This window comes from Elaeis guineensis, chromosome 15, assembly GCF_000442705.2.
Source record: "Elaeis guineensis isolate ETL-2024a chromosome 15, EG11, whole genome shotgun sequence".
NCBI classification, from domain to species: domain Eukaryota; kingdom Viridiplantae; phylum Streptophyta; class Magnoliopsida; order Arecales; family Arecaceae; genus Elaeis; species Elaeis guineensis.
Window position 1 is genome coordinate 56,292,334 of NC_026007.2, and position 126,801 is coordinate 56,419,134.

The 126,801-nt window shown below is 37.9% G+C and overlaps 3 protein-coding genes and 1 pseudogene across 5 annotated transcripts; 1 reads left to right on the plus strand and 3 right to left on the minus strand.

Annotated features, from left to right (window-relative positions):
- Window positions 1-2,653: 2,653 nt before the first annotated feature.
- Window positions 2,654-8,359, plus strand: LOC105058027 (uncharacterized). Its single transcript, XM_010940793.4, has 2 exons — window positions 2,654-3,066; window positions 7,918-8,359. Exons 1-2 carry the CDS (start codon window positions 2,749-2,751, stop codon window positions 8,035-8,037), a joined length of 438 nt encoding a protein of 145 aa, XP_010939095.1. The 5' UTR covers window positions 2,654-2,748; the 3' UTR covers window positions 8,038-8,359.
- Window positions 8,360-15,799: 7,440 nt separating this feature from the next.
- On the minus strand, window positions 15,800-18,498 carry LOC105058026 (uncharacterized). 2 transcript variants are annotated; one of them, XR_834064.4, is made up of 4 exons: window positions 17,675-18,498; window positions 17,108-17,455; window positions 16,295-16,984; window positions 15,800-16,204 (listed from the first exon to the last, which is right to left on the minus strand). XR_834064.4 is itself a non-coding variant. In XM_010940792.4 (3 exons), the coding sequence occupies exons 1-3, from the start codon at window positions 18,140-18,142 to the stop codon at window positions 16,370-16,372; spliced, it is 1,431 nt and encodes a 476-aa protein (XP_010939094.1). In that variant the 5' UTR covers window positions 18,143-18,498; the 3' UTR covers window positions 15,800-16,369. The 2 variants fall into 2 exon arrangements, 1 of the variants encoding a protein (XP_010939094.1); XM_010940792.4 differs by having other exon boundaries at window positions 15,800-16,984.
- Window positions 18,499-21,166: 2,668 nt separating this feature from the next.
- Window positions 21,167-104,478, minus strand: LOC140853966 (uncharacterized; annotated as a pseudogene).
- Window positions 104,479-104,629: 151 nt separating this feature from the next.
- On the minus strand, window positions 104,630-115,797 carry LOC105058025 (aspartic proteinase 36). 2 transcript variants are annotated; one of them, XM_010940791.3, is made up of 12 exons: window positions 115,412-115,797; window positions 115,168-115,288; window positions 111,913-112,340; window positions 111,651-111,807; window positions 109,034-109,116; window positions 108,838-108,934; window positions 108,610-108,682; window positions 108,189-108,380; window positions 106,386-106,510; window positions 106,028-106,129; window positions 105,838-105,935; window positions 104,630-105,138 (listed from the first exon to the last, which is right to left on the minus strand). In XM_010940791.3, exons 1-12 carry the CDS (start codon window positions 115,669-115,671, stop codon window positions 104,967-104,969), a joined length of 1,908 nt encoding a protein of 635 aa, XP_010939093.1. In that variant the 5' UTR covers window positions 115,672-115,797; the 3' UTR covers window positions 104,630-104,966. The 2 variants fall into 2 exon arrangements, with proteins under 2 accessions (XP_010939093.1, XP_010939091.1); XM_010940789.3 differs by having other exon boundaries at window positions 108,174-108,380.
- Window positions 115,798-126,801: the final 11,004 nt, after the last annotated feature.

Sequence of the window (126,801 nt, forward strand, 5' to 3'; positions counted from 1 at the left end):
TTATCACTAGCCCTTTCATCCTTATCCATTTTGTGCACCACATTACTTACACGAGAAAAGGTTTCTCGTGAAACATTTTCTACGCACAAAGAGCCACGCCCCTTCTCTTCTCATGCCCAAAAGGATAGGGATAAGTTGGTTTTCGTTTGAATTCAAATTTGATTTGAATTCAAATGTGTAACCTCTTGTCTTTATCCTCTCACACGGATAAGACACGTTCGATATTGTTTTAAAAAGAGGAGAAAGGTGGGACGTGCTTAGAAATTTTAGGAGAGAAACTTTGAGGTGTGAGAAAAGCTTCTGCGTAAGGTGAAGGTCCAAAACCTTCCGAGAAAAAAAGAAAAAAAAGAGAGAAAATTGGGCGCAGGGTTTTTGGTGTGTACCCTAGGGTTTCTACCTAGGGTTCGGGAAGTGAGATTGGTGTGCCACGAGTGTCGTGAGTCCACCAATTTTAGGGAGAGATCCATCAGCCTCTCAAGTAATTGTGCAGATGATCCGGAGCATCCGAGAAGTCGGCACACATCGATCGAAGGAGTTCGATCTACATCTGCCATCAAAAGGGTGAAAACACGAACTAGCATTCGTGAGGAGCTGATCAGACGGGAGCTTCGTGTGGACGATTCGCAGAGGTCAAAAATTTGTGTGGCTGCGATGTGATGATCAGAGCCCCCCGACGGTGATCAAATTACGGTGATCGACTACCCGCAAAAGGTGATGTGTTCTGAACACAGTACTGTAAAACGTTTACTGATTCAAATTTGAATTTCAAATTTAAATGCATACTGTTGTATCATATTTAGATCCTAGTGTAGGGTTAATTAGTATTAATTAATGAGATTAATTAATAATTTTACTGTAAAATAATAATTTTTGAAAAGTTTTAAAATTACCATTTTGCCCCTGCACTGAATTTTCGCTTCACATGGGTCAAGCTTAGGTCCAGAAAATATCAAATTTTACATAGGCCTAGCCTAAAGCTCAATTAAAAATGAATAGAGTTTAGGCTTGATGCTTGGCCCATGATCATCTCTACTCTTCATCCATTTTTTCTCTTCTATGGCAGCTCCTTCTACCTCCACCCATTCCTCACTATTGATCTTTTTTCTCCCTCTTTCCTTTCTTCTCACCTACTTTTTTTCCTCCTCCTTCAAGCTTGCATATGAGCCCTTTTTCTCTATGGTAGCTTCCTCCACCTCCAACTATTTTTCATCAGTGATCCATCCACCACCTCCTTCCTTTCCTTCTCATCCATTTGCCCTCCTTATCTTCCTCCTCTAAGCCACCTATGAGCCACCCTATTTCCTCCTCTCTTTTCTCCTCATCCATTTTTCTTTCTCATCCTCTTCCTCCTCCAAGATGCCCATAAGCCATCCCCTCTCCCCTCCTCTTCCTTCTTATCCTCCTCCTCCAAGCCACACATGAGCCATCCCTTCTCCCTTCATCCCCTTCTTCCTCATCCACTTCTCTTTCTCATCATCTTCCTCCTCTAAGCCTCTCATGAGCCATCTCCTCTCCCCTCCTCTCCTTCCTCATCTATTTTTCTGCTCATCCTCCTCCTCTTTCAAGTTGCCCATAAGCCATTTCCTCTCTCCTCTTTCCTTTCCTTACTTTCATCTCCTCCTTCTCCTCTAATTCCATCAATGAGGCCTTCGATGCCATTCTTCTTCTCTATGCCAACCCCTACAACCCTACTTTCTCCCTCTATGATGGCTCCCTCTATCTCCATCTCTTTCTCATTAGCAACCCCTTCCATATGAGCAAGATGTGTTTCATTCATTGAGAGAAAAAGCTAACATCATTTATTGATAAGTGAACGTCTAGAATGATCAATTTAATATTTTTTAAAACATAAAGAGTGCAAGTGAAATTGAATTAAAATTAAGAAGATATTTTTATAATTTTTTTAAAATTTTAATTATATAATAATATTATATATTATATTTATATTATATAATATTAATATTATATTATTGTGTAGAGGATGGACTAAACCAAAGCCTAAATCAAAAATTATTAAGGGACAAGAAACTACAACAATTAGCTTAGGCTAATCGGGACTACAAGAAAACATATTATTATCATTTTGTTAATATAAATATTTTAAATTATATATTATGAGAAGAAGCTATTATCCAATTTCGATCTCGATGATCCATGATCTTAGGTTTCAAAGTAATAGTTTGCTTATTGGGCCAAATGCATTGGAGATGGTGTTGTCACAAGTTTAGTATAAATAGGGCGTGTGATGAGATTGAATCACTTAACTATCTTGAAAGATTTTATTAAAAATTTTTAGACATAAGAGATTTTATGTGATTTTGTGAAGCATGAAGATGCTTGGAAAGGTCGAATTTTTTTTAAATAAATAATAAAAATAGCAAATCAGGAGGAATCCCATGCGATCACCCACCCATATGTAAGCACTTAGGCGCATGGAAATATGGCATGAAAAATCTTCAATTTCTCAAGAAAATTGGTGCTAAGGGCACGAAAATTGATGGTAAGGCACGGTTCCCTTCCCGTTTTTCCCCAAACGACCCCCCAAAAGATGACAAAGAAGTCACCTCAATCAAGCCGTCCAGTACTTTTATCTATCCGACGGTCTATGATTATTTATCGTACATATAGCAGCACTTATCTCTTCTAATTTCTCAGTTCACTCGCTCGCCCGAGCATTTGTGTTCCCTCTCGGCTCCCAGGCTCCCAACCCTCATTTCTCGCACCGTCGCTGGCAGCGGAGCTCCGACCATGGCGGCGATGAACTGCTTCTCCGCCTTCATCACCGGCAAGCCGGCTTTGTCCGTGCTTCCCCGCCGGGCTCGTCTGCCCGCCGCAGCGCTGCCGTCGAGTAGATGGCCAGCCGCGGTGGTGCTGCGCGCCGCGGCGGCGTCCAAGACCACGATGGCGGAGGTGGTGCCCGGGGCGGCGAAGAAGAGGCAGCCCAGGGGTATTACCAAGCCCCGGCCCGTCTCCCCCGAGCTTCAGGCGCTGCTGGGCGTCAAGGAGATCCCCCGCACCCAAGCCCTCAAGCAGATATGGGCCTACATCAAAGAGAACGGACTCCAGGTCTTTCTCTTCCTCCAACTTTCCTCTCTCTTTTCCTAAGTTTGAACGTTGTTCTTTGTTAGCGTTTTTGCTGATGATTTCCGAGGTGCTTTCTTCTCCCCATTTTTGGTTCGTAATTCTTTCCACTTGTAACTCCTTTCTATGAACCATGCATCGAGCTGATATCTGTCTTCGATTTTTTTTTTTTGGTTTTTTGGTTTTTGTGGTGTTAGATTATAATGGGCATCGGGTCTTTTAACTCCATGGATTAATGATGCAATCTGGTATTTGAAAATGAATAATGTTTTCCTCCGTATGATTTTTCATTGATGCCGATCATGGTTATGCGTTTGCCTATTTGTTGTGGAATAAATGGTACAAGTGCTTGGAGAATCACCGAAAGGGTGAAGATTGAATTTGGAAACTAAATTAGGCTTTTGCTTATTGTGGGCTCTGGTTATCACATAAAACAAATTAGGGTCATTTACCAGTAACGCATGTGGTGCTGGTAATATGCGAAATGTGATCAGGTTTTCCTGAACTCTTAGAGTTGTAGAATTGTGATACAAGTTAATTCCAGACAAAGCAGATTCATGAATTTTTTGCCATTTCCAATTATGCATGCATTCAAACGAAGAGAGAAAAAAAAAAAAGAAGACCATCCATGTAATTGTTTTTATCATCCAATTCTTTTCCCATCAACATGAGCCTGTAGTGGAGTGTGAATTCAATTCAAGAAGGCTCAACAAAGGAATTAGCAGATTTTTGCAGCCAGTTGTCAACCTAAATAAATCCTCTGAGCCAAATAGTTCTCTGGTATGCCTTGAGCATGAGGCAAGCCAGATATAGTTTGGAAGGCTATTTGGTTGCTAGAAATCCTTAATTTAGGTTATGTAGTTTGGGTATGTGGAAATTTAGCCTTCTTCTTTTTAGCTTGGACTCTTTTTGCTCAACATTCTAATGCTGCAGGCCTTTTGTATTATAAAGTTGTCTTTAAGTTTTCAAGAAATACATTGGCTTTATTAGCTGTGAAAGGACAATTTAAACCTAATTTCCTCATCTTTGTTTCTATTGGATGTGATGCTTTTCTCTTCCATTCCTTCACTTAAAAAAATACAAGATATTGGAATGATCACTTTGTGGTATCCTTTGTCCAATTTGGTTGGCATCTTTGTTCTAAATCTATTGCACTAAGACTACATTTGTATATTTTGGTTATATTCTATATTTTTATGTTCTTAGTCTCCAGAATTTCATGAATAATTCCAATTTAGTGTTTAACCTTTTTTAGCTCTGCATCCAATAATATATTTGTGGTATATTATTTTGGCCATCAATAGCAAGTTAATATTCAATACATGTAGGGAGACATGGGCTCAATGAGTCTTAGCTGAAAATTCACTAATCTTCTCAAAGCTGCTAATGAATCATACATATATGTTTTTGAAAATATCAACGTACTGTATGTACACATCTTCCAACTTAATTGTCCATTACACCAGGCTACCTCTCATAGAATCAAGCATTATCTTTAAATCAAGAATGATCACTGGTTGTTCAAATTTTTCCTATCAATTCTCTAAGCACAGGAGTAGCCTCTGCTGTTAAACTTGTGAAGAATCTAGGTTCTATATAATAGTGAAGAAGCTTAAGTTGTTGTTTGGATGCAATAAATTATAAGGTCTCAAAACACACTATTGTTAACAATTTAACAGTTGAAAGTTCAAACAAATGGATTTTCACTTTATCAAAATGCTTAAAAATAGTATGGTTTAGTGTTGATCAATGATACTCAGTAGATTTGCCCTACATGCCCATGTGAACAAGATAGAATGCAGATATGGGTGCTTGATATGTGCATGACACATGAAAACAACAATCAAGCACAGCATCTGGCATGGAGAAAGTCTGGAGGTTGTGGACAACACACACATACAAAGGCTTATTAGAGAGGCAAGGTACCTCTTAAGAAGAGTCAGACCCAAGGTGGGTTGTCTCGGTCAGCCATGCATGGATTTCAATGTCAAAAGGAGTTTGTTCATGGTGGATGCAAAATAGGGGCATGAAAGCAAGTAGAAAAAACAGAAAGGAAATCCGATAAGGGTTTTCCTTTTAGCCTCTCATCACATGTGCAAGGCCATTGCTTAATTAATACACTAATGCTATCCAGGAAGGGTTTGGCAGTTCATGGTAGATCTTATGAGGATAGCGACTTAGGCATGTGGTCCTTTCCTATAAATAGGTGATTCTCTTAAGTTTCCTCAGAATTGTTCATCTGGGCCATGTTAGTTTAGTAGGTTGAGCTGACAAGCATGAGTCTGTACCATAGTGGCAATTAGGTCTAGCCTGGATTGCAGTTAAACATGCCTAGCCCACTTAAAGTTCAAGGTGGGTGTAGTTTAGTCTACCTAACTTGAAGCTATTCCCCAATTATCCATACTCAAATTTTGGATACTTTTTAGCTATGTCCATGTATCCTAAGAATTGGTGAAAATATAGATCTGAATCCTAGATGTGCACCTGCACTCAGCACCCATTCCCAAACCCAGGTAACATGGATGTTGATGCACCCCATAAATGGGATAGAACTTAGATACCCATAGGTAATGATGGAACATTAACTAGAAGAGGTTTAGAACTTCAATTTTAAGAACTTTAGGAACCCACAGAACATGATGGAAGGGCTTGACAATCCATGGAACTTAGTGGAGCAGCACTCTGTTGATCCTAGAAAAATGTAGTTTTGAAGCAATAATATTTGGGTAACTTCACATGTAGATTGACTAGATTAAATTGACAAGTGCGAAAGAGTCTCTCTTTGTTGTGAGCAATTGAAATCACCAAGTCTTCAAGATCATTTTCAAGAATTTCGGTTTTCGGTTTGGTTCGGTTAAAAACCGAAAAACCCGAAAACCGAACCAAAAACCAAAGTCATAATTTAAATTTATGTTGTTTACTATTTTAAGAACTTGTTGGTTACATGGATGGATGATTGGATATTAGATTTGATCTATTGTTATAATTTGCTGTGATGTTTGATTACTTGTTTATATTGTAGATAATGTGATTTTTGATATGTTACATTTTGTTTATTATCGATTTATCATTTATCAATTACCAATGTACCATTATTTATCAATTATTGATTTTTAATATAAGAAATTACTAAACAACAAATTTAACAGGTCCTGAATTTAATTAAATGTAATGTAACAAAGTAACAATGAATCAATAATAATTATTTGAATATGTTGTATCAAAAATGGATAATTGAAAATAAAAAAAAAAATTGTAAAAAAAAAAATCGAATAACCGGACCAAACCAAAATTCTCGGTTCGGTTCCTCTCTTATTCGGGTCAGTTTTCGGTTTTCATTTTTCTGTTATTCGATTTTCGGATCGGGTCGGTTAAAACCGAATGAACAGCCCTAGCTGCATATTTGTGCTGCTTAGTATTGTACAGCTAATATGGGAGCCTGCTTAGCATTTTGGAGTCACATATATAATCCACTCTTATGTGGGCCCAAGTAGGGGATGCTGGTTCAACCTAATGGTTAGATTTGATGTGGGTTCCAGGTGGGCCTGATATGGGTTAGTAATGTTCAAATGTTAATTATTTGATAAATATTACTATGAGGTACTAGATACTATGCAATAAGTATTAATTTTAGCTATTATTATTGTTAATGTTGTTATTATCCATTAAAAAAAAATCTTATTATCATTATTATTGCTATTATATTTCATATATTATATTTATTTTAAGTAATTAAAAAATAATAACCACATATGTGCCTGCATTTGTGGCTATGCGGTCCTCTGGCCAACCGCATTTAGAAGCTACCTTTTAAAACTCTATTATCAAGGCTTGCTCCTATCAATTTTGTTTAACTGTGGGCTAGTTACAAATGGTTCACCCATTGTTGAAACAGGTAAAGCACTGATGGAAGGATCTTAAAACTTTTCAGAAACAATGGAAAAGGCACCATACAAGCTTATTACTTTGATAGTCAAATCTCTGTTTCTCCCTTCGAGTAGATAAATAGAACCTGCTAAAAGATTGCATTCACTAATCCACTTTGAAGTTGAGCACTATAGCAATTTATATCCTTTCCACATACAAAGATTCCTAGTGAAACACAGTTGATTGCATTAACATCTTAATTGATATTCCCTGGTCTAGGTTTAACAAGCACACATTTGCTTGGTATTAAAAAATTAAAGTATCAATAACAGTCACCTGAGTATAAAATTTCTGGGTTTTTTTAATGCTCCAATGCAGACTTGACACACATGTCGTGGATGTGACACAGAAGCCATCATGTTGTGGTTCCCATGAGTTTCCTTAGTATAAATAAGAAAGAAGAAAATGGAACCCGGGGGGCGGGCGGACCCCCTGATCCTATCTTGCCCAAGCCAAGGAAGGAAAAGAAAGAAAATGGGAAAATTCATTTCTTAGAAAAGATGATACAATGTTCCAGTGATGACTTAATGCCTAGGCGAGGAGTCTCCAAAATGAATGACTTTTGGTTTAAAGGTTGTTTGGAGATGGTAGATCACATTTGATTGTTTGAATTTTCATTTTGGAACTCCAATCTTCAAATTTCATCAAACTGGATCTAGTCTCAAATTCAATCAATCTTATTGTCTCTTCCTATGTCTGCAAAAGTTATGCCTTCTGAAAGATTCTGTTCCATGTAGAGTGTTTATGTCAGTTATCATGCCAGATACAATTTGCTTATCAATGTCCTTGTTACTAGGCTTTGTAGATTTTTTATAAAAATATTTAGTTATTTCTTGTATTTCCAATCAAATCCTATAATTCAATGACAGAGGTTGTTGTGCATTTATTCTTTGCATTATTTTTATACAGGACCCAGAGAACAAAAAGGTGATAGTGTGTGATGAGAAGCTAAAAAAAATATTTGGAGGGAGAGATCGTGTTGGCTTTCTTGAAATCTCAGGATTGCTGAATCCTCACTTTTTGAAATGAAGAATCGTCTAGAGAGTTGGTTTCTGTACATGTATGGCTCCAGGTTTATCTCTATTAAAGCAGGTGGAATCGAACTGTTGTCACACTGCACAATCTAGTTCAGCATACTTCCTACTCTTTGTTGGCAATGGTTTAATATGTTCCATGTATCTGTTACAGACTACAGACTTTTTGGTCCTGTCTGGTTCTTTACATGTTTGTTTCTCAGCATACCGATGCTATTAGTCAGGGCTATGTATATGCCTGCACGCGCACTTGGTTATTTATCCATTTATGCATCCTCTGTGCTGAGCTCAATCACTCAGGTACTCAGTTTTATGAATTTTTGAGTCTTGGTCTCTTGGAAACTGTACAACTTTTTGCCTTTGAGTCGGGGCCTCTGGGTTTTCTTTGCTTCCAAGGATTCTCTTTTCTTGTTACCAAAAAAAGGATTCTCTTTTCTTGGCAGCACAAGAGTGCCTTATTTCATAGCCTTCTTATTGTGATGTGCAAAAGCAAGCAGATGTGCTGACGTTTCAAAACCGGACCATGTTATATCCCTCTAGGATTTTTTTTACTGAATCAATTGGCTGTTATCCAAAAAGGATGGCAGTGAAGTCATGTCTGACGTGTCTCCAATGCTAAGTTTCAGAAGATAAATTCGGAGCAGCAGCTTGTTTCTGGAAAATGTTCTTGCAAAAGATATTATTTGTCAATTGTAACTCAGAATTTCGTGGGTACAGGTTGATTCCACTTGAATGCACGTGTGCAAGTGGACTTGTCAGAAGCTTTCTTTTTCACATCATATTCTGTGGTTCATCTCTATCGGCAATCAGGCATAGCTCTTGAGTCTCCCGTATAGAGTTTTGATGAGGGTATAACGGAATGGCTGCTTTCTTCAAATTTGGTTTTTGTTCTGCATGCCCGCTTGCTTATAACATTTCATGAAGAAAGTCTCAAATATTGCTGGCTTTTGGAAAGCTCTTGTCCCCCTTCCTCTATTACTTCTGCTTCTGTGAGTCAGTCTTCATTGTGAAAATGATATCAAGTCAGCAGCGTGGCTCCTGTAAATGATCCAGGATTGTGAGCAACACGAATATAATGCTCTAGTGAAGTATCAAGGATGGTCCTGACCATGGCGAGACAAGGAGCTGGACAGAGGATTATAATTTCAAGGAGAAATTCATAAAACACTGATCATTTTGGCAGAGTTGATGCCTAGATTCAGTTTTTCCTTTGCTTTTTCCTGTTTCCTTTCCTTTATCACAACGAAAGGGAATAGGTTGGTAGTATTGCACAAATGGTGGACATGGATGAAGAGGAATGTTATAATTGAAAAAAGAATTATAGGGATTATATTTTCATTTCCTTTAACCCAAAGAAAAGAGATGGATTTCCCTCTAGGTGTGGATTAGCCAACAGCAGAACAGCATTAGGGCAATCTTGTTCTCCGCCCTTGAATGGTGTATTTACTCAGATCTCGCTATGGTAAATCTGATGCTGCCACAAAAATTTCGAGGTGCAGTTTTTGCCTCCTGGTTGGAATCCAGCCTTACTCCTGCAACAATATGTTACTAGGTTCTGCAATTGCTTGATTGCCTCAAAAGAGCATTGTTTTTTAAGTCATTGAGAATTCCTCATAAAGCTATGGAATTGATACTATCTATTTTTTTTCCTTATTCAGGGGAAAGGTAAATGACATGCTACTACAGAAGGTAGAAACCTACATAGATAACAAAGTGCAAATATTGCAGTCTAGATAGTGCATCGTATGCTAGGGTACTGTTTGATATATCATCGGTGATGTAATCACTGGAGTGATGTAATCACTGGAGTGATACGAATATTGGGATGATGTGCAAATACTGAGGTGATATATAATCATCGAATTTGATATATCACTGAAAATAAAATTTCACTGTATTTGATATATCATCAAATAGTGATAGTGTTAATATATAAAATACCATAAATAGTCTTATACATTAGTACATGATAATTACTTCGCAACTTGATTAAACATTCTTCATTTATAACTCCTCACAAAAACATATAGCAGTAGTAGTAATAATAATATTTATTTATTTATTATAGATATTTATTTTGATGAACCTATTAAAATGATATCACGATAATATTATATATAATCAGGCTTGACTAGGCTCAGCCAATTTTGACCATCAATATTAAGGCTGCCATTAGAAATGATTTAGCCTATCAAAATAAATTGAAAAAAAAAAAAGCATGAAGAATTTAGCATGATCCATCAATGCCAATTAACCATATTTATCTATAAAAATAAAATAGATATTTAATAAATAAATAAAAAGTATCTATATCATTTAACTAAATCTACCAATAAAAATAAAAAATACATATAGTAGATAGGCATCTATAAAAAAAGATGAAGATAATTTTTATTTTCTTTTTAATTTACTTATGAGGGATATTTTTGTTTCAAAATAATTTCAACACATCACCGGTATCCGATGATATGCTATCTCCTGAGGTATGTGTGATGATAGCATCACTGCATTGTACAATAATGCTATTACTGAATTTATCACTAGATCTTTTATCATTGGATGGAATTTTGCAATACCAAACAAGATGATTACATCATCTAACTCATATTATTGGGATGATATGAAATATCATCTTCTACCAAACAGCACCCAGAGATTTAGGATTCAAAATCAGCTTTTCAGCTGGAGCACAGACAGAATATTGTATCCTAGAGGCCTAAGACTAAGATACCTTTTCAGCTGAAGCATTTATGCATGCGATGAACTGCTATCTTAGGACATTAAATTTACTGAATGAGTATTTACTGCTTAAGCTTTGTGTTCTCTTTTCTCACTAAAAGAAAAAACTTCAGCTTCTCCTTTCACTATTCCGTATTTGGTGTCAGATAGTGCAACCTTTGATTTTAAGATGAAAAATTCAGTACTAAACTTTAGGAATAACAAGAAAATAGGAAAAATTGCTCTTATTTCTCCACTTTCTGAGCTGGGAGCTTCAATGTTGGCACATTTGACCATCAGTTGAGGATTTTATAGATGGCCTGAGTGACTTGTTTTTCCACATCCATTTACTAAGAAATACATGTGGAAGTTTAATTGTGAAAATTCCACTCATTTTTTTACCTCGCCTAAATTGTATTAAATACAATCATTGTTAACACCAACATGATGAAAGAAAAGGGTCAAATCAGCAACAAGAAAAACTAATCCATCATCGGGTTCATTTTCCAAGCTGAGGTTGTAATTTAGGGTCCGTTCTTTTGTCAATAAAAAATTTACCTAGAAATCTATATTTTTCTAGTTAAATATTATCCAAATAATATTTAGATAGAAAAATAATTTATCCATATTATTTTATGCATGGAAAAGTGGCTTCGAAATCTGTTACAAATTTTTTTTTGCATTACTATTTTCCTAGATAAGTTGCTAAAATTTATCCATATTTTTCGTAATACCGTTTATATGTTTTAAGTTTGGAGAAAGTGGATGATTGAGTTATTAGACATTGAATAATGGAGGCATTGAAAATGAGGATGGGGTATTTTAAGAATAAAATTAAATGCCTACTTTACTAGCTGATGAGAAAATGATTTAGCCACCTCTAAGTAGATAAGATTTTTCTTCTATTTCATGGTAAAATGCTATCTATAGAAAGTAATTTATCCATCTTGAAAAGTATGAGAATATGGGTAAGTTGATCAATAAAAATATTGATCTATTTTTTCATAATATTTATCCATAAAAGAATGGGCCCTTATGTTTACTGGTATTGCTATAATGATAGTGACCTCAATTGTTCATGTATCCTCAGCCAACATGTACTACTCATGCTTGGGTAAACATGTCGGGTGAAGGACTAGAATTATGATTTTTGAGATTATCATTAGTGACATTTATGCTCTCTATGAGGCAGTCCTGTTTCATAATCCTAATCTAGATCCTGAAAGACCAATGATGGATACAAGTGTGATAACAATATTGAAAGAAGAACATGGTCTGAAACTGGAAGGAGTTGTTTGCATCGTACTACTTGAAGACATTATTGTGTTTCTGGTTCTGTTGGGGTGTCCCCGCATCATGAGAAACATTTCCACATCACCTTGTGAGTTTCAGACTAAGAGATGCCAGTATTCAATTATAAGTGTCCTCCCAGTGATCCTCTTTTTTTATTCATTTTTTCCCTTCTTTTGTTTTTTTTTTTTTTTTTTTTTTTGAACCTCCTGCATGATTAGCTGATTTTCAATAGAAGTAACTTTCGATATTGAAGTAAATGATTATGGGATTGTTCAATTCTTGTTTTTAATCTCGTTGGCATCTCCTTTGTGTAAATCCTGTGTGAGATTAATCATGCAGTCTTGACATATAATGGCTAACAGTGATATTTATATCTCTTAAGCTTGGATTTTATAATTTGACTATGTTGTAAGTGGGCAGTCAGTTGGAAAAACTATGTCAAATTATGACATAGATTAAAATTCAATTCTCATGAAGATTTTTCCCCACTGTACAAATAACATCAAGGGCAGCCCTGAGTATGCATGCTTACAAGGATTCATAAAGGCAACTGTATATCGTCAGAATACGATTGGATGATTATGGTTATGATCATTGGTCATGGTACATGCTATACCTGCTTTGCAACAGAACTTAAATATCCGTCGATATTCTTTCTCGCACCTGACATTATTAATGCTTGATGTTCGAAATAATTACTTGAGTTGGATCATTAAAGAATAATCTTTAAGATGACTTTCTAACATTGTGTGAGGCTGCATACAAAATAATGATAGAATGTCTCTCTCCAACTTCTTACTAATTTTAGTCATCAAGCTCTGTCCAAAAATGGCATGAGTATTATCCATCTCTTTTATCATTTTTTGGTTCTAATGCAGAGATTTTACATTTCTTAATAGTGATAAATTCACGATGACTTTTATCATATATTTTTCAAAATCGCAAGGTTCTTATGTTAGTTGACTAGAAACTAATTTATATGAATTAGTCTTGTTTTCATACAAATGTGAATTTGGTGTGCAATTAGAAGTAAAGATCCAAAAGTTATTATATAGATCTTTCTGGATATTTTGATTTTGTTTTCACCATATATGAGAGTAGAGATTAGGAGGAATTCAGGAAGGGATTCAATGTAACTTTCAAGACAGTTGGCTGTTAAAAAGATCTGTGTGCACCTTCAATAGCAATGCTGTTGTAACCATTGAATTTTGTTTCGACAAAGCCAATGGTACAGTATTGTCATCAAGATTGAGATATTGTGGTTGAAGTCATGACACATCTAGATAGAAGATGTGCAGTTAAGGAATTCTAAGAGTTGCATTAAGAGTGGACAAAGTGCTAGAGTATGATTGTGGCTTCGCAGCACTGGCCAGTGCGCTCAAGCATAGCTTTGTCTTAATGCCAACCCCAAATAGATTGGTTCAAGCTTGTTGTCTTTACTTACATTAACTATATCGATATTAGATTCATTTAGGAAACTCATATGAATTGTCGGTGCTCTCTGGATGCTTAAACTATGATTTCAGATGCATTATCTAAGAATTTTTACTAATAGACAGGCCACCTGAGAAAGCTACTTAAAGACTAAAGCCTGAAGGCTTAAAATTCTAAATGGTTAGATCTTAAGCTACTTAATGATTGGTGTATAACTGTTCTATTCACATGCTTGGTTTCTCAAAGTTAAAGAAACCAAGTGCATGTTTTGATCAATGGAACCAAGGGCTGTTCTCTATGTGGAAAGTATGCCACTTTAGATAAAATTTTCATCAGGGAGGAATGCTGGTAGGTAGCTTCACTGCCAAGGATATGTTGGAACTGAGAGAGAAATTGGAAGAGAAACATCTTTAAAAAAACCTCAATCTTTTGTGGGAGAAAAGTGGTAGAGAACTCATATCTTCACAAGCCCATTGTGCTACATTCCCTCACACAAGCTTTGCATAATTTACTTGAATCACATCATAGTGTATATGTACCACAAGCTAGACAAATTGTAAAAGCCATTAAGCTTGCTAACAGTCTGGTCTCACAAACTGAGAACTAATGATAGATAAAGATTCAGGTTGGCTCAGGGCAGGTCCGATTTTGCTAGTCCTAAGCCCGAGTCGAGGTTGACGTCAAATTGGGTCTGTTTTCGGCTGCAACCATATCAAAAGGAATGGGTTGGTTCGGGTATAGTCTGGTCCTCTGCTAGATAATTGCGAGTGCTAATCTTTGGTCAGGGGATATTAACGTAAGCATAACCAAAACTCCAATTGAGTATGATATTGATTTCATTAGGGTTGAAAGTGGTATGGATAATATCCATTCAGATTCGTTTTCGTATTCAAATTCATTTGGATATGGACAGAAATTTGAGGATCCAACTAATAGTCGTATCTGTATCCATATCCATAAAAAAAAAATAGATATGGATATAGATAGACAACTATTTAATTTGTATCTGGATATCCAAATCTATTTATAACTCTATATAATTTTATGGAGCGCTTATTAAATTTTAAGATAAATATAAAAATGATATAAATATACTATTAACTTGATTTATCATCTATTTAGTAATATCTTTGATTTTGCAGTCATAAAATTTAATTATCCGACTTATATCCATAATTATATCCATACGTTCAGTATTTGAATTGTATCGATATACATTTAAATCAAATATAAATATAAATTTTTGCATTCGAATAATATCCATATTCTTATTTGTATTCATCAGATAAAGTAAATATGGATATGGATATATTGGTATCCGATCCGTATCTAGTCCGGTTTCAGCCCTAGGTTTCATGCACCCAAACCCAAGCTGTCTGCCTGGTGAAGGCTGAGAAAAAGAAGTGACAGTAATAAAACAAAACTGCTGCTTCGAGGAACTAAAGAGAAGTTAGAAATTAGATAAAACTCATTGCGGAACATAACAGGTGAGAGATACCTCTCAACCAAACCTAGTCTCACAGAGCAGATAAAGACCACAACCATCAGGAGGAGATCAGGTTCATATCTTATAGCATTTCTCAGACAGATCTTTAAGCAGTAAAAACACAAAAAAGATCGGTCATGGAAGCCAATGGAGTTAGATCAGCTTTTCATAGGCAAAGTTCACTTGGATATGTGGACTGGCAATGAATCAGACCCAGGATTCCAAATATACAACCACTAGAAAAAGGAAGAGACGACACCCTCTGAGAGCACCATCCTTCTTCAGGATTGTTGGAAGCTTTTGCAAAAGAGAATATAAAATCATGTTGCTTGTTTCTTTTATTAATAGTTCCTTGTTTTCCCAAGGTCACATCTCCTTATAGGTACTGTATAGTCATCAATGGAATTGACTTAGGGAGGCATCATGATGTGGAAGCTTCCCAGTGTTACATACAAGTGGACCTCCAACCTAACAATGAGTGCAAAAGCTGAGTAAAAATATCACATTCACACAACATCTCAAATTTAAAAAAGACAGACAATGAATGAGATGAGAATGCATGTGGAGGTCTTCACAACCCATGACCTTGGTGTAATGATTCTTTCCCTTCCCCTACCCCAAGGCAATGCACAAACCTGGGGCCCCTGGTCAATAAAGGTAAACAAGGCCTGGTCAGATGACCACCACCACCTGAGGATGAGCTGTGGACCCTTTTCCCTGTAAACAACCCTAGGATGCTGTTTTGCAACAAGAGAAAAGAAGAGCACTAGGGATAAAGATGATCTCAGCATCCAAGAGGAAGAAAGTTTGAAATATATACTTCAACTACTGTAAAGAGAGACAAAATATATGTAAGCACTTGAAGTTTGTTTTACATCAACCACTCCCAATAAGTTTTACAACTCCAAATACTCAAGGAAGTGTGAGCACCTACCACTTCCAAAACTAGCTTCTCTTGCAACATTAAGAAAATTTTTTATAACAAAGAACAAGCAAACACACATTAAGACTAAAATTTTTGAAGGCCATCTGAGCTGCAACATCCCGGCTGGTCGGTCGAGTTGCTGGCGCCACCCGCAAAGAGAATTAGTATTAGTTCCAAACCACCAGCACAAACAAGATTCTTTGGGCATGGAAGGAAGAAATCACTCCCCATCCCACAGTAGTGATACTTCTCACCAACCCATCTACCAAGAATTCTGCATTCAGAGTATAAAGATTCACCCAGGCCCTGTGTGAGAAGTAAGACCTGTGAACAATTAAGCTCCTATTTACAGAGGACAAACCATTACCAAAAACTACCTCAAGTCAGTCTACCAACCTACATTCCATGGTGGGTCAGTTTTAATAAGAATGAGGCTACTAGTATGAACAATTCAATCCACTTCTCCCAGAACTAGACTTCAACCCTCCAAACGATCTTCTCGCCGGCATCCTGCGGCTTCTCCACCGCAGCCACCCTGGACCGGTGGACCATGCTGGTCCTTGCCCTCTCACCTCCGGGCAGCTCGCAGGTTTCGCTGATGGAGCCGGACTTTATATCGGCTGGAGGAATGAAGCAATCCATGGAGAGGCCAGGGACATTGAAGGCCACCTCCTCGATCGTCCACGCCTCCTCCATCCTTGTCTTGGTGTGGCTCATGGCCATTTCACCAAACCGGAACAGGGTGACCACCGAGCGGCCCGAATGGGCTATCATTATGCCTTCGACCGGACGGTAATCATCGAGGAAGGAGTTGATGGTGGTCTCCCAGTACACAGCATCGCCGCCGGCATTGGATTGGATTCGGGTAAGGTGCGAGTCCTCCATGTGGATGAGCAACCCGGTTCGCTGGCTGAAGTAGCCAAAGAGGACATGCCTTATGATCTCTGCCGGGCCTTCGCTTCTAGCTTTCAGTGTCTGCGGATCAGCACAGAGCTTGAGAATGAAGCAATCCTCCCCATTGACCTTCTTCTCTCCAATGCACCGGGCATTAGCAAACATGCTTGCTGTGGTCAACGGATCAAGTCCCTGATCAAACACCTTCGCTTGGTTAGCTTCAAACAATGGAAAAGCTTGCGTCTTTGGCAAAGAATGTAATGATCAAGAGGCAATGTGGACTGTTGGCGCTTCGTTTCTCGGTGATTTCGATACCTGGAGGGCTCGGCGGAGGGGGCGAACGGGACCCTTCGCGGCGTGGGCGCCGAGCCAGGGGGTGTGGCGCCACACGAGCTTGCCGTTGGAGCCGGCGTGGACCTTGCTGCCTCCGACGGCGAGCTCGACGTACCACATGTCGGGGGCCATCTGCCAGAGGACGAAGCCGCCGGACTCCACGGCCCGTGACAAGCCGCGGTTCTTCATCACCTTGGTCGCCGTCTCGAACTCCGACGCCACCATCCGCACCTTCCCCATGGCGTACGCGTTCCGGATGGAGCTCTGGAGCTTGAGGCCTCCCGACGCCGCCGTGTACTGTTGCACTATGTACTGCGCCGACGAGGTCTCCTGCCGAGACGAAGCGAGAAAGTGAACCAAAGAAGAAAAAACCGTACCTATCTTGGGTTTTACCTCGGAGAATGGAGAAAAATCCATCAATGTGCGGGTAGAATGCATCAAAATGTGATTTTTTTTCCATAAAGTTCCGAACTTCATCCAAAAATGGGAAATCGTAGCGGAGAAAATGAGAGAAAAAATACATAAATAGAGAAGATTGGAGGGTCTTACAATGGGTGTGCTCTTGATGCTGAGGTGGGGGGGAGTGTCGGCGGAGTTGACGTGAATGGGAGCTAGGGGGGCGCCCATGACTCCGAGGAGGAGGCGGAGGTCGGAGCGGCGGTTGTAGGAGGAGGAGGCGCCGCTGCCGGAGAGCTGGCTACGGACCCAGTGGCCCCAGCCCCCCTCCCGCCGCGACTCCCTGCCGCCGTCCGCGGCGGTGTCCGTCTCAGGACCTTCCACGAGCGGGGCCAGCGCCTCCCCAACGGGCCGGAAGCTCCCGGATCTCGCGATCAGCGGCTCCGGGAGGTTCGCCAGCGAATGGTGGCGGCTGCGCCCAGCCCTCCGCCGCCTCGGCAGCAGCAGCCCGGCCATCGGCGACGGACTCCTCGCCGGGCTCTTCGCCCGGGACCTTGCCGGCGACAGCCCCCTCACCACCTCTTCCTTCAGCGCCGCGAAGAACCCCCGCTTCCTCTCCATATCCGAAGGTTTCACGGCGGAGGAGAAAACTGAGAAAAAATGAAACAGGGGAGGAGAGAGAAAGCGAGCGAACTCCCTTAAGAGAAGAGCATAGAAAGCCTCATGGACTGATCTGAGAGAATGTTTCTAGAATGGACTTTCATGTTTCTCAGGGGTGGGAGGGTCTAAAATGTAACTTTTTTCCTATTTCTTTTCGGGAGTTGGGGACTGGGGAAGGTGAAGAATGGAAGAAGAGAAGAAGTGAGAAGAGAGGAGAGAGAGAGGGGCTCTGAGAGACTACTGCCCACTGGCTACGTCGTGCGCTTAGCGAGGGAGGGGGAGGTGGGAGCAAAGAGAAAAGTAAAGGGGAAAAAAAAAAGTTGGGAGACGTTACCGTTTATGAGAGAGAGATGGAGATAATATTATAATATCAAACTAAAGCCAGGTGATGGTTATAAAAAGGTGGCGACGAATGGCACGACAAGTGAAACGACAAACGCCTCCATATGGCTATATTATGATGCAAGGTAAGAGGTTGGATTCGTTCTGTTCGGTGAGATTTAATTTCTCCACACCTCGCCTACCCGCTGCTCTACTGGCCGGCAGCTAAACGTACTCCTTAGGCGGTGAGATTGTGGGCGGTGACGAGAACTTAGATCTAGGTCCGCAGACCGTTAAGTTGCCAGGTGGCTGAGAGGCACTGGGCAGCAGATTGACGGCGCCGTTATGAGAAGGTCCGCGTGGAGCCCTGACCCGTAGATGTTTGGCGTTCCGAAACAATTCAGCCAGATGTAATATTTATTTTTTAAAAAATAAAAAATTTATCAATAATTAAAAAGTTTGGAAAAAATTTGAAAAAAATAATAAAATAAGAGAACGATGAAATGTGAATAAATTTAAAAAAAATTAATAAAAAATATTTAATAAAATTTAAATTTAAAAATAATTAATCACTTAAATTTCAAATAAAAAATTCTTTCCATTTGAAACAAACTTAAAAATAACTATTCAAATAAGATAAAATAATCTAATTATCCTTACAGTAATAAAGCAATACTATATTATTATAAAATAATATTATATTATTATAAAATAATACTATATTATAATAAAAATAACATTATATTTTTATAAAGTTATACTATACTATTATAAAGTAACATTGAATTGTTGTAAAGTAATACTACAATAAAAAATATTACACTATGATAATATAATACTATTTTATTATAAAGATATACTATACTAATATAATATAGTAAAGTAACACTATATTATTATAAAAAATACTACACTAATATAATGTAATACTAACTTATTGTAAAAAAATACTATACTAATATAATATAATAAAAAAATATTGTATTATTATAAAAGAGTACTATATTAATATAATATAATATTATCTTATTGTAAAGGAATATTGTACTATGATAATGTAATACTGCAGTATTTTAAAAGATATAAGAATATAAAATTAATTTCTGTCAAAATGAATAGTTGCTTTTAACATATGATTGAAATGGGTAGGTATTTTTATATAAAACTCATTTGAAGAGTTGCTTTTAAATTGAAAGTAGAACTGGAGATTTATCTCTAATTTTTTAATAAATTTATCTAGATAAAAAAATATAAAAATATAAAATAATAATAAAAAAATCACTACAAATAAAAGTATATAATATTATTAATTTATAATAAAAAATTAAATTAGTTACAAATAACTTATAAATAAATTATAAAATTTATATAAATAATTTTAGAATAACTAAATAGTTTTGGATGAATTTATTTTTGAAGAATAATCTGAAAAATTATTAGACTCGGAGAAAAATTAAGATTAATATAAAAGTTTTCGAATAATTCGGAGAAAATTATGATTATGTTTTGGCTGGTTCGGTGAGGGAAAGGAGAAGGCGGGAGTGCCGGGGCCAGGCAAGGGTGGAGGGATTATATTCTAATTAGTTTAATTAATAATTGTAATAATCATTAATTAGCAAGGAACAAAGTTGTGAAACAGTGAAAGCGATGGTTTACGGCGTGATATGCGAGGGAGTTATTTAAGAATACTATATTAATTGGCATAATAAAGCAAAGATGGATGTTGAATCAAGAACCGTGAGATTTTTTTGATCAGACGGATCTCAGGATCCAGCTGTTTAGAAAAGAACCGGGTTTCGAATGACAAGGATATGAATAATAATTTCGTCGGCTAGCTATTTATAGAAACACGGCGATGATGTGCCACGAGTCTCTATTAGGGTCGTTCATTCATGATCCGACGGATGTTGCTAGGCAGGCATTTGATGTGGGGACCACCTGAAAGCGAGTGCAGTGGGGTCTACCGGGAGACGCGCATTGTCGTCTTTTTCGTGCCGTTACATTTTTGGGCAAGCAACTTCACGGGACAGGATGGAAAGGGATGATCAGAGCCGTCCAAGTGGTGTTCTTTGCCGCATTAATAGTGCGATCCGGCGGTTGCCCCTCCCTCACCTACGGTTGCGGCTATCTGCCATCTTTTCTCTCTCCCACATCAGTTTTGTTGCCTTTTTTTTTTTGGTAAGAAAAAAAAAAAAAAAGGCCTCTGACACATCCCTAACGTTTGGTCCACCCCCCCCCCCTCCTCTCTCTCTCTCTCTCTAGATGTGAACAAGTTGTAAAGAATTTGTGCTATCCAAAAGTTTGTCGAAGTATGATAACTTTAGTTTTATGAGGCAATCATTAAGGTATGAACAATCCAAGAAGTTCAACAAAAAGTACCGGAATGAATTTGAGTTATTAGAATTAAAATAATTAATAAAATAAAGTTATTAAATTGTGATGCAATTATTCATTTGGAAACGAGGATAGAAGTGACAAAAATAATAACAATTAGCAAAAGCAACAACATCAGCAATGTATGCGATGACATTATGTAATTACTAATGATGCATTTGGTTAATCACTAAATTTTTTTTTGAAAAATAATATTTGATAACATCATAAAAATTAAAAATTAAAAAAATAAAAATAATTATTTTTCATAAAAAATAATTTTTTTATTTTTTAAAACATATTTTTGCTTCTTTCCGGCTTATTCCGTTCTGATGCTTGCCACCTCCTCTCCATCTCCCTCTCTCTCCCTTTGGCTCTCTGCTTGCCTGACCGGCAAGCACCGTCGATCGATGAGGCTTCGGCCACCGCCCCAACTACTAGACCGGCCCCCATTCCCAATCTGCCCCCCTTCACTTTGTGCTCATAAGAAGAGGGGCCGGCTGACGGGCCACCGTACGTCGATACCCGATCATAGTACAGTCATATCAGGATAGGAGTAGGGGCAGGAGGTGCGAAGTAATATCCTACATTGGAGGAATAGTACGTAGAATAGGGATCAGAGTAGTTGCCGTAAGGATATGGCGATGGTTGGACGGCAAGGGGTGGTTGTAAGGAGGGACGACTGAAGACAGAGAGGGATAGGCGTAGTACTCTCTGGCCGAAGGGGAAGGAGCCATAAAGTAGTAACAGTCGGAGGGAGGGGTGAATTGGTAGGCAGGCTCCAGTGGCGGGTAGGGGCACTCTCGGATCATGACCTTGATCCAGATCTTGCCCTAGGGGTAGCTGGAGGAGCAGGAGAGCTCTAGGGTTTTGATGGGAGAGGGGCATCTGTCAATGGCTACGCTGAAGAAGGCCATAGTTTTGATGGCATTGGAGCCAAGAAGGTCCTTGAGAAGGCAACGGGCGGTGCCGACGAGGGGCTTGGGGGTCTCGGATGGTTTTGAGTGAAAGACGTCGAGGGTGAGTAGGAGCGCAGGATCGAAAAGGGTGGGGAGAAGAGGGAGAAAGAGGCGGCCGTTTCAAATGGGATAGGTGTTATCAAATAAATATTTTACTTTTTTATTTTTGTTTTGTAGTAAAAATTAAAAAAATAAAAAATATTTTTTAATAAGTAAAAATCAAAAAGTGTAACCAAACTTATCCTAAAGGTTTCATAAGTAATTCTAAATGATTTATGTGTAATAGATAATCATGGAGTTCATAAAAAAAAGTTTGTGATAAGGGAAATCTTGATATATTTGTTTACAGAGAATAATTTGAAGCATTGTTCGGCCACAAACAAAAACTGTTAGGATTTGATGCCTCGAGATTCAGCCCACATTGAGCCCACAGCGAGGTTCGCGGCAAAAAATGGAGTCCAACGAGATCAAGATCACTTGAAACGGAGCTCGGATGGAGGAGATACGAGCTTATGAAGTCGGTACGAGAATCGAGGCGGCGGAGGACCGCCGGCGACCGACGGTGGGCGGCAGCGGTGCGGCCGCAGGCGGCGACGCGCGGGACGCGCGTCCCAGGCCCGCGTGGGACGCGGGACCCAGGCCCGCGCGGGACGCGCGACCCAGGCCTGCTGGCCCCTTGCCCCGGTCCATCGTGGATCGGGTGGTCCACGACGCGGTCTGTGGACCGCGTGGGCGTTTCCACACGTTTCTCGCGATCCACGGCACTATTCTGTGGACCGGAGCGCGATCTAAGGGCCGAGGAGGCTCCCGATCTTGATCCGACGGTCAGGAGGGTTTCTTGGCTTTGTTTAGGACTTCTAAACCCTCTCTGATCAAGGTTTAAAGTCTCGTTTAAGCCTTTAAAAGGCCTGATCATGAAACAGAGAAGGTTGGGGTTCGGTTTCTCACCGCCGTACGAACCAGAGGAGAGAGAGAGGCTAGGGTGCTGTGAGAGAAGGAGCAGGAGGCTCCTGGACAACGGTCGCCAGGTTCTTCAGGGGTTCAGGAGGGTCTCCAAGAGAGAGAGCTTTTGTGAGAGGAACTTTATGTGAGAGAGAATTGGGTGTACAAGGGTTGAGGGTGAGGTCTCCTCTTGTAAAATTTTTTTTTCATAGTGAAGTTTGCATGTCCCATGGAGGCGAGCCCTTTTGTGGCTGATCCACGTATTTTGATTGTTTTTCTTTTTGTTTCGTTTCTTCTTTCTTCCTGCTGCATCGCATGGTACTGAAAGGATCTTGGGAGGTGGTGTCCTGGTCAGACATTCACCCAACAAGTGGTATCAGAGCAAGACGGTACAAGGACGCAGACTGCAGTGGTGGTGAGCAAGACTGAAGATGGAGAAAATAAGAACAATCAAGATGGAGATCAACAAGTTCGATGGTAAGAGCAATTTCTCCTTGTGGCAGGCAAGGGTGAAGGACGTGCTCATCCAACAGGGATTGATCGATGCTCTCTTGTGCGATGAGAAGCCGACCACCATAGAGGTGCAGGATCGGAAACGGCTACAGATGCAGGCGGTGAGTACCATCCGCATTTGCCTGGCGGATGAGGTGGTGATCCATGTGCTGAGCGAGACTTCCCCGACGGTGCTGTGGTCGAAGCTCGAGGAGTTGTACATGGCGAAGTCTCTCACCAACACTCTTTTCCTCTGGAGGCAGTTTTACCAACTGCGGATGACTAAGGGACAGAGCATGCAGGAACATCTGAGCCACTTTCAGAAGATCCTCACCGACCTTCTCAGCATTGGCGAGAACGTTGAGGAGAAGACCAGGGCGCTGGTTTTGCTGGCATCGCTTCCCTCTTCGTACGAGTCCTTGGTGACTGCTCTTCTAGTGGGGAAGAGCACTATCAAGATGGATGAGGTCACCGCGGTGATACTCCAGAACGAGGTTCTCAGGAGGGAGAACCTAGCTTCGAGTTCAGGTGGCGATAGCTCAGCTTTGGTGACTTCTAGAGGTGCAGGAGGCGGTAGACGGAGTGACAGGAGATCGCATCGAGGGCGGTCTAAGTCCAGGAGGGACTTGAGCAAAACCAGGTGTTACCGGTGTGAGGAGTTGGGGCATCTAGCTAGAGATTGCCCTCAACTGAAAAATCGGACGGTGGCTGCTGTAGCGACGGCCGGCAGTGATTTAGATGGAGATGTCTTTGAGATATCTGACAAGGTATCTGCATCTTCCCAGCAGTGGATATTAGATTCTGCATGCCCCTATCATGTGTGTTGCAGAGAGGAGCAGTTTGACTCCCTGGAGAACAGTGAGAGCACTGTATATCTGCCGGATGGATCGAGCTGTGCGATCAGAGGCATTGGGACGGTCAGCTGGAGGACACATGACGGTGCAGTGAGGAGATTGGGGGAGGTCCGATACATATCCGATTTCAGGCAGAATCTTATCTCACTTAGCAGACTGGATTCGAGAGGCTACAGGACGGTAGCTGGTGGAGGAATCCTGAAGGTGCTACGCGGCGATAGGATTGTGCTGGAGGGGAAGAAGGGGAGCAGAGGACATTATTATCTGGCAGGGAGCCCAGTGCGAGGTGGAGCATCGGGAGCCAGGCGGAGCCCAGAGCGAGGTGGAGCTCCAGGAGGCGGATCGGGCACGAGACAGGAGACTCGGGAGGACGAGAGGCGACGTCGCAAGGTAAGATTCCTATTGCCGCAGGATGATGCCCCGAGCAGGTCTCAGGTCAGGAAGAGCACAGCATACGACGGAGATGGGATCTAGCAGCCTGGCTCGACTCCCATGTTTGCCCATCCATGATCAGCAGGCGATTGCCCCAGGGCATGGGGGCGAGGAGATCCAGAAGCTCTCGGAGTTTGGAGGAGGCCGAATATCGAGTCGAGGTGGAGATTGTTAGGATTTGACGCCTCGAGATTCAGCCCACATTGAGCCCACAGCGAGGTTCGCGACGAAAAACGGAGTCCAACGAGACCAAGATCACCTGAAATGGAGCTCGGATGGAGGAGATACGAGCTTATGAAGTCGGCACGAGAATCGAGGCGGCGGAGGACCGCCGGCGGGCTGCAGCCGCGCGCGGGACGCGCGTCCCAGGCCCGCGTGGGACGCGGGACCCAGGCCCGTGCGGGACGCGCGACCCAGGCCTGCTGGCCCCTTGCCCCGGTCCACCGTGGACCGGGTGGTCCACGGCGCGGTCTGTGGACCGCGTGGGCGTTTCTCACGCATTTCTCGAGGTCCACGGCACTATTCTGTAGACCGGAGCGCGATCTAAAGGCCGAGGAGGCTCCCGGTCTTGATCCGACGGTCAGGGAGGTTTCTTGGCTTTGTTTAGGACTCCTAAACCCTCTCTAATCAAGGTTTAAAGTCTCGTTTAAGCCTTTAAAAGGCCTGATTGTGAAACAGAGAAGGTTGGGGTTCGGTTTCTCGCCGCCGTACGAACCAGAGGAGAGAGAGAGGCTAGGGTGCTGTGAGAGAAGGAGCAGGAGGCTCCTGGACAGCGGTCGCCAGGCTCTTCAGGGGTTCAGGGGGGTCTCCAAGAGAGAGAGCGCTTTTGTGAGGGGAACTTTATGTGAGAGAGAATTGGGTGTACAAGGATTGAGGGTGAGGTCTCCTCTTGTAAAATTTTTTTTTCATAGTGAAGTTTGCATGCCCCGTGGAGGCGAGCCCTTTTGTGGTTGATCCACGTATTTTGATTGTTTTTCTTTTTGTTTTGTTTCTTCTTTCTTCCTGCTGCATCGCATGGTACTGAAAGGATCTTGGGAGGTGGTGTCCTGGCCAGACATCCACCCAACAAAAACTAAAAGTAGTTTTAGTATTACTCAGTGATCTAGAGAATATAATTGCTTATAGATTTGATAGCTTTTCGGAATGTATCTTGGACTAATTGATAGATAAAAATAAGTCTAGCCTTTTGCTCTAGAAGTTACATGAAAAGTTACATAAAAATATATTTTAGCTAAGTTAACAACATTATTTGTTTCTCCTAATTGCACCAATGACTATGCAACATAATAGCATGTAATAGCAAATTCTTACTGGATTAGGTTGCTCAACTTGGACAATAACTCTTACTAAATGTTAATTTAAAGTAACATTGTATGCTGTTTTACATCTAAATGTATCACATGCTACAAAGTTAAGTGCTCATCATTGTAATGTAGTCCAAGAAGCAAAACTAATAGGTGACGTCCTACCAAGCCTATATACATATGCAAGGGTTTGCAGCCACATATTTTGAATACACTATCCTACTTTCAGATGATAATTATTGTCTGGCTCTAACTCATAGAAATCAAAGTCAAAAAGAATGTAGCACAATTATATTTTTGCTACTATTCTGGTTGTAAGTATTTACTTTTGTTTATATTAGAGCGGTCAAAATGGGCTTGGCCCACAGGGCCAACCCAGCCCAACTCTGTAAATGGGATGGGCTGGGCTGCCATATTAGTAGCCCAAATAACAATTAGACTTTTTGGTCCACCCCACACCAGCCCAAGGGCTAAGATGGGTTGGGTCAGGCTAGTCTAATTGGACCAAAAAAATTAAAAAAAATTTTAAAAAATTCTATATTTATTTTTTTCACTATTCGGCTATTGGCCATCACCGTCGTTGCTGGAGGACCGTCGGTTCCTCTCCTCTTCCTTTGGCTCTCGAATCTTGATCAGTCGATCTTCGTCTCATGCCTCCAACCAACTACTAGTCTCCGAGCTCTCAGATCCCCCCTCCTCCTCATCGCCGGCATTGCCGCCTTCGAATCCAATCACAAGAATCAAGATCCCTTCTGCCAATGAATGCCCTATCCAATCTTTTCGGGCTCTCAGAAGTCAAATCCCCTCCTCCTCCTCGTCGCTGGCATCATCACCTCTGAGTCTGATTCGATCGAGGCAATGTCCTCCCATCGTGCTTGATCTGATTTCTGCCTAGTGCGGCTGCTGCGGCAGTGCCTCCCCTTCTAACTCCTCTCCTTCCTCCTTCTCATCGCCGGCACTGTTGTCTCCGAGTCCAATCTCAAGGTATGTCATATGCCCCCTCTTCTCTTCCACTTCAGGCTCTCCAATCTGACCATGGCATCGACGACCGCTCCAATTTTTTTTATATTTTGATGGGCTAGCCCGACCTGACCCACAGCCCTTAAAGGACTGGGCTGGGCTGGACCAGCTATATGCTGTCCCATTGTTTGGTTGGACCTAGTCCGAACCAATCCATCAAATTTTAGATCCTTGTGGGCTGGGTCGGGCCAATCTGGGTCGGTCGATTTTGACAACTCTAATTTAAATTTTTTGTTTCCATTCTCTCAAAAAACTTCATGGCTTTTTCTTGCCAAACATGTGAATTGGTTGATTATGGAGTTGCCAAAAAAAACAGAGCTCATAAATTTTGTGGGTATACATAAGGGGCATCCCGAAATATTTTTATTAATGCCCTGAAATTATTTGTTATAAACTCTTTTACTCTCTAAGGAGATTATATTTATTAATCTCTATTGAATTCTTATGAGGCAAAATTACTCAAATAATATTAGAGGTGGCCAGAAGCCATATACCACTCTTATCTTGCCTCTTTTTATCTCCACCTAGATAATTTGGAGTAACCACACAATCCAACACCATGTGAATCTCATCCTTTCTCTCAAACGTAAGTCTAAACTTCGGTGCTCTCATCACACTTGCAAGGCACTACAATGTACTAACATAAATATCATAAATATCATTTTTATTTCTTTTCTCTTATAAGAGAAGGGTTATCTAACTCTAAAATCCAACATGTATGGAAACAGGAACAACTTTGGAGTGGTCCTCTTATTAGGTGGACCGGATCTACTGTGCTCCTAGGTTGAAATCATCATAGGTGGATTCATTTTATTCGAGAATGAAATTATTCGGTGAATTCGTTTCATCCTAGATCCATCATTGTGGACTTGATCCATCTAACAATTTCTCTTTCGAGTGGGGCATGGATCCACCAAAAGCTTGAGCTGGCTTAAGTTGCTCTTATAGCTACATATAGTCCTGCAATATTAATTTTGGTAGGAAAGCACCTGTGGAGGAGTCTTAACGTTTAAGAACTATAGGAGATGTACCTGTTTTAACTGAGGTTGGTGGAGGAAAACTCTGCGCATCAAATAAAAAGAGAAATACACCACTCCAAACCACACCCGTCATCGACAAATAGGCCCCACTGAGGGTAGCCCCGCATATGTTTCAGGGTGTGTTCGGTGGGGTGTTTCGAGGAGCAGGCACATGTCCCCAAATGTACGAGGGTGTGAATGGGGTAGCCGGACGGTGGACCGGCGGGGAGAAACTCTAAAGGGCCCGGAGCAGTGGTAATTTATTGCTAGCTTGCTGCTTTTTTTGTTTTTTTTTAGGTCATGTACATGAATGAGGGTGACCTTGTATCCGTGTAAATAGTATCTTTGGAACGTCCCTGCTCAAAATATTAATTTTTTTTTGATATAAACGATGGATTGAAGGGAAAAAAAAAAAAAAGAGAGAAGATGGATGGAAGAAGGATGAATGCATGAAAGACCCGTCCATCCATCCATTTATATCTTTAGTTACATATGGAACAATAGATGAAAATAATTTTTTTTTCTGTTTAATTAAAAATAGTAAATAAAAATACAAAAAAATAATTTTAATTATCAAAATTATATATTAAAATTAAACTAATTAGTAATAAAATTTAGTAATATATGATTAATAACACACACACACATATATATATATATATATATATATATATATATATATATATATATAATATGAATGAAAAAGTGAAGAAATATTATAGTTTGTCAAAAAAAATTAATGAAGAATAATTTTGTCGATGCAAAAATTTCTTATTAATGTTTCATCTTTCTTTCATTGCATCCTTTCAGTCTGGAGAATGTAAATTGATAGATCAGGATAGATGGATAATCTTTTCTTTTTTCATTCATCATCCTTATAATTTTTTAAAATAGATAGTAGATGGAGATCACCCATTCTTCCAAGCTCATCCATCCATCTTTTCGTAACCCCAATCAGGATAAGAATAGTATAGTAGGGGAATGAGAGAAGCTGATATGTTAAAATTTTGATCCAAAATTTGGACCAGATGGTTAGTCGTGTTTGGAGAGGGCTGTGCGCATTTGGATGGGTGATATATTACCCATCTCATCGGATTCCCATGCAAAATATGGCGGATATGCCAAACACGGCAGTTGAGAGATTGGTGATGGTAATCCATTTTGACATGATTCAGATCCAATGCCTAACAAAATCTCAATTGCTGTAGCTTGACCGGCTAGTGATTGAGCGAAATGTGGTGCACGTAATCAACGTTTGAATAAAGCTTCAAGTGAATAACATGGGTGATTATAACTCGGTGTGATCTTCAAGAGCAAATGAGAAAGAGTGTAATAGCTTGTTCGAAAATTTCACAACCAAATCATAATGGACTCTTGCCCTTCTATCTATATAAATCAGACCAAAGAACCGTAGGTAAGAGGATTTTTACCTCACCCATAACTCGTAGCTCATATTTCATCCTCATTTATTCTGTTCTACCAAAATTCTGCCTAACTTGAACATCGAAGGATCTTCTGCTGAATGAGTTCTAGCAACCCTTGATTATTTTTCCTCATATAGAATGAATTCCATGCCATGTAGACCAATGCCATCCAAGCCGTCCCATTTCCATCACCAGCTCCAAATCCATTAGGCCAGGATTGGGACGGCAATATGCTTGCTGGGTGATACTTTTGCCCATTGAAATGCACACCTCAAAATTCAGCTTTCATGTTATAATCCATTCACTAGATGCATGTGATTTTTTTCATTCACGACATGATGTAAGATGTATTTGTAAGGAATACAAATAAGCAAATTGTAGGCTCTTTCTCAAAATGGGTCCAATGTAGGCTATATGTAAAGCCAACCTACAGTTTGTATATATGAAATCACAATGAAGAAGAGAAATGAATAGGTCATGAGCAGGACATGCATTTTAAGGAAATAATATGTGTATCCATGTCTCAATTTTTAATTAATAAATGATGGTACAATTAATCTTTTTTCAGAATTATTTTTCCTTTCCAAACAAAAAAGATACCATCGACCAAGTCTCATCAATAAACTGCATAATATTTGAATCCTAATTTTCTAACTTCAGCATATATTATTTGTCAAAACACGTTTGTATCTTTGACACAATGAAAGGGAGGGAAGAAAAGTTGTGAGGTTGGGGACATAGGCACTGCACCAATCTTATGACGTGTGCCATATCCTTTGTCTATATCTATTGTACTTAGTGACTAAGTATGGGAAACTTCAAATTATCTTAATTAATTGCACCAATTTAAGCGTTTTCCGGAGTCATTTCTTTCTTTTCTCATTTCATGAATCCAACTCATAGGACTCAAACTAGCTTAACAAAGTTTCTGGAGAAACAAGTTGCAGGTCATCAATGCTAGGGTTGCACAAGGAATCATGAAACGAGAATAGAATCGTAACCGTGAAAACTGGAAGTTGAGATTTTAACTTCTTAAGCAATCTCTCTTCTTCCTCGTGCGTCCGCTGAGATTTTAACTGAACTACACGAGACTTCCGAGGTTGGAGTACCTTCTTCGTACCATATTTAGTTGGCTAACCACCTCCCATTGCCTCCATGCACCACGGTGTCTCTCAATGGCCCAACAACAATCTGTGCAGCGATTATGAGCGAGCAATTGAATCTATTTTTGAGAGGTGGGCATCGAATCAAATGATGGCCGCACATCGGATCATGGTAATTGTAGCAGCATCTCTCATCGTATCTTAATTGTCTAGAAATAGAAGTGGTAATCGGATCGGATCCAATAAGATATGGATTAGGTTGGATAGATGATAGATCAAAAATCGGTCAATCTAAAACCACTCTGTTTAGTAAATAAGACAAAATTATAGATTTGAACCCGAACATTTTATTAAACAGCCAATATAGCTTGATCTATAATGGATTGAAATAAGTAAAACAGATTAAATGGTTAATTATATATTTTCACCCTTAGCTAGAAGTCCGGTAGAAACTATAATAATGATAATAAATTGACTGTAACAAACATCAAAGGACAGTTCAAGGTCATCTTAGATATGAATGCAGTTCCACTGCATAACCCTGAATTAAGATTCTGATTCGCAGACTTTGCCTTGAAGAAATTCCATGAAATAACCATTACTATTTGGTCACATGCAGTCCGGATGTTCGTTGGAATCTGCCATAAATCCCTATTTAATTTTATTCAACAACCTTAGGGGAAAAATGATCTTATCTAGTTCAAGGTATTTCCTTTTACTAAGGATAGTTCAACATTATTCATCTGAGATATGGAAAGCTAGTAACATATTATTATCTTCTTATAACCTATGGCATATACATGACAAGTAACAAATTGAGAGAAGAAATAAGAAATTATTCACTAGAAATAGCTCTTCCAACTATATAGCTCTACGGCACAAAATGCGCACTATAGATGACCTAAGCCCTTTCCGATAATGCTGTAGCCATATTTATAACCGTGTTGGACACTTTTACTATTGCGCTAACAGCTAATTTATCTATACAACAAATATTAATTTTCTTATTGATGATTAATAAGCAAGATTCTATGATCTTACCTGGCTATGTCGGAAAAAGATTTTTTACTAACACCAATATCTATTATAATATATATATATATATATAATAAATTAATATATATTGAATATTAAATAATAAGTTTTAATCATGCTTTGAATGCTAACATCAATATTATTAATATCAGTATCCACATGATAAAATGAGGGATCTGCCCAAGTCAAACCTCTATAATAAAATATATATATATATAAATATATATATATATATATATATATATATATATATATATATATATATATAAAGTGGATGCTTAGCTTGTGTGGTGCTCTCCAACCAAAGGTCTGTATTAATAAAATTGATATTACTTATGCTGAGTTTTCAGTGCTGATACTAACGATATAAGTTTACACTTGACCCAATTTTGGCAGATATTAATGTGCTGGTCATCACTAAAATTTATTATTTAATATATAATTATTATTAATAATATCAAATTTTTATTATATATTAATAATGATCGAGTAGAAATTTTCACCTTTAGCGCTAGTGTCATTGATATCGACTATCATATTGCAAATTAATAAAAAATTTTGTACAGGCAAAGCCTTTGTGCAAGAGCTCCCATTACTAATATGGTCACCATTAATATAGGTCTCCTTTTCCCAATGTTTTCCAAATATAATATAAGGTAACAAATTGTAATAAAAGTTAGAAGGTTTCAATAGCCAATTTTTTTGTTGTACATTAAGATATGAACCTTAATAATAGTTAAGCACATTAATACTGGTATAATAAATATTGGTGCAAAAATCTGCTTGCGCCGGAGAAGCTAGAGTCGAAGAAGCCGCGGTCGCCGCTGGGACCTGCAAAGGAAGTCTAAACCGGAGGTGGGGTTGCTCCGGCAAGACCCTCCGACGCTCAAGTCAGTTCTCTGCCTCAACAAGAATGGAGTGCTCGAACGGAGAATTTAGCAGAGTTTTGAGATAAGAAATGAGCTTAGAGAATAACGTATCTGGGTCCCCCTTTTATAGGCGGAGGAGGTAACGGATTGATGGCGACGTCTGTAACCGTCTGGTCGTGGGCCGCCCGTAGTCAGAAAAAATTTATTGCGAGGGGTAGTGGAGCTGAATCGTGGCTATCTCCGTAGCTCGCCACGTGGAATCGTTGCGGGGAGTGGAGCAGCGTCCGTTGTCGTGACTTGCCAGCGGGTGGGAGAATCGCCTGGTATCCATCGCAGGAGGTGGAGCAGGTTCGTGGCCGTTATTGTGGCCTGCCAGGGGGTAGTGGAGCTGTGCGGAATCCGCCACAGGACGTGGGGCAGAGCGGCGATGGTTACTGCGGCCTGCCAGGGAATGATGGAGCTGCGTGGAATCCGCCACAGGAAGTGGAGCGGGGTCGTGGCCGTTATGGTGACCTGCCAGAGGGTGCAGACACATCGGATGAAGTTCGGCAGTGGTCGGAGTCCGGCCCCCGTAGGAGCCCGGACTAAATCTGTCTGTAGTCGTTGGAGCTGAGGACGAAGCCCGGCTCCCGCAAGAGTCCGGGCGAAGTCTGCTGGCGGCTGCAGTTGTTGGCGTCGAGGATGAAGCCCGGCTCCCATAAGAGTACGGGCGAAGTCTCCCTGCAGTTAGAGTTAAAGGCGAAGTCCGGCTCCCGTAGGAGTCCGGACGGGGATTACCAGCAGTCGTTGTTGAGGACGGAGCCCGGGCGGAGCTGCGCTGGAGTCGGTGTCGGCGGTGGAGCCCGGCTCCCGTAGGAGCCCGGGCGGAGCTGTGCTGCAGTCGGTGTCGGTGGCGGAGCCCGGCTCCCGTAGGAGTCCGGGCGGAGCTGCGCTGCAGTCGATGTCGGCGGCGGAGCCCGGCTCTCGTAGGAGCCCGAACGGAGCTGCGCTGTAGTCGATGTCGGCGGCGGAGCCCGGCTCCCGTAGGAGCCCGGGCGGAGCTGTGCTGCAGTCGGTGTCGGCGGCAGAGCCCGGCTCCCGTAGGAGTCCGGGCGGAGCTGTGCTGCAGTCGATGTCGGCGGTGGAGCCCGGCTCCCGTAGGAGTCCGGGCGGAGCTGCGCTGCAGTCGATGTCGGCGGCGGAGCCCGGCTCCCGTAGGAGCCCGAGCGGAGCTGCGCTGTAGTCGGTGTCGGCGGCGGAGCCCGGCTCCCGTAGGAGTCCGGGCGGAGCTGTGCTGCAGTCGATGTCGGCGGCGGAGCCCGGCTCCCGTAAGAGCCCGGGCGGAGCTGTGCTGTAGTCGGTTCCGCTAAGGATTTCGGTTGTGGGTATTTTATACCCAACACCAGTCCCCCTACTTCCGAGTTTGAATTTCAAACGAAGGAAGTACAGAGAGAGATGGGCGCAGCCGGAACCGTCCCTTCGAATCCTACGCACTGCCGTCTCCAGATATTTTGGCATTAAATGAGCGCGTGCCGGAGTCTTTTCGAATTGGAGCGGTACGAGGGGACGCTTCGAAAATCTCGCAGGTACACTGGCCTAGGTACGGCACAATTTTGATCCTGCCAACCGTCAGCCGCTTTTAGCCGTCTGCCAGGGAGAGTGGGACACGTGTCGGATGCGGACTGGCTTGGGGGATTCGTGATCATTATGGCGCCGGATCCCAGGGTCTATTTAAACCCGTCCTCCCCCCTTCAGCCGCCCTACTCCATTCCTGAGTTTTCGCTAGTGTCTGTCTTCTCTTCGAGAGCCCTGCTCTAGTGATCTTCTCGAGCCGTAGGCGCCTCCCGTTTCTCGTCCCCCAGGTCCCTCAGAGTAACATAGGTTAGTGCCAACCTTCCTCTCACCGCCTAGGGGCTTCTCCTCTCTTCATTACTTTTGTGCCTCCCCCCGAGTTAGCCTTCGGCCTCTCGCTCCCCTTTCGGTCTATCTTTTTAGGGTCCTTTAGATCCTTCCTTCGAAACTACCCAAAATGTCCTCTGACTTTTCTGCTCCCGACAGTTCTGAGAGTTCTTCCGCTTCAAACCCCCAGGTCACTGTCTCTGCGGACGAACCCACGTCCGGGGCAGGACCTCGCCCAGTTTTTGCGCCGGGCGCCATTCCATGTTCGTCGACTTCGGATGAACTCCTTCTGATAAGGGTTCGGTATGGGGTTCCTCCGGAGTACGACCTGGAGCTACCTGGCCCCTCTGACCGGACCAGCACTCCTCCTCCCGGTCGCTTCTGTTTGTATCAGGAAGCGTTCCGTGCCGGACTCCGGCTTCCGCTTCCGGTCTTTGTCGCTGCCTTCTTCCGCTTCCTAGACATTTCTCTCGCTTCCGTGGCCCCGAATTCCTTTAGGTTTTTGATAGGGTTTCTCTCTCTCTGTCACATAGCCGAGGTTCAGCCGTCCCTCTCTTTGTTTAGGCATTTTTATACCTTCAAACGCCATCCTTCGGCGAAGGACTGGTGGTACTTCTCCCCTCAGTTTGGTAAGAAGGGGTTGCTGAAGGGCGCCCCTTCTTCGATTCACAATTGGAAGGGGAAATTTCTCTTCGTCCACTGCCTGATCCTGGAACTGGGCCTGCCCCCTTGGGGGTCTCTGAGGGATTCCGTCCGCCGGGCTCCCAGCCTGGGGGAGGACGACCTTCAGGCCGCCCAGAAGCTCCTAACTTATCCCGCTCCTTCCCTTCCTAATCTTCTGAGGGAGCAGCTTCTTTTCAACATCGGCCTGAGCCCTCAGGATCCAGCAAGTATTCATCTTATCTTTTTTTTTTTTTACCTTCCTCTTCTTCCTCTCTTTGCCTCTTTTTCTTTCTCTCTTTTTTTTTTTTTTTTGACTCTTGATTGATCGGTGTTGCTTCTTTTTCCCTTTTTCTTTTCTCATCATTCTTCTCTCTCTTTTTTTTTTCTCTCTTTTTTTTTTTTTAGCAATGAACGTCGAAGCAACGCGGATGCTTGCCAGGGGCATGAGGGCTCAGAAGAGGAAGGGCGCGACGGCCTCCGGATCGGCGAAGAGGGCCAGGGCGGAGGAGACGAGCTTGGCTGCGCCCGTCCAGACGGCCCCGGCCATCGACATTCCTTCGGATGCCGAGCCAGGGGCTCCCCGGACCTCCTCGAGGAGCCCGACCACTGAGGCCCCCGCTCCGGGGGTTCGCCCCACGGAGGCGCCCGCCGTGGAGAGGAGGAGGAAAACGGTGGCTCGTAGGGCGAGTAGCCACCGAGCTACTGCGGACGAGTCCGTCTGCTCCGAGGAGGGATCGGAGAATCCCTTCAACGACAGGGACTTGATCAGGCGGCTGCTCGACGGCTGCATCCTGTCCGACGTCGTGCAGAGGATCGACCGCGTCGATCCTGAGCAGCGGGCTTGGGACTCTTTGGGGTCCTTCCTCGAGGTAAGCGGATATTTATTTATACGGTCACTCGGCCTTTGTCGTAATTCCCTATCCGTCCTTGCAGATCGGGCACCAGCTCTTTGCCTATGTCGAGGCGACGAGCCGCATGAGGAGAGATCTCCTTCAGGCGGAGGAACGCTGCCAAGCTGAGGTTGCCCGCCTCCAAGCGAAGACGGCCGAAGTAGTTGCCCTCCAGGAGGCCCTGGAAAGAGAAAGGCAAGCTCGGGAAGAGGAGAGATGGATGTTGGAGGAGTCGGCGAGGAAGGCGGAGGCCGAGGTCGCCCATTTGGTCGAGCAAACTCCGGTCCTGGTCTCGGAGGCCAGGGCCCTTGCGGTGGAGGAATTCAAGGCCTCCACGGAGATGAGGGAACTGAACGTCCAGTTCGGCCAGGAGGCGTTCACCAAGGGGTTCGAGCTCTGCCAAGAGAAGGTGGCCAGCAAGTTCCCCGAACTCGACCTCGGCTTTCTTGAGGAGTCTGAAGATGAGGCCGGCCCCTCGTCCGTCGCCACCGCGGTCGCACCCCCCGCGCCGAGTTCTCCACCTCCTGCCCCTGAGGTCTGAGACCTCTGATCTTGTGCCCTTATTTTGTCGCCATACTTTCTTTCTGTTTGTCTTCAAAGTTATTCAATCAATAAAGTCAAATTTCTTATTGTGGATGGCTTCTCCTTCCCCCTCTTCCTTCCTTCTGCTCTTCTTCTTGTAATGAGTCGATCTTTGACGCTTGCACCTTCCGATGGCAGTGCCCTGCTGAAGCACTCCCCTTGCCCCTGGGGGTCCCGCTGAAATCAACAATCCAGCGGTTGAAAAAGGAGGTCCTTCACCTGACGAAGAAGTTGAAGAAGTCGGAAGGCGAGCTCCGCAAATTGAGAGAAGACCATTCCGAAGCCGCCGCTGAGGCCGCCCACTTTCGGAGTCTCCATGTGAAGGCAATTATGGACTACAGCTGGAGAAAAGCGAGTTTCGCTAAGGAGCTCGAGGAATGCAAGAAAAGCACCAGCGACCGAATTTGGGCTCAAGAAGCCAGGATCAGCGCCCTTAAGGTCGAACTATCAGCTGCGAAGAGGAAGATCGGCCAGCTGGAGGGAAACTCATCCCGGCTCTTGGCCCGGGTTGATGATGAACAGAAGTGGTCGCAGAGAGTCTCCGACCTTCAGAAGCAGCTTCAGGACGCCGAGATGAGCCACGACGTGCAGCGGGCCAGCTGGCGCCAGCAAGCGAAAGAGTACAAAGAGAGATTTCGGACGGCGGCTGACGAGGTCGTTCGTCTCCAGAGGCAGCTGGCTAATAGGGCGCAGCTTACTTCCGCCCAAGATTCCGAAGAGCTCCAAGCCCTGAGAGGCACTGTCGAAGGGATTTCTGTTTCCCTCGGGGAGAAGACAGCCGAGCTGCAACAAGTGAAGATCCAACTGGCACTTGAGCGGAAGGCCATCGCAGACGCGGAGGCGGAGTCCGAAGTTTTGTGGAAGTGGCGTCGAGAAGCGGAGGTTGAGAGCCAGCAGCTTCGTCGGGCGCTCCAGGATGCGCTGCGGAAGAGGGAAGAACTAGAAGAAGCAATGGAGAACCTGAGGCAATCCTGGATGAGGGATGGAGTAGATAACCCTAGGTCGGAGGGAGCAGGACCTCCTTAGAGCTCTTTTGCCTTTCTGTCTTATCATGTAGTTATTTCTTTTTTGTCGTTTTGTCCTTCTTTCCTTGGCCGTCCTGGCCTCGTAGTGTGTATATATCGAAAATGAAATGGAAAGAGCATTTTGCGTTACCTCGTCCACGCGCCGCGCTAATATTGTTGTCTGCCGAATCTTTCTTGACGTTCGGCTTGTCTGATGTAGACGTCGTCGGGGGGGGGGCTTTTTCCTTTCGTCCGATCTTGTTAGGCGGCCGAGTTTCATCGCCATTGATCCTAGCTGCAGAAGTCGCGGATGGAGCCCGGCTTCCGTAGGAGTCCGGGCGAAGTCTTCCTTGTAGGCGGAACCCGGCTCCCGTAGGAGTCCGGGTGAAGTCTTCCTCGACGTTGGAACCCGGCTCCCGTAGGAGTCCGGGTGAAGTCTTCCTCGGCGTTGGAACCCGGCTCCCGTAGGAGTCCGGGCGAGGTCTTCCTTGGCGTTGGAACCCGGCTCCCGTAGGAGTCCGGGCTTTTCATTTTGCTCGAGCCGGCATGAGGTTCTCCTCGCGTTACCAACCCGGCTTGCGGGGGTGCTTTAGGGCGTTGTGAGGCCTCTCCCTCATCCGGTCTAAAAGAACCGGGCCTTCGACTTTGCTCATGTCAGGACGAGGTTCTCCTCCTGTTCCTGACACGGCTGTGGGGGCACATTAGGACGTTGTAAGGCCTCTCCCCCCATCCGGTCTAAAAGAACCGGGCCTTTGACTTTGCTCATGTCAGGACGAGGTTCTCCTCCTGTTCCTGACACGACTGTGGGGGCACATTAGGGCGTTGTAAGGCCTCTCCCCCCATCCGGTCTAAAAGAACCGGGCCTTTGACTTTGCTCATGTCAGGATGAGGTTCTCCTCCTGTTCCTGACACGACTGTGGGGGCACATTAGGGCATTGTAAGGCCTCTCCCCCCATCCGATCTAAAAGAACCGAGCCTTTGACTTTGCTCAAGTTAGGGCGAGGTTTTCCTCCTGTCCCTAACAAGGCTGTGGGGGCACATTAGGGCGTTGTAAGGCCTCTCCCCCCATCTGGTCTAAAAGAACCGGGCCTTTGACTTTGCTCATGTCAGGACGAGGTTCTCCTCCTGTTCCTGACATGGCTGTGTTTTTGGAGGGATCATATCCAGTCATAATACATCCACGCTAGGTGGGAGGGGCACGTTAGGTAGAAAGAAAAGTAGATTTAAGGCGAAATCGTAAGTGATACATTTATGGTTTTTTCGCTCCTCCTTGAGGCCCTCCGGTGATGGAGTCGATGGTCCCGATGGGAGGCCGGTCCCCGGGCTGCTCCTCCCTTTTCTGCGGTTCAGGCGGTGGGAGGGCTCTTGACCGGTCTCCTCTACCCTCAGGCCTGCGGCGGATGAATCTGTCGAGTCGACCTCGCCGAATGAGCTCCTCGATCTCGTCCTGGAGCTGGATGCATTCTTCGGTGTCGTGGCCGTGGTCGCGGTGGTAGAGGCAGAACTTGTTGGGGTTGCGCTTCCTGGGATGTGTGCGCATCCTCTCCGGCCTAGGGAGCTGCTCCCTGACCTCCATCAGTACCTGGGCCTTTGAGACGTTGAGAGGGGCGTAGCTGCGGAATTTCTCTAGTGGGGAATCCCGTCGAACCCTGCGGTCCGGGCTTCTCTGCCTGCGTGCCCGGGGTGGAGTGAGGGCGCGCTTATGTCCGGGAGGGGATCGGGAGCGTGGCCGGGCTTCCTTTGGCCTTTTCTCTACTGCGGGCTTACTCGAATCTCCCGCTTGACGCTCCCTTGCTGTCTCCTCGTCCTTCATTTTGAAGGCTTCTTCCGCTCGGGCGTATCCTTCAGCCCGAGCCAGTAAATCGGCAAAATCCCTGGGGTACTTTTTCTCCAGGGAGTACAAAAGATCATTCTTCTGAAGGCCACCTTTCAGGGCGGCCATGGCAACTGACTGGTCCAAGTTCCGGACCTCCAACGCCGCGATGTTGAAGCGGTTGACGTAGGCCCGTATGGACTCCCCTTCCCTCTGCTTGATGTTGATGAGGGACTCCGAACCCTTCCGGGGACGTCGGCTGCTGACGAAATGGGCCACGAATTGGTGGCTCATTTGATCGAAGGAAAAGATGGTACCCGGCTTCAAAGCCGAGTACCAGTTCCTCGCTGCTCCCTTCAAAGTAGACGGAAAAGCCCGGCACAAAATGGCATCAGGAGCACCGTGAAGCAGCATCATCGTCCGGAAGGCCTCCAGATGATCAACCGGGTCCGAAGTCCCGTCGTAGCTTTCGAACTGGGGGAGCTTGAAGTTTGGCGGGATCGGTTCCTGCATAATCATTTGAGAGAAGGGAGGGTCAGTGCAAATATCCTCACCATAAGCGGGAGGCGCGTGGCGGAGTTCTTCGATCCGCCGGTTCATCTCCTGGAGCCTCCGGTCCAGGAAATCCTCTCGACTCCGAGTCTCGAGGGTCCTTTGGCAGAACGGGGGCAGGGATCTTCCAGGGGTGGAGTCGTGATCCGATTGAGGGCTCTCTACCCTCGGATTTGTTTTCCCGGGAAGGACGGGGTGGCTGGCCCAGGTGGCCCGCCCCGCCGCCGGGTTCTGGCATTCCGGAGATGCCCTTTCCAGATGCGCCGACGCCTGCGGTTGCTGCTGCTACATTGCTTGTACGGCTTCGACGAGGCCTCTGACCTGCTGTGCCAGCAAGTCAAATTGCTCCGCACCGACCGCCGCCGTCGGAGGGGGAGGAGGAGGAGGCTGAGAAACTGGAGGGGAGGCCGGAGCCTGAGATCTGGCCGCGGAGGCCGTAGACCGTCGGGTGGACGCCTTGCGCGGAGGCATCGAGTGTCGATCTCGCTAAGGGAGGTTAGGAGTGGGTGATGGAGAGACGGTCGGGGACGGCTCCGTTGAACACTCCTTTAAGAACAAGGATGCTGCGAAGGTTCAGCCCCTTCCTCCAACGCCAATCCTGTTGGTGCAAAAATCTGCTTGCGCCGGAGAAGCTGGAGTCGAGGAAGCCGCGGTCGCCGTCGGGACCTGCAAAGGAAGTCTAAATCGGAGGTGGGGTTGCTCCGGCAAGACCCTCCGATGCTCAAGTCAGTTCTCTGCCTCAACAAGAATGGAGTGCTCGAACGGAGAATTTAGCAGAGTTTTGAGATAAGAAATAAGCTTAGAGAATAACGTATCTGGGTCTCCCTTTTATAGACGGAGGAGGTAACGGATTGATGGCGACGTCTGTAACCGTCTGGTCGTGGGCCACCCGTAGTCGGGGAGAATTTATTGCGAGGGGTAGTGGAGCTGAATCGTGGCTATCTCCGTAGCTCGCCACGTGGAATCAGTTGCGAGGAGTGGAGCAGCGTCCGTTGTCGTGACTTGCCAGTGGGTGGGAGAATCGCTTGGTATCCGTCGCAGGAGGTGGAGCAGGTTCGTGGCCGTTATTGTGGCCTGCCAGGGGGTAGTGGAGCTGTGCGGAATCATAAATTTGTTATATTACTATATTTTATTTGCTGGAAAAAAAAAAGAAAATGCTGTCCCACATACATGTACATGCATGCATGCATGCACACACACACACATACATACATACATACATACATACATACATACATACATACATACATATATATATATATATATATATATATATATATATATATATATATAGGTAAATTGACAGATAGATAGATGTGTGTGTCAATATATGTATATATGTATTTATGTGTAGATGTATAAAACAGAGGAAAGTTCACTCATACCATAATTTTCCAATCTTGATGGTGCACCCCTTAATATTTGAACCCAAAATTTTGATTACTAAATACAATGATTAAGTATGAAAGAAAATGATTGTTGAATTATTAATATCATTGTTTCATTTTTTTTTCTTAGAGAAGTTAGGCAAAACTAACATGGTTTCATTTAGAAAATTTATTTCAATAATTCAATTCTTCAAATCTCTTAATTCAAGTACATATATGATATAGTATATAAATCAGCTTGCCTATCATTGATGGACACGTGGCAAACAATTTGAATCTCGGGTAATTATAATTTTGTAATTAAGAGGAATCCAAAAAAAGAAGGATTATGATGGCAGATTTAAATTCAAAATAAAGAAAAAAAAATAATGACTCATAAGAAAAGAGTCCTTTGGTCTGTGAGCACCCAAGAAGAAGACCGAGATCATTAGAAGGTCGAGGTCATGAAAAGGTCAAGGTCGATAATCGATATGAGGAGGCCGAGGTCATCAAAAAATCGAGGTCATGAAAAGATCGAGGTGGAAAGCCAACCTCATAAGACTGAGATGGACAGCCAAGGTCAAAGTCATCGTAAGGTCGAGATGGAAAGCCGACCTCATAAGGCCGAGGTCATCATAAGGCCAAGGTAAACAGTCGAGGTCGAGGTCATCAGAAGGCCAAAGCAGAAAACCGACCTCCCAAAAATCAATCACCAAAGACCGATGTTATGAATCGAGCTCCCAAAGTCAACCTCCCAAAAGCCGACCCTCAATGGCCAACCTCTCAAAGCCGAGCTCCTAAAGGCCGACCTCCTCAGGCCATCAACATATTCAACCACGTGGGCAACTAATTGGAATCTCTCAATAAACTATCAGAATGTGACTACTACCTATGACTAACAACCTCCAATTTGTAGATCCAACCGACCTAATAGATCATGATCTGACATACTGACCTACGTAACAGCCTATGATTTCATCTCTATATAAAGAGATATTGAGGGGACCCTCAAAAAATGCAATATCATGCAACACTAAGCTCATACTCTCTCTTTTTTCTATTATTCTCAAGCTTCGACTGATTTAATCATCGAAAAATCTTCCACTGGAGAACCTCCGATGTGTGTAGACTTATTTTGCAAGTTCTTGTCTGCATCCTGGTGCATTGACCATCCTCCATTTTTGGCCCCATTAGCATCCTCCAGAGTCTTGATACAATAGTTTGGCACTAGAGAAAGGGTCAGCAACCCAATGAAAGAGAGAAAGTATGGTGAGACTACTTTATCGCTTCCCATCAACAATCCATCCGACAAAGTCAAGATGGAGTCATCCAGCCGTCCGTCTCGAACAAGCCTATGCAACTGCTGCCGACACCCATGGCGACTGACCCACAGTGGTTCGATGTCATGGTTCATTGGGTTTGGGTGCTAACTAATGCCACTGACTATTTACAGCAGATTGTAGAACAACAACAGTCGACCTACGGCTGGTGGATCAACATGATCTTGATCCTCGATAGCAAGGGGCAGGAGGTCGAGCCGGAAAAATCCGAGGAGGCAGAAGACTATGCTGAAAATTAAAAAAGAAATGTTATCGATCTCTGATGAGCTTAGGCTCTCCATGACAATGCTATCACCATATTAATGATGATGACAAATTGAGGGCTTCAACAGAACCTCCATTCCTTGGATGTGGAACGTCGAAAACTTGAGAATGCCTTATTGGTAAGTTATATGTCCATTGGTTGCATCAATAAAATTTGAGCTTTTATATAAGTTTCTTGTTAAGCAATCAATTGAAAAATCTGGCTAAAATCGATCATATTTGACCACAAGCGAAATCTTCAGAACTAACCAAAGGCATCTAAAATATAAGCTTGAGACAATTAGGTCCAACCTTATCCCTTCACATGGTGCTCCTCATCCATGGTGAATCGAGCGGATGCTAAGGATGATGATGATGGGGCTATCCCTCCGAGGAACCCATGGCCACCTAGCACTTCTCATTCACGGATGAGTCAAGCAGAGGTCGAAGATGATGATGGAGGGGCTAACTCTTTGGAATCTCATATGACCAACTGGCGCTCTTCATCCACGGACGAGTCGAGCTGAGGCTGAGGATGACGATGATGGGACTAATTCTCTGGAGATCCTATATGACCATTTGGTGCTCTTTATTCTTGAACGAGTCGAACGAAGATTGAGGATGACAATAAAAAGACTAATCCTTCAGAGACCCCACATGGCCATCTGGTGCTCCTCATCCATGGACGAGTTGAGTAGAGTCGAGGACGACGATGGAGGGACTAACTTTTTGGGAATCCTATATAGCCATCTGGCACTATTTGTCTATGGACAAATCGAGTGGAAGCCTATGATGATGACATTTACTTGATAAATTTACTGTCAAGGTTCAACTTCTGACTTGCTTCGGATATTTCGATTTCTAACTGACTACTTTCTTTGTCCGAAGCAATGAAACCACTTCGGGCTCGAAAGTAGAGGGTATATGATATAGTATATAAATTAGCCTGCCTATTATCGATGGATACATGGCAAGCAATTTGAATCCCAAGCTGTTACAACTTTGCAATTAAAAGGAATTCAGAAACGAAAGGATTATTATGATAGATTTAAATCCAAAATAAAGAAAGGAGATGATGGCTCATAAGGAGAGAGTCCACTAGTCTGTGAGCACCTAAAGAGAAGGTCAAGGTCATCAGAAGGCTAAGATCATTAGAAGAATGAGGTGGATAGCCAATCTAAAAAGATCGAGATCATCAAAAAACTGAGGTCATGAGAAAGTTGAGGTAGATAGCCGACCTGAGAAGGTTGAGGTGGAAAGCCAACCTCATAAGATCGAGATGGACAGCCAAAGCCGAGGTCATCATAAGGCCGAGGTAGAAAGCCAAGGTGGACAGCCGAGGCCGAGGTCATCATAAGGTCGAGGTGGATAGTCGAGGCCGAGGTCATCAGAAGACTGAGGTGGAAAGTCGACTTCTCAAAAACCGACCACCTACGGCCAACCTCATGAACTAAGCTCCCGAAGTCGACCTCTCAAAAGTCAACTTCCAAAGGCCAACCTCTCAAAGCTGAGTTCCTCAGGCTACCAATCTATTCAACCCATGGGCAACTAATTGGAATCTCTCAACAAACTGTCAGAACATGGCCATTATCCATGACTAACAATCTTCAATTTGCAGATCCACATTATCTTATCGATCATGATTTGACCTACCGACTTATGTAATAGCCTATGATTCCATCTTTATATAAAGAAGTATTGAGAAGACCTCAAGAGATGCAACATTATATAATACTAAACTCATACTCTTCTTTTTTGCTATTGTTCTTAAGCTCTAACTTATTTAATCATCGGAGGATTCTACATCAAAAAATTTCGATGAATATGAATTTTTTTTATATGTCTCTATCGATGTTTCAGTGCTCGTATCATCTTTCATCTTCGATCGTATCAGTATCCTTCGGATCTTTGATGCAACAATACATATGTGAAATAAATTAACCAATATTTTCATGCAAGTTTGTGCATTCACAATCTGAGTGCTTTACCAAATTAATTTAAAAAAAAATTATTTACAAAAATAATATAATTTTTAACTTATTTATCAGATTGATACAAAAAGGATAAAACATCATTTTGAATGGCGTTTTATCATCGCCACGTCACCTCCCATTTTTCACGTAGACGATGCCAAAAAAAAATTAAAATCACCAAAATAAATATCATTTTTTAAAATACCATTTGAAATGATATTTTTAAAAACACCATTCCAAATGATATTTTTAAAAATGTCATATTATATTTTTTTTCCCAAAAAAAAGAGAAAAAATAGAAAAAAATAGAAAAAAAATTAAAATTAAAAATTTAAATTTATTAAAAAATAAAAATTATAATTTTGACAAAAATAAAAATTATCATTTCAAATTAGTATCTCCATTTCAAATTATCTTTTTAAAAAATTATCTAAAAATATTGGTGTAAAAAAATAAAAAATAACATAAAAAAAGAATTGAAAAGAAATAGAAATTATAATTCTAAATTTTAAAAAAATAAAAATTTTAATTTTAATTCAAATAAAAATCATCATTTCAAATTACAATCTCCTTTTCAAATTAATATTTTTTAAAAAATATCATAAAAAATGAAAAAAAATAAAAATTATAATTTTGAATAAATTTTAAAGAATAAAAATTCTAATTTTAATTCAAATAAAAAAGATAATTTTAAATTATTTTGTCCATTTAAAATTAATTTTTAAGAAAATATCTAAAAAAGAAATCTTAAAAAATTAAAAAAATAAAAAATACCATAGAAAAAGAAAAAATAAGAAAGAAATGAGAAAAAATAAAAAATATAATTTTGAATTTAAAAAATAAAAAATTTAATTTTAATTCAAATAAAAAATATTATTTCAAATTACTTTTTCTATTTCAAATTAATTATTTTAAAAAAATATATCAAAAAAATAAAAAAATAAAAAAAATACCATAAAAAAGCAAAAAAATTAAAAAAATGGAAAAAAAATAAAAATTATAATTTTTAATTTAAAATAAATAAAATTTTTTATTTTAATTAAAATAAAAAATATCATTTTAAATTACTTTTCCTATTTCAAATTATTTTTTTTAAAAAATATTCCAAATAAAGAAGAAAAAATGAGAAAAAATTGAGAAAAAAATAAAAATTATAATTTTAAATTTTAAAATATAAAAATTCTAATTTTAATTCAAATAAAAAAGATATTTTTGAATTATTTTCTCCATATTAAAATTAATTTTTTTAAAAAATATATAAAAGAAAATCTTAAAAAATTAAAAAAAATTAAAATATACCATAAAAAAAGTAAGAAAGAAATGAGAAAAAAATAAAAATTATAATTTTAAATTTAAAAAATAAAAATTCTAATTTTAATTCAAATAAAAAACATCATTTCAAATTACTTTTTCCATTTAAAATTATTTTTTTTTAAAAAATATGTCAAAAAAATAAAAAATAAAAAGTGCCATAAAGAAGCCAAAAATTTAAAAAATTAGGAAAAAAAATAAAAATTATAATTTTAAATTTTAAAAAAATAAAATTTTAAATTTTAATTAAAATAAAAATTATCATTTCAAATTACTTTCCCCATTTCAAATTATTTTTTTTAAAAAATATTCCAAACAAAGAAGAAAAAAATGAGATAAAAATAAAAAATATAAATTATAATTTTAAATTTTAAAAAATAAAAATTCAAATATTAATTCAAATAAAAAATATAATTTTAAATTATTTTCCCCATTTAAAATTAAGAAAATATATCCAAAAAAATTCTAAAAAATTAAAAAAAAATAAAAAATATCATAAAAAAAGATATAAAAATGAAAAAAAATAAAAATTATAATTTTAAATTTAAAAAAATAAAAATTTTAATTTTAATTCAAATAAGAAACATCATTTCAAATTACTTTCTCCATTTCAAATTAATTAATTTTTTTTCATACCGCACCGTATGTAGCTGTTTGTGCCCGTATCAGATCGAGATATACCAATGCGGTCTGATTCATCTCATAATTGAATTATTCGATATATTATTATTATTTACATTATAATTTCTATAACTTTTTTAGCATAATTTTTTTTCTCCTAATGTTCTGAGATACATTAGAGTATGTATATCCATATTCGATCACTTAAAATTAAATAATATAAAATAAAATTAATAATTAATAATATTAAATAAAATAAAAATATCAAGTGTATAAAAAATAATACAATAAAAGTTTCAAAAATACTAAGTACAAATCTAAAAAAGATTAAGTGGTGGTGCCCGTGGTCGCTTGGACCATGGGCCCTACAAGGACGTTGTGGTGCCTGTGGTCGCTTGAATCTTCTCAGGAAGGTCCTCAACGGCTACTCCTGCTGTGATGGCTCCTCCCCTATATCAGTGGAGGAGGTCTGCTGGTCATGCTGCTCAGGAATAACTGATGCTGTTGGATCATCTACGGACTGAGCGACCCACTCAACCCTCTCATCTGGATACACGGATGGGCCTGAAAAGAAAGTATCATACTCATATGGCCAACTGATACCCGGTGATGTCATCTGGGGCATGTAAGAAGAAGAAGGCGCTGCCATCTGTGGATCAAAAGGCGATGGCATCTGTGCAGCATCTAGTGATGACATCTGTGAAATATGCGGTGATGGCATATGTGGAACATATGGTGACGACGTATATATCATATCTGGCATCTGTCGCCGGCGGCCAAGAAAAAAGAGGGAGAGAGAAAGGAAGAGGGAGAGAAGAGGGAGAGAGAGAGAGGAAGAGGGAGAGAAGAGGGGGCCGGCCAAGGGAAGGGGAGGGGCGGGGCGGCCCACCGACGGACCAACCGACGGGGGTGCGCGGGCCCGCTGCCGGCCGTCTGTCACCGGCGGGCCAAAGAAAAAGAGGGAGAGAGAGATAGAGGAAGAGGGAGAAAAGAGGGGGCCGACTAAAGGAAGGGGAGAGGCGGGGCAGCCGCCGGCGGCCCACCGACGGACCAACCGACGGGGGCGTGCGGGCTCGTCGTCGGCCGTCTGTCGCCGGCAGGCCAAGGAAAAAGAGGGGAGAGAGAGAGGAAAAGGGAGAGAAGAGGGAGAAAGAGAGGAAGAGGAAAGAAAGAGGAGGGAGCTCACTACCGTCGGGAGCTCGCCACCGTGCCGTCGGAGAAAAGAAAATACCGGAGAAACACCGGAGAAGAGGGAGAAGAGGGAGAGAGGAGGTTTTTTTTTTTTTGGGTTTTATGCTTCAAAAATGCCAAAAGGAATGGCGTTTTCAAAAACGCCATTCCCTTTGGCATTTTCTTTCAAATTTTTTTTCTTTTTTTAATTATATTTTTAATTTTTTTAATTTTCTTTAGTTATTTTTATATGATTTTTAATAAATAAAATTAATTTAAAATAGGGATAGTAATTTGAAATGATAATTTTTTATTTAAATTAAAGTTAAATTTTTTAAATTTATAATTATAGTTTTTATTTTTTTACCATTTTTTCTCTTTTTATTCACTTCTTTTATGGCATTTTTTTATTTTTTGGAATTCAAATTAAAATTTTTATAATTTAAAATTATAATTATAATTTTCTCCCATTTTTATCCTTTTTGGCATTTTTTAGGTATTTTTTCCTTTGTTTGGAATATTTTTTTAAAAATTAAATTTAAATTAATTTAGTAATTTGAAATGATGTTTTTTATTTGAATTATAATTATAATTTTTATTTTTTTAAATTTAAAATTATAATTTTTATTTTTGAATTAGAATTATATTTTTTATTTTTTTTCAATTCAATTCTTTTCTCTTTTTCTTTTTTTTATGGTGCTTTTTTATTTTTTTTACACCAATTTTTTTTCTTTTTTTCAGATATTTTTTTAAAAAAATAATTTGAAATGGGGAAAGTAATTTGAAATGATATTTTTTATTTGAATTAAAGTTAAAATTTTTATTTTTTTTATATTTTTTCTTTTTTAAACTTTTTATGGCATTTTTTTCTTTTATTTTTTTGAATTCAAATTAAAATTTTAATTTTTTTATAATTTAAAATTTTAATTTTAATTTTTTCCCATTTTTACCATTATTTTATGTTTTTTTGAAATTTTTTAGATATTTTTTTCATTTGTTTGGAATATTTTTTAAATAAATTAATTTAAAATAAGGAAAGTAATTTGAAATGATGTTTTTTATTTTAATTAAAATTAAAAATTTTATTTCTTTTAAATTTAAAATTATAATTTTTATTTTTTTCCTATTTTTTTAAATTTTTGACTTTTTATGGCACTTTTTATTTTTTTATTTTTTTTATTTTTTGGATATCTTTTTTTAAAAAAATTAATTTGAAATGGGGAAAGTAATTTGAAATGATGTTTTTTATTTAAATTAAAATTAAAATTTTTATTTTTTTAAATTTAAAATTATAATTTTTATTTTTTTTCTTATTTTTTCTTTTTTATGGTATTTTTTATTTTTTAAATTTTTTAATATTTTTTTAGATATTTTTTAAAAAATTAATTTTAAATGGAGAAAATAATTTAAAATTATCTTTTTTATTTGAATTAAAATTAAAATTTTTATTTTTTAAAATTCATTCAAAATTATAATTTTTTATTTTTTTCTCATTTTTTCTTCTTTTATGATATTTTTAAAAAAATTAATTTGAAAAGGAGATTGTAATTTGAAATGATGTTTTTTATTTGAATTAAAATTAAAATTTTTATTTTTTAAATTTAAAATTATGAATTTTATTTTTTTTTATTTTTTTTCATTTTTATGGTTTTTTTATTTTTTAAATTTTTTAAATTTTTTATAGATATTTTTAAAAAAATTAATTTTAAATGGAGAAAATAATTTAAAATTATTTTTTTATTTGATTTAAAATTAAAATTTTTATTTTTTAAAATTCATTTAAAATTATAATTTTTTATTTTTTTCTTATTTTTTTCTTTTATGATATTTTTTTAAAAAAATTAATTTAAAAAGGAGATTGTAATTTGAAATGATGATTTTTATTTGAATTAAAATTAAAATTTTTATTTTCTTAAAATTTAGAATTATAATTTCTATTTCTTTTCAATTCTTTTTTATGCTATTTTTAATTTTTTTTTTACAACAATTTTTTTCAAATATTTTTTAAAAAAATAATTTGAAATGGGGATATTAATTTGAAATGATAATTTTTATTTTTATCAAAATTATAATTTTTATTTTTTTATAAATTTAAAATTATAATTTTTTATTTTTTTTTATTTTTTTTGAAAAAAAATTAAAATCATCAAATAATATAGTATTTTAAAAAATATCTTTTGATTTGGTAATTTTAATTTTTCTTTTGACATCGTCTACGTGAAAAATAGAGAAAAAAATGGAAGATGTGGCGATGATAAAATATCATTCAAAATGATATTTTATTCTTTTTACATCAATCTGATAAATAAATTAAAAATTAAATTATTTTTATAAATATATTTTTTTTAAATTACTTAGATAAAGCACTCTTCACAATCGTCATAACAAATCATTTGATTTATGCTTTCATTTTTAAGAGCGACATAACAGGCCAGTTCCAGTTAAACAGGAGCTCCTCCCTCGAATTACGAGCTCGCCAAAAGAAAAATGTTTAGATTGTTGAATGACATAAATAAATAAATAAATAAAGTGTAAGTATAGTTGGACCATATATTTTAAATTCTTAGCATTTAAAGCATACGCATTTGTTTTTTTTTTTTTTTAAATGATGTGCACTGGGGTAGGAAAACGCGACGGTCGGCAGGAGATGAGTGAGCAAGCCAAGTCATCATCTTCTTCTCGTTCACGTGTCAAGGGAGGAGCAGTGGGAAAAGAAAAGTAGTGCAGTGTCGCGCCGCTGATTGCCGGAATTGGTCGTCCTTTTTTTTTTTTCGTCCTATTAACATCACGCCTGTTGATTACTAATTAAGGTACGATGGCAACATGACGGGCATGGACCAGAGAGGCAATTATGATATTTGCTTTATAGTTGGAAGATTTTTTTTTTAATAAAATATTTTAAATTTATGATTAATTAAAAAATATTTTTTATCCTATCGTGTCACATAAAATTATGGATTGGATCAATAATTTCACGGCCATCTTGACGATTGACATGATGTTGCTGGAATCATAAATTAAACTTACGATTTTAATTAAATTTAAAATTATAAATTTTATCCATTTTTTTTTTTTTCTTGCGATGGGTAAGTGTAAAAGAGCCACACGGGTGTTGGAGTGGGGGTAGGGGGTGCACGTAGTTGAGGCAGAGAGGAGAGGGGGCAGGGGGTTGAGGGTGCACGCAGTTGAGGTAGAGAGGAGGAAGGGTGGGGGTAGGGCGGAAGGGGTTGGGGGCCGTGAGGGGGATGGGTGGGGTAGAGAGATTTTTTTTTTAATGGCGGACAAAGGTGGGGTGAGGGTGGGGGGTGATGATGGGTGCAGACTTATGGGGTGGAGCGGAGGGGCGCCGTGGAGGATGGAGGGCATGAGCAAAATGGGTGTGAGATTTTTTTTTTTTTTTTTGATAACAGACGGAAGTGGGGGTGATGGTGACAGGCACGGACCATGGGGTGGGATGGAGGGGTGCTGCGAGGGGTGGGGGGCGTGAGCAGAGCGGATGCATCTAGGATGTGGAGATTTTTATTTTTTTTTAATTTTTTCTGTGGCGGACGGGGGGCGGGACAGGATGGGGTGGAGGGATGCCACGGGGGGTGGGAAGATAAATTTTTTTTTTTTTGTGGCGTACGGTGCTGGATGTGGGGGTGGAGGGCGACGGTGATGGGTGTGGAAGGCGCAGATCAGGACGAAAAGAAAAAATTAAGAAAAAAAAAATAATAAAATCGTAAGTTCAACCTACGAGTTCAGTAAAATTGTGGATTAAATTTATGATTTTAAATTTTTTTCGCATGGACATGTAGACTTGAAATCATTGGTTCAACACACGATTTCAGCAGAGATCATAAGTTGAACTCATGATTTCACGTGATATGATAAAATAAAAAATAATTTTTAATTTATAGTTTCAAAATATTTTATTAAAAAAATATTATCTTTAAAAAAATTTTGCATGTGTATTCTTATAAATTATATTAATATTAAATATTATAATATGTTATCCATTAATAAAAAGAAAGTTACGTTATAAGCCAAAATGCTAGGTTTTGGCCTCAACCAAATTAATCTGAAAACTTTATTAGGTTAGCCTTGGATAAAATCTTGATTCTACATTAGCTTCGCAGTGAATCAATCCAACCACAAAGCAACACATGCAATTTATGCCTGTATTACTCAATTCTTCCCTCTATTTGTATCTTTGTGTTTGCGCATGTTACTCCTTTGTTTGAGTGGTCCACTGCTGGAGTGACGGATGTGATCTAACAATTAATTCCTTCTATTTTGGGTCCATGGGCCAAGCCTCCCACCTTTCTATCCATATTTCAATAACCTATATCAATAAAAAAATGATATTCTTATTATTTTTTTTTGATAAGACAGTTCAATGATATTCTTACCTCAATAACTTGTATTTATAACAAATTTATAACAAAACTAATTCTACAACTTCTACCAATGCCTAGGGTTGGTAATTATGGTTGATCAATTAAATATCCAATCTGATCCAAATAAGATAGATTTTATCCGATCTGATTAAATCTTAAAATGAGTATAGATTGTAGATAAAATATTTGAAATGGGTTGGAGTTGAATGCGGATCATAGTATGCTCCACTTTAAATACGGTTCAACATAATTTTATTTTAATTTTTTTTAAATTATAATTATTTTAAAATATTTGTATGATTTTTTTATCCGATCCGACTTGATATGATCCAATCCATCTTATCTATCCAACCTAAATTTATCCATATTATTTATTTTATCTGACCCAAAATAGACGCGGAGCAGATATTGACATAAATTTTTTTTTTTGATAAAATATGAAGATTTTAATTATAGGATGAGTAATGATATTGGCTGGCCAACCTATTGCCATCCTTATCAATGTCCAAATGGGGAGTTGATCATTAGTTGGCATGGTTGATTTGCACTATTTGCTTTCTAATAAATTTGGGGTCTAAATTATGTATTTTTAAAAAAATAAAAAAAATTGGTCCCATTACATTTAATTTATTGTTTATACGATTCAAAATAATTCTTCTTAAAATAGTTATAAGGTGCACGAAGCCCACCAAGTTTTATATCATGTATAAATATCATATCCTCAAACATTGCGTATCGAAGTTTACCAAACAAAAAAACGGAAAAAAAACATTACGTATCCAAGAGATCTATGTCGCAGCGTCACGTAGGATATTAAACTAGGTCGCGGCTCCCCGGGCCTTTTCCATTCCACCAAAAAGAGTATTATACCCAAAAAAAAAAAAAAAAAACAGAGTCAAACGAGTCCCATCCAACGGCCAGCCATGATTCAGCGAGGAAATCAAAGACTGCCAATCTGGGAAGTTGGATCGTACGTTGTGTAATTCATTTCACGTCGGAGCCCTCCGGTCGAGGGCTATGGCTGGTCCAACTCGATGCCGTGGGCTGGGCGCCCAGTTGCCCTGACCTCCACGGCAGGTTGGCCGGGAACACTTCCGAGGACTTGGGTTAAGTGAACCAACACACTAACCAAAACCGGTTGGCCCGAAAAACCTAGGTGTGGATGCAAGTGGGTCCGGCTGAACAAAGTCCGGCTCCATGCCGCACGCGAACCGGCATTTTCTAGTCAGGCGGTGAACCGTGAATCGCTTCGCTGGCTTGTTTTTGGTTGGGGTTGATTGAATTGGACATTCTTGACCAGGAATAAATTAGATCTGATTTACATGACTTAGCTAGAATTGGCTCATCTAAATCTAAGCCAGATGACTGATTTGCTGTTTATATGGGTTGGATTTCAGGTATGAATCAATGTTTACAAGATTTTTCTCAAAGAAGATGCCATACTTATCTTTTTTTTTTTTTTTTTTCTTTTTAGAAAAATCTGAAGTTGGGGTTCTCCTCTCGCTCACATGGCATCTCGTCAGTTTTTTTTTCAACTGGGAGCCCCCACTCCCAATTTTTCTTGAGGTCAATTTTAATGACTGCATGATTGACGGTACTGACGGAGCCAAATTTACGATTCATGATGTAGATTCGAGATTCATAGTAGCAGGCAGGACCCATCTTTTTGATCCGATGCTCCTTCGAGCAGAGCTATGCATGGCTTGGGTGGGCATCTTATATGTTAGATGGACCCCTGCACGCTAATCGAGTGGTCATTGAGGAAGACTACCACATTAGTGGGCTAGATGCAGCAGAAGGAGGGTGGTGCTGCCATGCATTAGCTCTTACATAATATTTGGAGACTGTTAGGGGGTGCGGTTCAGTGAACATTAGGTATATCTATTGTGAGGCCAACAGCATTTAGGATTGGATCATCATTTTTTGTTGTCGAGTACTCAGAAGGGGTTCTTTGAACTGATGCTATGGTTTTATCAATATCCTTTCGGGATATTTTTTTTTTCTGATTATTTTAGTTGTATTCATATCAGAATTATATGAGTATTCCACCTTATTAAAAGAAAGAGAGAGAGAAAGAGAGAGATCTAAAGTTAAAAAGAAGGCAAAAACAAATGTAGGATGCCTTGTATTGTCTTAGATTTTAATAATTCATAAGACACTAAGAATATATTTGTCATCTCTATGAATATAATTATTCATTTTGTTAGGCCAGCTAATATTATACTTGTTGTTGCATGTCTCTGGACTGACGTTGGTAGCCCATCGACATAGAGCTCCAATTCAGCTTAAAGACACTTTCTCATTCAAGATTCTACAATAAAAGTCCACATTCACTGGAGATGCTCTGATGGGAGACCATTCGATGCTTAAATTAACTCGAGCTTAAGAATAATGAAGAATAAAAGATAAAATGGGAGAGCAAGAGAATGCGAAAACTGTTCTCCTTCTACTTGCTTACCTTAGGATCTTTTCGTTATCTTTTTATATAGAGATAGAGTCATATATATTTATGCTTGAATCTGATAGACCGTTATGTCCTAATCTAGTTGGTTGTTAAGCCCTAATCTAGTAGGCCATTAGGCCCTAATCTGATAAACCATTAAGACGAAGAATCTGCTCATTATCCTGCAAATCAAGGTTCTTAGTCATGGGCATTATCCATAAATTTTGTCCACATTCTAGAAGTCATAGAAGGTGGTGCGATATCATGGGAGATTCCATCAGGTCGACTTTGTTGTTGAGTGAGTTAATGGCTTGAGGTCAAGGGAATGCCAGGGTACCATCTCGATGTGAATCCATAGTCGATGGAGTATGTGTGAGGTCACAAGCCTTAAGATGGTATTTATCCATCATCTAGATTTGTATGCGATGAGTTGGAGTCAGCATTTATCTGATTAGCTTCCATCCGATGAGAAAATCAGTAATTGTTCGAGATCATAGACTTGCTATTTTTCCTTAGGCTAGAGCTATATCATAGTCTAAGCTACCTCACCCCAGGACTAAGTGCTGTGGTTGATAAAAAATGACTTACACAAATGACTCATATCCCAATACTTGCCCCCCACTTTCGAGTCTAAAGTGACTTGCTGACTTTGGATGATAGGAGTAGTTCATCAGGAGAGTCATTTTTTATTGTCAAGAATGCTCGAGGATTATCTTTGGTAGATGCTGCTTGTATTGCTATTACTATGTAGAATGTTTTGGGCTTCAGTTCCCATGACAACTCTTCAGGTGGAGTGCCATAATTATAGAAGCATGGGAATTGAGGTGATGCACCAAGGTTATTTTAAATATTTGATTTCGAGGATCCCTCGGTTACTTGTGCACTATATTTAGAACCAACATGTAGCAGGGCATATATTTTCCATAATTGCTATGGATTACTGTGGTGATCAGTGACTGACATATGTTAGCATCTTAGATGGGTGTGTTGAACAATCGGACTAATCTGGAATGTTGGTGGTATTATAAATATGGCCCCCTCCTGTTTCTTTTTCATCTTCGATTGGTTCCAGCCTGATACTTGACTCTTGCTGCTTCTGGAGGAGTTTCTCATCAGTATTCATTGTTTCTAGTGCTTTGGGCAACTATTTTTCAAGCCATTGTTTAACTATTCGATGGGCTTCTCTCTTTTCTCCTTTTTTTTCTTGCACTTTCTTGGCTTTTCCTATAGCTTTTAGGATCTTTTTCTTTTGGGCCTCTTGTTTAGTTCTTTTTTCTACTTTCATTCTCATTTTTGTTTGTATTTTTCTTCAAAATTCTATCTTTCTTCGATCCATATGGCCTATGATGGTAGTGAGACTCAGGGTGAAAGCCATCGGACTAATCAGAGTTCTAGATCTTGGGTCAAGTCTAAGGTGGAACCTTAGGCCGCTATTGCTTTGAATTCTCTAGCTTGGTCCAAATTTTCTAGCTCAGATGTTCCTGAACATGGGCCAAGCACTGAGAGATCCCTTTTTACTGAGTCTGACTTGGGAAGGTTTTGGGCTCAATATTATACTCAGATTCCAGCTAGAGCTACCTGGTCGAGATGGCCAGATCACTGATGCTCCCAAAGGGTGCCTCAGGATTTATGAGTTCCTTTGAGTTGGATTTCGATTTTCTCTTCATCCATTTATTGCTAATCTTACTAACTTCTATCATCTTGTTCCTACTTAGATAATTGCAAATGGTATTTAGATGATCGTTATTTTTGTCCTTCTCTGTGACCTCATTGAGATTGAGCTAAGATGCTCATGCTTTTGAGCACTCTTCACCTTGAAAAGGTATCTTCACAGCAATGGCTGGCGGTACTTCACTCATCGTGGATCTATCAATTTGTCAAAGGATTATCTTCTTCTATCCACAGCTGGAAAAGCCATTTTTTTTTCTTTATCTCCTCCGACCTTCCATGGGGTTTTAGTTAGAATTGGAGACTTTAGACTTCCTGAAATAAGAATGCCGAGATGATGTTCGAGGACAAAGAACACCTCCATAAATTATGCTTCATGGAGATCTCATCATTGAAGGAGCTTCTGATCAAGTAGGCTCTATATGATGCCAAAATTAGCTAAATTAGTCCTTGGGGTACAGCTGATCTTCTTAACTTGATTTTTTACTTTGGCTTCGTTCTTGTGTTTGCAAGATAATGACTCTTTGTTTGCTATTGTAGCAATGAGGCCAACCTTGGAGTCCCTGAGATCTACTCTGAAGAAGAGGTTGGGCTCATTCAGTGGTGAGGCCTTGTCATTGAAGAAGAAGAGGAGGATGGCTGCTCTTCCATCTAAATCAACACCAATCCTAGGGACCTCCAACACTCAATTGTTGGAGATCGAGACAAGCTGAAGGTCGTTGTCGGACCCAACCTCCCCTAAGATGGGTCGGGCTCAAAGTTTAGGTGATCTACCATGGGCCTTCTCCTCTTTCAGCATGAGCTTCAATATTGAGGGCCACGCCATCCTCATCTACCCTAAGCTCTTCTACAGCATGTGCCAAGACTGGGCCCTCCTCATCCGAGATCGAGGAGGAGCTCTTCGCTGTGACAAAGGTGGTCTAGAGATCTAGCTTTGAACATCAAAATGGTCAGCTCATCTGAGAGCTAATGCAGATGACTCTCCTACTGGTAGACTGGTTGGCATTGGCAGATCCATGACCATGAGGTTAAATGTGGGGTCAAATGACCCCACAAAAAAAAAAAAATATTAGATATGTATATATGTTAGCAAAAAAAATCAAAATTAATCCTACTAATTTTATGAATTGATCTCGTATATCATGCAAACTTTTAAAGAAGTAAAGGATAAAAAAGATCACGTCAAAAGAATAATTATGATATACATTCTCTCTCTTTAATGACTCACATGTCCTACCTCTCTCTTCTTCTCTCTCTCTTACACCACTTTGACCTCTCTCCCTTTCTCCTTCTCCTTCTTTCTCTTTATTTATTTATTATTTATTATTTATCTTTTAATACCCCATTCCAATCTCATTTATCCATCTCTTATACTTAGAGAATGGATCCTCTACTGTGCATCGTCTGGTGCGGCACATAGCATGCATAATCTATCATGTTGCTCCAAGATTGATTTTGATGATTACAAAGCAGATTGAAGGGGCACCAATATTTTTTATTTGAAAAAATCTTTGTGCTCTTCAGGGGTAAAATTATAATTTTATCAAAACTCTGATTTGATAGTATCAAATGATAGAACAAAAGATTTGTGATCCAATGGTGAAAATTTTATTGATTTTGGACTTGTATTTTGAAAGTTATGCATGTTTGAAAATCATGAGTCGACCCGTGAGTCAACTCATGGCACAATGAGCTGATTGGCACGCAGATTTTTTGTTGGCACACCCTGTGAGTCGACCCCATGGGGTCGACCTCCAAGCATGAGTCGACCCCTGTAATTTTAGGCCAAAAGTTGCAGAAACTCATTTTCTGGTTGTTGCAACAGAGGTCGACTCATGAGTCGACCCCTGAAGCATGAGTCGACTCATGAGTCGACCCCTGCGACGGAAATCGTCCGCAACGGCTAGTTTTTTGCCCGTTTTAGTTGCCTTTTATGCTCCCTAAAAATGCTCTAACGGCTCTTTTTCTGCCTAATATGTTTTCTCTTGTTTCTTAATGCTATAAAAGGTTTCAAAAGGTGAAAATACAGGACATATACAGAGGATCCAAAATCTACACGAGAGAGACAGTGATCAACGAGATACACGAGAGAAAAAGAAAAGGGGATCCACAATATACACGAGAGATACAAGAGATCTACAATATACACAAAAGACATACGAGAGATTTTGAAAGAGAAAAGCAAGAGCGTTCAAAAGGACTTTCAAGAGCATTCAAAGAGAGGGTTTTTCAAGCCAACTTTTCAACCTTGATCAAGAGCTCTTTCAAAGCCTTCAAGAAGTCTTCAATCAAAGTTCACCTTCTCCTCAAGCGTTCATTCAACTCTTCATCCACCTTGAGAAAATCCACAAGGGGCTTCTTCATTTGAATAAAGTGTATTTAATATTTTATTCGCTCATTTAAGGAGCTATTCTTGTACTTATTTGTGCTCTAAACTGTCTTACTCTTTGTGAGTAATTGTTCTTGTTTTTGGAGTGTTTCCAAAATAAGGGAAGGTTGATCCGAACCTGAAATCGGAGTGTTTTGGGTTGGCTTGTACCCGGGAAATAAGTGGACTAGCTTGGGATAGCTAGTGTCGGAGTTTCCGACGTTTGTATTCGGGTTGAATACAAGTATAGTGGATTGGAATTCCCAAGTAGGAGCTTGGGGAGTGGATGTAGGTGCAAGGTTGGCACCGAACCACTATAAATCCTTGTGTTTGTGGTGTGCTTTATTGTTTCTCTTTATTTCTTTATTATATCCTTGCATTCTTGCTTTAGGTAATTAATCTTGAACTAAAGTCTTTCTCCTCATTCATCAAGCTTTTAACAAATACTTTTCATAAGTAATTAGTTAAGCTTAAATTTTTAAAATCCAATTCACCCCCCCTCTTGGGTTGCATAGCTGGGCAACAAGTGGTATCAGAGCCCGGTGCTCTAGCCCTTCTTTGATCTAACAATCAAAGAGCCAAAGATCTATGGCAACCCATGTCGGTACTTCTCTAGCCGAGGGGCAATCTACCAACCGACCTCCACTTTTCAATGGGTCTAATTATACCTATTGGAAAGCTCGGATGAAGATATTCATACAAGCACTCGACTATGATATGTGGAGTATCATAGTGAACGGTCCTCACACACCCACCAAGATTATAGATGCTGAGGAGTCAACCAAACCCGAGAAAGAATGGGATGAGGTTGATAAGAAATTGGCACAATTAAATGCTAAAGCTATGAATGTTCTTTATTGTGCACTTGATGCAAATAAATTTAATCATATTTCTATTTGTGCATCTGCTAAAGAAATATGGGATAGGTTAGAAGTAACCCATGAGGGAACAAATCAAGTAAAAGAGTCTAAAATAAACATGCTTGTGCATAAATATGAATTGTTTAAAATGGTGCATGATGAGTCCATAACTGTTATGTTTACTCATTTTACTGATATAATTAATGGTTTGAAGAGTCTTGGCAAATCTTATACTAACAGTGAGCTTGTAAGGAAGATTCTCAGATCATTGCCAAGAACTTGGGAAGCCAAGGTGACTGCCATCCAAGAAGCAAAGGACTTGAACACTCTACCTCTAGAAGAGCTTGTTGGATCCTTGATGACTCATGAACTTAGCATGAAGCAACATCAAGAGGATGAAGTCAAAAAGAAAAGAACCATTGCCCTCAAATCCACAGCTTCGCCTGATGATGAAACGGATGACACTGAAGATGAAGAACAGGATGAAGAGATGGCACTCATCACCCGGAGATTTAAGAAGTTTCTAAGAAAAAGGAAACAGGGGATGAGAAAGAAGTCATTCACAAAAGGGGAACAAAGCAAAGAGAAAGAGAAAGATCAACCCCTTATATGCTACGAGTGCAAGAAGTCGGGACATTTCAAATCCGAATGTCCACAACTGAAGAAAGGTCCAAAAAAGTTCAAAAAGAAAGCAATGATGGCGACTTGGAGTGCGAGTGATGACTCAAGCTCCGATGAGAAAACCTCAACAGAATAAGCCAACCTGTGCCTTATGGCACACGAAAATGAGGTAACTTCTGAATCCCCTAGTGAATTTATTTTTGAAGAATTGCATGAAGCATTCTATGATTTAATTGATGAATTAAAGAAACTAGGGATGAAAAACAAAGAACTAAAATTGGAAAATCAGTCCTTAGTGAAACAAGCTGAAAACCTTTCAATTAAAAAATCCACCTTGATTCAAGAAAATCAAAGCTTAAAGAATGAAATTAACAAGCTGAAACCTATAGTAGATAAGTTCACCTTAAGTTCAAACAAATTAAATATAATTCTTGATAATCAAAAAGCTGTATATGATAAGGCTAGACTTGGCTATAACCCCTTGAAGAAACAAAAATTTTTGAAGAATATTTATGTAAATTATTCAAGTAACAAGTCTACAAATATTACTTGTTTCAAATGTGGTAGAATAGGACATAAATCATACACATGCCTTATTAACAAATCTGCAAACACAACTATAAAGAAAATATGGGTTCCAAAAGGAACCATTTTGACTAACCTAAAAGGACCCAAGAAAGCTTGGGTACCTAAGACAGAAACTTGACCTTTGCTTGCAGGTGTGTCTAGCATCCCAAGGAGGAAACAGGAAATGGTATCTTGACAGTGGATGCTCGAGACACATGACTGGTGATGAATCACAATTCATCACGCTTGATGCTAAGGATGGAGGGATGGTCACCTTTGGAGATAATGGTAAAGGAAAGATCATCGGGATAGGTAACATTGGTATCACTCCCTCCAAATACATTGAAAATATTTTGTTAGTTAAAGGTTTAAAGCATAACTTACTTAGCATTAGTCAATTTTGTGATAAAGGGTATAAAGTTATTTTTGAATCATCTGTTTGCATTGTGACTAGTCCTATTAACGATGGCATTAAATTTATAGGACATAGGCATGGCAATGTTTATATGGTAGATTTGAATGATTTAGCCAAATTAGACATGCAATGCCTAGTATCCTTGAATGCTAAAGTTAATGAGACTAGTTGGCTGTGGCATCGTAGACTTGCACATATTAGCATGCATTCTCTTTCAAAATTAATTAAAAAAGAATTAGTTCTTGGTTTGCCAAAACTGAATTTTAAAAAGGATAGAATTTGTGATGCATGCCAATTAGGTAAACAAACTAGAGTTTCATTTAAATCCAAAAATACTGTTTCAACTTCTAGACCTTTAGAGCTCTTGCATATGGACTTATTTGGACCAACTAGAACCACTAGTATAGGAGAAAAACGATATGGCTTTGTAATTATAGATGATTACTCTCGTTTTACTTGGATTTTCTTTTTGGCACACAAAGATGAAACTTTTCATATTTTCACTAAATTTCACCGAAAAGTCACTAATGAAAAAGGGTTTTCAATTCAAAATATTAGAAGTGATCATGAAACTGAATTTGAAAATCAAGATTTTGAAAATTTTTGTGATGAAAATGGAATTGGCCATAACTTCTCTGCTCCTAGGACACCCCAACAGAATGGGGTAGTTGAAAGGAAAAATAGAACCTTAGAAGAAATGGACCGTACCATGCTTTGTGAAAGCAACCTTCCAAGATATTTTTGGGCGGAAGCAATTAACACAGCATGTTACATTTTAAATCGTGCTTTGATTAGACAATTTTTAAAGAAAACCCCCTATGAACTTTGGAAAGGAAGAAAACCAAATATTACATATTTTCATGTTTTTGGTTGCCGATGTTTTGTATTAAATAATGGCAAAGAAAGACTTGGTAAATTTGACGCAAAATCAGATGAAGCAATCTTTCTAGGTTACTCCTCCACTAGTAAAATATTTAGAGTTTTCAACAAAAGAACTTTAGTAGTTGAGGAGTCCATACATATTGTTTTTGATGAATCTAACGATCTTCCTTCAAGGAAGAATGAGGATGTTGATGATGCAGATCCACTAATAGAAGGTATGAAGGAGATCACTCTGAAAGATTCAGTAACTCCAGAAGACAAGGATCAAGAAGACAAACAAGATGAGAGAGGTGAAGAAATTCAAGAACAACCTCAAGGTACAAATGACCTACCCAAGGAATGGAGGTATGTTCACAACCATCCTAAGGAGTTAATTATTGGTGATCCTATGCATGGGGTAAAAACCCGTTCTTCACTTAGAGATGTAGTTAATCATTGTGCTTTTGTATCTCATCTTGAACCTAAAACTTTTGAAGAAGCTAAAAATGATCATAATTGGATTAATGCAATGCAAGAGGAACTTAATCAATTTGAAAGAAATAATGTTTGGACCTTAGTATCAAGACCTAAAAATTATTCAATAATTGGCACAAAATGGGTCTTTAGAAATAAATTAGATGAGCATGGTAATGTAATTAGAAATAAAGCAAGACTGGTTGCTAAGGGATATAATCAAGAAGAAGGAATTGATTTTGATGAAACCTTTGCACCTGTTGCTAGATTAGAAGCTATTAGACTTCTACTTGCATATGCTTGCTTTATGAAATTCAAATTATTTCAAATGGATGTTAAAAGTGCATTTTTAAATGGATATATTGCTGAAGAAGTATATGTAGAACAACCCCCTGGATTTGAAAATCATGCTTTTCCTAATCATGTCTTTAGATTAAATAAAGCTTTATATGGATTAAAACAAGCACCTAGAGCATGGTATGATAGGCTAAGCAAATTTCTACTAAATAATGGTTTTTCAAGAGGTAATGTGGATACAACCCTCTTTATTAAAAGAAATCAAAATGATATGCTAGTTATACAAATTTATGTTGATGACATAATTTTTGGGTCTACTAATGAATCCCTTTGTCAAGACTTTGCTAAGCTTATGCAGGGAGAGTTTGAGATGAGCATGATGGGAGAACTCACCTTCTTCCTCGGACTCCAAATCAAACAATCAAAAGAGGGAATCTCCATCACCCAAAGCAAGTACACCAAGGAACTACTCAAAAGATTTGGAATGGAGAACTGCAAACCAATTGGCACACCAATGAGTCCCTCATGTAAGCTTGACAAGGATGATGAAGGTAAATGTGTAGACTTAAAATACTATAGAGGTATGATTGGCTCATTATTATATTTAACTGCAAGTAGGCCTGATATCATGTTTAGTGTTTGTTTATGTGCTAGATATCAATCTAATCCTAAAGAATCTCATTTGAATGATGTTAAAAGAATCCTTAGATACTTAAATGGTACTCAAACTCTAGGGTTATGGTACTCTAAGGACTCACAAATTGATTTATTAGGATATTCAGATGCTGATTTTGCTGGATGTAAATTAGATAGAAAAAGCACAAGTGGAACTTGCCAATTTCTTGGAGTTAACCTAATCTCATGGTTTAGCAAGAAACAAAATTCGGTGGCACTGTCTACGGCTGAGGTCGAATACATTGCAGCCGGAAGTTGTTGTGCTCAAATCTTGTGGATTAAGCAACAACTCGAAGACTTTGGAATCAAACTTAATGAAACACCAATAAGATGTGACAACACAAGTGCCATAAATCTATCTAAAAATCCAATTCAACACTCAAGATCTAAACATATTGAAATAAGACATCATTTTATAAGAGAACATGTTCAAAACAAAAATATAATTCTTGAATATGTTTGCACTGAAAATTAATTAGCTGATATCTTTACAAAGGCCCTTAGTGAGGATAGATTCTGTGAAATTAGGAGAAATCTAGGAATTCTAGATCCATATGCCTAAATTTTTCTCAATTTCCAATAATTGATGTCAAAAATTCTTAGAGCTCAATTTTCAACATCTATCCTGGTCCCAAAAGCTCAAGTTTATCATTCTAAAAACTTATTTTTGAGCAAAACTCCTTCTCCCAAAATTTCAATTTTTTTTGGAATTTATTCATATTTTTTCTGAATTTCTGAACTTCATGAGTCGACCCCCATGAGTCGACTCAATGGCAAACTTGTTATTTCCTCAAACTTCCCACGGGCTCATTGTTTTTATACGGGATTCTGTTCGTGAGACGACTCATCCTTTCATCTTCCTCCTTCCAAAAGCCGACTTCCCCATTTCCTTTTGCTCCAAATCCAAGGATCTAGCTCGAGGCATTTCTCCCTCCTCCTCTCCACCAAAAATCGCCACCTTGGAAAGGGATTTTTGTGCTTTCTCCCATTGTTTGGCACGGTTGGAGCGTGCCCTAGCACTCCACCGTTCTTCCCAAATCTACCTCTTTTCTCCACCAAAATTCCTCTTCACTCTCTTGTGATCCCTCCTCCACTCATTCACTTGTTCCTCCAAGTCTCCTTGCTTGCTACTGTAGTAAATATGGCTCCGAAGATGAAGCTTCCCCAGAGAAGAAAGTCAGTCCGTGAGCTTGAAGAAAATATCCGAAAGAAAAGGCAAGCTGCTCAGTCTTCCACTGCTCCCACTCCAGTTTCAGTATCTGCTCAAGGTCCCCCTCAATCCTCCCTAAGCCCCAGTAAGAATCCTCTATCTGATAGAAAAGTTGAAACCGGGAAGAATATAGATTTTCGGTTCTTTGAAAAAGAGGGTCTTACATTTACAACTAAGATTAAAAACCAAGGATGGGGTTTCTACTGCTCCCTTAAGGAAGTCACCTATGTTGACCTAGTTAGAGAATTCTACCAGAATCTACATTATGAAAATGGGTCAGTGACTTCAACAGTCAAGGGTATTGATATTTGCTTGGATTCTAGTATATTGGAAGAAATACTTCAGTTGCCTAGTGAGGGTTACTCTTATATGGAACTCCCAGTAAAAGAAGAGGGGATCAGTGTTATACTAGGGGGAACTTACTCAGGAAGTTTAAATAAATTGGAAGCAAAGATTTTGTCAATTGAGATGAGGATCCTACATCAGATGGTAACGAAGCTCTTCTTTCCTAGGAGTGGTAGGCATGATTTACTTTCCAGCAGAGATGTTTGTATCATGTTTCATGTCATCACTCAGACCCCCCTAAACCTCCCTGCACTTATGATAGAGGCCATGAGAGAGACTTTGAACAGATCCAAGGCACACTTGCCTTTTGGTATGGCCCTTACTCGAGTATTTAGGAGGTTTGGAGTTAGCTGTGAGGGGGAGGCATCTACTAAGCTCTCTCATGTGGACACTTTCAACCAACACACCCTGCACCGAATGGGATTTACAAAGACTGATGGTGGTTGGATCAAGGGAGCTGAGGAGAGAGCTGGAGAAAGAGCTGAAGATAGAGCTGAAGACAGAACTGAAGACAGAGCAGAAGAAGAAGGTCCATCATCTCCTGTCCATGACTTCAGGGCAGCATCACCAGATATCCAGTTCATTCCTGATACAGAGGCTAGCCCTTCAGAGTTCACTAGGATGCCCACACCAGTGTATCAGCTAGAGAGCAGAGCACCTCAATCAGAGTTCAGACTGGCTAACGATCAGATCGAGCAGATATCACAGCGTGTGGCCTCTTTGCTATCTAGTCAGTGGAGCAGTACTACTTTTGCACCAGGAGCCACTTCTTCTGATCAGACCATGACTCCCCACATCTCCACTGTGTTTCAGATGATATCAGATCAGTCCATCCGGATTCAGCAGCTTGAGGACACCGTCTGGAGACCGACTGGCAGAGTTCTTGACTTGCAGGGGCAAGTCCTTGCTTTGGCCCATCCTCAGCCACAGGAGTCTACTATTGAGGTCACAGACCTCACTGCAGAGGCTGGCAGGCTCAGAGGAGCACTGGAGGGTGGATATGAGTTACTGAGGAAAGAGATCCGAGGATCGAGTGAGCATGCATCCACTCAGTTCACTGCTCTACTTCAGTCTGTTTCCAGAGCACTGAACGTACTTGATTCCATCAGACTCACCCTTTCTGTTCATTCCTTAGCCTCTCAGCGTTCTCAGCCACCCAGTTCATCTCGCTCTCCTGCTCATGCCAGAGGCAGACGGGGTAGAGGACGCACTTCTGATCGAGATCCATCAGCTTCTCATCCCATATCTGATGACTCCGATCCATGACTTGTCATGATCATTACTAGATCCTAGGTGTTAGTGTCTTGTTCTAGGATCTGTATTTTGGGGCCATGTATTGACAATTAGCTGGTTGACTTTTATATTATGAACTATGTATTGAAACAATTATGGTTTTATGATATCATCTTTTACTTATATTTCTACCTTTTGTAATGATGTCGATCATATTTTGGTTATATATATTCTCCTTGTTGAAATATTGTCTTCTCTTTGTTGTTGTTTGCTATTAATAATTGCTGTATTAAGGGGGAGCAAACATCTGTGATAAACTCTAAAGGGGAAAAAATTAAAGAATATTTCAGAAAAAGGAGGAGTTAACCATGTTTGATGATGTCAAAAAGGGGAAGAAATTAAACAAAAAAAAAAAAATCCATCAAAAGCAAAATCATAAATTATGAGCAATTAAAGAAAAAGCAATCCATCAAAAGCAAAATCATAAATTATGAGCAATTAAAGAAAAAGCAACCCATCAAAAGCAAAACCATAAATTATGAGCAATTAAAGAAAAGGCATCCCATCAAAAGCAAAACTACAAATTATGAGAAATTAATGAATGAATTGGAGAATTTAAAGAACAATATCAAAAGTACAATGCTAAGTACAATGCAAATAAGTAACTTTTAAATTACTTCTTTATATATGCTCTGATTTGCTTTAAAAATTTAAATATGCTCTGATATACTTAAAAATTCTAACTTGCTCTGATACATCTTTTGAAATTTTATTTATCTTGATACATCTTAAGAAATTCAACTTGCCTTGATACATCTTAAGAAATTTAACTTACTCTGATATATCTTAAAATTTTTAACTTGCTCTGATACATTGTAAAATTTTTTTTCTGATAACATTGTAAAATTATTTTTCTTGCTCCGATACATTGCAAAATTTATTTTTCTCTTGCTCTGATATATCTTAAACTCAAAATGATCTAATACACTTTCCAAATCAACTCTTAAACATGCTTTGGCACACATAATTATTTTTTGCTCTGATGTTAAAACTAAAATCAAATGAGAATGAGCAAAATTTCAAAATACAGCTTGATCTGATAACAAAAACAAGTTTTCTGCTCTAACACCAAAATCACATAATCCAATGAGCATATCTTCAAATCTTTAAGCAAATGGGCAAACTATTCTTGCATATGACCATTTATATCACATGCCAAAAGAATCATACTCTTTTCAAGCATATAAATCTATAATGCATTCACATAAATGCTTTTGTTCAAGTATTTTGTCATCATCAAAAAGGGAAAGATTGTTGCTCCAAGATTGATTTTGATGATTACAAAGCAGATTGAAGGGGCACCAATATTTTTTATTTGAAAAAATCTTTGTGCTCTTCAGGGGTAAAATTGTAATTTTATCAAAACTCTGATTTGATAGTATCAAATGATAGAACAAAAGATTTGTGATCCAATGATGAAAATTTTATTGATTTTGGACTTGTATTTTGAAAGTTATGCATGTTTGAAAATCATGAGATGGCCCGTGAGTCAACTCATGGCACAATGAGCTGATTGGCACGCAGATTTTTTGTTGGCACACCCTGTGAGTCGACCCTATGGGGTCGACCCCCAGGTATGAGTCGACCCTCATGAGTCGACCCTGCAGTTTTAGGCCAAAAGTTACAGAAACTCATTTTCTGGTTGTTGCAACAGAGGTCGACTCATGAGTCGACCCCTGAAGCATGAGTCGACTCATGAGTCGACCCCTGCGACGGAAATCGTCCGCAACGGCTAGTTTTTTGTCCGTTTTAGTTGCCTTTTATGCTCCCTAAAAATGCTCTAACGGCTCTTTTTTTGCCTAATATGTTTTCTCTTGTTTCTTAATGCTATAAAAGGTTTCAAAAGGTGAAAATACAGGACATATACAGAGGATCCAAAATCTACACGAGAGAGACAGTGATCAACGAGATACACGAGAGAAAAAGAAAAGGGGATCCACAATATACACGAGAGATACAAGAGATCTACAATATACACAAAAGACATACGAGAGATTTTGAAAGAGAAAAGCAAGAGCGTTCAAAAGGGCTTTCAAGAGCATTCAAAGAGAGGGTTTTTCAAGCCAACTTTTTAACCTTGATCAAGAGCTCTTTCAAAGCCTTCAAGAAGTCTTCAATCAAAGTTCACCTTCTCCTCAAGCGTTCATTCAACTCTTCATCCACCTTGAGGAAATCCACAAGGGGCTTCTTCATTTGAGTAAAGTGTATTTAATATTTTATTCGCTCATTTAAGGAGCTATTCTTGTACTTATTTGTGCTCTAAACTGTCTTACTCTTTGTGAGTAATTGTTCTTATTTTTGGAGTGTTTCCAAAACAAGAGAAGGTTGATCCGAACCTGAAATCAGAGTGTTTTGGGTTGGCTTGTACCCGAAAAATAAGTGGACTAGCTTGGGATAGCTAGTGTCGGAGTTTCCGACGTTTGTATTCGGGTTGAATACAAGTATAGTGGATTGGAATTCCCAAGTAGGAGCTTGGAGAGTGGATGTAGGTGCAAGGTTGGCACCGAACCACTATAAATCCTTGTGTTTGTGGTGTGCTTTATTGTTTCTCTTTATTTCTTTATTATATCCTTGCATTCTTGCTTTAGGTAATTAATCTTGAACTAAAGTCTTTCTCCTCATTCATCAAGCTTTTAACAAATACTTTTCATAAGTAATTAGTTAAGCTTAAATTTTTAAAACCCAATTCACCCCCCCCACTCTTGGGTTGCATAGCTGGGCAATATATCACATAATAGATGGTTGCGCGATGCTGCACGGGATTATGCACTATGCGATGCATGCCGCCTATGGCCGCGTTAGTTATCTATAGTGCAATGGATGGTGTGCATGATATTTTTTTATAATATTTTATTATAAAAAATATTTGAGATATTATATATTATAATTTTTTATAAATTTTATTATTATTATTATTATTTTTCTCTCTCTGGATCCTCTACTTCTTTTGTTACATTGACCCCACAAAGCAAAATTTTTGGATCCACCACTGCTGGTTGGTAAGCAAAGCCCGCCATGCCTAGGAGGTGGTGAACTGGGATTTCTTAGGGTAAGTTTCTTCTCTCTTATTTTAGTCTCTTTCGACCTCTATGATTTGGATATTTTATCTTCTTCCTGTTGCAGCTGGTCCATAACTTCACCATACTCAATAAAGAAATTTTGGGCTTACGGACTCTAAAGTAGAAGCTAGAGGATGCAGCCTGAGTTGTCGATGCCCAAGCCTAGGCCACCAAGGAGAGCGTTTCTCGGGCCTTCTCCAAGTTCTAGCAGACTCATGACCAGTTGGGGATCTTGGAGGGACAATCCACCTATGAGAGGATGGCGACTAGCATCCAATGCATGAGAGAAGGTCACTGATAGGTAGCTGGCAGTAGCTTGAAAGGTGGTCAATGAGGAATTTGTGGTGAGCAAGGAGAGGGCAGCCAAGGAGAGATCATCGGCTATCACCAAGGCCAAGCTCTAGGCTATGGAGGATTATGAGGCCTTAGAGGCCTTTGAGGTGGAGGTCACATAGGGTTTGGCCTCGATCTTTATCATAGACTTTGATCCCTGCAAGGTGCAAGTGGCTCGGCTTTTCCTTGGAGTCGATGTAGGTTGCTTGAATTTCGAGGAGAGAAAAAATGAGGTTGAGAAAGATGGTGAAAATATTGGTGCCACTTCCTCGATGGCACCTAGGGCAAATGAGATAGTGGAAGATGAGGTAAATGTTGCCCCTACCACAGCAACATTGCTGAGATGAATCTAGAAGATGAGATCGAGGAAGGTGAGGCAAACATTGACTTCACTTTGACAGCCATGCCAACCACTAAGTCCATCACCACAACTAATGCTTTTGCATACCATCATCTATTAATCATAACACCGAGTTGGTCTGGTGGTACTAATCATCCCAAGTGGTACCAATCATCCCTGGACATGCAGAAACTATCATTCCTTGGATGTACAACCTAGGTAACTCTGGATCAGGGTAGCCCCTAGCAACTAAGAATCTTTCATGAGGTGGTTCCTCAGACCGAAGTCGAGATTGAAGCTCCCCAATTTTGTACCTTTTTATTCTTTTTTATACTTCATATTTGTAACCAAAGTAGCTATAATACATGTCATTCACTTAATGAAATAAATTTTATTTTCTTCACCTTATTGTTGCTTGCATGTTCAAGTCTTTGAGATCATAGTCGAATCTTTAACTGCCAAAGGAGATTTAGGTTCAGAATAGAACCAAAGTTTGATTTAGTCCTTTAGGGCTGATTATCGAAGTAGATTTTGGTTTGGAAAAGAACCGAAGTCTGATTTAGCCTTTTAGAGTCAGTCATCAAAGTAGTTTTAGCTCTTTAGAGGTTGTCATTGAAATAGCCCTTGTCAGATTTTCTTGAGATGGGTCATCTAGCCAGGGCTAAGGCTTTTGCATAGTCGCAAGTCGCTTTGAGATGGTACACAAATCCAAGGTTGAATCCAAGGTTGTCATCGATCGAGTTGAATCTAAAGTTAATTTTTAGTTATAGCCTTCGAGGTTGTCAGTTTTCGATCTCGAATTTGGAGGTCCCAACTTGAGTTGGGGTATTTCTTCATGTCGGTTTTGGCCAAGCACATACTCAGAGGTCCTAGTCAAAGTTGGGATATTTATGAGAGATTGGTCCACTGACCTAGTCAAGGAGGTCCATGCTAGAGTGCCAGTGTCTCCAATATCGGTGTCAGTCAAGCATGTATTGGAAGGTCCTAGCTGGAGTCGGGATACCTCCAAGAGGTCGATCTACTGACCTAATCGAGGAGGTCCAAGCTAGAGCTCGAATGTCTCCATATAGTAGACACATCTCCAGAGGGCCCGGGTGTCTATATATCAAGGTTGGTCTGATTTTCCATACTTGAAATTTTTTTTTGAAAGATAATTGAGAAGAATAATGTATATTTTATTTATTTATTAGTAATACAAGCTCAGAAGCTTAGTGATGGTATGTCCTTAGATTTTCAATATTTCAAGTTTGAGAAATGGTCTTGTCATTGAGCTCTTCAAGTTTATAGACTCCTAGTCAGATGACCTCCGAGATCCAATATGGACCTTCCTAATTTGGAGATAGTTTATCCTGTTCGATAGGTTTGGACACTTAGCTCATTAGAGCACAAGGTTTCTAGGTCAGAAGACTTTCAGTTTGACGCTAATGCTGTAGTATCGAGCTTTTTGTTATTGGTATAAGATCATTCTGATCCGAGTTCAATCTTTTATTTCTTTTAGCATAACTCATAGTTGATCAAAATTAGCTTGCTTATTGTAGTTCTCCACTTGGATCGATGGAAGATTATTTCGATCAGACTGACCACTTCAATGCCAAAGGCAAGGCTGAAAGGCATCTCTTCAGTCGAAACTTGAGTAGTTTGATAAGCCCAGAGAATATTGTAGAGGTCCTCCACCAAGAGTCCTTTGACTTAGCTTAACCTTATCTTCAAATCCTATAAAATAGTTCGATTATGAAAGAAGAGTGCCCTATTAGCCAATCGCAAGTGTGTTGCGATAAAATTTTTCTTTGTAATTTTTCAACTCATGTAATGATATTTATTATTTGAGGTATTGATTCATCATTTTAGTTGCATCTTATTATGTCTAAGATTATAATGAATCCCAAAGATTAGGATAATAATTTTAGGAGACATAAATGGGTCATGCTAGTGAGATCTAAAACTCTAATCTCAAATATTTCTGATCGTAGGAGCATTGAATCAGAGATCAATATTTTGGATAGACTGGCACATCCTATATATGCTCGATGGAGAGGATAACAGATCTTACTAGCCATTTGTGTATGGGATACTGATACAAAAATATGGATGCTCATTTGAAAATGAGTCTACTGAATTGACTTGATGAAAAAGAATATCTTATGAAAGTTTTACTTGCATGTCAAAGTGATTCTCCAAGTGAGAGTTGTGCAAGTGATCCTTAGATCTGAGATCACTATAGAATCTTGTGCATATGAACCCATATTTTGATTCATATCCAGACATAGCATTAAGATATATACGGAGTATTCTGGATATGGTGAAGTATGTATGAAGATTATGAGTAGGTCAACATAGAATCGATCACTTTTAGTAAGAAAAAATTGTATCTTACGTATTCTCATCCCTAGATGACTCAAAAAAAAGTTTTTTGGCCAAAAGTAGGAAGGAGATTAGAAAAAAATTTTTAATGCTTCTTCATTGGAGTCATCATTGATTAATTGAGAATCAATATGAATATATATTTGAGTTTGACATGATTTCATATTCATGAACATATTCAGGATGCAGGGATGATCAAAAGATTGAATTACACGATAACTTATCACTGAAGGAGGATATATTTGATATTTTCATCAAATTTTATATCTTCTGGATAATCATGATATGTTGCTAGACGTCAATCTTGACTTGTAGATTTGATCGAATTAAAGAGTTTACTTTGATCGTCAATTAGAAATGATTCTAATTATTGAACTCAGGTTAGCTCGATTGGACCTAAATCGGATAGATTGAAATCTAATTAAATTCGATCAACTTACATCCAAACCTACTGCTGGCTAGATGTATAATCCAATGAGTCACAGATATATAAAAATTGATCAAAGACTCTTTTAATAAGGTTGATTGAAATTTTAGATTCAATCAAGATTTTCGGTAAGCATGCTAGCACATGTGAAAACTCTAGCTCCTTGAGAGATCAATTTGATCTCATCCCTTGCTAATTAACTAACCCAATTTGATAGGTATTTGGATCATATCATGCCACCTAGAAACAGTCCAAAATGGGATGCTACATCCCATGTCAACATCAAAAATCAAAGCATCCAAGTTGTGTAGGACTCTTGGTGTAAAATAGATTTTGCGAGCGCGTATTGGCATTAGCAGAAGAAAAAATCCTTCTGGCATGGGATTAAGATGCATGTGGTGGCCCTAATCATCCTCCATTCTTTGCTTCACATCTCAAAGCATGAGATGGATTTTTTTGGATTAATATGGGGTGGAGAAAAATTGAAAATGAGAAGGGTCTCTCATGCACGCACATTGAAGTATCGCATTTTATTATGTTTTGGAGAGTCCTTCTCCTACTCAAACTCATTCAAATTGAAACAATTTTTTTGATAATGTTTCACATTTGATCAGGTATTTGGTGATTTTTTTATATTTTTTCTAGACTTATTAGATGGCCAAATGGATGTCAAAAACCTCCTCACATGCACGCATGTGGTGATCAAAACTCATGTGAAGAGGTGTGAAGATAATATCCTTCTATGAGATTTTTATCACCTTATCAAGTTTTTTGAAATTAGAAATGAGTCTCCTATCCACATTAATTTTTGTGGATTTTTTTGATTTGAGAAGGGATATGAAAACATCCATTCTTTGATCATGCATGCAGGTGAAGGTACAGATCGATGTATCATTGATAAGAGTCCTTCTGCTTGAAAGAACTCTTATCTCTGATAATCAGATCAGATAAATTTTTTTTTTATGGGTATGTTTTTTCCTTTTGGCATCCCTCTGGTGGCTATCAAAAGGTCTGGGCATTGGGTGTCCGAGGTATTCAGATTGAGTTTCCATTTTCCTCTCCATAGCTCTCCCTTCTTTCTTACAATCCATCTTAGTTTTAGGACAAAGCTTTAAAATTTAAGATAAAATCTTATCTGATTCTAACAATGGTTGAGAAGGTCCTAAAGAAGAGGAATCAAAAGTTCAGAGGAGGTTCTGAGAGAATCAAATTAGGTTCTTGGAGAAATCTGACCGATACAGGACCAGTCGAGTTTTAGGAGTTAGAACTCTTGAAGCAAGGTGAAGGAAGAGTGCTGTCTTTGGTTCAATTTTTGTGTGGATCACTATTGAAGGATGGACACTTGGATACCTCATGAAAATTGAATTAGCACTACAGGTATTCTTCTTATCTATATTTAATTTAATTATACTTTGATTGATATAGTCAAGGATTTCTGGATATTAGGATTTTCGGTACGTCAGATGTTTTGAATAAAAATTTTAAATACCTGGTTCTTCCACTGTGCCACTGAAACCCAACAGGTTAGTTACCTTGACTTCTCTATTAGATTGTGGGTGTCCAACTGAAGTAAGTTTATGATTGATATAGAGCTCTAAGTAGAATTTCTTGAACTTTGAGTTGTTGAATTATTATCCATTATCGATGATGATGGCTTGGAAAAATTTGAATCAATAATAATTGACTTTCAGACAAAGTTTTGAATCTTTTTCTTGGTGATTTATGCTAGAGGTTTGGCTTTTATCCACTTTATGAAATAGTCGATGGTAGCAATTTAAAATAATTTTCATCTGATTGCTTATGGGAAAGGACTAAGAATATCGATTTTTCACTGGATAAATAGCCAAAATGCGAAGATCGATGTGAGCTTAGCTGAAGATCAATATTGAATGTTAGCATATCTCAAGCATTGATGATATTTTTTGACATGCTCTGCAGTGTCCTTCTATAGAGTTGGTCAGTAATATCCTTGTTGGAGTACTTTGTAGGCTAGCAACCCCCCAAGTGATTTTCGTAGATCTCTTTGTATATCTCTCAAAGAGAATAATCAGCTTCAAATGATTGAAGATATTTTAGTAAGGACAATAAGTATGACCTTTTATATGGCTTTCCTGCAAGGAGAATATACCAGGAGGCCTGCCGCATGATCCTCTGGGCTTCGATAGGGCTTGTAGGGAGGACACTATCAATGAGGTAACTTATGACTGGATCCATCCAGCTCGACTGATGGTTGACTTATACGACCGTAGGTTGTTTCTTGATTCTAGAATTTTTTAGGTACTCGAAGAGGACTCTTAGGTTGAGCTCATGATGACTGAAAGTGGCTAATTGGAATAGCATATTTGCCCAGACTTTTTCGATGCTCAATATTTATTGAATTTCAAAATTCTTAAAAGCCAAAAATAGCTCCTCGAGTCTTATAAGTATTTGATCATTGTTGGCTTCTGCAGGAGCTACCTCCCAATTATAGGTGCTGATTGGTAGATTGCAGGAGTCACCCTCAGAAAGTAAAGAGTTACTCCTCTATATTATATAAGAACGAATCAATCAGAAAGCCCCTCCAACATTCAAGAAGCCACCTCATACTATGAAGAATAGTTTGAAAGGAATAGCCAGAATCTATCTCCCTGTTGATCTTTAAGAGCCGATTTCATGAGCTTCAAAGTGAGTATCAATTCAACATGAGCCACCTTCCAGAAGCTAGGAACCACCTCCTTAATTGTGACAACAATTGCAACAACTAATTTTTCATATGAACTATTGAAATGATGAGTATTTAATGTTTCATTTAAGAGATCTAATAACTAATAACGATCATTAAGCATCCTCAGCTATAAGAAGAAACTTCCACAGTATTAATGGTAGAAGAAAAGTGAAAATAAGAAACATTGAAGTGAGCTACCATGAAAATTTATCGAAATCATTGGAACCAAGTATTTATGAAAATTGATATGTTCGTTTCACTGTATGAGCACGAAAACAATTGCAACCAACCTTGAAGAGGTTCAAAAAGGTACTTCTCAAAATTTTAAGCGATTGTTGTAAGAGTCTTTGGAATGAAATTCGGGTGGAAAGATTTGCCCACAATTGAAAGCAGGCTAGAAATGGTTGATTTTTGAAAATCAACTAAGAGATATTTTTAGGGAGAAAACCAATGATGAATGCTTGGCTAACTCTCAAAAAATTAGTTGGACTATACTTCTTGAGATAATATTAGAATTCTTAAGGAGGTAGCCTTGAAGAGTAGATGTAAGAGAGGGTAGACTTCAAACCACTATAAATTTGTTATATTTTTCTACTGTGTGGTGCTTTTTATTTTCATTACTTACTGCTATATTGATTGATTTGTTTACTATCTCTTAACTACATACGAAGCTATTCTTGCTAATTTTTAGATTATCTAAGTACTCTACTTATTTGGTTAATTGTTATTAAGTTTTAAATTTTTGAAAAGAAATCAAATTCAACTGTGCGCTCTCTTTCTGGGCTGCTACTTGGGCAACAGTATAAACTACAAGAATTTGAAATTTTAGTGATGAACTTTTAGTGATGAATACAAGTTTAGTCACCAAAAGCCTCATATTTAGTAATAAAAATAAGAAGTGGTTAGAGTTTTTTAAAGTGAAAAAATAATTTTAGCATCAAAATTAATTTTGATCAAATTGCTAATGATAATTTTATAATTCATCGCTAAAACTTATATCTTTAGTGATGATATTTTAAAATGATCATTACAGATATATATCTTTTGTGACAAAATTTATAGAATAGTCATTAAAAGTCTATGCTTTTAGTGACAATATATTATATTATTATAATTTTAGTATCAAAATCAATATTAATTAAATAACTAGTGATAATTTTATAATTCATTATTAAAACTTATATATTTAGCGATGATATTTTAAAATGATCAATATATGTATATATCTTTTCATGATGAGCTGATAAAATGGTTATTGAAACTTAATAACTTTAGTGATAATACATTTATATTATCACAATTTTTGGTACTAAATTGAATATTGATTAATATATTAATGATGATTTCATAATTCATTATTAAAGTATATATCTTTTATGATGATATTTGAAAATAGTTACTACAGATACATATTATCAATGATAAGATTATAGAATGATTATTAAAACTCTATATCTTTAGTACCAATTATTATGTTATCACTAAAATCTTATACATTAATATTAGAGCATGATAAGATATACCTAATAGAATATAATTTTGATTGGATACCTAATAAATTTTTTAAATATATTAAACTACTAAAATTTATATACCCCACTAAGATTCAATTTAATAAAATTAATTATATATTATATTTTTATCTAAATTTTTTGTTGGTTTAAATGTCTATTCTCAACTTGATTTGATACAGTCTATTTAATAAATAAATTACATCATGAGTTAAGATAGTTTAACAATTAGAGAAAAATATTTTTTACTATAAAATTTATTATCAATATTGGGGCCTACACACCAAAATCAGGTAATAGTGTAAGATGTAATTATTAAAAATTTATATGAAGATTGATTTAACTAAGGATTCATATCACTAATCCAACTTGATTAGCATTAAATAAGTAAAAAAATTTTAAATAATATAACAAACTATAATTTTATATTAAAAGCTAGTGTTATTATTGTGGTTAAGTAGTAGATAAATATCCAATAGATTTGTTTGAATCCAATTAGATATCAGATATAAATAAAGCTGGTGCAGCCCTAATTTGCAATAAAAATATTTTATTTTGATGGATTATTTATCAATAATTTTTCAATCTTTTGCCACAAAAGAAATATCGTGAATATTTATTTTTAATGATCAATGTTATTTCATCACTAATTATATTAGATTATTGTGGTCAATAACAATTCATCACAAAAAATATTTTAGTGACAACATTAAATCCTCACTAAAATTTAGTTTTGGTTATTCATTCCTCATTATGTCATCATTTTTGACTCTTTAAAGATCATTTTTTATTCTTTTGACACAATTAAAATCATCACTAATATTTATCATTAATGACCATTTACATTTCATCACTAAATATAATAATTTTTTTCAACAACTTTATATTTGGGTTACTAAAATTTTTAGCTATAGTGCCTTTAGTGACCACCCAATGATGAAATATTTTTGATCATTAAAACTTTTTAATAATAAAAGTAAAAGCTTTTGTGATCAAATTTTTTATTGCTCAAACTATGAATTTTTGTGGTGATATATTTTGATCTATCCGAATGATAAATATTTTTTCTTCGAGCAGCAAACTTATCTAACAATAGCCATTATCCCCATCATATAACTACCATTATATTGAGGTAATATACAGGTTTTAACTTAATATATTTCATGATCACTAAGCCATGGGTCAAATTGACATGTTAGGGTCATAATCGGGCTATTTGAGATTGGCTAGGTGATCGACTCTTTGTTTAAAAGATGAGTTTTATTTAAACAATTGAGATCTAATTGATTTGAATTTTGAATTCATAAATAAGATCTGATAATTGAAAGAAAAGTTAAAAAAAAATTTATATATATAGATTTCATCTAAAGTGCTTGGCCTTATCCCATTAATTCAACTGAGCAGCTTTTCTTTTCTTCACAGACCTTTAGTATGTTTTTTAGCACTGTGTGATACATATGCTACAATAATAAGAAACTATCAATAATAGATAGCAGACGGCTAACATCCACCATGATGAGTAAGAAAGGGAAAAGAAAAAAAAAAGGTGAGGGTTTCAACTAGGCCCCTCTTGGAAGAGAAGAAGGAATTAAAGATGACTAATCAGCCTAACGAGATAGGGGCTTCTTTGCTAGGCTCCTTGGAGATGACATTTTTGAAGTAAAAGGATGCAAACAATTTGCCTCCTAGGAGTATGTCAAGCAAGAATAGAGCTAGAGTGCTGAGTTGGATAGATACTAGTCTCAGATAGTCTAAAGACTTCAATGTTTCAAATGAGAGACTTCTGGGATGATGTTGGAGGAGATAGCAGCTTTTAAAGTAAAGTTCTCTCAAGTGGTGGCATTTGCAGATGAGAAGATTGACATGGTATGCATGTGCTCGATGGAAAGCTACATTGGTCGGTAAGATTCTTGGCAAGGTGTATCCAAAAGAAAATAAAGAAGAGATCGAATATGAAAAGTGTCTTTCAAAAAGTTTTTACGAGAGAAAATAATCTTTTTTTCATTCACTGATAACAAGATTTTTATACCAATGAAAAATTTTACAAAAGGAAAAAGAGACTTTTAGGCTACAAGAGGGTTTCCCACCTATTTAAGTGGTTTTCACACCTAAGTGTAAATACATGGGCATTAACCTTTTTTGCTAGGATTCTCCATAGGGGTGGCAATCGAGTCAAGTTGGATGATAAATCAAAGATATATAATAGGTCAAATTCCGTCAACCTGAATGTGACCTTTTCATTAGGCAGGTCAAAAATCTAGATCCAACCTAGTCATCATATTAAACAAGTAATATAATCTAACCTACAACAAATTAAATCAAATTAAATAACTTAAATGGTGAAGCACTGCCACCCTTTATTTTTCTATCGGAATAAAAGGATATAATTTTCTAATGGTAAATAATATTGTTGGATAAGTCTATTATTAGAGGATACCAGCACTAATGAAACCAGCTTCGCTAATGCATCCACTAAATATATAGCTTCATGTCTTAGGATGTACTATGCTTGCTGCAAGTCCAAACATTAGAAAAGAAGCTGCTTCCTATGATTCCAAATTGCAAAATATAAATTGCTTTTACCCATCTAAAATAGCCGTGGGCTTAGTATCTCTATTGCTTGATATCCTTTCTAGATCCAGACCCTTGATTGTTTGACCACCAATTTACTTTAAGTCCTAAGTTTAATAGCACAACTATCTAAGATCATGATTGATAAAAAATCCAGCATCAGCTCTATTTTCAAAACACGATTATGGGAGCACCTGCATCAATCTTCTTCTAGGTCATGGGCATAGCCAATTTTAGGCATGAGGTATATACCTATTTGATGGACTGTACAATATTCATTTCTTTTGTTTCCATGAGCTTAAATATATGGCTCTATCGCTTATGATTAAGGTGAAGTGCAATATTAGTATTATAAAGTACATAAAGGCTAAAGGGCTTCTAGCAACGAAACAAAACATCTCTAAGCCCAATAAGACTAGATATCCCACTTGAAATATCTAATACTTGCCCACTTAGATTGAATGTTAAACAATTGTTAATCCCTAAATTTTGGTGCTATTGAGGATCACTTTATTGCACTATTAGAAGAATTGAAAAATATCCAATGCACATGGCTACATCAGAAGGATAAGCATAAAATACCTGATTCTTTATTTCATATGACAGAAGTCTAGAGTTTAGTGGTTGAGGGAGGGGGATAGAAATACCTGATTCTTTCATCAGGCGACTATTATCGAGCATCAAAAAAATCGGATCAGGATGTTGAGGGGTGCTGAGGATCTGTGGATTGATAGTAAGGAGGATATCAGGCAGAAAGTTTTTAGTTTTTTAAGATCTAGATGGTCTGCGGACTTGGGTGGCCAGGCTAGTTTTCATGCCCTTTTCCTGTCAGCCTGATCTCAGATGAGGAGGATTCTACCATGATTAGTTTGGTATTTAGGGAGAAGATTCAGAGAGTGGTTTGGGCTTTGGCAGAGCATAAAATTGTTAAAAAATGCATCTTAAAGCTAATCGTATGGACGATTGTGCTCTTTTTTGTAATATGTACATGAATCATTTTATTAATGAATAAAAATTATTTTAACATCTTTAATCATAAAGTTACATCTTTCTTATTAGAATTTTTATGTTGTGATAAAGTCTTTAATTAGAACTATAAAATAATTGATAAAGAAAGATTTATAGTATAATTCTTAAACATGTTCGCGATCAAATGATACGTCATTAAAAGATGATGATATTTATCAAGTGAAAGTCGTTGTGTGCCCTATAGAATAGTTATCCTTTTAACTAAAGAGTGTGGAGACACTGGTATGACATACAGATAAGATGTAGGAGTACATCGTCATAAAATAAGTGACTCACCTGCTGAACGCTCGCTATCAAGAGCAGCTCGCCAAGCATATGAGTATAAGTGTCTCTCATATCTGAGATCACCATAGTAACTTGTACGCAACTCATTGTGCTTTGATGTCGAACTATCTGTATTTCTAATGCAGTGATGGAAGACCACTGGATACAGTCAAGTACTTGCGAAGTTTGTGTGTGGATCAAGATGAAATTGATCCCTCCAGATTATAGGAGCTGATGCATCACTATATTTTAATTGAGTAAAATCTTAGTCAGGATAATACATATGATGGATTTGAAAGGTTAGAATACAATGAGGATGATCCATCAGGATTGATAATTTAACCCTAGATCATCTTAGAGCATTCATGGTCAAAGAGATGAATTATGCGATAACCATATGCATAGATTCTTGAATATTATCTTGTAAATATTTAACCTATCCAGATGTCGAAAACTATTACTAGATGGTTACTTCAATTAGTACAAAAAATAGTTTCTATACTATTGGCTTAGTATGCCAACCTATGAAGTCACGTACAAAGTCAAATGACGTAGGAAAGAATTGACCTAAGTCTATATGTTCAATTTGAAAATATATAACTTGATTGAACAAATAGATTAACTTGATTAAGAATTAAGTTTTAGATAATATGGGATTAAACAGTTGATTATGTCTAGCCAGTACTAGACATGAGATTCAGATTCAATTTCGGAGATGAACAAGATTTGATCTATGATCTAAGGAGTCTATGAGAGATTGAATTTAAGTGTCAATTAATTTTAGATTAGATCTGATTTAATTAAACTTAATTGGGTTAAAAATCTAAGTTAGATTTGGTTCTAAATCTTAAAAAGTTAGGGATTGAAAGTCTATTCAAAATTGATTCGAATCATATTCGAATTGGATTTGAATTGATCTATATTTGGATTAGATCCTTAGAGTCTACTTTTACTAAGACTCTCTCTCCTTATGGCTGATCAAGAGGTGGTGGGGTGCTACATGGTGCCACCCCACACTTGGGTGTAAGCGTGGGTGCATGAGGGTGCCTAGTTAGACGTCAATTCTTTTTCCTTTAGGGCTCCTGTGATAAGTTATGGATTAATTCAAAGCTTGTTTGAATTAGAAATCCTAGTCTTATAGGTTATGAAGAATCATCTATAAATAGAGAGGACCTCTAACTATCATAGCATAATAATTAGATTGTGTGCTAAGGTGAGAAAGAGAGAGAGGAGGTATGAAGGAGGAGTAGGCATCACTCTTGCTCTTAGCATGTTCCCCTTTGGGCGTCCCTCTTCTCCAAAGCATGAAGGCTCTTTGGGTGTCCCCTCTTACTGGTGTGAGACATCACATCAATGGTTCTCTCCCCTCTCTTGTTGCCTTGTGAAGGTGTATCAATTCAAGGCTTCATCCCATTTTTCTATGAAGTTTGGCGTACGTGCGAAGTAGAGGATTTATGGATTTAGACCTACGTAAGGCTTTGGATTCAAAATCTTTAAAGATTTGATTTTTATTCTACTGTGTATCATTTAAAAATTTAATTTTTATTAAGTTATTATAAAAAATTTTTAGATACTTCCTGGCAATCCATCCTCAAAAATAGATTTCTTTCCCTTCAATTGGTATCAGAGTGAGGTTTTGATATATGGATACATAACTAATTTTTTTTGAATAATTTATATAGAGTATATGATTAAAATTTTTTATTAGATATTAAATTAATTTTAAATCTATTTAAATAAAATTTATGGTCTAATTTTGATTAGATTATATGATCCTAATCAATGGTTGGTTAAGGTTTGTTATAAATATGTTATAACATAATTTTATTATTGCAAATTTTTGTTGGAATAACAACCTCTTTTAAAATATATTTTAAATTAATTTTAATAAAATTTTTTTTATTATTATTTTGATTTAAAAATTAGCTTTATTTTAGATCTGAATTGAATCTGTTTTGACAGATTTTCAGATCTGATTTCTATCAAAAATCTGGACAACGTCAAAACAGATCTAACAAAAAATTTAATCTTTATGTATTTATATATGCATCTAATTATTTTTCTATATGATTTTAGATCTAAATTTAGTAGTTTATAATCTATATAAATTAAATTTCAGATCTAATATGATGTATATAATGCATCAAATCTAATTAGATTAGGTGAAGAATATGGTTGATATGATCAATGTTATGTTCATGCTTGTCTTTATTTTGATAAATTATATGTATATGTGATTTTATTTGAAATTAAATTTTAGATCTTAGTAGTCTAGTACTCAGATTGATGAGATCACCAGACCGTTCGATCATAAGAGGAGGAAGAAATTCAAGTCCATCTCTTGTCTATTCGATGAATTCTCTTATGACATGTAGAGGTATCATTGTGATCCTGTTTCATAAAGAAGAACAGCGAATAGATTTTTATGAATTATTTTGATTATAAATAAGTTTAAATTAGATCTAAAGTGATTTATAATTCATTACAATAATATAAATTCAGATATAAAAATTATTTTAAAATATGAATAGCATGTTATATTAAATATAATTGGAAGTAATTTAAAAGTAGTCATGATACATATAATATAAAATTTAGATTATACTTATGTATGTTTAATTGTTAAATATTGATATAAAAATTAATTTTTATGATATAAAATATATGGTATGTTTCACTTGAAATCCTAGTAGAATAGTTCTATAAACTGAAATACATGTTTCACACACCTAATTTAGAATTAAGTTTTAAAATGATCTAGATTTGAGAATTGAAGATTATAAGACACCATATAAATCGATGGGTAATAGGTTAGCATGAATTAGATCCTCCTATTAGGTTAGACCTAGGGTTAGAAATATATATGGAGTAAATAGAGAAATTGATTAAATCTAATCAATAGTTGAACTAAATTAGATTGAAAATTTTTTAAATCAACCTCAATAGTTGAATCTTGATCAAGTCCATATCTTTAACCTTACTAAATAGACTATGATTATGGCTCAGTAGTTGAGTCCGAATCTTCTAGTGGATCAAATCGAAACTAATTAATTAATTGATGTTTAAGATAAGTTTGATAGTTTTGATTGGTGGTTATTAATTAGGAGTTACTCACCTAGATAGCGTCTATGGCGAGTTAATGGTATATCTCTTCCATCAATCTCACTTACCTAGCCAACATGATAGATTGTGTTTTGATTAGGTCACTAATCGATTCAAGCTGACTCATGCCATTAAGATAAATCAGTCTGACTAGTTTAGGTATCTTTAGATCAGTTTGTATAAAGTCCTCTTTATGACTTGGTGAAGTCAGTGGGAGGATTTACTACTTGCAGATCAATTTTTTTTCTTATTCTCAAATCATTAAATCAAATCCTCTAAATTATTAGGTCTTTAAAATGATATAGTTATGGAGATAACTTGTTCATAGCCTCCCATTAAGGTCTGTGATAATGAGTCCAATAGTCTAAATAGACATTGGAAGCACCCCACGCCTGATGCCTATTGGGTATTGAAATTATCATTTATTATGTGATCATCTTGTTGTGCCCTTCAAATCAATGCTCAGGTTGGCAGAGCCACACTCGGATCTGGACATTCATTTGTTGGATGCACTTGGTGTAGTTATATTAATGGTTAACTAAAATTTTTTGTGGAGGCACCACACGTCTGCTGAAGAGATGTCTGGAGAAAAATCTAATTATTAGAAGTTGTTTAGAAAAATAATTAGTTATGAACCTATACCTGGATGCACTAGGATTGGTCGAGCCACACTCGAGCCTGAATGCAGTCTGTGTGGATTCTAGAACCTGCTAAAGAATTAATGTAATTCTTTGAATTGGAGGTAGAGGCTACCAATTCATATAAAATAGTGAAAGAATTTTTAGACTAAAACTCATATCTTTAAGATTAAAATAATTTATATATTAATAAAATTATATATTTTTTTTAGTTATGGCCAACACACTATCACTCCGTTCGCTGTTGGACAGCGACAAGCTTATCGGATCCAACTTTAATAGCTGGTATCAGAAATTAAAGATCATCTTAGAGTATGAGAAAAATCTGTACATGCTTACAAATCCACCCCCTGAAGAACCTAGTGTCAATACACCCCATGTTGCAAAAGAGACTTATTTGAAGTGGCTCAATGACCACACGATGGTACATTACATTATGAGAGCAGCTATAAATGACAAACTTAGTTGTAAGTTTGAGGATGCGCAACCAGAGAATATGATTCAAATGTTGAATGAGTCCTTCAGCACCTCTAAGGATGCAGAGAGACATAAAACCTCATGAACTGTGTTCCATGCCCGTATGCGAGAAGGAACGTCAGTCACTAATCATGTATTGTATATGATCAAGCAGTTTAAACGCTTAAGCAAGCTTAGCTTTTCGTTATATGAATAGTTGGGCAAGGATGTTATCTTGAACTTGCTACCAAAATTCTATTTATCCTTCTTGAGTTATTATAAAATGCTAAAGCCTACAATGAACTATCATGATTTGCTAGGATTGCTGTAGACATTCAGAAAGGACCATCAGCTCTAGAAGAAATCGATGCATGGAGTAGGAGGTACGTCTGCAGGTCATCGTTTCTTTAAGAAAGGAAAGAAGAAGAAGGTGCAGAAAAATCATGCGGCCAATCTTAAGCCAAAATAGAGCAAAAAGTCAGAAGTTGACAAGAGCCAGACAGAATGCTTCTTTTGTAAGAAGTTGGATCATTGAAAAAAAAATTATCCGACATATATAGTTTCTCTTGATCCAAACAGATCAAAGAACAAGAGAAACAAGCAATCAATTGCTTCACCGGGTACTTATATAATAGCTCCTTATAATTTCTTTATTTATGATACTACTATTACCATACTGAAAGTCTAATTAATATTTATAATTCATTGCAGAGACTGTAGGTCAGTAGAAAATTTAAAGAAGGCGAGCAGTTCCTGCATGTTGGAGATAAAAGTTTTATTCCAGTTCTAGCTATAGAAACTATGCAGCTTATTTTTGAGTCTAATAGTGTCATGTTAGATGAGTGTCATTATTATCTTTTCTTTTTTATGAATGTCATCTCTGTAGGTCTTTTGGCTAAACTTGATTTTAAGTTTTTAATAAAGGATAATTTTTGTGATATCATTATGAATGATACTACAATTATACATGAACAATTAAGACATGGCATATATATATTATCATAACCTATTTGTGTAATGTACACATCGAACAAATACTCTGGGATAGATAATATCAATGATTTCTATCTTTGGCATTGTAGGCTAGGTCATGTGAACAAGAATATGATAGATAGGTTAATCAAGGAGGATGCCTTTGAAATTAATGATTGTGAATCATTACCAATCTGTGAATTCTGTCTACTTGATAAAATGACCAAGTCACCTTTTAAAGAAAAAGATGAATGAGCCAATAATATTCTAGGTCTAATACATAGTGATGTGTGTGGACCCATGAACATAGGCACCAGAGGAGGATACTATTACTTCATTACATTTACAGACGACCTATTGAGGTATGGGTATGTCTATCTTATAAAGTATAAATTAAAATCATTTAAAATATTCAAACGATTTCATAGTGAAGAAAAACAAACTAAAAAGAGTATTAAAACTCTTCAATCAGATCGAGAAGGTGAATACCTCACCAGTAATTTTTTGATATATCTAGAGGAGAATGGGATTCTTTCACAATGGATTCCTCTTGGAATATCACAATATAATGAAGAGTCTGAAAGGAGGAACTGAATCCTATTAAACATGGTTCGGTCCATGATGGATTTTGTAAATCTGCTAATCTCCTTTTGGGGATACACTCTTGAAACTGCCTGCTATATTCTTAATAAAATTTTGAGCAAGTCTGTCAATAAAATTTCATATGAGATATAGATGAGGCGTAAGTCGGTGCTCTCATACCTTAGGATTTAGAGGTATCCAGCTTATGTCAAGCGTTTAAAGACAGATAAGTTTGGATCAAAGTTCGATAAATGCTTGTTTGTAGGATATCCAAAAAAATTAAATAGTACTACTTCTACCTTGTTGAAGAATAAAAAGTGTTCGTCAGCAATAGAGCAATCATTTTAGAAAAGAAGTTCCTTGAAGAAGAAACTAATACCAGTAAAATTAAACTTGATGAAGTTCAAGAGGTACAGGACTGACACATGCAGAATCAGATTTGATTGAAGAATCAAATTAGGAGCCTGTAGAGGCACCATTAAGGAGATCCAGTAAAGTATCGCATCAACTGGATATATACTACAGTTTCTGGATCCGAAATGGAGATCCTATCGAACTAGATGAGAACGATGAGGATCTGATCACCTATATGGAAGCCATGCAAAGGCCCAACTCCTAAAAGTGGCTTGAGGCCATGAAATCTAAGATGAAGTCTATGAAAATCAATAGTGTACGGACACTTGTTGATCTACCTGAAGGGATAAAACCCATAGGGTGTAAGTGAATTTTCAAAAAAAAAAGAGGAGGGGACGAGAAGGTGAAGATCTATAAAGTCCGTCTAGTTGCCAAAAATTACCGTCAATATTATGGTATTGATTATGACAAGATATTCTCACCTATGCCAATGCTCAAGTCCATCCAGATTATGCTTACAATAGCAGCACACTTAAATTATGAGATTTGATAAATGAATGTCAAAACCGTTTTTCTTAATGGAGAGCTGAAAAAAGAGGTGTATATGATACAACCTGAAGGATTCACATCCACAGATGAATCTAAGATGTGCAAACTAAATAGGTCTATCTATGGACTTAAGCAGGCATCTAGGAGTCAGAACATGCATTTTGATAAGATGATCAAAACGTATAGTTTCGTTAGGAATGGAGAAGGGCCTTACATCTATAAATGAGCTAATGATTCTGTATTCATTTTTTTTATACTGTATGTAGATGACATATTGTTAATAGAAAATGATATTCCAACTTTACAGAGTGTAAAGTTGTGGCTCTCATTACAGTTCTCCATGAAAGATTTGGGAGAAGCATCCTACATTCTAAGGATGAAGATCTGTAGAGATAGAAGATTGCTTGAATTGTCTCAATCTACATACATCGATACTATGTTGAAATGGTTCAATATAGAGAATTTTAAAAAAGTCTATCTTCCGATAGGCCATGGAATTACTCTCTCCAAGAAGAATTGTCCGACAATCTCTCAAAAAAGAGAGCATATGAGTAGGATCCCATATATTTCAGTAGTGGGATCTATCATGTACGTCATGATATGTATGAAATTGGATGTAGCCTATTCACTAGGGATAGTGAGTAGGTATCAGTCTGATCCAGATGAAAATAATTGAAAGATTGTGAAGACAATCTTTAAGTATTTAAGAAATATTGAGGACCAATGGCTAATCTATAAAGATACTGACTTGAAACTTATGGGATATACTGATTTTAATTTTCAGTCAGATCATGATGACAGTATAAACATATCGGGCTACGTATTTACTTTAAATAGAAGAGCAATATACTGGAAAAGATTCAAGCAACGTACTGTAATTGATTCTATATGCGAAGCAGAATACATTGATGCATCCGATACTGTAAAGAAGGTGGTGTGATTGCAAAAATTCATCACCAAGCTTGGAGTTACACCCTCTGTTGATGGCTCTGTTCTACTGTACTATGACAATACTGGAGCCATAGCTTAAGCAAAAGAATCAAAATCACACCAGCGTATCAAGCATATTTTGGATAACTATCACCTTGTACGAGAGATCGTAAATCAAGATGACGTCGAGCTTCAAAAGATGGATAGAAAGAAGAACTAGCCGATTCCTTCACTAAAGCTCACAAAATCAAAGAGTTCGATGATCATAAGTGAAAGATGGGTATAAGATACTGTCCCAATTGGCTTTAGTTCAAATAAGAGTTGTTAGAAAATGTATCCTAAAGTCAGTCGTATGGACGATTGTGCTCTTTTTTGTAATATGTATATGAATCATTTTATCAATGAATAAAAGTTATTTTGACATCTTTCATCACAAAGTTACATCTTTCTTATTAAAACTCTTATGTTGTGATGAAGTCCTTAGAACTATAAAGTAATCGATAAAGAAAAATTTATCGTATAGTTTTTAAACATGTTCGCGACTAAATGATACGTCATTAAAGGATGTTGATATTTATTGAGTGAAGATCGTTGTGTGCCATATAGATTGATTGTCCTCTTAACCAAGGAGTGTGGAGACACTGATATGGCATATAGGTGAGATATAAAAGTACATCATCACTGAATAAGGGACTCACCTACTGAATGCTCTGCTTTCAAAAGTAGCTCGCAAAACATATGGACATAAATATCCCTCAAATTTGAGATCACCATAGTGACTTACAAGTAACTCATTATGCTTTGGTGCCAGACTATCCGTATTTCTAATACAGTGATAAAAGGCCATGGGTACAGTCAAATACTTACGAAATCTGTATGGATCAAGATAAAATTGACTCCTCCAGATTATATGAGCTAATACATCATTATATTTCAATTTAGTAAAATCTTGATCAGGATAATCCATGTGATGGATTTGAAAGGTTGGAATACAATGAGGATGATCCATCAGGGTTGACAGTTTAATTCTAGATCGTCCTAGAGCATTCAGGGTCAAAGAGATGAATTATGTAGTAACCATATGCATAGGTTCTTGAATATTATCTTACAAATATTTGACCTATCCGGATGTCAGAAATCATTGCTAGATGGTAACTTTGATTAATGTAGAAAATGGTTCTTGTACTACCAGCTTAGTATTTGAACTTGTGGAGTCACGCACAAAGTCAAGCGATGTAGGAAAAAATTGATCTAAGTCTATATGTTCAATTTGAAAGTACATAATTTGATTGAATAAATAGATTAATTTGATTAAAAATTAAGTTATGGATCATATGGGATTAAATAGTTGACTATATCTAGCTAGCACTAGACATGAGGTTCAGATTCAATTTTGGAGATGAACAATATTTAATCTATGATACAAAGAGTCTATGAGAGATTGAATTTAAATATTAATTAATTTCAGATTAAATCTGATTTAATTAGATTTAATTGGATTAAAAATTTAAGTTAGACTTGATTCTAAATCTTAAAAAATTCGAGATTGACAGTCTATTTGAAATTGATTCGAATCAGGTTTGAATTGGATTCGAATTGATCCATATTTAGATTAGATCCTTATAGTCTATTTTTACTGAGACTCTCTCTCTCTTCATGGCTGACCAAGAGATGGTGGGGTGCTGCATGGTGCCGCCTCACACTTGAGTGTAGGTGTGGGTGCATGAGGGCGCCTAGTTAGGCACCAATCTTTTTTCCTTTAGGACTCCTTCTTTGATAAGTTATGGATTAATTCAAAACCTATTTGAATTAAGAATCCTCGTCTTATGGGCCATAGAGAATGATCTATAAATAGAGAAGACTTTTAACTATCATAGCATAATAATTAGATTGTGTGCTAAGATGAGAAAGAGAGAGAGAGGAGGTGTGAAGGAGGAGTAGGTGTCACCCTTGCTCTTGGCGTGTTCTCCCTTTGGGAGTTCCTCTTCTCCAAGGTGTGAAGGCTCTTTAAGGGACTGCTCTTGCTGGTGTAAGGCATCACATCAGTGGTTTTCTCTCCTTCTTTGTTGTCTTGTGAAGGTGCATCAATTCAAAGCTTCATCTTGCTTTCCTGCGAAGTTTGGCATGCATATAAAGTAGAAGATTTGTGAATTCAGACCTACGCAAGGCATTGGATTCAGAATCTTTAGAAATTTGATCTCTATTTTGCTACGTATCAGGTAAAGATCTAATTTTTATTAAGTTGTTATAAAAAAATTTTAGATGCTCCTTAACAATCCCTCCTCAGAAACGGATTTCTTTTCCTTCAAAAACACCGAGGCTAGATATGATTCCTTCTCTTTTTCTTCAGATGCTATTGGTCTATTGTTCGTGATGAAATAGTGGAGGCTATTCAGCTATTTTTGATTAGAGGTCATATGCCTGTAGCTTGAAAGTAGACCTTCATTATCTTTCTAAAAAAATTGGATGCCTTGGAGCTAAGTCACTTTAGGCCTATCAACCTACGCACTATCTTTTACAAGATCTGCACCAAGATTATGGTGGGTGGATGAAGCATTTCCTTATTTCATCAGTCCAAGTAAGATGCCTTTGTCGGGGGGGAGGTAGTATCTCTGACAATGTATTGATCATGCAGGAGTTCATACATGATCTTCCCAAAGATCCTAGCCATCAAAGTCTTATGGCCATCAAGCTCGATATAGAGCGTGCCTATGATCGAATGTGCTGGGACTTTCTCTATCGAGTTCTAGAGAGTTTCAGATTTTATAATCATTGGATCAACTAGATGAGGGAGTGCATCCATGCTTCCTCATTTGCCATCTTGATCAACGGCACTCAAGTGGATTTCTTCCACTCTACTGTTGGTCTTCATCAAGATTGCCCCTTATCACTATACCTATTTATTATTTGTGCTCATGCACTTTCCAGAGCATTGCAAGTGGCAACTCTTGATCATGCCATCGAGGCCTATCAACCGACACCAAGGGTCCAGCTGATCTTGATTTGCTATTTGCAAATGATTGTCTATTGTTGTGCCGAGCCAGTGTCTGAAATGCTATGGTTCTTCATAGGATACTAGAGGATTATTGTGCTACTTCTGGTCAAATGGTGAACCTCCAGAAGTCTTTCATCCACTTCAGTCCGAAGACCAAGGCTCAACATAGGTAGGTGATTCGAGAGCTCCTGCGCATTATGGAGTGGGATGGGGCCCTTCGCTACTCAGAGGTTCCGATCATGGGGTGGAGGCTTCGAATGTCTGATTGCTTGGAGATGGAGGTTATGATCAGGGAGTATCTTGAGGGTTAGTAGTCAAGGGCTCTCTCGATGATGGCCAGGATTACTCTGGTGAGATTGGTTCTCCATGCTATTCTGATCTATTTGCTGTCTCACATTATTTTACTGAGATCTTTTCTCTTGAAGCTCGAGCAGCTCTTCAGAAACTTTTTGTAGGGCTCACATGGTGGAGATAGTGTTGGAATTTGAGGTTTGGTGCATACATGTGTGTTTCAAAATTTTTATTTTCTAAACAGCGCAGTGAAGAATAAGATTAAAATACTTTTAATCTAAATTTTGCATACATAAAAATATAAAACCACATAGATCTATTTCATATGCTAAAATTGATATATGCTGAAATTTAGATTGTGATCAAATCTGAAAGAGACGAGGCTCTCTGTTAGCCATACAAGTATCTAGCCTCTATGAGTATCTACTCGGGATCAACCTAAAATAGCCCTCTATAATCAGAATTTTGATTCTCTAAAATTCAGCCTGCTGAATCTAAACGAAGTATGGATCGCAATCAACACTTGATTTTTCTCCTTAATCTTTTTTTTCTCCTCTTCTCTAGAATTCTTTCTTGCTATGTGCTGCTACCAGATACTAAAAACCAGCAAGAAAGAGGCACCCAAACTCTTTTAGGTGTGGAACTCTTTGGGATGCGTGTCCCAAAGAAAGGGTGTACAGAACTCCAAAGAGAAGAGAAAGGGAGAGGAAGAGAGGGCGTGGAGAGAGCCTTTGGGTGTGAGGGGCTATTGGTTTTGATGCTCTAGAGATCTTAGGGGAGGTCTCTTTAAATAGGCATAAGGATTGAATCCTATTCAATCTCATAATATAAGTCCTACTTGTATTAGGATTTCTATTAACTTAAGTTATCCAACTTACATTAGGAAACCCATTAGGCGCCAACTATTGGAGCTCTTGCACCCATAATTAGACATCCTCTTTTGCACCCAAGAGACACCCCATACAAAAATCAAAGGCTCTCTAATTAATGGACATGTCCAAATTGATCAAATTAAAGTGGCGCCCCATAAAAACTATCAAAGAGGTTCATAAGAGACTTGCATCCTTAATTTATATGATCCATAACCTTAGACACCCAATAATTAGATTCTCATGAATCTTATTCATGTAGTTATTAGTAAGTAATTAAATTAGAATTAACTTATCAAATAAGTAATCCCAACGGATAGAGAAATTGGGTCCAACCATGTGCTAGCAAGGTTACCATAAACCCAATAAATTTCTCTAAACCCAATTGACACTACATAAGTTTAATTTTTTATTTTAGGCCTAATCTCTTTGTTGTGTGACCCCATAGATTCAGTTCTATCTGGTAGTGAGATATACAATGATCTCTATCATCATATCATTGAAACTCTTTTAAATGGATCGAAACAATTCCACTCTAACTCAACAAAGATTATCGATCCGCAACAATCCTAGTGAGATCTCACAATCCACCAGTGACACCTAACAGTATGTAGTGGCAACCCAGTAGAACTGAATGAACCTCTAGATGTAGTTAATATGTGATTTAGTCGCTTTATCGTGAGTCCCGATTAGATGACAGATCATGGATAAATCGTCAAACCTTAACATCGATCATATGATAGATTGATTAGCTCAAGTCCAGTTGTGACTTCTATAGAAACTCTTTTCCATCAATCACACTACTGTGGCCACAAACTCTTGGACTTAGTCTCTCAAATCCTATAGGACTACTCCTCTCTATCAAGGTGGATAGATCCTATCTTGATGTACATCCCACTCCTATAGTAGATAAACTATCGCCAATATCCACTACCAGAGCTCATTGAGACCCATATTTATGTATCAATCCAACTCCAGCAGCCTCACTACGAGTAGCAGTTCCATCTCAAATCAAAAGACCAATTATACAACTATGGCATCGAGACAATCACTGACGATTGAATAAAAATCCAAATAATCTCTTGTATGGTCACACTTAGTGCCAGTTGTTCTCTAACAATTACCCGTACTTATCGTCCTATGTCTCTACATAGTAAATTAGAGACCCATCTATCTTGAAAAAAGTAATTTGTGTGCCAATTTATCTGGATCTATCATCGCCCTCATGATGATTCTACGACTGGAAGCCTTTAGGAATTAAATACATGTTTCTAATTTTCAACATTTTGAGAATATGTATCGAAACTAATTTTATGGACGATTCAAGGATACATTACACTTGAATAAAAAAGAATTTATCTCTTTTATTAATCATATCAATATATTAAGTATAAATTTGTGTCCTAGATATATTACAATGTGTCAGCCATATTGACTTCTAGGACATATATCTAACAATTTCTCACTTAGACTAAAGTCAATTGGCTACAAATCTAAGTCCCATCTTTACAAGGTAGACTTTCATTTTTGGTTGGCTCAATTGTTTAGTCAGTGAGTCTGCCACATTATCCACGGAGTCTACTCTTCGCACCTCGACATGTTTCTTTTCGAGGTAGTCGCATATAATATGATAACGTCGCTCAATGTGCTTTGATTTTTGATGAAACTTCAGCTCTTTAGCAAGTGCTATGGCTTTATTGTTGTCGCAGTATAGTGGTATGGCATCCGATGTCATAACCCCAAGTTCCGCAATAAACTTTTTGAACCAAAAGCCTTTCTTCACAGCATTCGAAATAGCGACATACTCGGCCTCTATGGTCGAATCTGCTATGATGGATTGCTTGAAATTTTTTCAGCTGACTGCATCACTATTGTAAACAAACACATACCCTGATGTAGACTTTCTATCATTAGGATCAGATATGAAGTCTGAGTCAGTATACCCCTCAATTTGTAAGTCAGAATCACCTACAAAGATCAAGAACAAATCCTTAGTCCTTCTCAAGTACTTAAGAATGTTCTTCACAGCTATCTAGTGCTCCTCGTCTGAATTCGACTGATACCTGCACATGATACTCACAACAAGGGCAATATCAGGTCGAGTACATAGCATGGTATACATGAGGCTTCCTATTACCGAAGCATAAGAAATCTTACTCATGCGTTGAATCTCTTCAGATGTGGTCGGACACATCATCTTGGAGAGACGAATACCATGCCTAAGAGGTAAAAGACCTCTCTTAGAGTTTTTCATGTTGAAGCTCTTCAACACCTTCTCTATATACAGCTTTTATAATAGGCCAAGTATCCATTTAGGTCTATCCCTATAGACTTTTATTTCGAGAATATAGGATGCTTCCCCTAGATCTTTCATGAAGAATTCTTTGGACAACCATCTTTTGACCATGGTTAGTATGGGAATGTCATTCCCAATGAGGAGAATATCATCCACATACAATATGAGAAAGGTGATTGCACTCCCACTGACTCTCTTGTATACACAAGGTTCCTCTTCATTTTTGATGAAATTAAACAATTTGATTGCCTCATCAAAACGATGATTCCAACTTCGAGAAGCTTGCTTTAATCCGTATATGGACCTTTGCAGCTTGCAGACTCTGTGATCACCATCACCGGATGTGAAACCCATAGGCTGCTCCATATAGATATCTTCCTCAAGATATCCATTTAGGAAGATAGTTTTCATATTCATCTGTCAGACTTCATAATCGTAATAAGCTGCAACAGCAAGCAAAGTATGAATGGATTTCAGTATGGCTATGGGCGAGAAAGTTTTCTGATAGTCAATGCCCTTGCGTTGACTATAACCTTTAGCCACAAGCCTAGCTTTATAGGTCTCTATCTTACTATTGGCACCTATCTTCCTTTTATAGATTCATTTACATCCAATAAGTACAATACCTTCAGGTAGATCTACTAAAGTCCAAATTTGGTTCGAGTGCATCGAGTCAATTTCTGACTTCATAGCATCTAATCATTTTTCAAAATTGATGTCAGACATCGTCTCGTCAAAGGTATTGGGATCATCACTATGACTCCTATCTCTCATAAGGAATATTTTCTTTACTTCCTCCATAAGCATACCCATGTTCCTTTTAGGAGGTCGGGAGATCCTGCAAGATCTACGAAGTGGCAGAGGAACATCAACTACTGACTCATAGACTACGGGTTCTTGAAGATCTATAGCTCTAGACTCTTCAGAGACATTCTCTTCGAGTTTCACTAACCTTTCACTGTCGCCATCCTAGATAAACTATTTTTCTAGGAACACGATATTTTGACTCACAATCACATTGTGATCTTATGAAAAGTAGTAGTATCCCATGGATTCTTTTGGGTACCCTATAAAGCGAGCTATAATAAATCTATCCTTCAACTTTTCTGCCATCTGTCTCTTAACATAGGTTGGACATCCCCAAGTCTTAAGATAACCCAGACTCGGCTTCTTACCGAACTATATCTCATACGATGTGGTAGGAATAGACTTTGAAGGAATCCTATTCAACAAGTAAATGACAGTTAACAAGGCATGTCTCCAAAGAAATAAGAGTAGATCAGTGAAACTCATCATGGACCTGACCATATCCAATAAAGTTATGTTCCTCCTTTCGGATATCCTGTTGAGCTGAGGTGTTCCAAGAGGGGTCCACTGAGAGACTATGCCGTTGTCCTTAAGATATTTCAAAAATTTTTGACTAAGGTATTCACCTTCTTGATCAGATCAAAGAACCTTAACGGATTTGTCTGTCTATTTTTCTACTTCATGCCTGAATTTTTTGAACTTTTTAAAGACCTCAAACTTGTATTTCATTAGATACACATATCCGTATCTAGATAAATCATCGATAAAAGTAATGAAGTAGGTGTAACCACCTCTGACCTACACATCAAATGGTCCACACATATCAGTGTGTATCAGGGCAAGTAGCTCTGTGGCCCTTTCCCCATATCCTACAAAGGGTAACTTGGCCATTTTTTCTCGAAGACAGGATTCACAAGCTAGATATGACTCTGGATTAAGGGAGCTACGGATCCCATCCTTTTTCAATCTATTTATCATGTCCTCTCCAATATGGCCAAGTCTATGGTGCCACAAGTACTTCTGATTAATCTCATCTTTAGATCTCTTTTGACCTACGGCACTCACTATTTGCTCGTTTAGGTTCACATTCGCATCAACATATAAGTGATAAAAACTATCAATTAAAAGATCCCATACAACTAATTTATTTCATAAATAAATAAATAAATAAATTTTTATTGAAACAAATTTTAAAACCTTTCTATGCTAGCACAGACACAGAAATTAAATTCCGACTAGCTATAGGAATATAATAACAGTCTTTCGAATCTAATCTAACGTTAGACAATAATTGAAGAGGATAAGTACCAACGGTCTCGACAGCAATCTTTGCTCTATTGTCGATCCAAAGGATCATGTCACCTTCCCTCAACCTCTTACTTTCTATCAGACCCTGCATTAAGATACATGTATGAGCACTCGAGCCAGAGTCCAATATCCAACTAGAAGTAGAAGAAACCGTAAGGTTAAATTCTATTACGAGTATACCTTCGGAAGGTTTATCATCCTTTTTGATCTTTAGGCTCTTCAGGTATTTCAGACAGTTTTTCCTCCAGTGGCATTCAGCATGACAGTGAAAACACTTTTCCTTTACCTCAGCCGCGTTTGGACCATCTTTCTTTGGCTTGCTCTCTCTCTTCTACTTTTTTGCAGATTTAACTTTCTTTCTTTTAGTAGATTTTCTCTTAGAAGAAGAAGTCCGCTCCACAGTGAGAACAGTGCCCCTTGAACTCATCAAGGTACCCTCTGTAGTGACCAACATGTTGACTAGTTCGAAAATAATGCAGTCAAGTTTGTTCATATGAAAATTCACAATGAATTGACTATATGAACTGGTAAGGAATTGAAGGATCAGATCCATCTGTAATTTCTTTTGCATATCCAGTCCGAGCTTCTCTAGCTCCTCAATGTCCTTAATCACTATCATACAGTGCTTATGGATAGACTGCCCCTCGCGCATCTTCAGGTTAAAGAGTTTTTTGGATACTTCGAAGTACGTAGTATGGCTTTGCTCACCATACAACTTTTGCAGGTGAGTGATCATAGCCTAGGCAGTGGGCATATGCTCATGCTGGCTTTACAACTCGTTTGATATGGATGCCAGCACATAACACTTGACCCGACTGTCTTCATCCGTCCACTTCTCAAAAGCAGCTCTTTGCTCAGTAGTAGGACGGTTTGGCAATACAACAAGATCCTGATCGAGAACATGGCTTAACCTTTTTAAGGTCAGCACAATCCTGAGGTTTTTGAACCAGTCTTTAAAATTATTATCGATCAAATGATTGGTTTCAAGGATGCAAGCAAGAGAGTTTGAGGCTGACATGATGGTTTAACTGTAAGAGTAGAGATTCAAGTTAGACTTTTGTACTTAATATTTTAATTTGCTTCTAGAAACTTTAAGATACAAATAATGACTCCCACTAATTTTTTGGATCCTTTCACTCCCCTGAAAGGAAACGAAAATCCTAATGCGATAAAAGATTCTTAGTGGGTACTGCGGTCCCACTGATGACATGCACATCGATGCGTAGGTGACTCTTTGCCCAAATACTTCACTAAGTATGTTGCAGCAACTTGGTCTCTAAGTTATGTGGGCTCATCTAACAGTTATTGTCCACACTTCTTAGTTAAGTCTGATCCACTATTCACAAGCAGATGCAAGGTCGTCATTGGGTCCCTCACCTAACAGTTATTGAGCCCAACCCCATCTTTACCCTAGAGCAACTCTTTGCTAATAGAGTGGTTACGTGTTCCCAATGCAACTGAACTACTGTGACCAGCCGAGAACAATCAACACCGATAACATGTCCGTACATCTATAACGGTGGAAGATCTATGGCCTTAATATTTATGGAGAGATTTAGGTTTAGTTTTTATTTAATCAGTCATCATATGATCGATCTAACTAACATGGGCTAAACCAGATTGCTAAGCAACCTAATTCAAGGCCCAATCTTCCAAATTGATCAGATCAGTGAAGATCGGTGGGGGTCCCCCCGTTGTCTTCCTAAGACACCAATAAATTGGCCAAATTGGCTAACGAAATTAATTAAATAATCATGTCTCATTAACTTGCCTTAGACACCAATAAGTCGATTGATCATAATCGGTTAGCTCAAGTGAATCGAGCTCAAACCAACGAGCCAAATTAGATCCTTAAGTTAATCGATTCTACATATAGAACTCAATCGATTTGATCAACAACAATTGTATGATTATTAACTTAATTAATCTAACTAAATTCAACACTTGACTCAGTTTGATCAATTACTTAATCGAATTAGACCCATATGACTCAAATCAAAAACTTTAGATGTAATCCTGTTACATAACCTAATTTTTGATTTTTTTATGACAAAAATCCTCATGCACAAACACAAATTTTAGATTCTAAAATCATATTTCAGATCTAAATTCACTGCATAAAAGTAAGTTTTAGAATATGAAAATAATTTTCAGATTTTAGCATACAAACATATATCATATATATGCATGTAAAATCAGATCTAAATAAAATTTTAGATCTTAGCATGATGTCATATATCTCATATACTAATCATGGATCAGATTAAAAATAAATTTATGATCTAAAAATATAATCATATATCACATATATGTATTAAAATTTAGATCATATAAAAATTTCAGATTTTATGCATGCATCTATGTATCACATGAATATAGATTAGAACTCTTTCTAAATCAAAATTCAGATCTATGCATATAATTATATATCATCTATATATTGTAATATTAAATCTAAAATTAAATTTTAGATTAGTTGATCCATCTATACATCTCATATATCAAAGAAAAAATTAATTTTGAAACTTTTTCAAAAATATGTATGTCAAAATTCAGTATATGAAAATCCGTGGCTCTGATACCACTGTTGAAATTCAATGTTTGGTGCATGCATCTATGTTTCAAAATTTTTATTTTCTAAACACCATAGCGGAGAATAAGATTAAAATACTTTTAATCTGAATTTTACATGCATAAAAATATAAAACCACATGAATCTATTTCATATGCTGAAATTGATATATGCTGAAATTTAGATTGTGATCAAATCACATATCTGTTTCGCAATTTCTTTCTTCAAAATTGAATCTGAAAGAGACGAGGCTCTCTGTTAACCGTACAAGTATCCATTCTCTATAAGTATCTACTTTGGATCAGCCTGGAACAGCTTTCTATAATCTGAATTTTGATTCTCCAAAATTTAGCCTGCTGAATCTGACCAAAGCCTAGATCGCGATCAACACTTGATCTTTCTCCTTGATCTTCTTTTTCTCCTCTTTTTTAGAGTTTTTCCTTGCTATATACTACTATCAGATGCTAGAAACCAACAAGAAAGAGGCACCCAAACTCCTTTGGGCATGGAACTCCTTGGGACGCATGTCCCAAGGAAGGGATGTATAGAATACCCAAAAGAAGAGAAAGGGAGAGGAAGAGAGGGTGTGCGGAGAGCCTTTGGATGTGAGGGGCTACTAGTTTTGATGCTCTAGAAACTTTAGGAGAGGTCTCTTTAAATAAACATAAAGATTGAATCTTATTCAATCTCATAATACAAGTCCTACTTGCATTAAGGTTTCTATTAACTTAAGTTATCCAACTTACATTAGGAAGTCCATTAGACACCAACTATTGAAGCCCTTGCACCCATAATTAGACATCCTCTTTTGCACCCAAGAGACACCCCATATGAAAATCAAAGGCCTTCTAATTAATGGACACGTCCAAATTGATCAAATCAAAGTAGTGCCCCATAATAACTATCAAGGAGATTCATAAAGGACTTGCACTCTTAATTTATATGATCCATAACCTTAGACACCCAATAATTAGAGTCTCATGAATCTTATTCATGTAGATTATTAGTAGGTAATTAAGTTAGAATTAACTTATCAAATAAGTAATCCCAACGAAAAGAAAAATTGAGTCCAACCATGTGCTAGCAAGGTTACCATAACCCCGGTGGATTTTTCTAAACTCAATTGACAGTACATAAGCTCAATTTCTTATTCCCAATCTAATCCCTTTGTTGTGTGACCCCATATGTTTAATTTTATCTGGTAGTGAGATATACAATAATCTCTATCATCGTATCATTAAAACTCTTTTCAATAGGTCGGAATAATTTTACTCTAACTCAATAAGGATTGTCGATCCAAAATAACCCTAGTGAGCTTTCACAATCTACCAGTGATACCTAACAGTATATAGTAGCAACCCAGTAGAATTGAAATGAACTCTAAATATAGTTAACGTGTGATTTAGTCCCTCTATCGTGAGTTCCGACTAGATAGTAGGTCATGGATAAATCATCAAACCTCAACATCGGTCATATGATAGATTGATTAGCTCAAGTCCAGTTGTGACTTCTATAGAAATTTTTTTTCATCAATCACACTGCTATGGCCACAGACTCTTGGACTTAGCCTCTTAAAGCTCATAGGACTACTCCTCTCTATTAAGATCGATAGATCCTATTTTGATGCGCACCCCACTCCTATAATAGATCAATTATCGCCAACATCTACTACAAGAGCTTATTGAGACCCATATTTATGTGTCAATCAAACTCTAGCAGCCTCACTGTGAATAGCAGTACAATCTCAAGTCAAAGGACCAGTCATACAACTACAGCATTGAGACAATCACTGACGATTGAATAGAAATCTAAGTGATCTCTCGTATGGTCATGCTCAGTGTCAGTTGTTCTCTAACAACTATCCATACTTGTCACCCCGTGTCTCTACACAATAGATTAGAAATCCATCTATTTCGAAGAAAGCGATTTATACGTCAGTCTATCCGGATCTATCATCTCCCTCATGATGATCCTATGATTGGGAGCTTTTAGAAATTAAATATATGTCTTTAATTCTCAACACTTTGAGAATATATATCGAAACTAATTTCATGGATGATTCAAGGACACATTACACTTGAATAAAAAAGAACTTGCTCTTTTTATTCATCATATCAATATTAAATATAAATTTATGCCCTAGATATATTACAATGTGTCAGCCATATTGACTTCTAGGGCATACATCTAACAGATGGAGGTATTCATCTTCTGACATAAGATGTTGTGTGTCAGCCCATTAGTGAGGGGTATTGGGGATCCACTCCCTATTGAGTTGGCAGGAAGCTTTGATCACTAGACTTGCAGCTCATTTTTTGATTCAACTTGGTGGCCTCTAGAGTTCGATGATAGAGGTCAAGTATGGTCACGGGCCTTTGGAAGTAGTGGCCTATGCCGATCAAAGGTGTTCCTTCTTATGGAAAGAGATCTAGTCTCGCCCCCTAATGTGATAGCTCAGACCAACTAGATTGTGCATGATAGGCGGTCAACCAATGTTGTCGAGACCGATGGATGGCCAATATTCCACTATCTCATTGGTCTACTTTTATTAGTACGGAGGTGGGTGACACTCTACAGGTCCATGATTTGCTTCAACTGAAAGGGAGGAGATGGAATGCACAGATGATGAACTGACTTTTTGGTGGTCAGTTAGCTGACATGATCTTGTCTCAAGCGATTCTCCTTTTCTAGGGTTTGGATGTCAAGATTTGACGATCATCGTGTATGTTTGGGTCATGGCTAGAGATCTTTATGATCTCTACAAAGGGGAACCAGTCAGGAGGTTAGAGGGTGCTTGGATATAGAGGCTTGGAGTTTACCCAAGAGTTAGTTTGTTTATCTAGAAGGTCACTTAGAGACAACTTCCGACCAGAGCTTTATTGAGGGCCCACAGGATGGATATCCCCAATGAGTATTTGTCTTGCCGCTCAGATGAGGAGACATTTGAGCATGTCTTATTTCTGTGCTTGAGAGTGGCTCGGATGTAGCAGTTGGCAGACTTTCATCTGGCACCAATTCTGGAGGACTGGTTTGTTTGGGCCTTCCTAGACTTTCTACATTAGAGTAGGGAATTTAAGGACTTGATATCTACTAGCATCAGAGCCACTTATATTCCCCACCATATCTGGTTGGCCGAAACACTGATCTTTGTAAGGCGAGATTGCAGCTAGGCAGGATTGTGCTTGAGAGGGCCCTATCTTAGACTACCGAGATTGTGGATACTTTGCAATCTGGGTCGACACCTAGGCCCCCTCTTCGCTCTGGCAGTGCCTCATAGGGTTATATATCACCTAAGAGCCCTCACCCTCGACTTTTCTCAAAGTCAACTTTGACGGTAGTGTGACTAGTGGTGGTGGCGGTGCGGGCTTTATGATTAGAGGTCCAGATTCTGGGTTCATTGTGGCTGGCAAAGTTCATCTGCTCGACATTTCTATCCCCGATGCAGAGCTTCGAGCCATCTAAGAGGGCTCTCCTTCACATGTCTGGTGCTCAAAACTGATCAGCTGGTAGTGGAGGGAGACTCGAGAATAATGGTTAGCTGGATCCAAGGATGGGAGGGTTACAGCTACCTCCAATCCTCTAATCCAAAATTTCTAGAGTATGTTAGCAGCATGTGCTTCCATAGATATCATACATGTTTATCAGGAGGCAAATTTTGCTGCCGACTGGGTCGCGAGTTTTATAGTTGATTATTCTGGAGAAGGTACATAGACTGATGTATCTCTTTTGCCAATATCGTTTCGGGACATTTTTTTTTCTGATTTTTTAGATTATATTTATACCTGTTGTGTATGAATTTTATCGTCTTATCAAAAAAAAAAAAAAAGATGAGCATAAAATGTACAGTTATAATCTATATTTGAATAATATCTTATTAGGAAGGAAGAAGGAAAAATCTACCAAGATTAGCAGGAATATATGTTGAACTTTCTCTGATGGGCTTTTCTCCTCCCTGAAACTCAAATAACTTTTCCTTTCTCACATCGGACTGGCTTCCTTGACGGTGTGCATCTAACACCACCTTCAGCTTCCAACTCAGACTCAACTGGAGCTCCATATCTTAACGAGTCATGATAATCTGAGAACACTTATGTCGACAGTTTGACTTGGACTTATGGAGGTTTCGCTGCAACATTGTCTCAGTCATACAGTCACCCAGCGATAGCTTGGATGGTATAATCTCTGACCACTTGGACGAGGACTCGATTCCAAGACACTGTTACTCGGGTGGGAATTTACTTCATCCTATTGGGTACCTGTTACTCGGGTGGGAATTTACTTCATCCTATTGGGTACCTGACTTGATCTGATCCCCATGGGATGCAATTTATCATCCTTGGCAATTTACTTCATCCTATCTACCCCATCCCATCCCCAGTCTCTACCTACTGGACCCGTCCCTAGGCAAGTACAGCGCTAGTGCATGTAATAGCCCGGTTGGCTCATATCCAACCTGTTGCCATAGTAATTAATCCTCATTTTGGCGATTTAAAAGCTTTGATTTCGCAAACACTAGCAAAATCTACGTAGGATTGGTTCATATTCCAACCTATATAGGTTGGATGAGCATGGGTTTAAATCCCCAAGATAAGGCAAGTTTGACTTGAAATCCCACCCGGCCTCCGTCAAGGAACATGGTAGTTTCTAAGTATCTTAAAACATTAAAAGGGAATTGAAGCTCAAGATGAATGGTACTTACTTTGGTTGAAGTACCTGGAAATTTTGGATGCTGTTCTTTTTGAAACAGAGACAGAGAGACTCCACAGTGTGGATGATCTTGACAACCAACCAGATCAAACAACACTTCTTTGGCTGCAGCATACCTGGCAAAAGCTTGTCATAGAGGAGACCAGAGCCACCCCAAACCATTAACAATGCAATCTGACCAAGGCCGAAAGCCAGGTTCCCAGGTAGACCAAGCCCAAGCTCACAGAACAAGCACTTCATCTAAACAAGGGGCAAAATGAGGCAAATGAGATAATACTATCTGAGCCCCATACATCTTACCATCCACTGTTGCACTTTTTTACAGCTACTTTGAAACAAAATTATAAAAAAGATTTTGCCGTTCAGATAAATGACATTTGACAAAGGCATGTTATGTGAATTGTCACAAACTAGCATACGAGCTCCTCAAAAATGCCAGTTTCTGTTTACTCTTAATTTGAACAACAATTCAAGACTAAAATGGTTTGTATCACCAGTTCTGGTGACAGATCTTGATCTATACCACTAATGGTTTTCCACTCACGCATGCACCCCTTTACAATGAGGCACTCTCTTCTTATTCATGCTGTATGTGAGCTAGTATTACAAAGGAGGCTGAACCAGACTCGGGCCAGAAACATGCTCCAGCATAATAATGTGAGCTATTCTAATGACAATATTGATGGTAAAGAATCACCACGATGTTTACTTCAATCAGTAGCTGTAATTTACAATGGTTGGAGCTCTTGTTCTGGAATAGCAGCATCCACCGGTCTGTATGTTCTCGGACCTTCAAGTTTATGTCGCCAGAAATACCATATCAAGAGTGCTGAGAAACTCAACAACACAGCCACAGAGAACCCCACAATTATGGCCAGCAAATGTCGTTGCCACCATGTTCTGCAAATAGAATTGTAGGTAGCGTTAGAACTAGGAACTACAATTGTTCACTTTATTTCTTATGATAGATAACATGAGGCTCTTAGTTACCCACATAAACACCATAAATTTCATTAATATCCTCCACTTCAGCAATTTGCATATCAAGAACTATACATAGATGATGGATGAACTTTCAAATGAATCAAGATTGGAGGCAAGAACTAGAGAAGTAAGAGATGTTGGCTTCCAGAAAAAGGTCAGCAAGACAAATCATATGCCAATCCCATTCTGTATCTTCTAGATCTTTCATGATAAAGTGTATTACTACAAGGAACACAGCTAATACTTTCATCACTCTTGTTCCTGTAAGAATATTGTGGATTTAAATGATTTCACAAATTAATTCTCTCTACTAAATTTACTAGTAGGCTATTTGCATGGTTAGTAAATTTCGCATAACTTGGATCTTTGCTTTTTAGTAGTCTATCTACAATGGATATGTCTCATGCAATATGATTTTTGATCACAATATAATAGACAAAAACATGCATAAATTAGATATTAAGAAGGATTGCAAATAACATGAGTTAGAGAAGCATAATACTCATTCTAATGCCAAACCTTCAAACAAGCAAACCCAACTACGGAAACATAAACTATTTAAACTAAAGAAGGCATGAACTGAATATATTAACTATTAATCTGGGATTTAGTTACCTTCTTGATGGAGGTTCAACATTCCACTCAACCAACTGATAACTTCCAAAATTTTCAGGAAGACGAAGACGGTGCTCGGTTAAGCGAGAAATAATGCCCTGCATAAAATTGTGGTGCAGTTAAATCTTATATTTGTAAATCTGAAAGACCAAAATTTTATTCACCAAAAGATGCCAGATGAAAACATTACCATTGCTGTCGTATTGGAAATAAAATCAGCAGATCCTGCCGGAAAGATCGCCCATCTTATCAGGGTACCATTTCTTTTCCTTGTAATATTCATCAATTGGATCTGTAACCATTTAAACTTGGAGTTTTTATATCAGAGTCAGAAGAATCTCAAATAAACTAGAACATGTCTAACAATAATGCCTTGGAGACATCAGAAGGATAAATGGTCCTGCTCTCCTTATCAAGATTAGGAAGGTGCTTTCTTATGGATCAATGTTTTCTTCATGGCCAAGACTCAATGTAGAGCAAACATGCATGTTTAACCTAGGTTGAAGCTTTTCTCATCATATCCAAAACTAGAACATGTTTTATTTCACCTGATGTGAGCTGAGTTCTAACTCATGTGCAATAAGCTCTGCAAGTTCAGAAACATGGGGCTCAAGGTCTTCATATGTTACGTTCAAAGACATATCAAACGTTATAAGTCCAACTTGGAAAGGACCTGAAAAGAGATAAAAAAGACAAAATTTATCTGATGGCAAAATCCTAAGCATATTCTTCAACAAATTGCAATTACATGACACTGGATTGTAAAAGAAATATATACAAATACATATACATGTACATGTATATATGTATATGTATATGTCTGTATGTATGTACATCTGTATGCATGTATATTATATCATATAGGAACTTTTTTCAGTCATACTTCAACAATTTCACAACATAATAGAAGTATCATTACTCAATGCATAATAGAATCATGTGTTGCTTCCCATCAGCTTGCTATCAGTACCAAAATTCAATCAGCAGATTTTTTATATCAATTATTATATTCCGTGTTAAGAAAATTCTTCATAACTTTCTCACAATTTCTTCCTAGGCTTTTCACGAATCCATGCCTTCTCCAGAGTAGGGGCCTCATCTGGTGTATGCTGCATGTGCTATACCTTCTTCATGAGTTCAGCATCATTGTTCCCCTCCATTGACAATTAAAAGTACTCAAGAACATCAAATAATGCCTCATGTGGTCTCAGGCTCATTCTAACTAAACTCATTACTCACCTAATTTACTTCAAATGAAAACCAAAGAGTTGACCCAAGGCATCATAGATCAAAATAATTATCCCACCAAAAATACTCTACTTGTAAAAGATGAGGTTCTTGTCAGGCAGCCAAAAATACAACTGTTAAGAGTGAGAAAATCCTAACTTGTAATTAACAGACATAGAGTTGATGTTCTTGATGTGCCATGGTGTGTCATTTGCATATTTTCTAGTATTATATGACAAGACAAGAACAGGGTGGAACTTGCAATTGGAACCATCAGCTTTAGAGAAAAAAGTCCAAAAATCAGAACTCAGATAAAATATATGGCATGCCATTAAAGGCAAGATTTTGAGATACATGAAATGGATGACTAGTCAATACTGATGGCCAGGACTAACTGAGGTCATGATCTTGGATATGTAAAGATGAATGGAGAGAGATTAAAAAAAAAAAAACATATTTAATCAAGTATGGTGCACACAGATTAAGATGCTTCTATAGTGCAACATCATTATAACCTGCTATTGGTACTGAATGCTTGTCTAAGTTCTTGAGATGACCGTGGCAAAAAACATTGAAATAGATACATGTTAGAAGCAAGATAAGGCTATAAACAAATACACTAGAGAATGTATAGTAATCACACAAACTAAGCAAAAGTACTTGTAAACCAAGATTGCAAGGACACATGCAATGTTATGGAGAGCAATCAGGACATGTACCAAAGGTTGAAGAGAAAGGGATGGGTTTGGAAGATCTGGGAAAAAAAACATACGAGATAGGGGATATGTAAAAACCAGAAGCAGTAGAGAACACAACTCTTAACAATATTGGATGGTGAAGGAAGAACGAAGTTATTATGGTTACGGGTAGCAAGAGCAAATGTTTGTCAACTGCATGGAACTTATTGAGACAACATGGAAAGAATCTCTTTCATAAAGCACTCAACCATCATGTTCCTGAATCCCGATTACCCCAACTCTATGGTTGAAAGTTATCAGTCACGGCAAATTCCTAGACTTAACTGAGTCCATACAGTCACCAACATATCTTAAAAACTTCAAACAAGCATAATTTGGATGAATATGTTGGTAGGTGGACAGATTATCAACCTGATATAACATCACCTTGCAGTCCACTAGGAGCCAACGCTGGTGATATTTCCATGGTTGAATTTGTGTTATAGGAAGATGATGGCGCTGGTGAAGGGGCTCCACTGACATGCAGTCTTTCCCATAGTTCAGAACAGTTAGTCTTCCAAAACCCAATTTTTTGATTCTGACGATCGTAAGTTACCAGAGTATTGCGAACAATAATTCCTGTCAATAAGAATACCACTATGATAAGTTGCATAGACTGGCTTTTAAGCATTAAAAGAAAAGTCAGTTAGCATGGATTTACAAAGAAAAAATGTGGGAGAAGTGCATTGACATTGACAAGATATAACAGTGCTAGCACTCCAACTATATAAAACTTACAAAGGAAGCTGGCATATGCAAGCATCACAAGGAAAAATTATATTAAAAGGCAAGATCTAAGCCATCATACCTCCTAAAAGAGTTGTTGGGTCCTTTCCATTCTGAAAGATTCCCAGGCAATAAGCACCTTGAACTTTTGAATGCTTTATTTCAAATAACATAAGAGGAGAAAAGAGAAGGCATGAGCTATTATTGCATCAAAACCATTCAGAAAAGAGGCACCACCAAGTAACAAGATAGCAGTAAGTTAAATTTGCCTCAACCAGGCATTAAAATTGATAACAGCTTGCAAAATTACCCGGAACAAGTAGTTTTCAGGAGAAAGTGACAGCTTTTGTCTATTGCCAAATACCACAGCAACCTCTGGAAAGGTTTTCGAGAGTTGAGAGACATCACTGTGCACATGCATGTAAGATTGTTGACTTAAGACCTGGAAAAGTGGAATATATCTCTACAAGCATTTCAGAGTAACATAGTCATATTACTGGCATTACCTTCCGGCACCAGCAAAGCAAATGTCTTTGTAGTTTGGATCTGGACCACGAATTTGCTTAAGGGAACGAAGTTTGCTCATGATCTGTGAAACATGAAAAATCAAAAATATGAAAATCAACTGATTCAGCAGCCAATTTGCCAATTCAACAAATGTTTTTAAAAGACTATCAGATTCATAAAGATTGCATCTGCAGAATTTGTATTTAAAACATCACAACATTTTGTTTCAAGTGCTCATACTCATTAATGAGTAATGACTAAAATGCAAACTTGAGTATTTACTTCAATCTAATTGCAGGCATGTACACATTTTGAAAGAAATTGCAATCATTAAAGGTATCAATAATCATCTTCTCGACCTAAACTTGAAAAAGATGAAATAAGAAAAGAAGGAACCTCCAGAGAGACAGCGCTCAATAGACATATACATCCACAGTACAAGGGTAATCAATCTGGACAAATTTATTGTTGTCAAGACAATAACACTAAAAAGGTAATATAAACAAAAATGACAACAAAGAAAACAAGGCTTCGAGCATTTCACAGTTTTTGCTGAAAGCCTGCATAAAAGTGACATACCATACATGAATATCAAGTTTTTAACCAGAGAATCCTTGAAACCTATGGGAATGCCAGTCAGAACCAGAATCACTACAAAAACCATTGTACAAACAAAGCATCAACAACATGAAGTCTATGATATGGTGTTTTTGGTGCATGACATCCAAGGAGGGAAAATATTACATACAATGGAGGGTAAAATACCATCAAGAGTATAAACTTATGCCACAATAAGCGGAGAAGTCAAAATTTCACACGAATGACTCATGTCAGAGAATTACAGAGAGTATAAGAAGAATAATGATTTAAGAAGATGACAAAATTTGATTCCTAAACAACAGAAGAGGAAAATAGATAACTGAAAAAGGTGAGGAGATAAAACATATGTCATAGACTGCATAATAAATCATTGGCAGACATTGTTTTAGAAAAAGGCAGCCGTGGAAGTTTGGGCCCAAAACCTATACACCTAAGCCCTTGGTAACCGCGTATGGCATTTTGTGACCAGGCACCCACTGTATGGGGCCAAAAGCTGACATGGCAACCACTACAACATTGTAGCATTGTGTGCACATTAGATCATCGAGGGCTGGACCAGGCCAGCAATTAGCTCTAATTTAGCCAATCCAGCAGCCAATCATAAAAGGGAGATCAGTCTGATTCCATATCTGAACAGAAAGAAGAGAGGGAGAGTGGGAAAGAAGAGGAGAAAAAGAAGTGGCGAAAGTTGATGTTATGTGATTGTGGACATCTTTATTTTATGAATGATGTCATTATGCATGCTAGATGATGATATATTAGATAGGAGACCTTTATAAAATGCTGACATGATGCTAAGGTGTGAGGTGGATGATGTTATTATTAAATCATACATCCCCATTTTCACATTCCATACTATGATGTTTTATAACTTTGCCACTGATGTTTTAGTTTTAGCTAAAAATTGATGTGTAACAGTGATTAGTTGATACTTAGGAAGATACATGTTAACAATCCAACTTGGGTACATGGTGCTTGTCATGATGCCCACTATCCACTACATGCCTGCCCATTATTCACTTTTTAATACATTGTTAGAAGCCAGTTTCTTTCTGGACATGATGCATTTGCTCAAATTGCCTTGCATGCCATTAAAAAGAGAGGGGAAAAACCCGTAACAAGAGAGGGAAAGGAAGAAAAAGAGAGAAGTTAGCAGAAAAATAACTAAGTAAAAATAAAACGGGTGAAGCAAGTTACAAATGAAAGGTAAAACAGAAAGACAAAGGGAGGACAAAGAAGAGCGATGAGTGTGACAGGTCACGATGGGAATAGGGGAAATAACTAAGAGTGAAATGAAAAGAGGTGCATAAATGACATAGTTCTCCATTCTTTAGGACAAGATTTGATTTAACACTATCATCAGAATTTGTATTGCAATCCGTCAGTCATGCCAAGACCACGCCTATTTATGATGACCTTCAGTGCTTCCTTTTGTTTGACGGTTGATTCCATTGGCATTAAGGCCATATCTAATTCTTGTTATAATGAGAACACACCTACTTTCATCACACAAAGATTAGAATATAATGTTGTTTGTACCTTGTTGAAATCATAAATTACTTAGCATGAATTGATTTCAACTGTTGTCAGCTACACTTGGCACAAGTCCAAGTGTCAAGGTACTCCTAGCATCCAACAATTTAACCTTATAAAAACCCAGCAATTTATAAATGCAATGAATTTTGTACCATTATTTATATATAACTGTTTATATATGTGCTGGATTTGATACTTAATTGACTTGTGAATGATACTATAGATTGAAAACATTTGTTTCATCCCAATTTTATGTTATAGATAAAGAAGAAAAAAATTTTACATTTCACTGGAAATATGTAGGCAGACCTAAGCTAAATTTTCTTTCGAGCTTGACATACTTAAAAAGGTTGTACTCTCAACATTTTATAAAACAACACAAAATATCTGTATTAAGTGTCAAGACTTTATGTATGTCGTCAAGACTATTTAAAGGTCAATAACATTAAGGAACTAAAAATTAAAGGAATGGAAACTTACAGCATCTCTAAATGCTACAAAAGCTTCTTCCGGTAGATATGCATATGTGGTTCCACTATCCAAGATAGTTCCATGCTTTCTATCAAAAATCCTTGGGTCCAATTGCAATCGCTTCCCAGCCACATGTATTTCCCTCAGCTCAATGTTGTAATATGGGCTGTTGCCATCCCGAGACTAGAGTAAATGTGGGAGATGTATCAAATGTAATTGAAAAGAAAATCCAGACATCTTATTGGTCCTAAAAGGTTGCAATAAAGAATACCTGCGGCCAGGATCTGAAGGTGAAAATACCATCTCAGGAGGAGCAGAGATACCACCAAGAACCATTGCACCCCCACCAACATCCATCCCACCATAACATAAAGAGAATGAATCATTTATTACACCCTTTTCAACAAGCTGATCCATTATGCTGAGCTGACCACGGCCCAGTCCCATTATGCCATCAGCATGTTGACTAAACAAATCACCAGTTTCAGAATTTTCGCAGCCAAAAACAGCATGCTGTGGCGTAAGTGCACTTTCTTTGCCAAAAGATATTAGGTCCTTCCCAAGCACCCCACTGCTAGAGCTCATTTCAGCATATTGCCTCTCATAAATACATTGTGTTTTCGTTTTATCACAGGTACAATCAATATTGCATTTTACTGGCTCGTATGTGCTTGACAACTCAGGTTGAAACCTCGGGTCCTAGACATCAATCAAAGTATGAAGCAAGGTGAGAAAGCAAGGTCACATGGGGCTTCACAAATCTGAAGCCTGATGCATGATATTATTTTAAAACCAAACAACTCAAATGCCAGGAAAACTTGATGCAGAACATTCACCATATATAGTCAATATGTCATAGAACAAAAATAACTTCACTTGAAAGCATATGCCCAAAAAAAATATTGCCTCATTCAATTATGTTCTATTTCATCTGAAAAGAAATTGTTTAAAATATTAATGCAGCATATGCATATGCCAATTCTCTTATCAAGGATTTACGTCACGATATTAGTACTTGCCCCGGGTCGGTATAGTATCGAGATGAGCAAGAACAGACTGGAAAGACCATTAACAGCAGGAAGAAGAAAAAATATAAAAACTTTCATATCTCAGGATGTCAGGCCATCCCAGAGTATCAAGAGGCCACCATTTCGGCCTATCTCAATCGGTACCAACCATGATGATTAGAACATCTCAATTCATGAGCGAACCAGTGTCTAGGGGCATCCTGTGTATTGCTTTCTCATCAGAATGGGATGATACAGGCAGGATGTGCTGGGTGCACCACGATGAGCATCCTTGCTTTTGTGGAATATTTAGTGACAAATGAAGTTAAACACATAGAAGATCTCTGAACAGATAAGTAACAAGAGACATTCTGGTCTTAGGTCACATTCAACCAACAAGAAGAGGTATTCAGATCATTTTCTCCCAGCTAAATGCATTTTCATACAGTCCACCTTTACATAAGCAATAAGTGCATGTGTAATTCCAAATATATTATAAATGAGGATATTAGAGCACATACTAAATCAGTCATCAATTCATATGTGATAACAAGACAAGCAGCTTAAAAGGTCAAGAAAATTAAAGAAAACTAGTATACAGATCACACACCAGCACAAGCACTAGGACATCAAGATGTGCAAACTGTGACTATCAATGTTCAGAAAAATGCATAGCAAATTCACGGAGTTAGAAACAGTTGGCAAAATTACAATATGCAGCACAAAAGCATTATGGGGAAAAAAACTCTTAAATTTCCCAAACTTAAAAATTGTTTTTAAGCACGGCTACTTAGCCATATATTTTCCTAACCCTATGGATGACATAAGTTTAATTTGGGAAAGAACATATGTTTTAGTGAACATAAAATATAACATGCTAATTGTTTTATTTAGTCCAACAATTTTTCTTCAAACTGAAGTGCAGGCAGAGTATACATATAAGTCATATATAAATATAAAATAAAATTCTTGACATTGTATAAAATGTTCTCTAAATCTTGCAGGCATTTCCCCTTCCAAAAGGTATAAGTAACATTTTACCCAGTGCCGGCCAGCCAATCAGCAATTCCACTTGTGTACTAATGCAAAAACTCACATCTTACCCAGAAAAAAGGGAAAATGTCCTCTTGCGATTTCAAAAGATGGATATGATGCCTAAAAATGAATGGGCCTGCCCGTTGAGATATTTAGGTGCCTAATAATCATTTGATATGGTTATATCCCTTCATTATGCCTATTAACTTATGAATTTGGTGCACTTCATTGTATCTCCAGTGGTTTTGTATGAAATCAACAGATATAAGGGAGATCAAAGAAGTTTCGGTAAATGAAAGATTCCTCACAGATAACTCGCCAAATAGTTCTTCCAGAATTTTCATAAAAAAGAAAATAAGGGAATGGAACAATGATGCTAAACTCTTTTCATGACCACACATCATTGTAGTCACTGGAGTAATGTATCAATTTAGAGATATATTTAAATTAGGTCAAGACAGCATTCTATAACCATCAGATGGAACTACTGCAAAACAAGAATTTAACTATGCACTTGAACGTAATGATAATAACATCTTAGTTCTATCATAAGCAAGTAAGATGGGTTTTCAAAGTTTAAACAAAGGGAGAAAACTGCCTACTACACCAGTACACCCATTCTACAGCCATGAGGCATTAAACATGACCAAGAAGGAGAATCTTTACATGCTTATATTTCATGAGAATTACAGTATCTTACATCTTAAAACTACCCTAAAGCTGAGGAGCTTACAGTATCCACATTTACAATGATATCCATACTAAATTGTGTCCTATCTCTTCAATCTATTCTACTATGCATCCTTCAAGAACAAAGAAACAAAAATCTACAACACATCGCGATCAAACACAAAATTTCATTGTTTTTTAATCTGCTTTCACAGTTACCAATTTGGTCTTTATAAATCTGCATTTCTTCACTTTAGACTTCTTGACTATGACATAAATCTCTCTTCATTATTGTGCCTCTTCTAGCCTTTAGTTGCAATGAACATATCATCTTCGACAATTTTTTCTACACTTTGTACCTCAGGCTTTTCCTCTGAATAAAGTATGGACAAAATATAATTTTTATAGTTCAAGAAAGAAGGCAAGAATTTGGCTGTTATCAGTTCTGACCATGAATAAATGTAATATCAATAAAGAATAGAATCTAAAGACTCATGTATACCTTCTATTAAACATCTATATAACAAAACTTCAGAGATGTTAAACTAGTCATAACTGGCTCTGTAATAACACATTGATGAAGACATATATGGCTAATAGTTAGAGTGCGTCTAAATAAGATTTGTGAATTTCACATTTTGAACATCCACGATACATCAATTAAATTTCATGATAAACAAGTAATCAACTAATTAATCAAAAATAGAGCCACTGGTTTTAGGTTATTATTTAGATTTAGTGAAATAATTTTGTAACCAAATTACTCCATCTAAAAAGCTAAAAATTAAGAAAAGGGAACAAAAACGGCTCCTTGCCTGATGATTGCCACACTGCTCGCAAGAGGAGCAGGGCACATAGGTGACAGTGCTCCCCGAATCCACAATCAGTGCGAATTCCTGAGGCGGAGTCCCGATATAAAGCCTGGTGGTGTAGTACCTAAGAAAACAGAAAAAAACGGGGGGACCCAATCATCCGAAAGGCAATCCAGAAATTAAAACCCACAAAGATAAAGAAAACCGAAAACCGATCCCAGATCCAAAGCGAGGATACGGCGAGTACCCGTTGGTGAGGAGATCGTCGTACAGCCTCATCCGGGCGTTGGCGGTTGAGAGCTGGCGGCGGCGGAAATAGCCGGCCTCAGCGGCGCGGCGAGTGGAATTGGGCGAAGAGAGGAAGAGCGGCAGCACCATCGACGGCACGCCGCCGCCAGAGATGTTCGGGCGAAGGGGTTCGGGGTATCCGGTGGCCCCGGCGCCGGCGAGGAGGAGAAGGAGGAGGAGGGAGAGGGAGGAGGCGACCCGATCCCCCTCAAGCGCCATGAAGGACCACCGGCGATGGCGACGGCGACGGCGATGCGACGGAGACTCGACGGCGAAGAGCGGAGAGAAAGGGGAGGGAGAGGGGGAGAGGTCTCGACTCAGAGTCCTGCCTCTGAACGAGCAATCGGGGTTTTTACCCAAAAAAAAAAAAAGGAAAAAAAAGGCAATCGGGGTGGATTTGTCTTTTATCCGATGTCAACGATCTCCGGGTGGGGCCATGTCCACCGACCGGCCCGCCCGCCCCGACTCGCATAGTAGGTAGAAGAATGGCCAGCACACCTACCGGGAATGTCACCCGTTTAGGTTCCTCCACTGACTGATTTAACGGGGCCCACTATGTACAGAAGCCTCGCGAGTCGAGAGTTACTCTGCGAGTCAGAGTTCCGAGTGCCTTAAGCTTTATAATTATAGGGTAGGTCCCACATTTCCACATAAGGATTGGCGGTGCCATGGCATAGAAATTTCCTCCGCAAGGTGTTGATTTTTCTCTTTCTTTTTTCTTTTTTTTGTTTTTTTTGTTTAATGAGAGAACCATTTTACGAAGAGAATGAGAAATACGGTGTCACAAAGTTGAGGAGGAATGCTGGCATGGTTCATCCAGTATGCATCACTAAAGTGATTTGCAATGAATGAGATCATGCAGTCCACTGCTCTACTTGCTTGCGGACACGCTTGGGATGCATGGAAAGAGGCCTAGCTCCTAGTTAGCCTCTGGATGTCCCAAAGTAGAGGATTCTCCTCAATGGATTGGGTTCGTCTCAAAATCCATCCAAACTACTTTCAAAGAGGAGATGGTTGACTACAAAAAAAAAAAAAATGGTTCACCCTTAAGGTGATCATGGCATGTCTAGTTCCTTCCCATGCCCTCCTCAACTCTGCCCATGGATGGAAATATCAAACAACCATCTCCTGTTTGTCACTATGAACCTTGACTTAACCTCCCAATCACAAATCCTGCAAATCTTTGATGCCATCAAAGTTAATCTCAAGAAAGGTTGGGATTTGAGAACTCAATACAACAAAATCTTTCATCAGTGGAACAATCATACTAGCATTTGTTGCTTTACGCAGATAAAAGTTCTCTTTTCATGGCATTTAGGCTCAAGTGCTTCTAAAAAAAAGTGTTATAAAATAAAATTATTTTGCTATAAATATTGGTGTTTTATTAATCTTTGGTGGCATATAGTATAAAATAATGGCACTTAGATCACAATTATATATAGTAATTAAAGCATTTATGCAAAATTATATATAGTATGATTTAATTATGAGATTCTAAATATTATATATTTGGTTGATGTAATTTAGGATCAAAATTAATGAAAAATGATCGTGATCATATATGGGTGGTTTTATATTTTCTAAATTTAATCCTTACAACCGCGTTCTATTTCTATGCTTGTCAATTATTATATTAGCTAATTTTTCTAAAAATTATATGATTGACATGTGTCAACCATATGATGATATTTGTCATTCACTATGAATTAAGGAGTCTAGATATCCTAAAACCTTCCCCATTCTTCTCCAACAATGACTCCTAAAAACATTGCACGTACGTCCAAGAGAAAAAATATGCACTAATTGCTCCAAAAAATCAAACTCCCATGTACATCCAAATTCAGAAAACACCCACCTTAAAAATTTCAATAAATTACATATTAGCTATTTTTCCTAAAATTATATGATTGATATATGTTAACCGTATGGTAGTATTCTAGTTATATAAAAGTTATTAGAGTCTGAACATCCTAAAACTCTTCCATTCCATCCCAGCCATAATCCTCTAAAAAAATTACTTCTATGCACGTTCATCCAAGTCTAAGCATCCTAAAAGTCTCCCATTCTTCTCCAACCATAATTCCTTTAAAACCATACTTCCATGCACATCTGAAATCCCATTCCTTGAACATCCAAAGTAAAAAACACCCATTTCTTTAGCCAAAAAAAATTTCTCATGCATCTAAAAAAAAAAATGTGCAACCAAAAAATTATCGTGAATTATCATATCAACTAATATTTCTAGAATTACATGATTGATATATGTTAACCACATGATAATATCTAGTCATGCAAAATTTCTCATCCACCATAAATCAAAGAGTCGAAATATCCTAAAACCCTCCCTATTCTTTCCAATTGTGATTTCTCTATCAAAAATGCAACCAAACTCTAGTGACATTCCTCTAAGAAAAAAATGCATCTCCAAAAAAATTTCTAAACCCACATCGCGCATGCATCCCAAAAAATCCAAAAGAATCATGCTTTACCATGATTCTTCCACCATTCATCAAAAAAACCTATAAGGGTATTGTACAAAAAAATAATAGGATAAATTATAAAAATCTCCTAAGTTTTATATTTATTATATTTCCATCCATAGTTTAAAAAACCTACACTTACACCCCCCCTGAGAAATAACGACGTCACTGAAAAAATTTCAAACCTATGAAATGATCAAATTACCCCTTGAGAGAATCCCAGTTGCCAGAGTTCGGCTCATCCGCATCTCTATCCCTTAGAAAAATCCTAGTTGCTAGAGTTTGGCTCATTCGCATCTCCACTGCCGCCGTCGATGATGACTTCAACCACCTCGGCCTCCCCTCTATCATCCAAAATGAGCCCATCCTCTTCCTCATCTGAAAGTAGATCACCATCATATTCAATGGCTCCCTCGATGCCCGCACCACCGCCGCCGCCTCCCTCATCTCCCTTGCCCATGACAATGATCACTAGGGCAAGCTCATCATCGAAGAAGATGGTGTGGGGCCTTTGCTTCGTCTCGTCAAGGACGGCTAGGTGGAGGCCCAGGAGAACGCCGTGCTCGACATCAATCTTCTTACCTACGATCCGGAGAGCATCAATTAGATGGTGCTCACAGGCATCTGCTCGGTATTTGCTAAGGTTCTCAAAGGAGCCATGAAAGTCCAGGCCATGGTGGTGTGGGCCATGTCGAATCTTGCCACCAACCACCCCAAGTGCCAAGACATCTTCCCCTTCCATCCCCAAAATCCATCACCTGGTGAGCCATATATATATATATATATATATATATATATATATATATATATATATATATATATTCACCTCAAAGAGAGAGAAAGATGGAGAAAGGTAGTCATCCATGGTGATCACATAGTTTGTTGGGCCCCACATGCTGGTCATCCCATATCCGGCCCAAGGGCACATACTCTCCCTCCTCGACCTTGCTCACCTCCTCTCCTTCCATGCCTACATTTTTCTCACTATCGCCATCATCATCAAAATCTGCCCCCTCCTCAACCTCCTCTCGTGCTCCCCCATCGTTGTCCCTCTGGTCCTCTCCTTTCCCGATCAACCCATCCTCTCCCTGGGTCTCGAGAACTCTAAGGACTTCTATCCTGCCTTCTTCTAACCCTTCATCCACACCCTCGTCGGCCTCTACGACCCCCTCTTCTGCTGGGCATAATCCACTCCCCCCCCATCGCCATCATGTCTGACTTGTTCCTTGGTTGGCCCATCAACCTCACCGCCAAGTTGGGCATCCTCTACTTCACCTTCTCCCCCTCTGACGCCCTTGTCATTGCCATTGCCCACCTCCTCTAGCATCGAATGCCCCAAACATCCAATCTTGGTGACCCTCGATTGCCCCATCTCCTTTCTAGAAATCCTCAGTTCTCTTGTTTTCCCCTAGCACCATCTCTCCATGTTCTATTGGACCTACAAATAAGGGGAACCGATCCTGGCGAGGGGCCGAGTTTCATCTAGTGCATGAGGGGGGCAACAGCGGTGCTAGTGGGCTTCGAGGGATGGATGGTGGGGTAGGGCCTGGTGGTATGGGAATGGGCCCTATAAATGACAATGCTGACCTTTAATAGAAGGGAAAGTTCCCACATCTTTTTTTTAATCCTTTATTCGAGGTTATTTTCATTATTTCAAAAATTTATAATGATGTGTAATGAGATCTAAGTTAATATTAATGGACCGTCTAATAGTATAAGTTAGATGTAGGGTTGACTTAAACATAAGGATGTAGCTGTAGGTTTTGAAACTACTAGGGTAGTATTTGGTTACCCAAATATTATTCTTGAAATAGGGATATGAATTTTCGATGAATAAACTATTCACTCTTGTTATTCTAGATTTCTATTTGGAAGAAAATCTGGTATTCTACTTTTATTCCAGTGCAATTAATGCAGTATTACTCCAAGCCCTGTTTGGTTGACATGTGAATAAGCCTCTATTCCATAAGGAATAAAGGATGAATTTTTCAAAAAAGTCAAGAATGCTCTTGGCCAAGTTTAGGGTATGAGTTGGTTTTTTGGCCAAGTATGAGCACCATGTAGTATTGTGAGGCTGCAAATAAGAATATAAACTTTCAATTGGATCCAAAATAACTTGCATAAAATAAGAGCCTGTACAATTATGACAACTGTGCGAAGAAGAACGAGATCAACTTCCAGAGAGATCGGGAGAGTGCTCCGCTAGGACAATGGCGATCGTTGGCCTTGAGCAGCAAGTTGATCGTTGGAGGACACTAGAGCAATGGAGAAGATAAAGGGGAAGAGGTCTATGGAAGAGATCAAGCAATCGAGAAGGCTAGAAGACAGAAGAGGTAAAAGAGAGTTTCACCGTCCCATCATTTAACCCAAATGACATTGAATACCTCTGGAGGGCGGGGAATAACAAGAGCGAGAATATCGAATTCCATGGGAGATCATGGAATTCGTATCCTAGAATAAGAGTGCATTGATCAGAATAGGGATTCTGGGGTGGCCCACCATGGAATAAGAAGCTATTTGGTTATAATTCCTGGAATAAAGCCTTATTCCATCCAAAATAAGGCGACCAAACACTACCATGTACATATAATTTCTATCTATTCTTAAGGAAATTTTTGTAATTTATCCATAATAATAATAATACATGCATCCGAAAAAAATCCCAAAGTGGCACACTTCCTAAACTCTCTCCAGCTATGAAAAATCTTGACTGTATGATGAATCAACATTAATGCAGAACCTCTCTACCATATATCCTAAAGATTTTTTGCTCTACCATGATTCGACTATAGACGCTCTCCAAACCTCATATTTCCATGATGTTCGACCTCCTATAAAATAGTAGCCAATATCATATATAGCCATTAGGATTTTCTGCACACCCATCTTTCATTCCAAAAATCGATCTCTCATGGTCGTCTATCTTTGGCCCTCTCTGAGTTTTCTCAATGAGAGATCTTTGCACATCTCGGGTCTTCTCTATAAAAGGTTCTTCTTCATTTCCAAAATTGATCGACTATTAGTAGATTTTTCTGAAAATTTTCTATTAATTTTATTAGATAAGAAGTTTAGATCTTCTGAAATTTTCTATTTCTTTAATTTTTCCTAGATCTACTCTTCTTTTCTCCTCCCTCGCCAAGATCCTAATGATCCTTTGGTTCACCTTCTATTCAGCTATATACGTGGCCGAAGAGAAGAATGTGAACAAAATAATCTAACATAGGAAATTACTTCTCTAAATCAATTATATTGCTCTCTAATTTTTAAAGTCTTAATTTTTTTTTTAATTTTATGATTCATATTGGGTTGGTAATGCTGTTAGCCCAATGAAGAGTTATTTGAATAATAAACACGCCATCATCATGCAATCGCTTGCCTCCACTCAATTAGGTAATTAGTTTTTCAAAGTTTAGTTTCACTAATTAAAATAAATTATTAATTCTTATATAATATATTTTTAGATTAATTTCTAACTTTTAATTAAAATTATAACTTACAATATATAAAAAACTTGTTGGAATAGTTGAAGAAGCACAGAAAAAGGCTATGTAATGATAGAAATAAGATAATTTCTTAGGTACAAATTTTTCTCTCATCTTTGAAATTGTCATATCCCTTATGAGTTTAATATATTAGCAAAAAAATTTCAAATTATAGAATAGATGTAAGGTCAACTTACCAAGTCCTAACAAAATACCTAATCCTTTTTTTTTTTTTTTTTTTTAGCACAAGTGCTACAAAAGTTATAGGTGCCACTCAGACTTAAATTTTAGGAAGTATTGATTATGGTTCCAATATAGCATAATAACTCCTAGTAAGAGAATATAGCTTAGGACTAAAAGCAGATCGGATACGGATCAGATACTAGCATATCTGTATCCGTATTTATTTTATCTGACAAATATAAATATAAATACGGATATTATTCAGATGAAAAGATTCATATCCATATTTGTTTTAAATGGATACAGATATAATTCGGATATTAAAACTATGGATATAATTACGGATATAATTTAGATAATTAAATTTTATAACTACAGAATCAAAAATATTACTAAATATATAATAAATCAAGATAATAATATATTTATATGTTGTATATATTTTTTAAAAATTAATAAATATTATATAAAATTATATAAGATTACATACAAATTTGGAGTCAGATATGGATCAGATAATTATTTTCTATATCCATATCTATTTTTTTCATAGATATAGATATGGATATGGATATTAGTCAAATACTAAAATTTCTATCTATATTCAAATTGATCGGATACAAAAATAAATTCGAACGGATAATTTTCATACCACTTTCACCCCCAATATGGCCATTACAAAACTATTGGAGATGCAATTGGTAGTAGAGTTACTTGACCTTTAGCTTCTGTACTTACTATTTTTATATTTTGACTTTTTTATGATAACCAAATTAGAACTACAATTTAAGTAATTATTATTTCTCTTATATTTTGCTTGGAGGGCCGGTGGAATAAATAAAGGGAGACAATGTTGATAATTTTTTTTTTTTGGTTTATTTTTGGTGCTTTAAACTTCTATTTGGACTTCTCTTTTGTGGGTTCAAACTAAAAAAACAAATCTAAAACTTGATTATAGGAATATGATATGAGACACAACTATTTGATTTGAACTCTATAATTCATTAGTTTATCCTTCAATGGTTTGGATGCCTTAATGCAAATAAAATATAAAAAAATATTAATTTCAATGCCTCATTTTTCATTATAGAATTATGTTTCTAGTATTATAATATGCTAAATGTATTTGCTATTATGACAGTTTCTCAAATATAATCAAAATCTATTATTTCTATCAATGGCAATTAGTATTATAAGAATTGAACATGGGAACATATCATCTAAATTTTTGGAAGCACTTACAAAAGTACCGCTAAATAGTGGCATTTTATACAAAAGCCAGCAAGTCACTTGTTACCGGCATATAAAAGTGCAAATAATACATACCAAAATACATATTTAATCACATATATAAATGCATGTAATATAGAAACCTCTACCAATACATCCTAATATATCATATATAGTTTATCATCGGCATATATAAGTATAATGAAAAATCAAAAAATATTAGAATTAAATCTATAAGAGTACTTTTTAATGCTTCAAAAAAATAAATTTTGTCATCAGTTTCCAAAACTATCAGCTATTAATTGTTGACAACATTTTAAGACATCACATAGCAAAATGCTGCAGAAATGCCGATAAAAGTATTTGTGACATTTTTTCTTGCTCACATTACTTACAAATGCCCCTAATAAAGATTTCTATTATAATGAATATAAATCTAAACATAGTAGAGTAGAAGTCCCAGATGTCTCTAGCTATCATCAGCTCTTTTGGTAGCTTAATGGATGATCTCTAAGGCTAGCATGATTACACCCGCCAAAGTAAACCTTGTGGATGCTGAACCATTCTCACAAGCTAATTATTCCTTGCAAACCAAGTATGATAGGCAACGTAGACAACTTGGATAAACTAAAATCTACTATTGGATTTGGTCTTACTAGTTCTTCAGATATGCAAGAAAGGCCTCTATCAAACATGGTGCCATGATTTTCTTACCAAAATAAAACATGGTGCCATGATAATCACAGAAGGAATATTAGATAGCCTCTACACCATTATCGCCATCGGGCATTGAAAGAAAGCATACACCATCATTTCCTCCACATCCCACCAATATCGCAATCAGGAGAAACATTCAATACCTTTCTAGCCAACATCCCAAGGGAAGGGATACGATCCTAGGCAAGCTTCCACAAAAATAAGATCACTGTGAGATGTACCCTAAGCTTCCAGAACCATGCACCATCTCTCTACTTACTGGTGAAGAACTTAGGTTGCATTTGGTAGCTGATAATCTATCCAGATTGCTAGCAATTTAAAGTAGATCTATTGGATTACTATATTTGGTTGCTTTTGGAAGGGATGGCTATCTAAATTATCACATATTTAGTAATCTTGTAATAAATTTTTTAGATAAAATTATTTTTATCAAAAAAATCAAATAATATTCGAATTTTGCTACGGTGCTCTAAAGACGGAGGAAGCACGGGGGTTTTGTGGCAGGGGGGACCGTGGAGAAGCCGCGGGCTGCCATCGGAGGGGGGAGACACACGATGGTCTAGGGAACCATAGAGAAGTCGCAGGCTGCCTGGAGAGGGGGGAGGGGAGGGGTGGGGAACCATCGAGAGGCCACAGGCTATTGGAGAAAGAGGGAGGCGGGGAACCACAAAGAAGCTTTGGATTGCTGAGGGTCCGTGGGGGCACATAGAGGAGTCGCGATGCTTTGGGGGGGGTGGCGTGCAGGGGATGAGGGCGCACAAAGGAGCCGCAGCATCGGGTGGGGTTGGGGTGGGGGAGCAAAAGCCACGAGCGATGGGGGTGGGGGGATATAGAGCAGAGGAGATGTAGATCCCAGGGGAGAGCGGGAATCGCGAGCAGCAAGGAGTGGGGCGTTGTGTGGAGGAGCTGTGGGTGGTTGGGAAAGGGTGTGCGAAGAGAGATGGAGGGGCCCGAGGGATGCACGAGGAGCTGCAAGTGGCATCGCTTAATGAGGGTGGTGGGCACGGAGAAGCCATGGATAGAGAGAAGAAAAAAAATATAATAATAAAATATTATTTTTTAAAAAAAATAATAAAATATATAAATATAGTAATAATAAAATAATAAAGTCGAGGTGTTTTCATCCTTTCATCAAGAAGGAGAAAAACGATCAAATCGAGCGTCTTGTTGTCCTCTCGAAAAGTATATTTTACAATATATGAAGTTAAATTATTTGATATTTTTTGATGAATTTATTTTAATTAAAAAAAGATAAAAAATTATGGTCACCTACTGGCAGTGGTGGTGATGGGTGGTGGCAATCTGTGGTGATGGTAAGGACGACGACCCACAGTCGGCAGCTACAGTAGGAGCGGTGATCGACGGCCAGTGGCCAGGCACATTGCCATTCGACAGCCACGATGCTAGATGATGTTAAGTGTAAGTCATAGTATATGAATTTTTAGTAGATTTGATTTGAAAATTTGATTTTATATTACCGATAATCTGATTGTCATGATAAATATGTCAACCAAAATTTTTAATAATTTTATTGTAATATTATCTATGTATACCAAACACAATAATCAATATTATTAATAATTTAATAGTGATAATCTATTTTGAAGATAATTCAGATTACCTTTCAAAATTATTTGATGATGCACCAAATGTAACCTAACAGATATCTTTGGTCTTAACTCCAGTCCCACCGTTGGATCTCCGTATCAACCTGTTAGGCGTATGCATCACCATTGGGAATTGCAATAGAAATAATTGAGTCCACCAAATGCTCTCCAAACAACTAAATGACAAGAGAAGAATTCCGACATTTTTTATTAGCACAAAAGATGTCAGTAACCTTCAAATCCATCGTAGCCTCTTGGTTAACAAATCCATGCATCATACAACATCTTAACATTTCCTGAGAGTATGATGCTACACGAGCAAGCAAGGATGGCAACACAAGAAAATTGCAATGCCAAATTAAGCACCTTTGTAAAATTGCTAACATTTCTGCTTTGAAAGCTCAACCTAGTTCATTGTCCAGTATAAAGTGTATTGAGCATCTCTAATATCTTTATGGATACTTTGGAGTTGTTAATTAATCAGATATTAGATAGGCCTAATTTGTTGGTTTTTAGTGTGCAAAGTGCCTGTTTTGCTCATGATATGACGCACATTAAGCAAGAAACGTAAGGAAATAAAGCTTTTGAGGAGGTTAGATGGTGTTGGACTATCAATCATTGTGCTTAATCTTTAGAAGACAGAGACTTTTTGGTCTCCTTTACATCAATTATAGTATGTTCACTTGCTCAGACAATCAGTTTAAGTCCAAAGCTCATTGAGCACCTTTTCCATCATTGCAAGTATATGTATTGTCTGCTGGCAACCAATCTTACATTGGCCTAGGTCCATCTTCATTGCTATTACTATGAACAATCACTAAGTTAAGTCCTCAAATTAAGTCAAATGAGATAATTTTTCTTGACATAGTTTCTTGTAGGATGGAGGATATGATTCTTCACAAATGACTCATGGTCATTCATTACTCGTTAGAAGAGTATTATTAACATACAACGTCTCTAGCCTATAATTGGAAGATTTCATCTCCATGATATTCAAGAATGATAAAATTTTCTAGATCATTATATAAGTATCATCCAAATAAGATCAAACTCCTCATATTTGTGTTTGATATAACTCAGATTTGTCATCACAAATTTCTCGCCCAATGGCTCAGTGCGTCGAGCTAGGCGACAATATATAGCTATCAAAATCAACAGCTAGTTAGATCCTAACCTATCCAAAAAGATATATCATAATCGATTAGCAAATAAAGCAAGTGCTTAAATCATAGTATGTCTGATAAGATATATATTTATCATCCCAATCAATAAATAAGGAAATAACTCGACTACTCGTCTGATGATCATGTAATCTCAATTACAAAGACTCTCATACTCACAGCTATAAATATTAGTTAGAATAGATCCTCGGATACAACAAAAAAAAACCCACACATAATACTTCTCTCTCTTTCATATCTTCTGTTTTTTTTCGAAACTCCACCTAACTTAAGCATAAAAAAATCCCCAGACACGTCTGATGAACCTCTGACTACGTTCTGTGCTTGCAAATCCACTCCAGCACCGATCTATACTCCTCCATTTCCACCGAGCAGGGTAGCCTACTCATGCATCCTATAAGGTCTGATTTCGAGCTGCAATAATATTTATAATGGTGAAAATTTTTCTGAATGATTTTTATCGCTGTTT

What these genes read in the sequence shown, in the direction of transcription:
- LOC105058027 (XM_010940793.4), top strand. Translation starts at nt 2,749, where the DNA reads ATGGCGGCGATGAACTGCTTCTCCGCCTTCATCACCGGCAAGCCGGCT. An exon ending in TCAAAGAGAACGGACTCCAG is followed by an intron (nt 3,067 to 7,917) that starts GTCTTTCTCTTC and finishes ATTTTTATACAG; the next exon opens with GACCCAGAGAACAAAAAGGT.
- LOC105058026 (XM_010940792.4), bottom strand. Translation starts at nt 18,142, where the DNA reads ATGGAGAGGAAGCGGGGGTTCTTCGCGGCGCTGAAGGAAGAGGTGGTG. An exon ending in GCATCAAGAGCACACCCATT is followed by an intron (nt 17,456 to 17,674) that starts GTAAGACCCTCC and finishes TCGTCTCGGCAG; the next exon opens with GAGACCTCGTCGGCGCAGTA. An exon ending in CCCTCCGCCGAGCCCTCCAG is followed by an intron (nt 16,985 to 17,107) that starts GTATCGAAATCA and finishes GTGTTTGATCAG; the next exon opens with GGACTTGATCCGTTGACCAC.
- LOC105058025 (XM_010940789.3), bottom strand. Translation starts at nt 115,671, where the DNA reads ATGGCGCTTGAGGGGGATCGGGTCGCCTCCTCCCTCTCCCTCCTCCTC. An exon ending in GACGATCTCCTCACCAACGG is followed by an intron (nt 115,289 to 115,411) that starts GTACTCGCCGTA and finishes CTGTTTTCTTAG; the next exon opens with GTACTACACCACCAGGCTTT. An exon ending in AGCAGTGTGGCAATCATCAG is followed by an intron (nt 112,341 to 115,167) that starts GCAAGGAGCCGT and finishes ATTGATGTCTAG; the next exon opens with GACCCGAGGTTTCAACCTGA.